The following is a 144,179-nucleotide window of genomic DNA, read 5'->3' on the forward strand; positions in this document are numbered from 1 at the left end:
TTTGGTGAGTTCCAGCGTCTCCCTGTCAATGGTTGTTCAGCAGTTAGTTGTGACTCCGGTGCTCTCGCGAGAGGGAGTGAGAGCACATCCTTCTTCTCCGCCATCTTGAACCAATCTCCCCCCATTCTATATATAATATTATAGTTTGCATCTGCTAACCCCAAACTCCCACTCCATCCCTCCCTCAGCCCCCTCCCCTTTGGTAACCACAAATCTGTTCTCTATATCTGTGAGTCTGTTTCTGTTTCATAGATAAGTTCATTTGTGTCATATTTTAGATTCCACATATAAGTGATATCATGGTATTTGTCTTTCCGACTTACTTCACTTAGTATGATAATCTGTAGGTCCATCCATATTGCTGCAAATAGCATTATTTGGTTCTTTTTCATGGCTGAGTAGTGTTCCATTGTATATTTATACCACATCTTCCCTTTTTTAAAAAAATTTATTTAATTTATTTTTTTGGCTGTGTTGGGTCTTTGCTGCTGCATGCAGGCTTTCTCTAGTTGTGGCGAGCGGGGACTACTCTTTATTGCAGTGCGCGGACTTCTCATTGCGATGGCTTCTCTTTTGCAGAGCATGGGCTCTAGGTGCACGGACTTCAGTAGTTGTGGCACGGGGGCTCAGTAGTTGTGGTTTTCAGGCTCTAGAGCACAGGCTCAGTAGTTGTGGTGCATGAGCTTAGTTGCTCTGCAGCATGTGGGATCTTCCCGGACCAGAGATTGAACCTGTGTCCCCTGCATCGGCAGGCGGATTTTTAATGACTGCACCATCAGGGAAGTCCCCACATCTTCTTTATCCATTCATCTGTTGATGGACACTTAGGTTGCTTCCACGTCTTGGCTATTGTGAATAGAGCTGCTATGAATATAGGAGTGCATGTATCTTTTTTTTAAAATAAATTTATTTATTTTTACTTATTTATTATTTTTGGCTGTGTTCGGTCTTTTGCTGTGCGCAGGCTTTCTCTAGTTGCAGCGAGCGGGGGTTACTCTTCGTTGTGGTGCGCGGGCTTCTCATTGTGGTGGCTTCTCTTGTTGCAGAGCACAGGCTCTAGAGTGCGTGGGCTTCAGTAGATGTGGTGCGTGGGCTCAGTAGTTGTGGCTCGTGGGCTCTAGAGCACAGGCTCAGTAGTTGTGGCTCACGGGCTTAGTTGCTCCGCGGCATGTGGGATCTTCCCGGACCAGGGCTTGAACCCGTGTCCCCTGCAATGGCAGGCGGATTCTTAACCACTGTGCCACCAGGGAAGCCCTGCATGTATCTTTTTGAATTATAGTTTTATCCAAATATATGCCAGGAGTAGGATTGCTGGATCATATGGCAACTGTATTTTTAGGTTTTTGAGGAACCTCCGTACTGTTTTCCATAGTGGGTGCACCAACTTACATTCCCACCAACAGTGTAGGAGGGTTGGGGGGAATTTCTAAACAAATATTGTATGGTATTTCAGTCTGGTGGTAACTATCTCATGCAGTTTATGAGCCTGAATCATGTAAGTGTTATTCTGTGTGTCATGTTTTAATTCAGGGGTGCAACGAGTGGCATCTATAAATGCACAAAGCCTCTTTGCTGAATGGTGAACAAAATTAGACCTATAAGGTTAGAAGCAGAAAGTTAACTTTTGCCTGTAAATGTTACAAAGCCGTAGGGTTGAGTTTCCATTTCTTCCACCAGAAGTGCTTTCTACTGAACTTATCAGTGTGTTTGCTCTGAGGACAGAAATCAAGCACAATCTAATTCACCTCACCAGGTTTGGTCATCAGTTTCCACATCTCTTCTCCAGCTCCCTGAAGTTTGTGAATGTTTCTGGCCTGTCTAGAAGTGTCAGCCTTTACTACCTGTAAGGTTGTGACTCCATAAGCCATTTCCTTGAAGGGTTTTACAGCATCATTTCCGTATATAAAATGCAGTCCTTGTTTCCTATCCATGGGAAGGTTTAAAACTCATAAAAAGAAATTCATCTCTAAATATGACCCTCCTGGCTGGACTTGGTTACTCATTTGGATTTTCCAATCATACTTTGGTGGGAAGGAGAACCAATTCTTATTGAACTTATGCCAATAACCTCCCTGGAAAGCAGGGGCCTTCCTGACCTCCATTATGGATAGTGCTACAGAGAAGGACATTTTATACCTCCTGGACTCTCATAGGGTATGACAATGTGGGCAGGTATTCTGAGGCATTTAGTCCCTGGCTTCGAAAAACTGGATGATCTGAAGTACACAATATTATTTCTTTCATGAATCTTGAGGGATCATCTGAAATAAAATACCAGCTAAAGGGAGGATGATTCACAAAGCTAATAATCAAGGAGATTTAGGGTAATAGTTCCTTTAACTATGCCTGTTAAGAGAGAGAGTTTCTTTCAGTTTGAAGAGTTAAAGCCTGCTAAACTGAAGGTTAGAGATGCAATAAAAAGGCCCTTAATCAATCATATGCCTAGCAGAATATAGAACAGTAGAAAAGTACCAAAAACATTCCAAGACAACGCAATCTACATTCTGTCACTGGTTTCATTCAGTCCTACATGATGAATTCTCTGTAGGCAAATATTGGGTCAGCTGTCCGTGTTTAAAAATTTATCTGCTTCTAGATAAAGGAGTTCCAGAAATTCTGGGATTTAAGTGCTCTGGTACAGCCTGCCAGGCAAAGTCAATTCACACCAAAAGGCCAGAACTCATGAGTTAATTCCCTGAAGTATCAGGAAAGATTGCTGGCACGCTGTCATACACTGCTGGTGGGAATATAAAATGGTGCAGCCACTTTGGAAAACACCTTGACAGTTCTTCTAAAAGAAGAATGTGAAGTTACCATTTGACCCGGCAATTCCACTCCTAGGTCTATACCCAAGAAAATTGAAAACATATGTCCACACAAAACCTTGCACATGAATGTTCATAGCAGTATTATTCATAATAATTAACAAGTAGAAACAACCCAATGTCCCTTGACTGATGAATTGAATAAGCAATGGAATATTAATCAGCTATAAAAAGCAATGAAAGGCTTCCCTGGTGTCACAGTGGTTAAGAATCTGCAGTGCAAGGGACACAGGTTCGAGCCCTGGTTGGGGAAGATCCCACATGCCGCGGAGCAGCTAAGCCTGTGCGCCACAACTACTGAGCCTGCGCTCTAGAGCCCTCGAGCCACAACTACTAAGCCCGTGTGCCACAACTACTGAAGCCCTCGCGCCCGGGCCCGTGCTCCACAACAAGAGAAGCCACTGCAATGAGAAGCCCGTGTACAGCAACTAGAGAAAGCCCGCACAGCAACGAAGACCCAATGCAGCCAAAAATAAATAAATAAAAAATAAACAAATTTATTTTTTTAAGTCTTATATAGAAAGATTTCTCAGGGCTAGTCTAATATCTATTTGGATATCTTTCATTTCCTATGTTGTCTTAGTAACCAGACACCTTTTTTTTTAAAATTAATTAATTTATTCATTTTTGGCTGGTTGGGTCTTTGTTGCTGTGCGCGGGCTTTCTCTAGTTGCTGTGAGTGGGGGCTACTTTTCGTTGTGGTGAGCGGGCTTCTCATTGCAGTGGCTTCTCTTGTTGCAGAGCACGGGCTCTAGGCACACGGGCTTCAGTAGTTGTGGTGCATGGTCTCCGTAGTTGTGGCGCACGGGCTTAGTTGCTCCGCGGCAGGTGGGATCTTCCCGGACCAGGGCTCGAACCCGTGTCCCCTGCACTGGCAGGCGGATTTTTAGCCACTACACCACTAGGGAAGTCCCAGACACCTTCTATTAACTAAAATGTATTGTTCTTTTTGGACACTTGTTTCTTTCTTCCTCCTTTTATTTTCCCAAGAGTTCTTGAAACCCTTGTTCTAAATTTATGTAAGTGATAACCAGCCTCTAGACTAGTCAAATTATGAGCTCCATTAAATGTGAGAGGCTTTACTATCTTGTCAATTTCCTTGTGGATAGGCAAAGGTAGTTTATAAAAAGAAATTGTACTCTCCCTTTGTTAATATAGCACAGCTCTTTTGCTTGGGGGGAAGGGGCTGAGAAACAACCGAAGATTTTATGATTTGATCTCTTTAAGCCTATTTTGATATTTCTCTTGCTTTACTAGGTTGACTATGGGCAGCAAAAAGAAACTTTCTTAACCCTTTCTCTTATCCCTAGACTGCTTCTCATTCCTATAATACCACATCTGGCTTCCCTTCCTGCGTCTCTGGCATCCTTCAGCTGTCATGTAACCTCTCCAGTCTCTCTCCTCAAGGACACCCAGTCCTGTGGGCCCACACTGCCTCTTAAGCTCTTCCCTGGGACGGAAAGGCATCCCAGGCCACCCTGGTGGGAGAGAGTCTGTTGCATAGAACTGCCTCTTTAACATTTGTGTATTATCTGTAAGAGCTGAGGCGGGTGTTAAGAGATGGGGGTGGCCAGCATGTCCCGGTCCTTCCCTAGCGGGTGGCCTTGCTGCTTTACAGAGCAGCTGGACAAATTAGGAAGTGATATCTACTGAGACCACAAAGGGCCCTAACAACACAGACAGTCAGACAGACAAACGGGAGTCAGAAGCTCTGAAGCGTGTCCACCACGCTGTGATGGGAAATTAGTGCGCAGCGCCCCCTTGTGGGCTTCTGATGCAACCACAGGCAGTAGATGGCCGTTTATGGAACTTCGCACTAAGGGGCCGCATCCCAGAAGGCATCGCTGGCGTGCGTCCCTCCGTTCAGTTCCTGCCGCTGACATTGGCGCGATGCCTGTGTATGGCAACTCTCCCCCTGGTCACATGTGGCATTGCCCCCCAGGGCACATGCAGGAATTCTGTGGACTCAAGCATCAGCCACATACCAACCAGAATTCCCCCTGCCTTTTTTTGGCATCACCGTGCGGCATGTGGCACTTCCCCGACCAGGCATTAAACACTTGCCCCCCGCAGTGGAAGCGCAAGTCTTAAACACTGGACCATGGGGGAAGTCCTTCTGACCATTTTCCTCTCATGCCCCTGCTTCATCTTTCCCAGGGCTCCGGCTGCTCCCCTTTTTGACTCTCAACACCAACGGGCTAATTACACACACACACACACACACACACACACACACACACACACTCTCTCTCTCTCTCTCTCTCTCTCTGTGGCAGATCTCCCGACTCCTCAGAAATCATACACACATAGGTTTAGGGTGGGATGATGGGGAATAGGGAGAGGGGATGTTTCCTGCTTCCTCACACTCCAGGATCAGCTCTCTCACCCGCCCTAGTCATGGAAGCCAGTCTCACATTCTAGATTTCTACCAAACATCTCCACTTGCTTGTCTCATCACTTCAGTTTCAAAGCAAAGCTGAAAGTCATCATGGTTACCACCAAGCAGTTCTTCCTCTCTGTCAATCTCTTGTCACCCAGACTCAGAAACTGGAGTAATTTCACTGATTCAAATGCACACATACTCCATTCATCAGGGGAGAGAAATTTCTGGAAACTGGAGCACCAGCCAAATTAGCATTATCTGGGTTCTATTATAGCCCAGTCCTCTTGGATGTGCTTTCTGGGCGTCTTAACTTCTTACCTAAAACTCCTTGCCGTTAGGAGCTAACGTCCTCATTTTCTCTGTGTGCTTTATAGTAGCTCCAGACGTGGATTTGTCTGGGCTTGGAAATGGACTCCCCCACCCCCAATACAAACCCAATTTACCACCAAGAGTTTCAGAAAGATTTCCATTTTAGCATCCTGGGAAAACTTAAGCTGTTACAATAAATTCATGTTCAGTTTTTAAAAAATAAGTTTACTAAAAATCAAAAGACCACCCACTAGAAAATTAGATGTCGGCGGTAGGAGCCAACTCTATGGAGGAAAGAAAACAGATTGGCGTTGGCCCTTCAGACTGAGCCGTCGGTATGTGCTCGGCAGAGGGCGCTGTGAGTGGCTCAAGGCAGCTCTGTGGGGCGGGGCTACCTGTGGAGAATTTGGGCTGCCAAAAATAAATTGTAGCATAATTCAGGCTCTCTAACTCAAGGAGAGAAATTACATAAAGACAAATACGAAGAGTCACTCTTTAGACAGCAGCCAGAGTCTAAGGCGAAAACCTAAATGAGTATTTGGGTTGTATTTATGGATCATGTTGTATGGGAAAAGACCATTTTTAAAATATTAGAATCATATTTCACTTACCCTAAGAGAGGATACTACAAGAGAACTTGATTGTAGGAATAGAAGGTTGGGATCTCAGTTAGCTCCTCATCTCATATATGATCAGATGAACAGAATCACTGGAAATACACTCCCTCCCTTCCTCTTTGCCTCTCTCTTTTCTATTCAACACACAGGTGAATTTGTCAATGTCTATGCATACATTAGACAACTCTCTCAGTAATTCCAAATTGTGTGAGAAGCAGAGGTCCCCACAGAGCATTAAAAGGGCACATAGAGAAAGACATTAAGTCCATGCAAGCAAGAGCTCAAGTCTTCAGGAAGGATGTCTGACCTTGGCATTGAAGAATGGATAGCATTTAGAGAGGAAGAGAGGTGGGGAGGGCAGTAAAACTAGAAGAGAATCTGGTCTCCACTCAACAGCCAGGATGTGTGACCATCCTCAAGGAGAAGGCCACTGCATAGGCCTCAGGAATACAGAATCTAAGCACTAAAGATCTTTAGAGGTCTTCTGAGGACAGCTTCCCCTGCCCATTTTCCTTAAGAGTCTCTTCTATGATATCCCTCGGTGTGGGAGGGAACCCACGGGGTACGGGCAAGAGCAGGCCTTTGATTCACCAGAGTGACTACGAACAAGAATTAAGCCTCCGTTTCCTCAGGGGCAAAAAGGGGACATTATCTTCCCTAGTACATAGGATTGCTATGAAGGCCAAATGGTTAGGATCACAGAATTTGGAGCTACATGGGGCTAGCTGTGAGGATCCTACATAGGTAATTACCTTAATTTCACGGAGCCTCAGATCCTCTTCAGTAAAATGGTTGTAATAATATCTACCTGGTACAGTTGATATGAGGATTAACTAAACTAACATATATAAAATGCTTAGCCAAAGCATGGCTTCTAGTAAATATTAGTTATAATGGCTGAGAAAATGATACAGAAATAAAAAAAATAAATGAGATTTCGTCGTCTGAAAACTCATATGATTTGTTCCAAAAGAGTTGTTTGGGGAGATTGGCTAAATCGTGCAAACAAATGCAACAAAAGTCACGGGGACACTTGAACCGGCAAATTCCTTCATCTGCCGCGCCTGCCATCAGGCAAGCCCCGCCCCAGTCGCTGAAAGACCTCGCCCATCGGGTTTCCTCCCCGGCCCCGCCCCTCCTGCCTAGCTCCTGCTCCGCCCACCACAACGCGCGTGCGCAGGGTCGGCCGCCCGCGGAGGCAATGAGGGTTCTGGTACGCTGCTGCTGGGGGCCCCTGCCAGGCGGCGGCGGCGGCGGCAGCAGCGGCGGCGGCGGCGCGGGCAGGAGGCCGAGCCCTCAGTGGCGAACCCTGCTCGGCCTGAGCGGATCCTCTGGCGGGGAGGACGGCCGGGGCGCTCGAGTCCGCGAGAAGCCGCCTTGGCGGGTGCTCTTTTTCGGCACTGACCAGTTCGCCCGCGAAACGCTGCGGGCGCTGCAGGCCGCCAGGTACCGGGGCCAGGGATTGGGAGGCCCGGGGGTCGAGGACGCGGCTGTGGAGCCACTGCGGCCGGCCTCGAGGGTTTGGACTCCTAGTCGGGGAAAGCAGCTGCGCCGGAGGGGTGTGGGCCCAGATCTCGGCGTCTCCGGGCTCCCGGAAGGTGCTCGGTCAGCCCTTGGGCGCCCGCCTGGTCCTCTCCGGTCTACACGCCCGACTCCTTCCGCGCTCTGAGCGCCACCGGGCGCCCCGCGGTGCCAAGGCCGCGCTCGTTGCTTTACCTGCATCATCTCCGTCCAGTCCCACCACCTCCCTGCCCGTTTAGCATGTAAACCGTAGCCCAGAGAGGTTAAGAGATTGCCCAGGGTCATCAGCTGAGCAGGTTGGTACTAAAACGGGCTCTGACTTCAAAGACCTCCCCTTTCCACTTCTTCCTACTCACCTGATTTGTATCATCTAATCCTTTGGGCTTCTTCCCAGGCACAGGCATCCATCCCTCTGCACACGCTTGCCTCACGCCTTCGCTCCCCATCGCCTCCCTGTATACAACCGGATCCAGTTTTCTGAGACTGAAATGAAGACATAGTACAAAAACGAACTGTTTTCCTATGAATAAATTTATAAATCAGAACTCTTAGGTATACATTTAGTATTTCTAAAATTTAACAAATTGTGTTTCCTGGACAAAAATAATTGAGATCCAGCCTGTCCTGAAAGTCCATGGTATGTGGTGGCTATGCCCATATATCCTGCTCTGTCTCCTTTCCCCAGCCTCCATTTTTTATTTCCCCACTCCGTTTTTTCCTGATGCACCCTCACACTCATTTCTGTCATCTCCCTCCATCAAGTCTTCTCTACAAATACTTCCCAGCAGACCCTGATGTTGACTCATTCATGAATCCCCTTGTATTTCCCCCTTCACACACTCCCCTCTGTAACACACCCTGAAACACTTCCTTCACACATGTTCCCTTTGCACACCTCCGTAATACACTCTCTACATGCTACTTTCCGTGTATGGCCTCCTGCATCTCTCACTGCATGTATCCTGACGCTTCTGCTGATGCTTCACTTGGCAGCTCCAGTACTTCTGCACTTTTTCTTTTGGGCCCTCCTGTCTATTCCTTTTCTCATAAATCCTCAACATTTATGATGATGTACCTGCATGATGCAGTACCTGCTAAATAAATAAATAAACAGCCCCAGGCACTGGAATACTTTGCAGCAGGTTAAAAAAATGAGGTAGTGCTACATATAATGTCATGGAATGATGCCCATGGTGTGTGTGTGTGTGTGTGTGTGTGTATATATATATATATACACACACACATATATATGTATATATATATTTTTTTAAGTATTGTTTGAATAACGTCGTTATAGTAAAAAATTCAAAAGATATAAAATGGAAAGTCAGTTCCTTCCATCTTTCTCCCAGTCCCCAGTTCTCTTCAAAGATAGCCACTGTTTTCAGTTTCCTGTTCTAGAAATGTTTGATGCATATACAAACAAATGTATATTTAACCCATTTTTTAAAAAGACTCACATAATAGCATACATAGTGTTAAGAGAAAAAAACAAAATGCAGGAGAGTATATATAATATTACAATTGTGTAAAATGTCTGTACTGTATATGTTTCTGCATGCACAGGAAGTTTCTACAACCATAACAGTCCAAACAGTAGCCAGTAGCCACTTGTGGCTCTTTAAATTTAAAACAATTAAAATTAAATAAAAATAAAACTTTAGTCTCTCAGTTGCACTAGTTTTAATCATTTACCCTTAAATGCTTTCTTAATTTAATCATAAAAATGCCGTAGAAATGTGTGAAGTAGTTTAGCTTTCCGACATTTTCTTAACACTGTCACATTTTCTTCTAATCTTTCCAATTTAGGGAAAACAAAGGGGAAGAATTAATTGAAAACTTGGAGGTGGTCACAGTTCCCTCCCCATCACCAAAAAGACTGCCGGTGAAGCAATATGCTGTCCAATCTCAGCTTCCAGTGTATGAGTGGCCAGATGTGGGATCTGGAGAATATGATGTTGGAGTGGTAGCTTCATTTGGCCGGCTTTTGAGTGAGGCTCTTATTCTTAAATTTCCCTAGTAAGTTTTATTTGTAAGGAAAAACAGTGTAGAGACCTCGGTCTTTATATATGGATCTGGTATCTATAAAGTGCATTAACTTGAACTTAATTCTGCTTTCTTTAGTATTTTCTCTTAAAAGGTTTTATTAGTGGCATGAATTGTTAAAATGTGTGATACTCTTTACCACTATCTATGGGCTCTCACCCACCCTCATTTAAATTCCATATGTATGCTAATAACTGCCAGATGTGTCCCTCCAGTTCTCTCTCCCTGAACTCCAGGCCCCTGATAACCCCTGCCTCCTCCGCAGCTCTGCTTGGATGTCTGATAGGCACCTTACATGTAAGATGTCCAAAACAACATTCCTGAACTTTCACCCCAAAACCTGCTCCTTCCCATAATCTTCATCTCAGTACATGGTAACTCCAGCCTTTAAGTTGCTCGGACCCAAAGCCTTGGCATTATTCTTAATTCCTTATCTCACACCACGCATCCAATCTATCAGGAAATCCTATTGGCTGTGCCTTTGAAATCTCTCTAGAATGTCTGATTCTCATCACTTCCTCTGCCACCACTCTTGGCCGTCATACTGCAGTAGCCTCCTAAGTGGTCTCCACTTTTGTCTTTGGCCCTCTCAGTCTTTTACCACCCAACACCAAAGTGATCCTTTTAAAACATAAGTCAGATCATGTCACTCTGCTCAGAATTCTCTGTTGGTTTTCCATCTTGCTCAGAATACAAGTCAAGTCCTTATATTGGCCTGTGAGGGCAGAATTTTTTTTTTTTCTGTGTGGTTCACTGTTGCTTATATCCCCAGCACTTAGTGCCAGAACATGGATTGTGCTCAGTAAATATTTGTTGGAGGAATGAGACTGGGCTGAACAGTGGAATTTAGAATATATGTATACACATATGCACTGTCAAGTGTATACTCGTGCTGATGGAGACATTAAACTAATGACAGATGAGTAAATTATTAAAATTGCTCATTAATGGGTAAAAGGTATATAGGGATAAACAGCAAAGGTGAATAAATCATTAGATGGGGATTTAAGAAGCTTGTTTTAGGAACTCTATATACAAACTAAGTGAAGTGAGGGTAATTATGTAACTAAGCTATACGTATAATTCACATCGTCCATGAGATGCACGATTGGATTTCAGTGGTTTTTCTCATATAGTAAAAGACACATTTTTTGTCTTTAAAAACTCCCAGACAGTGCGAGCTATGTCTCGAATTGCGAAGCTGGAACATCTTCAGAACAATGAATAGTTGTTCCTGCTCTTTTTTTAATTGAGTTTCATTGGTCTCTTATGGTAAGAAAGTTGAACTTAGCTCTCACTCCTGCTTCAGTTGGTATGAGACTAGATTTAACTGTTTTTCAACATTTCTGGGCAAGTTCAATGATGAAAAGTGCATATTAGTTTAGGTAGCAGTAAATTAAATGGTAAAAAGCCCACTTGCATACTAATTTCCTGCCTTTTCTAACTCAGTGGCATCTTGAATGTCCATCCCAGTTGCCTCCCGAGGTGGCGTGGTCCAGCCCCTATAATCCATACGGTCTTGCACGGAGACACGGTTGCTGGAGTAACGATTATGCAAATTAGACCTAAAAGGTAGAGCATATTTTCTTGAGACTTTTTGTGATGTTGAATGTTGATGTCAGTCTGACTGGGGGGAAGTGGAGGTGGATGAGTGGGTATTAATCACTCTAATTTATTACTAATTTCTAACTCCTAATTTCTAATCAGGAGTTAGAAATTAGTAATAAATTAGAGTGTACTAGAGTACTAATTTCTCTAACTCCTGGGTTTCTTCCTGGTTTCTAACATAAACCACGTGTTTTGGCATTTACACAGTGTCTCTTTAAACTTGTTAATTGAAATAAATTATTAACAACTGGATTTCTATAAACGATGTTGTGTAGATGAGAGATGGATTTTTGTATATTAGTTATGAATCTCTGTTCTGCTGGCTTTGGTTTCTATGGTCAAAAATTTTTTGGAACCTGAAGTAAGAATACGTTGTATACCAATGTGTTATATAATTGTCTTAAATGTTTTTTAAAATTATACCTACAATCTAAGAAACAATTATTTTAAATTGTTTTAGGAGTGTATTATGCCTCTGCCTATTATCACCTAACGTCCCCATAGAGAAGAAAAATTCACGAGTTCACAAGACCAAGTCAATATCTGGGATTTGCTTTAACTTACTTCAAAAAAAAAAAAAAGAGGGGAGGGGCAGATGAAACAAGAGTGGCGAAACTTTGGTAATTCTCAAATCTGGGAGATGTGTATATGGCGATTCCTTAGACTGTTCATTCTGTTTTTGGAATGTTTGTAACTTTTCATAATAAGCATTTTATTAAAGCTCATAGGTTAAAAATGGAGTTAACAGAACACAAAGTTAAGTATTAAAACAAAATATATTTCTAATAAAAGCTGATGGCCAATATTTGCAGAGCTTGATATAAAATATTGAATATAAGACTTATGGGAATGCAAATACCCTTGTACCTACTTATAATCACTATTGATTATAATTCAGGCAAAACTCTTGTCCTTTGAGAAAGGAAATACAGGAAGGAATGATTGTAAATTCCTAGTTGTACTTCCTTGGAAAACATATTCTTTGCTCTGTACTTTCATTATATAATTAGAGATTTTTTTTTGTACTATTTACTACTAATGATAGAATTATTTGTAGTTGCAATTAAATCCCTGATATGCAACCTTTTTCCTTTGTGAAATAATAAACCTAAAATCTAAATATAGGCCAGATTTTGCTCTCCCTTCTTTTTTTTTAATTTTATGGATTTTAATTTTTAAAATTTTAATAGCTTAGTAAAATGACTGTATTAGAATTTAATTTTGTTAAGCTCAAGTATTGACTCCATAAATGACCAGAAAATGGTACTCGAGAATAAAGCAGATGAAAATGCAGAGAATGGTGAAAAGTTAATGCGCTTAAACTAGTTGATAGACTAAAGTGATATTAGTAACATGCTAATGTTGCTCTCCCTTCTTTCAAACTTACATTTCTCCCTTGCCAATGGCTAATAGTCACATTCATGGCCATGGTTAAACTATCCTTGTGGGGGAATTTCCTGGCCTTCCAGTGGTTAGGACTCTGCACTTCCACTGCAGCAGGCCCGGGTTCGATCCCTGGTCAGGGAACTAAGATCCCATAAGCCGCACTGTGTGGCCTAAAAAAACAAAACAAAACAAAACCCACCTGAACAAAGAAAAAAACTGTCCTTGTGGTATATAAACATTCATGTAGACAAACATATTGATCTTAAGAAATAGTCAGTAATCATGTTATTATTTGCTTTTGATTTTTTGGTAGGTTTGATGTAGGCCCAATTCTCAAACAGGAAACGGTTCCTGTACCACCCAAGAGCACCACAAAGGATTTGGAAGCAGTGCTGTCAAGACTGGGTGCCAACATGGTACAGTTTTCCAATATCCCCCTGCTTGTTTCCTAAGTGGTTATGATGAAAAGAACAATTTTATGATGTGTGATTCTAAGCTTCTCTTTAAAAAGTGGTTTCTATCCCTGGCTTCCTAAAAATTAGCATGGCTTTTGTGATCTTATGTTAGTCTTTGAGAATTTACACAGAGTATGTACTTAATCAAAGCTTTTGAATGAAATATGTGGTTTTATATGGTCTGTTACATTTCATGGTGAGGCTTTTAGACTATTCTTCCCATTTTCACTCTCCTTAGTCTCATAGACGTACTATTCACCCCTGTCGAACTGAACTAACATCATTTCCTAAGTAAGTCTCTGTTTTCCTCCCACTTCTGTGCCTGTGTTCCAGTCATTTGCATCTGTACCATTGGAATTCTGCTGACCCCCTAGCTGTGAATGAACTCTGAGACTTTTTTTTGAGTCTGCATACAATAGGGTGTGAATAAAGGCTTAATGACCCAATTAATGATTTTCATCTGAACTAAATTTTCTGTAGAGGAACCCCCCTCCACCCCACCCCCCGCTGTATAGATGATGCTTCCCATTCTAGGCACTCACCTCGGAAATGCTGTTATTATAGTGTCTGTCGTTTATTGAGCACTGGCTTGTGTGCCAAGACTGTTTTAGATACTTTCATAGACTTATTTTTTTTTTTACCTTCTCAAGAAACCTTTGAGGTAGCTATTGCTTTCACCTGTTTTATAGATAATGACATTGAAGGCCACAGACAAGTAAAATAACTTTTCCACAGTGACACAGCTAGCAGGTGGTAGAACTGGGATTTGAACCCAGAACTATGTGACTCCAGAGTACGAAGTCCCCACTGCCTTCCTTCAGAGTGAGAGTGAGAGTGTGGATGGCCGAGCACCGGCTGTTCTGATAGCCAGTCGAGGCTCAGCATTCTCTGGAAGGAAATCAATGACCTGTACTCTACAGGGAGCAACATCTCCACTGAAACTCCACCAAGTAGATGGATCCTCACAGCTTAAGCCAATTTACTGCTTTACCCTGCCACACAGCTCTTAAAGCTGTAATTTCATGGTACTGAATTGTAATGTATTTCTCCTTTTGTTCTTTTCATCCTGAATATATTACTCTCTTTTTTTAAAGCTTATTTCGGTTTTGAAAACTTTGCCTGAAAGTTTGAACAATGGAAGGCAGCAGCCAGCCGAGGGGGTGACACATGGTAAGTGCAGACGGCAGAGACTCTTACATGTTTCCTAAGGTTTTGTTTGTTGTGATGGCATCTGAACACTGTGGCTTCCTCACTTACAAGTTTCCCTTAATTTTGACTAAAGATTGAATGTCCACTTGCATGTCCTTTTCCAGAGAATGATTGGTAAGGGGTCTCTCTCCCTCTTCACATTTAGCCTTATGAAAGATTAGAACCATTTTCTCTATCCTTTATATTGAAAAGTACCAAACACAAAGGTAAGTTGAAAGAGAGTGAATACCTGTTTAACCCAGAGTCAGCAATTATTAATGTTTGGCCATATTTTCTTTATACATGTGTTTATGTAGCATATATATTTTAATTTTTGCTATACCATTTGGAAGTATGCATCATGACCTTTCATCCCTAAATATTTCAACATGCATCTCCTAGGAAAAATGAACAGTTCCCTAATAGCATCGAATAGCCAGTCCATATTTAAATTTTCCTGACACTCTAAAAACATATTTTATAGCTGTATATTTTTTCAAACTAGGATCCAATTATAATTAGTCATATGTCTCTTTAGTCTCATTAGAGTAATTCCTCCACTATTTTTTTCCCTCCATGTCATTAACTTTTTGAAGAGACCAGGCCAATTGTCTCTTTCCTTCCAGTGTTGTTTAATGTGTTTTTCTAGCCCTTAAAATTCCTGTAAATCGGAAGTTCTAAAGGCTTGATGAGATTCAGGCTTAAAGTTTGTGGAAAGAGTATTTCATAGATGATATTGCGTTCCAGTGATATTTGCTTCAGTTTGTTTTTTAACCTTAAGGGTTGCTTTTTATTTATGATGTAATTTTTTTTCTTGACTATGTAAGACATTTACATGACTCAAAAGTTAAAACTGTTTAAAGGATCTACTCGGAGAAGCCCCCGCCTCCGTCCCCTACAGTCTTAGGGAGTCATATCAGTAAGCCATAATACCAGGTTGCATCAAGGCTAGTGAAGCTAAATTTGATCACTTGGTGGAGGTGGTGACCACCAGATCTTTCCAGTGTAAAGATGTGTTTCTCCCTTTGCAAATGGCAGGTAATCCCTGCGGTAATACTTTGGCACCATGCAAATATCCGGTTCCCCACTAGCCTTTCACGTAACAATTTTAGCATGGATTGATGCTCCTTCCCTGAATGAATTATTTCAATGAAAATCAAAATGGTGATTTTCCAATTCCTTTTATATTTAATAGTTGGCATTGTTCTGTAAAGAAGAGCTTTTCCTTATTAATTGCGGATGAATTTTAATTCATCCTAAAATGGCAGGATAAATGCTTAATTCTTTCTCTAACTATCAATTTTTAAAATAGGGAGCTGGTGCCATAGTCACCTTCAATTATGGTGGCGAGTGAGTTTTTTTAATCATTTGACTTGTGGATTTTTATTTACTGTGTTTTATAGTTAATTACATTCATAATGCTTTGTGCTGCTCAAGTTGTCCCAAATTTAGCTAGAGGTAGCCTCTTAAAGTTGGCTCCTGAATCCTTTTGATATCCCTCCACCCCCAGCTAGTTTTTGAGCGCTTCCTTGTTTCTATCGCAAAATGTCCCAGGCTCACCTTGTAAATTCTCTTTCCCATGTTGGAATCAGCCACCTCTCCCTTGTTTATTTTAGTTGGGGGATAGTATTTAGAAACCGTCTAATACAATGATGTGTTCCAAAATGAAGTGTTAGTGGTGAAGGGTAGGCATTATATTTTTTAAAAATGTTTGAGTTCAGGGACTTCCCTGGCTGTCCAGTGGTTAAGACTTCACGTTCCAATGCAGGGGGTGCAGGTTCAATCCCTGGTTGGGGGATCCCACATGCCTCAGGGCCAAAAAAAAAAACATAAAACAGAAGCAGTATTGTAACAAATTCAGTAAAGCCTTTAAAAAAATATATTTGAGCTCATATTGTTTCTGATTCAAATTTTAAAGTACAGGGTTTTTCTGGTATTTTCTCTTACACAGAAAATCTTTTTTAAATCAATGCTGACCTGTTTTTTATTTGCTGTGCATAAAATAATTTCAAGATTACAACACCAATATCACTACAGAAAGTGTAACTACTAAGTGAGAGTTAAGATTTTTCTGCAGTTTTTTTTTTCCTGCAGTTTTTTAAAATATATTCTATGAAGGGTATATAGTCAGAGTACTGTGTTCAAAACTTACTGGAGATAATTATTTTTTCCATGTGGTTTTGTTATCTAGTTTGATATATAGTTAAGTTCCTTTGTTTCAGTTTGTTTTTAATTTTCAGGGTTGCATTTTCCTCTTTACAACTAATTATTACTTTTTTTTTTTTTTTTGCGGCACGCGCGCCTCTCACTGTTGTGGCCTCTCCCGTTGAGGAGCACAGGCTCTGGACGCACAGGCTCAGCAGCCATGGCTCACGGGCCCAGCCACTCCGCGGCATGTGGGATCTTCCCGGACCGGGGCTCGAACCCGTGTCCCCTGCATCAGCAGGCGGACTCTCAACCACTGCGCCACCAGGAAAGCCCTGAAGAGCTTTTCATATGTTTAAGGACTATTTGCATTTCTTTTTTTTCTGAGAAGGGTCTGTTATATCTTTTGCCCATTTTTCTATCTGGTTTTTGGTCTTTTTTGTCTCAGTTTTTAGGAGTACTTTGTGTAATAGATATAAATAAACCTATATAATAGATACAAAGTACTCCTAAATATAATATAAATATATATAACACAGATATATATAGTAATTACATATAAATATTTATATTTATTATAGATACATCTCTCATGGAATATATATAAACAGATATAAAGTACTGTGATATAAGTTGCAAATAACTTGTTTGTCATTTGTTTTTTGGCTTGATTTATGACATTTCTTTTTGTCTTACAAAAGTTTAATTTTTTGTAGTCACATTTATCATTCTTTAATTGCTTCTGGATTTTGAGTCATAGAAGAACTTTTTCTATTCCTAGGTTATAAAGAAATTTACCCATGTTTTCTTCTAGTACTTTTATTTACTATGTATGTATGTGTATATCTTATATTATGGAAAATTTAAAACATACAAAAGTTGAGAAAATAATATAATGAATTCTCTTGTATCTGTCATTCAGTATCAGTAATTACCAATTTATGGTCACTGATCTGATATTCATTCTTGCTATTGGCTTTATCTTATAGCCCCTAAGATTTCTGCTGCTACCAGCTGTATAAAATGGGAGGAACAAACTTCAGAGCAAATATTCAGACTTCATCGTGCCATTGGAAATATAGTAAGTTGGAAGTCAAATTGCAGTTTTACCTAATTATGTGTGTGAGTGTGTGTGTGTGTGTGTGTAATTTACTTTTGAAATATTTTAATTTAGGAATAAATCTCATAAACAAAACCAAAGGATCCTGAAGTTCATTTATTTTTAAATAACTATTTTTTGGTTCTTTTGAACCTAGGGGCAGGACAGGAATAAAGACATAGTAGAGAATGGACTTGAGGACAAGGGAAGGGGGACGGGTAAGCTGGGATGAAGTGAGAGAGTAGCATTGACATATATACAACACCAAATGTAAAATAGATAGCTAGTGGGAAGCAGCTTCATGGCACAGGGAGATCTGCTTTGTGCTTTGCGACCACTAGGAGGGGTGGGATAAGGAGGGTGGGAGGGAGATGCAAGAGGGAGGTGATATGGGGATATACATATGCATATAGCTGATTCACTTTGTTATACAGCAGAAACTAACACAACACTGTAAAGCAATTATACTCCAATAAAGATGTTAAAAAAAAGAAACTTTTTTTATTGGGATAAAATATATATAACATAAAATTTACCATTTAAACCATTTTTAAGTGTATACTTCAGTGGCATTAAGTACATTTACATTGTTATGCAACCATCACCCGTATCCATTTCCAGAACTTTTTCATCATCTCAAACTGAAACTCTATACCCATTAAATAACAACTCCTCGTTCCCCCCGCCCCACAGTCCCTAGTAATCACTATTCTACTTCCTGTCTCTATGAATCTGCCTTTTATAGGTACCTCATATAAGTGGAATCATACAATATTTATCCTTCTGTGTCTGGCTTATCTCACCTAGCATAATGTTTTCAAGTTTCATTCATGTTGTACCATGTATCAGAATGTCATTCCTTTTTTAGTCTGAATAATATTCCATTGTATGTATGTAGCACATTTTGTTTATGCATTTGTCTATCGATGGACATTTGGGTTGTTTCTACCTTTTAGCTAATGTGAATAATGCTTCATGAACTTGGGTGTACACATATCTGTTTGAGTCCCTGTTTCAATTCTTTTGAATATATGACATTCATTTTTTAAATATTCTTTAAACTTCAAGTTTTCATAGGGGCCTTAGAATTCACAAAGCACTTTAAAATAGATATTTTGCCATCTCCCACAGCCAAATTTTATTATCCTGTTTCATAGATGAGGAGAATGAAAATGAAGTGACTAACTTCGGGTGCCCAGTCTCTGAATAATGAACCTAAATCTTCTAACTCCTAGTCCAATGCTTTTACTAGTATGTCTTTCTGCCTTTGGCCCATTTTTTACAACTGAATTCTTAAATCCTTGATTTTTACATATGGCATATAAAATCTAGTTGTAATAACTTGTTAAAATATCTGAATTAAATTCTCAGTTCTTTGACAAATTTATTGGGTTTTTTTTCCCCTTCATTTTGATAGCATCTTATGTTGTTGGAACTCTGAGTCTACCAAGTGTGGGGTTTTTAATGGACCTCCTCTGTAGGTTAAAATGGAGAACTGCCATTGAATATCTGTAGCACAACCAGGTTCTTCGGTGAGGATTACAGCCTCCTGTTATGGGTATTATCCCATTTTAAGTTGATGAAATTGAGGCTTAAAGAAGATACTCAGTGAATGGCTGTTGAATGTTGCTCAAGGTCACATTGCTAGTTAGTGAGAGTCAGGTTTTGAACCAGATCTGCCTGACGTCAAACCCTGTACTTTCCCCACTGTAAGAGAACGGCATAGGGCAAGGAACATTGACTTTAGAGCCAGACGGAGCAGGGTTCCATCTTCTCTCTGCTACTTCGTAGCTTTGTAGACTTGAGAAGGTTATTTAATCTTTGAGCTTTAGTTAGTTCATTTGAAAATTAGAATGATATAATGTATATAAAGCATCTAGTACAGTATCTGAGTAGGTACTCATTAAATGATATCTGCTCTTATTCATTAATTAAACAAAGTATTTATTGAAAGCCTATTATATGTCAGTCATTGTTCTAGTATTAGAGGTGATGTGAGAAGACGGAAACAAATAAATAAATAAGAAAAATATCAGATGGTGTGATAAGCTCTTTGATGAAAATTAAAATAACGTGATAGATTAACTGGTGGCTGTTTTAGCCTGGATATCTAAATGGGGACGGCCACTTTGAACTGACATTTAAGCTGAGGTATGAAAGGCAATAAGGAGCAAGTCATGCCAAGGTCAGGAAAAGACCATTCCAGGCAGAGGGAGCAGCTAGTACAAAAGTCAAGTAAGCTAAACCAGATAAAGATTTTACAAGAAAAGAAAACTACAAATCAATAGCCCTTATTAATATAGAGGCAAAAATCCTTAACAGAATTAGCAAAGTGAATCAAACAACATGTAGAAAAGGATTATACACTATGACCAAGTGGGATGTAGCCCAGGAATGTAAGGCTGGTTCAACATACAAAAATCAATCCACGTAATATACCATATTAATAGAATAAAGGACAAAAGCCACATAATTATCTCAGTAGGTGCAGAAACAGCATTTGAAAAATCCAGTACCTTTTCATGATAAAAATGTTCAACAAACTAAGAATAGATGGGAACTTCCTCAACCTGATGAAGAATATCTACAAAAAAATCCAAATCTAACATCATATTTGATGGCGAAAGATTGAAAGTGTTCCCTCCAAGATCAGGAATAAGACCAAGATATCCACTCTCACCACTTCTATTCAACATTGTACTGGAGGTTATAACCGGGGTGATTAAGCAAGAAAAAAGGAACAATGTAAAACTATATTTGCAGATGGTGTAATCTTATATATAGAAAATTATAAATAATTCCACCCCCCAAAACTAATAGGGCTAATAAACAGTAAAGAAGGCCTAAGTAAATGGAAGGGCCTCTGTGTTTATGGATTAGAAGACTTAATATTGTTAAGATGGCACTATTCCCCAAATTGATCTACAGACTGAACACCATTCCTATAAAATTCCTAGTTGACTTCTTTGCAGAAATTGACAGCCTTATCCTAAAATTCATATGGAATCCCAAGAGGCCCAGAATAGACAGAAAATCTTGAAAAAGAAGAGCAAAGTTCCAATTTCAAAGTTCCTATGAAATCAGGACGCATAGTTCCTGTAATCAAGGCAGTGTGATACTGACAAAGACACAAAGCTCAATGGGATAGAATTCAGAGTCCAGAAATAAACCCATACATTTATGGTCACTTGATTTTTGATAAGGGTGCCAAGGCAATTTGATGGGGAAAGAATAATCTTTTTACCACATGGTGCTTGGACACCTGGATATCCACAATCAGAAGAAATGGATTTGGATCCCTACCTCATACCACATATAAAAATGAACTCTAAATGGATCAGAAACCTAAATGTAAGAGCTGAAACTATGAAAACTCTTGGAAGAAGATATAGGGGCATATCTTCATGACCTTGAAGTAGGCAGTGGTTCTTAGATATAATGCCTGAAGCATAAGCAACGAACTAAAAATAGAGAAATTGGACTTCAAAATTTAAAGCCGTTGGGCTTCAAAGAACACTAACAAGAAAATGAAAAGACAACCTACATAATAAAAGAAGATATTTGCAAATCATATATCTGATGAGGGTCTAGTATCCAGAGTATATAAAGAACTTTTATAGCAAAAAGATAAATAACATGATTAGAAAATCAGCAAAGGATCTACATAGACATTTATCCTAAGAAAATATATAAATGGCCACTACGCATATGGTAAGATAATTTCATTAGTCATTAGGGAAATGCAAATCAAAACTATACTGAGATACCACTTCACACTCACTAGGATTACTGTAATTTTAAAAAACAGACAATAACAAGTGTTGACAGGGATATGGAGAAATTTGGAACCCTCATTCATTGTTGGTAGAAATGTAAAATGGGGCAGCTGCTTTAGAAAACAGTTTGACAGTTCCCCAAAAAGTTAAACACTGCATAATAATTCTTATCTTCTGCAATTCACCTTTCCTCTCCACTGAGAAATTCTTGTGCTACAACAGAAGGAGTTCCTATCTTGGAGCCAGAAGGTGAAATTTGATTCCTAGAGTTGGCATGTATTAACCAAGAGCAAGATCCTTATCTTCTCTGAGCTTCCGCTTTTCTATCTCTAAAATGGGGTTAATGACCTGGTCCACAACTGTCAAGATCAAAGGAGATAAACTGTGAATTTAAATCCACGCCAACATATGATTTTGACAGTAATGACAGTGGGCACAGAAATGACTGTTTCCTTACCATCACTTTCCTTTCTTCAGTGCTCTGATGATAAGGTGAAGATGAGCTTTACCTCAAGAACAAGAAGGGGATATTCTGATTCTATACCTATCATATTTATAGTTCTCAGTAAATATAAACATTTTTCAAACAGTAATTATGTTTCAGAAGTATTTTGAGTTCTTTGAAAGAAAAAAGTTGCACACATGAAAGTCATTTCATAACTTTTATTAGAAGCAGATGAAAGAAAAACAAGCAAATTATAGAAGAGGGTATTTTACCAAAGTATGACATATATAAGTTGTGAATACTTTTCTTCAAATTTACTTAATTCTGATTTCTTTAATTCTCTGATTAATCGTTCACATCTTTGAAATAACCTAACTGTTCTGAAAGTAAAATGTCCTCTTTAGAGAATATCATCAAAAGAGCACTGAGCTGAGAATGAGAAAGCATAGCTTCTGATCCTTGGCTCTGCCACTAACTAGCTGTGTCACCTTGGGAAAACAACTGCATTTCTCTGGGCCTCACTATCCTCGTCTATGAAATAGAGGAGTGAACTGCAGTCTGAAAATCTGTTTCTTTACTTCAGAAATTTGAGAGAACTTATTTCCTGGTGTGTGTTAATTTCTGTTAGCCTATTTAAACCAAATGTAATAAAGGTAGCATTTCACACTGAGGGGAAAGGTGAGATGGATTATTCAATAAATAGTGTTGGGACAGCTGGTCAGCCTTTAAAAGGGGGAACCCTCAAGTCTCACCTTTTCAAATCAAAATAAAATCTAGATGGATCAAGGATTTAAGTGTTTTCAAAAAATGAAACCACAAAGAACTGGGAAAAAGAACAGTTGAATAATTTTATAATATTTGATAAACGTGGATAGGCCTTTTTAAGCATGACACGAACCAATGAAGTCATGAGAGAAAAGAGTGATAAATATTACTCCATAAAAATTAAAAAATTATGCATGGAAAAAAATTACCCAATATTTAAAGTCAACAAACTAGAAAAATATTCATAATACATCTGAGAACTAAAGGGCTAATTTCCTAAAAATATAAAAGCCTTTCACAAATTAATAAGAAAGAGATGAATAACTCAGATTTTGCTGTTGTTGTTTTTTTTTTAATGGGCAAAGGGCATAAATAGGCCTAAGAAATAAATAAAATGTGCAGGTAGATATGGACTGCTCCTCAGCCTCACTAATAATAAACAGCAATAGACTGTCATTTTTCTTCTCTTATCAAGGCAGTTTAACAATAAAATGTTGATACTCTTTAACCCTGGTGGTCCACTTAAAAAACAACTATTCTCCAGAAATATAAAAGTCCTCAAAGATATATCTACCAGGCTATTTATCACATTTAAAATTTTTCATAATTTTGTAATGTGTTATGAAGTATCCATCATAAAGGCATTTGTTGCATAAATTATGGTACATTTTATAAAATGGAATACTGTGCAGCAGATTAAAGAGTGAAATAGATAAGTGTGTACTGATGAAAATTTGTCCACAGTTTATGGTTAAGTAAAAAAAGTTCCTTGTCAAACAGTATGTTCTAGATTTTTGTGATAATTATATTTGTAGGAGAAATACAAGGATATACACATTGAACTATTAGCAGTGGTTACCTCTGGGGATGGGAGTACAGAATACTTTCACATTCTAATTTTTTTTTAATATAGTTGTTGTAATGCTTGCATTTTTTAAAATGAGCATGATTTTTAACTAGAAGTATTAATGAAGATATAAACATTGATTTTAAAATAGTGTTTAATTTTAAGATCTAATGAATCCTGGAGACTGATGTAGAGGGTCATGTTATGTTCTATTCTGTAAGGTTTAGAGACTGAGTTCCCAATTCCTCTGTAATTGGGAGAGAAGTCAGACCGGATTAACACAAAATAGTAGTTGAAAAGGGTTTCAGGGTTGAGTGTATTTATTTATCATCCTTCTTTCATTTTGTTTGCAGATTCCGTTGCAGACACTCTGGATGAATAGTACCATTAAACTCCTGGATGTGGTAGAAGTTAATAGTTCAGTCCTCACTGGTACTTATTTTTGAATAGCTGACATGGAAAATGTTTTCAGTATAGTCTATTTGAAAATGTGTCTGTTTTACCATAGGTCCCATTTACTAAAAATAAGGATTCTTTTAGCTTGTTTCAGTTCAATAATGATAATACTTTACATTCATTTATAGTCTTATTCTTTACAGTGTCCATTCACGTGTATTTTCTCTTCTGATCATCATAAGAACCTGAGAAGTAGGCAGATCAGTGTTACTATCCCATTTTAAGCTCTGTGATTCCCTATATTAAGGTTTTCAGGGAATGCAGAGTTCCTAGGTTGATTTCATTCTGGTGAATATCATAATGAAAATCTCTGGGCACCCCAGTGAGAATCTTAGGCCAGGGTGTAGCATTTCATGACCCTGGTCCATTCAGAGGCCCATCAGTGCCCTCCCATCCTGGTGGACTGAAGGAATGTGAGCCACAAAGGCAGAGAGTTCCCCAGAAATCTGGGAATTGGGACTTGTTTAGTCATGGATGGAAGAGCCAGCTTAGATCCTAAGTCTCCTGTATGTCTCTCCACTGGTAGCTAGTTATTTCCCCCAAATGGTCAAAACTTCTAGATTCAACATTTTAGGTTGATCTCTGGGACACTGGGTAAAGGACTCATAGCTTCTTGTGTGTATGGAAAGCTTCCCTTTGGGTTCAAGATACACACAGAGCACCACAGCTCTATCGTAAGTTTTAGATTACAAAGTCAGGGCATCAGCAGATGTGTACCCTCCGATATTAGTACTGTCTTGCAGAATGTTTTTTGATTTTTAAGAAGCATCGTGAAGTTGCATAATTATTTATTCTCTCTCTCATATCCCTCTTTTCCCCTCCCCTGTCTTTAGATCCAAAATTAACAGGACAGGCTGTTATTCCAGGATCAGTAATATACCACAGACAGTCACAAATACTGCTGGTTTGTTGCAAGGTACGTTTTCCTTTAGTTTCACGTTATCACACTTGTTTTACTGAGTTTATAGTTGGTATCATTTGTCATTTTGAGCTGAGACTTCACTCAACTGCCTGCCCGTCAGATTGAGCCAATGGACAGTTTAATTTTCTTAAGAAATAGTAGAATGTCTAGTATAATTTTTTTCAAGAGATGAAGTTTTATCAAGGTGTTATTATTACTCAGACCATGAAAGAAGATTCAGTAACTTTAGTTCTTTCTCAAAAGAAACTTGTATATTCTCAGTAATCCAATTTAATTAACAAATCATCTTGTTAATAGGACTATCACAAAAAAATAGTAATGTCAAAGTATCTCACTGAACTACAACAGTGCCTGTATCCTACTTGCTTCTACTGTTTAATGTGGCTAGAGGGGAGATTTCTTAACTATTTAAAATGACTTTGAAACCATTATCATTTTTAAGACAATGACATTATCCTGAGAAGTGTTCCATGTTCCTTCCTATTTTCCTTCATGTGGTATTTATGTGCAATGTTCCATGCTCAAGAAAGAGTATTTAAAATGTGTGATAGATTGATCTGACCTACACAAGACTGTAGATACAGAATGCCTACAGCAACCTCTCTTCAACTTATTCTGGAATATCACTGGGTGCATACGTCTGGGTCTGTATACATCTATACTGCAAATCCATAGTTTGCTCTCATAGAAGAAGTGGGTTGTCTCAACATGTGAGTTTGAGTCCCACCAGTTATGTCTCCTTGGACAAATCACTCACACTCTCTGGGCATCAGTTTTCTCTTGTAAAATCAGTTTTCTCTGGGGATAATATTGGATCTGCCTACTTTTTAGAGTGCTTGTATTTTGACAACCAGTAACAATAAGATACATGGACATACTCTGAAAACTGTCAGGCACCACACAAATACAACGTACCTTTTTATTCTTCCCTGTCTATGTTTAAATAGATTTAAGTAGGTCTATACATTTGTTATCACTCCTCGGTAACAAACTTTTAGAGTCAAAGAATCATATATGTTACTTAGTGCTGTTTGTAGCCTGGCATTTAGTAAAGATTTGTTGGTTTATTTTTTTCATGATAAAAATTTTATAAACTAAAATTTACCACCAGTTTTGCCAGCACCGCGTATTCACTATTTGTCTTTTGCCCTTTAGGATGGCTGGATTGGTGTTCGATCAGTGATGCTCAAGAAAACACTAACAGCTACTGATTTCTACAATGGATATTTACATCCCTGGTACCAAAAAAATTCCCTGGCTCAACCAAGCCAGTGCAGATTTCAGACTCTCAGACTTCCACTGAAGAAGAAGCAGGAAAAAAAAATTGTTGCTATGCAATAGTGCACCAAGTAGGAAGAAGATGGACAAATACCTACTACATACTTGTAATTTGTTAAAAGCCTTATTTACAAGGAATTACCTTGACTTTCAGAGAAGATGACACTGTTGGAAGGAAAGATTATTGTCAAAAAGATAAATTACCTCACTTTCCACTTTTCATTTAACAGTAGTTAAAAACAGCTTTTTTCTATTTCAGTAACAAAAGAAACTTTAAATTAAATTTTTATTTATAATATCAGATTCATGGAGATTGTATCTTTCCCTAAGAGCAAGTACAACTAACTGTTATGTGTATATACCGAAGAGAGGTTCTTTTAAAAAGTGCATCTATTAAATTTTAAAAATCATGTGTCCCCATCGACTATGTTACCATTTCAGTAGTATTTAATCTGCATTTTGGATTTTCAACAAGGAGTAAAGTCAGCTCTTTAAATTTAGCTACCATCTAGTTCTCACCAAGTCATAAACATTCATAATGTGTAATAATCTGTGTCACATTGATCTGTCCAATAAATTCAGATTTTACATCTAGATTTTCTTAAAGTAGGAATACAGTAACATTCTTCAATGTATTTGTGCAGTAAAGGTTATTGAGCATCTGGTCTGTGCAAACTCATCTCCATCTCCAGGAGAGTCAGGCACTTCTGGAGGAGGAAGGTGGTGCAGTGGCCAGCTGTTGAATTTTTTAATATCTTTACATAATCAGCTCTTCCTGCCTAGATTCTATCAGTTAAAATCTTTCTGCAATCATTAATTCGTCCATTCAACAACATTTATTGATAGCGTGATCGATAATTGGTCATCTAAATTAGGACATGTTCATGAGTAAAAAGAAGCAGGTTATATTAATTATTTCTGGACAACAGGCATAAACAGGACTCTCCCAGGCGAACCAGGTTGTGTAAACATCCTATTTATTGAACACTTGCAGTGTACCCAGACTTTATGCTGATTGCTGGAGATTCAGAGATTAAATAATATTTGGTGTGTTCAATCTCCTGGGGAGGCAAGCATAAGCAAATAGAATACTGTTATAAATGCCATAATGAAGGTATAGTGGAAGCAGTAAGTCACCCTCAAGGGAGTCATTAGAGGCTTCCCAGAGGAGGCAAAGCTGAATCTGAGGTTCCAAATGATGAGTTCATTATGCAGACTAAGGCCTGGAAGAAGATTCTAGCATGTGCAGAGGAACAGAGGCATACAAGAACACTATCCCGTAGGGGGTTGGTAACGTGGTTCTTAAACTGGGAACATGATTGCCTTTTATTATCATTCTTTAAACCATAAATCTGCTATGCCCTCCTCCGCGTATGAGCTACTTACACACTTACGTAAGTGTATATGTAGATGGCTTGGAGAACGCTAACGGTGGATCATGGAAGAGAAACAAATGGCATGTTAAACACAGGAAAAAAGAGCTGTGTTTTAAAGAAACTGGAAGAATTGATAGAAATGGAGTAGGACGATGGAGATGAGTCTGGAAGACCAGATCATGGAGGGCTTGAAGACCAGGAGAATTTGGACCTTTGTCTTGCAGTGCAATAGACAATCAAGGAAGTGACGTGACTACAGATCTGCATTTTGGTAAGTTAACTCTGGTGGTGGAGTGGAAGGTAAACTGGAGGTAAAACCTGGGGCAGGAAGATCTGTTGGGAGGTTCGAAACATGAAGATATGAACTACGGCAGCAGTTAATGGGGGTGGGGGAAATGGTTTAAAAGATTCTGCTGTGGAAGTAAGAACTTGAGTTATCAGTTGGTTATTATATTCTTATGGAGAGTTTTGGCTTCACCACTGATGAGCTCTTTGATCTCTAACAAGTTACTAAACATCACTGAACTTTAGTTTCCTCATATGTGAAATGGGGCTGAAGATAAAAAAGAACACTCCCAAAATAGTTCTGAGAATCAATGACTGTGTGAAAGTGCCTTGTTGTTGTTGTTTTTCAGTTGATGTGTATTGAGCGCTCGCTCCCCTCTCCAGGCACTAAGCTCACGTTATGGAATTCAGAGAGAACGAGAGTCAGTGTCGCCTGGGAGCTTACTGGTGATTTCTGCAGGGAATCTCGGGAGGTACCCACTCAGACATTGCCACGGGGAGTGGGGAACCTTAGTGAGGGCACAGATTTCTGTTATAAGTTCTCATCTCTTACTACATGGTGGTAAATGGTCTCAGGTCTGCCTCCCTGCATTCTTGGTGGAGCCTATCTGATTGTTTAGCCTATTACCATTGCCCTTGCTGGGCAGAATCTTTTTGCCAGACCACCCCTAGCCCTTGGCCAGACAGTGAGTCAAGGCCTACCCCAGTCCAGTGATGCCACCTGCATAAACAATTCAGCCTAATGCCAAGTAGGGGGCTGTGGGTGAGGCTGTGTGAGCTGGAAAGGGAAGCTGGTCATCATGATTGACGTGGTTGGTACACTTAGGACAACATGAAATACCATTTATACGTATGAAATCTTGAGTCAGGAGTGCAAGGCCCATCTCATAGAGGGCAGTTTCCCATCCAGGGAGCCTCAAGCCCATCATGGGACTGGAAGACAAACACCAGGTTTAGAATGCCATCTCTATGTTAATAGCCAATTCTTTGAAAAATTAAATGGTGCACATCCCAGATAGGCCTCAGGAAATGAGATGACCCACTCTTTCAGGCCCCCTGTAGAGACCACAACCCAGTATGACTGAGCAGTTTCTCATCTGAACCAGAATCACCTGGAGTACTTGTTTAAAATGTAGATTCCTGGGCCCTACTCCAGCGGTTGAATCAGAACCTCTGGTTATGGGAATCTGCATTTGATCACACTCAACAAATAATTTGTATGTTAGAGTAGTAACAGCTTTAACTAGCAAGAGGTACACATGGGGCCACATGTTGGGCCTTAGGTCCGGGGTCCTCCCAGAAAGGGTGGAACACAGCCTTTTCTGCACTCTGGCTGAAAGGATGGATTTGCAATCACATTGCCTCCTTGTACAAGATGCCTCTATTTTGATTCTTGTCATTGCTGAAAAAACATCAGACTCAAAACAGTTCAGTTACTCATGGCTAGTTGGGTGACCCAGGACAAATTAAAAAAAATTTAAATTCTGGGAATTCTCTGGTGGTCCAATGGTTAGGACTCCGTGCTTCCACTGCAGGGGGCACGGGTTCAATCCCTGCTTGGGGAACTAAGATCCCGCATGCCGTGTGTGGCACAACCAAAATAAATTTTTTTTAATTCTGATTTCTCAGTTTAAAAACAAGGGTAGAATGTAAAAGCATTCTATCTTGCAGAATAGAAATACATATAGAATATGCCCAGGGAAGAATGGGGCAAACAGTAGACAATAAATGGTAGCTGAGTCCCTCCCATCAAGCCTCTTAGACAGCCTCATCCACCAGAAGGCAGACAGCAGAAGCAAGAAGAACTACAATCCTGCAGCCTGTGGAACAAAAACCACATTCACAGAAAGACAGACAAAATGAAAGGCAGAGGGGCTATGTACCAGATGAAGGAACGAGAGAAAACCCCACAAAAACAACTAAATGAAGTGGAGATAGGCAACATTCCAGAAAAAGAATTCAGAATAATGATAGTAAAGATGATCCAGGACCTAGGAAAAAGAATGGAGGCAAAGATTGAGAAGATGCAAGAACTGTTTAACAAAGACCTGGAAGAATTAAAGAACAAACAAACAGAGATGAACAATACAATAACTGAAATGAAAACTACACTAGAAGGAATCAATAGCAGAATAACTGAGGCAGAAGAACGGATAAGTGACCTGGAAGACAGAATGGTGGAATTCACTGCTGCAGTGCAGACTAAAGAAAAAAGAATGAAAAGAAATGAAGACAGCCTAAGAGACCTCTGGGACAACATTAAACGCAACAACATTCGCATTATAGGGGTCCCAGAAGGAGAAGAGAGAGAGAAAGGACCGGAGAAAATATTTGAAGAGATTATAGTCAAAAACTTCCCTAACATGGGAAAGGAAATAGCCACCCAAGTCCAGGAAGTGCAGCGAGTCCCATACAGGGTAAACCCAAGGAGAAACATGCCGAGACACACAGTAATCAAATTGGCAAAAATTAAAGACAAAGAAAAATTATTGAAAGCAGCAAGGGAAAAACGACAAATAACATACAAGGGAACTCCCATAAGGTTAACAGCCGATTTCTCAGCAGAAATTCTACAAGCCAAAAGGGAGTGGCATGATATACTTAAAGTGATGAAAGGGAAGAACCTACAACCAAGATTACTCTACCCAGCGAGGATCTCATTCAGATTCGATGGAGAAATCAAAAGCTTTAACAGACAAGCAAAAGCTAAGAGAACTCAGCACCACCAAACCAGCTCTACAACAAATGCTAAAGGAATTTCTCTAAGTGGGAAACACAAGAGAAGAAAAGGACCTACAAAAGCAAACCCAAAACAATTAAGAAAACGGTCATAGAAACACATATCGATAATTACCTTAAACGTGAATGGATTAAATGCTCCAAACAAAAGACACAGGCTTGCTGAATGGATACAAAAACAAGACCCATATATATGCTGTCTACAAGAGACCCACTTCAGACCTAGGGACACATACAGACTGAAAGTGAGAGGATGGAAAAAGATATTCCATGCAAATGGAAATCAAAAGAAAGCTAGAGTAGCTATACTCATATCAGATAAAATAGACTTTAAAATAAAGAATGTTACAAGAGACAAGGAAGGACACTATATAATGATCAAGGGATCAATCCATGAAGAAGATATAACAGTTATAAATATATATGCACCCAACATAGGAGCACCTCAATACATAAGGCAACTGCTAACAGCTATAAAAGAGGAAATCGACAGTAACACAATAATAGTGGGGGACTTTAACAACTCACTTACACCAATGGACAGATCATCCAAAATGAAAATAAATAAGGAAACACAAGCTTTAAAAGACACAATAGACCAGATACATTTAATTGATATTTATAAGACATTTCATCCAAAAACAGCAGATTACACTTTTTTCTCAGGTGCGCACAGCACATTCTCCAGGATAGATCACGTCTTGGGTCACAAATCAAGCCCCAGCAAATTTAAGAAAATTGAAATCATATCAAGCATCTTTTCTGACCACAACGCTATCAGATCAGAAATTAATTACAGGGAAAAAAACGTAAAAAACACAAACACATGGAGGCTAAACGTTACTAAATAACCAAGAGATATCCGAAGAAATCAAAGAGGAAATCAAAAAATACCTAGAGACAAATGACAACGAAAACACGACGATCCAAAACCTATGGGATGCAGCAAAAGCAGTTCTAAGAGGGAACTTTATAGCTATACAAGCCTACCTCAAGAAACAAGAAAAATCTCAAGTAAACAATCTAACCTTACACCTAAAGGAACTAGAGAAAGAAGAACAAACAAAACCCAAACTTAGCAGAAGGAAAGAAATCATAAAGTTCAGAGGAGAAATAAATGAAATAGAAACAAAGAAAACAATAGCAAAGATCAATAAAGCTAAAAGCTGGTTCTTTGAGAAGATAAACAAAATTGATAAACCATTAGCCAGACTCATCAAGAAAAAAATAAAAAAATAAAAAAATAAATGGTAGCTATTTTTGTCACCACAGTCTAACACTGCTATGACTTCTTTGGGCCTGCAACAATATTTTCTCCTCTGGATGGCAGCAGCAACTTGCTGAGATGCCTCTAGACTAACAGGAGGAAAAGAATTTTAGAGCAGGAAAGGCTCAATGATTTAGTACTCAAAATTTCAGTTTGGAGATGATGAAACGGGGGTCCAGCAACAGCTAGCTAGTGACAATATTAGAACCCAAAGACTACCGTGGATTTTGTTTAAAAAGGATTTTATTCTTGGTTCGATTTGAGGGACAAAAGAAATGTTCCTGAGCATAAAATTGAGCTCTTGAAAAAGCCTGCTGAAAGAATGTTTATTGCTTTTAAACGTTGTGTTAAAGGAAGTACAACCTATTTTCACCATTTTTCTTTATATTTATCAAACAATTTCAAGGTAAAGAGGTATGATTTTGAGAGGTGGAGTCTTAGATTCAACAAACATGGCATGAGCCCTGCCACTGACCTTAAGCTGAGGCTGATTACACACCCTCTGTGAATCTATTTCCTTATCTATGAAATGAAAATTGTACCTGCTTTGCAAGGATTCTCATGAGGAATAAAAATAGTATACGTAATGTACCTAGCACAGTGCCTGGAACACAGCAGGCTCTCAATACCATTATTATTAGCCAACATTTATTGATTGCTAGTCTCGTTGATAAGGACTCGACCTGAACTATCTCATTTTATATTTACAGTAACCCTATGAGTCAGGTAATGTTATTGATCCTCATTTTTCCAGACTGTTAGATAGCTAATAAGTGGTAGAGCTACAATTCACACTCCAGTAGTCTGACACCAGTCTGTGGGCCTAACCACTTTGGTACCCTACCTCTATTGCAAATGTTTTTATCCTTGATCAAGGAATTTAATATATTAGGCTTTTGTGCTCAGAAATGTAGAAGTAGGAGCACATGTTAATTGAGTGCCCATCATATGCATGCACTAGGCTAGACAATTTCAAAAAGATTTTCCCATTTTAGTTACTATTTAATCACTGTCTTTATTACCTCTAAGAATTCATAAAGTTTTCTAGAGCCCTACGGATAGAAGCTGCTTTATTTTATAGTATAATAGTGCAGCTCTTGTTTCCCAGGATTTTTAAATTGCAGCTCTTTTTCCGGAAGGTTATCGCATTGTTATTTATGGAAGAAACATTAATAAGATGCTAGGTTGGCAGATGATACAAAAGATGTGGTACCTTTGCTTAGGAACTTTTATTTTACCAAGTTGATAATGGTCAGACATTAACTTATCGAAGAAGTCAAAATACTGTTTCCATAAGCAGGCATTTTTGTGTGCAGGATACTTTTTTTTTGCAGTACGTGGGCCTCTCACTGTTGTGGCCTCTCCCGCTGCAGAGCACAGGCTCCGGACGCGCAGGCTCAGCAGCCATGGCTCACGGGCCCAGCCGCTCCGCGGCATGTGGGATCTTCCCAGACCAGGGCATGAACCCATGTCCCCTGCATCGGCAGGCAGACTCTCAACCACTGCGCCACCAGGGAAGCCCCAGGATACTTTTTTTTTTTTTTAATATTTGTTTATTTATTTGGTTACGCCGGGTCTTAGTTGTGGCAGGCGAGCTCCTTAGTTGCAACTCACTGGCCAGGTTACTTTTTTTTTTTAAGTTTGATTGGAAGGGAGTGACGGTGGGGGGATTATCAGAGAAGAACAGCTTTGAGGAAAGGCTGTTGTAAAGATTCTGTAATGTAGCTCTCATAAGTACATAGAATCTAAAATCTTAGAATTGGAAAGAACTTAGAGATCATTTAGTCTAACTTTGGACTCATTTTACAGAAAAGAAAACCACACCTAGAGAGAGGAAATGTCTTGCCCAAGGAGAGAACTCAGGTTTCTTAACTCCCGAATGATAATAAATTATTAATTATAAATAACTGTATATAACTTGTTTGATAGGACCTTTAGGTAGCAAACTATAGAGGAGTCATGTCGGTATCTTTCTTGTGCAGTTTTAGAATCCCCACTCTGTGTCTGATCCCTCTAATCCAGTATAGTATGTGTATGTCACAGACTGGGTCTGGCAATGAGGAAACAGCATTCAATCTTGGTTCTTAGCATAATTTGATATATAACACTACAGTCGATTGTACCCTGGAAAGCTTAAAAGGATGGTATTCCAAGAATTGGTATTAGTGTGAAAAACTAAGTGTTTTGCTCCTCTTTTACTTTTTCACACATGGTTCCTGGGAGCAAAATAGGGGAGATTCACTCTGGTGGAGGGGGGACACTCTGAGTGGAGGGAAGAGCATACACAAATGCCTAGAGGTTTGAGACCTCATAGGGTGTAATGGGCCCTTTGGGAGAGTCAGACCTGCTGTAGCCCATACACTTTGGACTTAGCTTGAAGGCAATGGGGAGCTATTGAAGGATTTAGAGCAGGTTTACAGCAGCATTTAAAGCATGAATATAGTTGCTTTTAAGTAATTTTTTGTCACACAATAACATATGGATACATGCTTATATAAATTCAAATACTAACTCTAAAGCCAGCTTCTCCTTCAACACCCCTTCTATTCCCAGTTTCCCCTCAGAGGTAACCACTACTCTGTTTGGTATGTATATGTGCATAAGAGAGATACCTAGGATTATTTTGCACATGTGTTTTTAAAACAAATATTATCCTGTCAAAAGATAAATTTGAGGAAAAGAGCTTGGGTTTGGGCAATTTTGAGAACCAGCTGGCCACCTGTTTACTTTGCTCGGTGTTCACAGAGTATTTTGTGAACATTCCAGTTTGTAAAGTGAGATTCTCACACAGGGACTGGTGCTGTGGGAACCATCTAGCAGACCCCAACCATGACAGCTGCAAACCCTCCCAGCCATATCCACCAGGTCTGCCTGCACTGTGGCCTGCCCTGGGTTAAAAGTTTGCTTCCTGCAGTTGTGCAATTACAGGACAGCTGGAATTCACAGATACTAAATGTTTCTTGTTCAGATTAGGGAATGGACAATGTGCTTGCTATGTGTTATGGACCAGCTGAAGATCCAAACATGACCATGGGTTCCTTTTCTAAGGGAAACAACGCATTCATTATTTTGGGTTTGATCTTTTAATAAAAGTATACATATAACAAAACATACCTACATAGCGAAATAGTTTTCCATTATCAACAGTCGTTAAAAATTATTATTACCAAACTAACAGAATAAGGACTTCTAATACATTTGGGCACATCCATAGTTCATGTCTCTTCAGGGCTGATACTCAAGTGAGGTCTGGAAGTATGGGATATAAGGAATACAAGCAGATAAATTTCTTTATTTGCTAATTAGTTCATTCAGTACACATTTAGTACTTATTATGAACCAGGTCATAATAGCTAAGGCACTGGTTAAATCACTCCGTTCACTTTGCTCTAAATTAAAGCTCCCAGTCCACTGGGGGAGACAGATAAACAATGTAATGAGTACCCATAATGGATTTTACATAAATACAACCAGTGATTTGCCAGGTATTCCATTCATTAAACCTCTCCAAGTTTTTTAGAAAAAGTCCCAAAGTTAAAAATCTTCCACAAAAACATTCCCTGTATAGCAGCTATGTGGTGCTTATAATAGAAGACCATTTTCTGTCACTGACTCAAAATTCCGAAAAGGTGATTTGGGGGAAAAAAAGGCAGATATGTTACTGTGCTCTTGGGAAATTCGTTTGGGATTTGTCCAAGTTCTAGACTGGGAACCAAGGCTCCTGAGCAGGAGGGCAGATGTCATGATTTAGGATGCAGTTTACTTGGATTCTCCCCTGACCTTAATCCCCAAAACAGTTGCCAGGGTAAAGGCAAAGGCCTTTAATAGGGTACACGTTTTCCCTAACACAGATTAGGTGAGAGGCATTTTCAGCAGGATCTTGTTGAAGGATCATTAAAAAACTTCCAACAAGGAGATTTACATGTTATTCAACCTTTTCATACCTCCAAATATTTTACTGAAAAGGAGAGTCGTGACCTCTGCAACATCTTAAGAAAAATGATTATAAATAGATTAATATTCTCTATTCCTTTAAGGGAAAGTGATGAAGGAGCTGGAGGCTCAGTGGGAGCTGTTCCCGGAAATCCCCAGGACCTCAGCACAAGTCAGGGAAGGGAGGTGGGGGCGTTACAGTGGAGGATTAGGGAGGGCGTCTGTAGCTGTGCCAAAGGACAAAAATCTTGCCAAGAAAAGAGAGTATACAAAGCCCTGTTCATCAAAGCCTGTAACCCAAAGGGATCCCCTCAAAGCCTTTACACGGCGGAGAGAAAAGGTCGGCATCTGCTTCCTCCAAGAGGGCGCGAACTGCAGGCGGAGGCAGATCTCAAGGGTCAGGCGCCCCTTTCTTCCAGTCCCACGACCTCTCCCTAGGTGCTCACGTCACATGGGTGACCTAGAACTGACCCAGAGGCTCCTCGGACCTCCTCCCTGCGCCCGCCGCCACCGCCAGAGCCGATGCCGACTCCGCACCCGGCAGGATGTACAATAGAGCGCCGGAGTCTCACCCTGTGGTCCAACCCTCCCCGTCGCCATGGTGACCGCCGGAGTCACGCAGCTCCACCCCTTCCTCGCTGCGTGGCCCCGCCCCTCCGAACGCGGAAACGCGAGGCTTGAGCCAGCTGCGCGAACGATTCGGGAGGAGGGAGGGCGGTGGCCGAGGCTCGCTTGGCTGCGCTCCCCGCCCCTCGGAGGCCGGCCTTCCAGCGCGCCCCAAAGGTCCACAGCGCTTGCGGTTACTGAGCGCTCAAGCCGCCGGCCCCGACCCAGGCCCAGCAGCTTCCCAGGCCCGCACCCGTAGTGGAGGGAAGAGCCGCCTTGGGGAGGAGGGAAAGGGACCTGGGGGCGGCCACGGCAGGTGAGGGGTGAGCGAGGCCCTGGGAAGCGGGGGATGTGGGTGTGTGACGCGTTTGTGGCTGCAGGTGAGTATGGTTTGTAGTGTGCGCGGCTGCCTCTGTCGGTGTGACTTTGTGAGTGTGGCCCTGAGTGGGTCGGTTCATGTGACCATGCACGTGATTGCACGTCCCTGTGTGTGTCTGAGGTCGAGTCTGAGTTCATGGGGGTGATTGGTGTGCCTGTGCCCCTGCCTTTGTGTAGCTGTCATCAGTGGGACTGGGAGAAGGTGGAGGTCTGTGTGTGGGTCGCCTGGGGTGGGCAGTGGGGCGCTTGACCTGGGCATACAACTGTAATACCATTTTGGGGCTACAGTGCTGCAGCCCAGGAACATATTTTTCCTGTAAACTTTTAAGAACTCTGAGCAGACTAGTTATTTTGGAGATTGCACCTCAGCCTGAAAGTGATAAATGCCTTTGTCATTGCTGAGTACGGGCCAGGTGTGAGGCTTGTGAAGGAGGCATGAGGAAAGTAGCAGGGCTAGGCTGTCTCACTTTTCCTAGGGAGTCATAAGTTCTGCATTTATGCTGCTTCTTTGTCTCCACCTACAATGTTCCAGCTCCTGTTGGCACAAAGCTTCAAGAGACTGAGGGGTGATAGAATAGCTGTGTGCAAATTTTCAAAAGCTTTTATACTAAGACAGAGTACAAGATGAGGTGTCACCGTCAAAATGTCAAGTAGTCAGCTTTATCCTCCCATGAGGTTTAGAAGATAATGGAATAAGTTTCTGAAGAAAGGAGGGGTAAATCTTCCCCTGAGGAAACTTAAAAAAAGAATAGCTCTGTACTGGTGTGGTGAGGTATGGAGGCTTGCATTAAAAAGCCAATGGCATTGCCCAGAGACTCTCAGGTTCTAATATTTCGTTATTGCTGGTGTTAATAATAATCACAGATTGTCCATACGAAGATCATATGATTGAGATAAAGGATAAGAAAACATCTGACTAGTTAAACTGGTTAGATGACTTACACATTTGTAAAGGCAATTTCACTGATTGTAAATTGGCAGGGCCTGTTGAAACCCTGAGGGATAAGTGGACTGTAAACTGGCTGGTTCTGCTGAAACCTTGAGGGATAAGTGCATGTAATTCTTGGTGCACACTCACAACTAGCAGTTTAATTGTCGAGCAGTACAAGGGCCAGAGAGGCCCCGGTGTCCAGAGCACTCCCTGAGGAGGGAGTTTTCTTAGGCAGGATTAAGGCAAAATTCCTGCAGCCCTTTTCCCAGCAACATGAACAGGTGCTTTTGTTTTTGTGAAGAATTGTGAGAGATCAAATCAGCATTGAGTTCGTGGTCCACATTCTTTCTTATTTAATACTGACCAGTTGAGTTACAGTCTCAGTGAACCTTTTTTTTTTTTTTTTTTTTTGCCCTATGCAGAATGTTCCCCTTGTGACTTGGAAAAGTATTCCCCTGAAGTGGATGAAAGAGAGCTGGGAGAACAAACTTCCTTTTCATACCACTCACAGCTGCTTTCCCTTTGCAGCAGTTTTTTTTTTTTTTTTTTTTCACTTAAACGTCAGTTGGTCAGATGCAACATTTGGTATCTATCTTAGCTTTCATGTACTGCCAAACTAGCACAAGTGTTAAAATCACTTGCCTCTACAAAAATTTAGTCACAGTTGGGTGGAATCTCTCCATCCAGCAAGATTAGTTATAAAATAATATTAGGTGGTAGTGGATAATACTGAGGACTGTGGTGAGGAACATCTTTCTACTTACTGCTGAGGGAAGAAGTGGATGACAGTGAATGTGTGTGCCTGTGAATGATGTGTGTATATGTATTTGTATGGTAGTTTGGTTTGTAGATTGCAACTGATTCAAACTATGAATACTTTATTTTATCCCAAGTTTGGTGAATCTAGAAGCATACTTTCTGGCTTTAATTAGCTAAAGTGTTTTATAAATCTGTTGAGTAGGTTTTTTTCTAAACATGTTTTTGATATTTCCTCCTGTCGAATAGTGATTGTTTATAGTATTGCAATACTAGAAAATGTCTCCATTAGGCAATATTTAGATGATATAGAAATATTTCAAGTCTGTCTAGGTAGAAAATATTCTGGAATTAACTATATGGGCTAGTTGCTTTCAATTAAAAGCAGTGACCAGCTCAGAGAAAGGCTGTAGTTCAAATGGCTTCAATTTTTAACATGTTAATATTTGTTAAGAGAAAATGAATATGCAAAGAATGATTTTCTTTATTTCAGTATGAATAAGAAATACATCTGCGCACACTGATTTTCAGCATAAGACTGGCTGATAATTTTCTTGATATTTTAGAGCCACTTAAGATTTTAATAAACTTTTCTAAGTACCATCCTAGCCTTGAGAGAAGAGACCATTATTACAGTGTCAAGGTTGTAAACCTAGTTTAATATTGGATGTCTACATTTACCATCTCCTTGGGGTTCAGTTTAGTAACCCCCAAGGTTAGTTTGCAGTTGAGATTGCTCAGTGCCCTGCGTACTTGAGGGAGAAGATTTGGAGGGCCAAGGAGGAAGATTCGTTGGTTTTAGAATCCCCAGCTCCTGACCAGTCCAGAGAAGCAGCCCCTCTAAAATGGCAGTTCAGAGTCATCGCAGGAGTTAAGTCCTAGGGTCTCAAACTCATCCTAGCCCTGCTAGGAAAATCCAGGCTTGTGCTGGGGTAGAGGACATGATGCAAACAAGCATTTGAATCCTTCCAAACTGATGGGTGGAAGTTCTCCATTGGGCAATAAGAATCTGCAACAAGGAACTATAATTTTCAGGTTCCTGTTACAACACAACACAGATCCCTGAGCAAAGAGGGGTAGCCTTTAAGTTGAAGACACCCAGCTAATGGAAAGCTCGTAGGTACCCAGGTTAAAAGGGTCTCTAGGATTGCCTAGTTTGGCCTGCTTAGGATGTAGTCATTTATTTAGTCAACAGATAATGCCTGCTGTGTACCAAGCACTGTCCAACGCTTTGGAGAGAGAGTGGTGAAATAGTCACAGATGAGAAAACAGCCCCAAAAGGGTCAGTGACTTTTCCAACGTCACAGAGCTATAAAAGCTGGAAATCACTAATCTCACAACAGAAGACCACACATTTTTCCTAAAGGCACATGTTTTGTTTTGTTGCTAGTTATTGTGCCTTCAGGTCTATTCTGGTATCTTATCATGGATCTTGCAGAGTACATTATATCACTTTTAACCACATCCATATGAACAGCAAGTTTTCCTGTATTTTGCATTAAAAACTATGTGTGAGTTTCTGAAGCTATGTTCCCCTAGAGTGAGATTTACGGCATTTTATGAATTTATGAGGAAGCAGGCTTACATTAACTCCATTTTCTAGTATGGACTGTTCTCTAGAATTTTATCAGACAGGAATATCTTTATTAGCATAGATTCTTAAGATCTTGTCAAAAGATAGGTTATGCTACTGCATTTGAAATCATTTAACTAGGACAGACAGTCAGGTGTCAGAAAAGGCTGTCCTGTGTCTGGTCCTGGTTTTGCAATAGCCGTGGGATCTTGGGTAAGTCATTAAAATTTTCTAGACCAGACTCTTCTTCTGGAGGAACTAAGAGGGTTGGAATAATTCTCTCTTGGGGCCCTTCCTGCTCCATGATTATAGGTTTTCACCAAATTGTTTTCTGTAGTTTAAGTATACGCCGACAAGGTGAAATAGCCCATTTCCTCAGTTTTATCCTTTAAAGTATTGTTGGTAGAGCTAGACCAGACTCTACATTTAGTGCTGATGTAAACATGAATTCTTGACATGAAACATCACATGCTTTTATTTCAGGGTTAACCTCCATTTCAGCTAATCATGGGAGAGATTAAAGTCTCTCCTGATTATAACTGGTTTAGAAGTACAGTCCCCCTTAAAAAGGTATGTATGGTTTTACTACACCTCTTATTTGCAAAATCTTGTAATTGTTTTTATGTGTGATTTAGGTGTTATGTCTTAGTAGTGTTCGAGAGTAAAGGTTATTGCCAAGTATTGTGACTGGGTTGGAGAGCCTAAAGTTCACCCCTTCCCTGTCAAGTACAATCAACTTTTGAGACTCATTCAAGAGTAAAAGTGAGAATAACTGTACTCATTATTTTATAATTGTTTTTACATATTCAAGCAAGCAGGAATATGTGTACTCCTCTGTATAGTTTAGTAGAAAGCTGACAGCAACTGCAACTGTACAGTAAGTGCAGTTAGATTCTATTAGAAAGCATTTTCCTGTTCCTCAGATTTAAGATTTACAGTGAGTCACATTATAGGTCCTCTGTTTGCCATGATATATACTCATTCTGCCATAGTCATCTTTTGGAAACTTTATATGCCTGGGATGTCTAAAAACGCTAAACACTTCTATTGAAGTTTGTTGACTCTGAGTCCCAAGTTAATCCCAAATGTTTGGGGATCACACTAGACAAAAGTTGTGTCAGAATAAAATCTTTGCTGATCCCCTTGCAGAAATATTAGAGTACTATGATCTGAAGAACATCTGTGTCTCTGTTGTAATTATTTTGTCAGGATAGATAGCTGTGGAAGTATCATGCAAGTTTGAATTGATAACAGAATTACACTTCATATAGAAATTTGAGATACAGTCTCCAAGTATAGACAGAATACCTGCTATATACCTGGCACTGTTGTAGGAAGTCCCCAAATATCTTATTTAATTCTTTCAACAGTTTAACAAAGTGGATAGTGGTGTGCCCACTTAGCAGATGGGAAAACTGAGGTTCATGGAGGTTAACATGTTAAAGTCACACAGTCTAGTTGAGTTTAAATTAAAATCAAATTAATCTGGCTTCACAGCCAGAACTGGGCTTCCCTGGTGGCACAGCAGTTAAGAATCTGCCTGCCAGTGCAGGGGACATGGGTTCGATCCCTGGTCCAGGAAGATCCCATGTGCCGCTGAGCAACTAAGCCTGTGCGCCACAACTACTGAGCCTGCGTGCCACAACTACTGAGGCCCGTGCGCCTAGAGCCCATGCTCCGCAACAAGAGTAGCCACGGCAATGAGAAGCCCGCGCACCACAATAAAGAGTAGCCCCTGCTCTCCGCAACTAGAGAAAGCCCGCAGTCAGCAACAAAGACCCAACGCAGCCAAAAAATTAATCAACTTCTTTAAAAAAAAGAAAAAAATTCCTTAAAAAAAAGCCAGAACTAATTGGCAGCTTACCAAAGGGAACCCGCCTTTCTTCTTGCTACCCCAGGAACTACTGCCCATGCTAGGAGAATTGCCCCCAGAGTCCCTCTGCCTTGTCCCATCCCCTCAAGTGATTCATGTGAGCTCCTCTTGATGGACTCACTCAGCAAGCTAATCACCAGACCCAAAACAACACAAACTTACCTAAATATTCTTGGAAGTAGTAGTTTCATTGATGTAATTTTCTCCTTTGGTCAGTTTGGCCCACAAGACGTGAAAAGTTTGCTTGAAATTTCATAGTGCTAGATTTTCATTTCAGAGATCTGAATATCTTATCTCATATGAATTTTATTATTATAAGGTTGGAATTTACCGCATACCACTGTCAGAGGTTACTGAGATTTTGTTTACTACAATCATAGCAAAAAGAAACAGGAAAAGCAAAAATGTGAGTGGCAAATACAAAGGGCAAAAACATAATCATGAGATATACTGTCACCCGAGGAAGTCCAGAAGGTGTTGGTTAGGGCCGTTTGGGCTTTGCCCTGCCCTGTTTGTCTGCTCCCAGTGATGCCAGTGACCGCGGTTAGTGTGCCGCCACCCACATTGGCACCATGGGCCCCACAGCACTGCCAGTTAGGAGCTCTCAGAAAATAGAACCTTGAACTTTTTAATGTAAAAAGGATAAGTGTTGATTTGCATTGGCAAAAGTTCAAGCAGTTAATGTACTTTTCCAAATACCAAAAAGTCAGCCAAAGAGAACAGAAATTAAACTATCATGCAGTGCATACTGTAGCTAACACTCTTGACACTGTTGAACACTCAGTATCTGCCAAACTCTGTGCTAAACACCTGATTTGTCTCGGCTCATGTAATGCTCATCTGTTTCCCTTTTTGGGTCAAGAACCACTAAATCAGGAAGGTTTCTGATGACCTTCCTCCTTCTTACCCCCTTTTCCTCCAAAAGCCAGTTTTTCCCTGAGCCCATTCCCCACACTGACTGAATGGTTTGAAACATTCTCTGGGGACAGTGATGCCTATACCTGCCTCGTCCCTCCTCTCTAGCAGAGGTCTCCCCTTCAGAGTCTTGGTCTAGAGCAGGCTCCTGAAGCATCTCTTTGAGAGGTCCCATCTCTACCCAGTTTCTCCCTGGAGGCTGGAGTCGTTTCTTCCCCTCACTTCCCCTGGTCACACACTGACCCTGCTGATCCCAGCCCGCCCTCTGGGCCAGCACCCAAGGATGACTCTGCAAATTGTCCTCCTCCTATGTGCACACACGCATGCGCACATGCACGCGTGTGCGTGCACGCACGTGCGCGCGCGCACACACACACAGAGGCAGAAGTATGGGGAAGAAATCAGATGCCATGTACAGAGTTTACTGTTTAATGGTAAATGATAAATTTCATATAATCATGGCTGGGGAGGAAAATTCAAAACTGATAGAGAAAACAGCTCTTGGGAGAAGTATAAAGCAGTTCCATGGACTATGTCAGCACTGAAGAGGGAAGTGGAGACAGCCGTTCTTTATATGTGCTAGTCTGGTGTGATCCCCTCATTAGCTTGTAACAACCAAGGCAGTAATATTAAAATTGTCAGTGAAACTATAGTGCTGAAATAACTATATAAAACCCAATCCATGAGGTTTTTCATTTTGTTTCTTATAATTTTCCCTCCAGATTATTGTGGATGATGACGACAGTAAGATCTGGTCGCTCTACGATGCAGGCCCCAGAAATATCAGGTGTCCTCTCATATTTCTCCCTCCCGTCAGCGGAACTGCTGATGTATTTTTCCGGCAGATTTTGGCTTTGACTGGATGGGGTTACCGGGTTATAGCTGTAAGTATTATTGATTCAGGATTGAAATTAAGTCCACATTTTCTGGTTTTCTGTGTGTGTGTGTGCATGTGCGCTTCTGTTTCTGATTAACTGTAGTAATAGGCGTGTTTTTTATTGAGGTAAGATACTGTTTTCCTTTGTTAAAATGTGAAAGGGAGTTTTTTGAAGGAAGGTGGTGTGGTTCACCAACATACAGAGGCTCAGAGGGGACAAACCTCTATTGGAAGCCTTCTTTACCCTCAGCTTGAACATGCATTTTCTGAATAAGTCTGACCAGCAGGAAGCATTGTCCTTGTTTATAGTTAAGGAGACTGAGGTCCGGACCGTTTTAGTGATCACCGAGGGTCACACAGCCAGTAGGCCATGGAGGGAGAGCCCAGCTCAGTCTTCTGACCCCATTCACCCTCCCCTTTTATTACATCACTGCTTCGGGGGCAGCAGAGGGATCAGCTGACATCCAGGGGACTGAAAGCTTGCTTTAATGTGAGTCTTTGATAGGTGAGGTGAGGCTCATTAATTAGCTCATATCCTTCGCATTTGGTTTTTTGTTTCTAATCTTTATCACTGAGTTCGGTCCAAATCTAGTTTCGCATTGATCATTCTCTAAGCTTCTTCTCTGGGAGGTGGGCGTAGGTAGGAAGGCACTGTTTGTTTTTTTGTTTTTGTTTTGGCCACACGGCGTGGCAGCGAGATCTTAGTTCCCTGACCAGGGATTGAACCCATGCCCCGTGCAGTAGAAGCACAGAGTCCTAACCACTGCACTGCCAGGGAATTCCCAGGAAGGCACTGTTGCTCACAGTGGAGTGTTTGGTGTGCCTCGATCGGATCAGGACAATGGATGTTGGTTTCCTAACTTCCCCTGGAAGGAGAGGCTCTGGCTTTGGAGCCAGCAGTTGTTTTTGGGACCTGGAATGTTAACATGTAAACATTACTCCCCTTGGAAGTACTGCTGTTAGTATACATTTTATTTACTGCCTAGAAGAGAGAAAACGTGGACCAGATCTCTTCTCTTGGTTGATAACTGAAAATTCCAATGGGGTTACCACTAATTGGGGTCATAAAAGACAAATCCAATTCCTCTTCATCCAGGCAGCCCTTCTCTTTCTTGAAAAAACTAGTTATTATCGGTGGCCTACTGCCTTCCGCCCCCAGGTCTTTTCTTCTCCAGCTAAATTTCTCCAGATTCTTTAACCATTCCTCGTATTGTGTGTTTGAATCCCTGCAACATAATCCTCCCTTGTTCTGGGTTTTCAGTAATCCCTCTCAGTGGACAGCATTGCAGGAGAGCAGAGTGGTAACCGCCCTCATTCCAGTCCACTGCAGCCTAAGTCGTGACACTTTCTGTCCTTGTGGTCCCTGTTGATCAGCCAGGGAGGGGGAACCTGAGCAGCCCCTGGGTGTCTGTCTCACTTTAGAGTGCTGTCCAAAGCGAACAGTGTGGTTATCACTCTAAACTGACAGGGCACATAGCCTTGCCTTCTGGCTGGATGTTTCTTCTTGCTTCTTGATGTAGGCTTTTGCTATTTCTTAGCTAGATAATGAATCAAGAAAAAGGCCAGCAATGTCTTCAAAATTACTTTGTCCTTCTTAGGATTTGATCAGAATGCCCAACCCCAGGAGGTTCTGAAATTTACTAGGTATTTGTTAAATACCTAGCAGTTAAAATGCATGGATCCTCTTTTCATTTACATATTTATTGAGATAATTATAGGTTCACATGCAGTAAGAAATACTAGAGAGATATCCCTTATATACTTTGCCCAGTTTCTCCCAATAGTAACATTTTATAAAACTGTAGTAGGATATCACAACCAAGACATTGATGTTAATGTAATCCACCAGCCTTGTTCAGATTTCCCAGTTTTACTCGTACTCAGTTGTGTGTGTGTGTATCAAGTCATATACAGTTTTATTACCTGTCTAGGGCACAGATTTTTTAAATTTAATTTTTATTTTATATTATAGTTGATTTACAATGTTGTGTTAGTTTCAGGTGTACAGCAAAGTGATTCAGTTATACATATACATATATCCATTCTTTTTCAGATGGTTTTCCCATATAGATTATTAGAGAATATTGAGTAGAGTTTCCTGAGCTATACAGTAGGTTCTTGTTGATTATTTTATATATAGTAACACTACTATATATATATTTTAATCCCAAACTTCTAATTCATCCCTCCCCCTACCATTGCCCTTTGGTAACAGTAAGTTTGTTTTCGAAGTCTGTGAGTCTGTTTCTGTTTTAAGTTCATTTGTATCTTTTTTTTTTTTTTTTTTTTGCGATGCGTGGGCCTCCCACTGTTGTGGCCTCTCCCGTTGCGGAGCACAGGCTCCGGACGCGCAGGCTCAGCAGCCATGGCTCACGGGCCTAGCTGCTCCACGGCATGTGGGATCTTCCCGGACTGGGGCACGAACCCGTATCCCCTGCATTGGCAGGCGGACTCTCAACCACTGCGCCACCAGGGAAGCCCCTGTATCATTTTTTTAACTTCCACATATAAATGTTATCCTATGATATTTGTCTTTCTGTGTCTGACTTAACTTCACTTAGTATGATAATCTCTAGATCCATCCATGGTGCTGCAAATGGCATTATTTCATTCATTTTTATGGCTGAGTAATATTCCATTGTATATATGTACCACATCTTCTTTATCCATTCCTCTCGATGGACATTTAGGTTGCTTCCATGTCTTGGCTGTTGTGAACAGTGCTGCACTGAACATTGGAGTGCATGTATCGTTTTGAATTATGATTTTTTCTGGATATATGCCCGGGAGTGAGATTGCTGGATAAAATGGTAGTTCTTAGGTTTTTTTTTTGTTTTTTTTTTTTTGCGGTACGCAGGCCTCTCAGTGTTGTGGCCTCTCCCGTTATGGAGCGCAGGCTCCGGACGCGCAGGCTCAACGGCCATGGCTCACAGGCCCAGCCGCTCTGCGGCATGTGGGATCTTCCCGTACTGGGGCACGAACCCATGTCCCCTGCATCGGCAGGCGGACTCTCAACCACTGTGCCACCAGGGAAGCCTGGTAGTTCTTAGTTTTTTAAGGAACCTCCATACTGTTCTCCACAGTAGTTGTACCAATTTAGATTCCCACCAACAGTGTAGGAGAGTTCTCTTTTCTCCACACCCTCTTTAGCATTTATTGTTTGTAGACTTTTTGATGATGGCCATTCTGACTCATGTGAGGTGATACCTCATTGTAGTTTTGATTTGCATTTCTCTAATAATTAGCAGTGTTGAGCATCTTTTCATGTGCTTTTTGGCTATCTGTATGTCTTCTTTGGAGAAATGTCTACTCAGGTCTTCTGCCCATTTTTCAATCAGGTTGTTTGTTTTTTGATATTGAGCTGCATGAGCTGTTTGTATATTTTGGAGATTAATCCCTTGTCAGTTGCTTCGTTTGCAAATATTTTCTCCCATCCTGTGGATTGTCTTTTCATTTTGTTTATGGTTTCCTTTGCTGTGCAAAAGCTTTTAAGGTTAATTAGGTCCCATTTGTTTATTTTTATTTTCATTACTCTAGATGGTGGATCCAAAAAGATATTGCTGTGATTTATGTCAGAGTGTTCTGCCTATGTTTTCCTCTGAGAGTTTTACAGTATCCAGTCTTCATTTAGGTCTTTGATCTATTTTGAGTTTATTTTTGTGTATGGTATTAGAGAATGTTCTAGTTTCATTCTTTTACGTGTAGCTGTCCAGTTTTCCCAGCACCATTTCTCCATTGTATATTCTTGTCTCCTTTGTCATAGATTAATTGACTGTAGGCACGTGGGTTTATTTCTGGGCTTTCTATCCTGTTCCACTAATCTATATTTCTGTTTTTGTGCCAGTACCATACTGTTTTGATTACTGTAGCTTTGTAGTATAGTCCGAAATCAGGGAGACCGGATCCTCCAGCTCCATTTTTCTTTCTCAGGATTGCTTTGGCTATTCGGGTCTTTTGTGTTTCCATACAGATTTTTAAATTTTTTGTTCTAGTTCTGTGAAACATGCCATTGGTAATTTAATAGGGATTGCATTGAATCTGTAGATTGCCTAGAGTAGTATAGTCATTTTGACAATATTGATTCTTCCAATCCAAGAACACAGTCTATCTTTCAATTTGTTTGTGTCACCTTCAGTTTCTTTCATCAGCATCTTATAGTTTTCAGAGTATAGGCCTTTTCCCTCCTTAGGCAGGTTTATTCCTAGATATTTTATTCTTTTTGATGCATTGGTAAATGGGATTGTTTCTTTAATTTCTCTTTCTGATCTTTCATTGTTAATGTATAGAAATGCAACAGATTTCTGTGTATTAATTTTGTATCCTGCAACTTTTCCGAATTCATTGATGAGCTCTAGTAGTTTTATGATAGCATCTTTAGGATTTTCTCTGAATACTATCGCATCATCTGCAAACAGTGACAGTTTTACTTCTTTTCCAATTTGGATTCCTTTTATTTCTTTTACTTCTCTAATTCCCGTGGCTAGGAATTCCAAAACTATGTTGAAAAAAGTGGCAAGAGTGGACATCCTCATCTTGTTTCTGATCCTAGAGAAAATGCTTTCAGCTTTTCACCGTTGAGTCTGATGTTGGTGTGGGTTTGTCATATATGGCCTTTATTATGTTGAGGTAGGTTCTATGCCTACTTTCTGGAGAGTTTTTATAATAAATGGGTGTTGAGTTTTGTCAAGAGCTTTTTCTGCATCTATTAGATGATCATATGGTTTTTCTTCTTCAGTTTGTTAATGTGGTGTATCACACTGATTGATTTGTGGATATTGAAAAATCCTTGCATCCCACTTGATCATGGTGTATTATCCTTTTAATGTATTGTTGGATTCAGTTTGCTATTATTTTTTTGAGGACTTTTGCATCTATGTTAATCAGTGATATTGGTTTCTTTCTATTTTTGTGGTATCTTTGTCTGGTTTTGGTATCAGGGTGATGATGGACTCATAGAATGAGTTTGGGAGTGTTCCTTTCTCTGCAGTTTTTTGGAATAGTTTCAGAAGGATAGGTGTTAACTCTTGTCTAAATGCTTGATAGAATTCCCCTGTGAAGCCATCTGGTCCTGGACTTTTGTTTGTTGGAAGTTGTTGTTTTTTTTTAACATCTTTATTGGGGTATAATTGCTTTACAATGGTGTGTTAGTTTCTGCTTTATAACAAAGTGAATCAGTTATACATATACATATGTTCCCATATCTCTTCCCTCTTGCATTTCCCTCCCTCCCACCCTCCCTATCCCACCACTCCAGGCGGTCACAAATCACCAAGCTGATATCCCTGTGCCATGCGGCTGCTTCCCACTAGCTATCTACCTTACGTTTGGTAGTGTATATATGTCCATGCCTCTCTCTCGCTTTATCACAGCTCACCCTTCCCCCTCCCCATATCTTCAAGTCCGTTCTCCAGTAGGTCTGTGTCTTTCTTCCTGTCTTATCCCTAGGCTCTTCATGACATTTTTTTTTTCTTAAATTCCATATATATGTGTTAGCATACGGTATTTGTCTTTCTCTTTCTGACTTACTTCACTCTGTATGACAGACTCTAGGTCTATCCACCTCATTACAAATAGCTCAATTTCGTTTCTTTTTATGGCTGAGTAATATTCCATTGTATATATGTGCCACATCTTCTTTATCCATTCATCTGATGATGGGCACTTAGGTTGTTTCCATCTCCGGGCTATTGTAAATAGAGCTGCAATGAACATTTTGGTACATGACTCTTTTTTTTTTTTTTTTACTTAAAAGTTTAATCATATCAGGTTATTTTCCCTGTTGACAAATTTCATAACAGAAACAATTTGCATTTATTGACTTTCAATAGCCCTAGGTACAATGAAAGTATTGTGTTTAATGTTGATGTCTCTAAAGACAGGTCTGTATTAATTAAGACCACAAGCTTAAGCTAGCTCTAATACCAAATATTAATTCAATATTAAATATTTCCCAGATCACACGAACCTGAAATGTATTCTAGTGAGCTTCTTTTATATTTCTGAGAATGTATATAAGCACTCAATTTCTTTTAAGCAAATTAAATACAGCTCATTTACAAGTTAATTTTTTTTTTTTATATATATACATATGTTCCCATATCTCTTCCCGCTTGCGTCTCCCTCCCTCCAACCCTCCCTATCCCACCCCTCCAGGCGGTCACAAAGCACCGAGCTGATCTCCCTGTGCTATGCGGCTGCTTCCCACTAGCTATCTACCTTACGTTTGGTAGTGTATATATGTCCATGCCTCTCTCTCGCTTTATCACAGCTCACCCTTCCCCCTCCCCATATCTTCAAGTCCGTTCTCCAGTAGGTCTGTGTCTTTCTTCCTGTCTTATCCCTAGGCTCTTCATGACATTTTTTTTCTTAAATTCCATATATATGTGTTAGCATACGGTATTTGTCTTTCTGTTTCTGACTTACTTCACTCTGTATGACAGACTCTAGGTCTATCCACCTCATTACAAATAGCTCAATTTCGTTTCTTTTTATGGCTGAGTAATATTCCATTGTATATATGTGCCACATCTTCTTTATCCATTCATCCGATGATGGGCACTTAGGTTGTTTCCATCTCCGGGCTATTGTAAATAGAGCTGCAATGAACATTTTGGTACATGACTCTTTTTTTTTTTTTTTTACTTAAAAGTTTAATCATATCAGGTTATTTTCCCTGTTGACAAATTTCATAACAGAAACAATATGCATTTATTGACTTTCAATAGCCCTAGGTACAATGAAAGTATTGTGCTTAATGTTGATGTCTCTAAAGACAGGTCTGTATTAATTAAGACCACAAGCTTAAGCTAGCTCTAATACCAAATATTAATTCAATATTAAATATTTCCCAGATCACACGAACCTGAAATGTATTCTAGTGAGCTTCTTTTATATTTCTGAGAATGTATATAAGCACTCAATTTCTTTTAAGCAAATTAAATACAGCTCATTTACAAGTTAATTTTGTTTTTTATATATATACATATGTTCCCATATCTCTTCCCGCTTGCGTCTCCCTCCCTCCCACCCTCCCTATCCCACCCCTCCAGGCGGTCACAAAGCACCGAGCTGATCTCCCTGTGCTATGCGGCTGCTTCCCACTAGCTATCTACCTTACGTTTGGTAGTGTATATATGTCCATGCCTCTCTCTCGCTTTGTCACTGTTTACCCTTCTCCCGCCCCATAGCCTCAAGTCCATTCTCTAGTAAGTCTGTGTCTTTATTCCTGTTTCACCCCTAGGTTTTTCATGACATTTTTTTTTCTTAAATTCCATATATATGTGTTAGCATATGGTATTTGTCTCTCTCTTTCTGACTTACTTCACTCTGTATGACAGACTCTAGGTCTATCCACCTCATTACAAATAGCTCAATTTCGTTTCTTTTTATGGCTGAGTAATATTCCATTGTATATATGTGCCACATCTTCTTTATCCATTCATCCGATGATGGACACTTAGGTTGTTTCCATCTTTGGGCTATTGTAAATAGAGCTGCAATGAACATTTTGGTACATGACTGTTTTTGAATTATGGTTTTCTCAGGGTATATGCCCAGTAGTAGGATTGCTGGGTCATATGGTAGTTCTATTTGCAGTTTTTTAAGGAACCTCCATACTGTTCTCCACAGTGGCTGTATCAATTTACATTCCCACCAACAGTGTAAGAGGGTTCCCTTTTCTCCACACCCTCTCCAGCATTTATTGTTTCTAGATTTTTTGATGATGGCCATTCTGACTGGTGTGAGATATCTCATTGTAGTTTTCATTTGCATTTCTCTAATGATTAGTGATGTTGAGCATTCTTTCATGTGTTTGTTGGCAGTCTGTATATCTTCTTTGGAGAAATGTCTATTTAGGTCTTTTGCCCATTTTTGGATTGGGTTGTTTGTTTTTTTGTTATTAAGCTGCATGAGCTGCTTATAAATTTTGGAGATTAATCCTTTGTCAGTTGCTTCATTTGCAAATATTTTCTCCCATTCTGAGGGTTGTCTTTTGGTCTTCTTTATGGTTTCCTTTGCTGTGCAAAAGCTTTGAAGTTTCATTAGGTCCCATTTGTTTACTTTTGTTTTTATTTCCATTTCTCTAGGAGGTGGGTCAAAAAGGACCTTGCTGTGATTTATGTCATAGAGTGTCCTGCCTATGTTTTCCTCTAAGAGTTTGATAGTTTCTGGCCTTACATTTAGGTCTTTAATCCATTTTGAGCTTATTTTTGTGTATGGTGTTAGGGAATGATCTAATCTCATACTTTTACATGTACCTGTCCAGTTTTCCCAGCACCACTTATTGAATAGGCTGTCCTTTCTCCACTGTACATTCCTGCCTCCTTTGTGAAAGATAAGGTGACCATATGTGCATGGGTTTATCTCTGGGCTTTCTATCCTGTTCCATTGATCTATATTTCTGTTTTTGTACCAGTACCATACTGTCTTGATTACTGTAGCTTTGTAGTATAGTCTGAAGTCAGGGAGCCTGATTCCTCCAGCTCCGTTTTTCGTTCTCAAGATTGCTTTGGCTATTCGGGGTCTTTTGTGTTTCCATACAAAGTGTGAAATTTTTTGTTGTAGTTCTGTGAAAAATGCCAGTGGTAGTTTGATAGGGATTGCATTGAATCTATAGATTGCTTTGGGTAGTAGAGTCATGTTCACAATGTTGATTCTTCCAATCCAAGAACATGGTATATCTCGCCATCTATTTGTATCATCTTTAATTTCTTTCATCAGTGTCTTATAATTTTCTGCATACAGGTCTTTTGTCTCCTTAGGTAGGTTTATTCGTAGATATTTTATTCTTTTTTTAAAATGGTAAATGGGAGTGTTTTCTTGATTTCACTTTCAGATTTTTCATCCTTAGTGTATAGGAATGCCAGAGATTTCTGTGCATTAATTTTGTATCCTGCTACTTCACCAAATTCATTGATTAGCTCTAGTAGTTTTCTGGTAGCATCTTTAGGATTCTCTATGTATAGTATCATGTCATCTGCAAACAGTGACAGCTTTACTTCTTCTTTTCCGATTTGGATTCCTTTTATTTCCTTTTCTTCTCTGATTGCTGTGGCTAAAACTTCCAAAACTATGTTGAATAAGAGTGGTGAGAGTGGGCAACCTTGTCTTGTTCCTGATCTTAGTGGAAATGCTTTCAGTTTTTCACCATTGAGGACGATGTTGGCTGTGGGTTTGTCATATATGGCCTTTATTATGTTGAGGAAAGTTCCCTCTATGCCTACTTTCTGCAGGGTTTTTATCATAAATGGGTGTTGAATTTTGTCAAAAGCTTTCTCTGCATCTATTGAGATGATCATATGGTTTTTCTCCTTCAATTTGTTAATATGGTGTGTCACGTTGATTGATTTGCATATATTGAAGAATCCTTGCATTCCTGGAATAAACCCCACTTGATCATGGTGTATGATCCTTTTAATGTGCTGTTGGATTCTGTTTGCTAGTATTTTGTTGAGGATTTTTGCATCTATGTTCATCAGTGATATTGGCCTGTAGTTTTCTTTCTTTGTGACATCCTTGTCTGGTTTTGGTATCAAGGTGATGGTGGCCTCGTAGAATGAGTTTGGGAATGTTCCTCCCTCTGCTATATTTTGGAAGAGTTTGAGAAGGATAGGTGATAGCTCTTCTCTAAATGTTTGATAGAATTCGCCTGTGAAGCCATCTGGTCCTGGGCTTTTGCTTGTTGGAAGATTCTTAATCACAGTTTCAATTTCAGTGCTTGTGTTTGTTCTGTTCATATTTTCTATTTCTTCCTGATTCAGTCTTGGCAAGTTGTGCCTTTCTAAGAATGTGTCCATTTCTTCCAGGTTGTCCATTTTATTGGCATAGAGTTGCTTGTAGTAATCTCTCATGATCTTTTGTATTTCTGCAGTGTCAGTTGTTACTTCTCCTTTTTCATTTCTAATTCTATTGATTTGAGTCTTCTCCCTTTTTTTCTTGATGAGTCTGGCTAATGGTTTATCAATTTTGTTTATCCTTTCAAAGAACCAGCTTTTAGTTTTATTGATCTTTGCTATCGTTTCCGTCATTTCTTTTTCATTTATTTCTGATCTGATTTTTATGATTTCTTTCCTTCTGCTAACTTCGGGGTTTTTTTTGTTCTTCTTTCTCTAATTGCTTTAGGTGCAAGGTTAGGTTGTTTATTCGAGATGTTTCCTGTTTCTTGAGGTAGGATTGTACTGCTATAAACTTCCCTCTTAGAACTGCTTTTGCTGCATCCCATAGATTTTGAGTTGTGTCTCCATTGTCATTTGTTTCTAGGTATTTTTTGATTTCCTCTTTGATTTCTTCAGTGATCACTTCGTTATTAAGTAGTGTGTTGTTTAGCCTCCATGTGTTTGTATTTTTTACAGATCTTTTCCTGTAATTGATATCTAGTCTCATAGCGTTGTGGTTGGAAAAGATACTTGATACAATTTCAATTTTCTTAAATTTACCAAGGCTTGATTTGTGACCCAAGATATGATCTATTCTGGAGAATGTTCCATGAGCACTTGAGAAAAATGTGTATTCTGTTGTTTTGGGATGGAATGTCCTATAAATATCAATTAACTCCATCTCGTTTAATGTATCATTTAAAGCTTGTGTTTCCTTATTTATTTTCATTTTGGATGATCTGTCCATTGGTGAAAGTGGGGTGTTAAAGTCCCCTACTATGAATGTGTTACTGTCGATTTCCCCTTTTATGGCTCTCAGTATTTGCCTTATGTATTGAGGAGCTCCTATGTTGGGTGCATAAATATTTACAATTGTTATATCTTCTTCTTGGATCGATCCCTTGATCATTATGTAGTGTCCTTCTTTGTCTCTTCTAATAGTCTTTGTTTTAAAGTCTATTTTGTCTGATATGAGAATTGCTACTCCAGCTTTCTTTTGGTTTCCATTTGCATGAAATACCTTTTTCCATCCCCTTACTTTCAGTCTGTATGTGTCTCTAGGTCTGAACTGGGTCTCTTGTAGACAGCAAATATATGCATCTTGTTTTTGTATCCATTCAGCCAATCTGTGTCTTTTGGTGGGAGCATTTAGTCCATTTACATTTAAGGTAATTATCGATATGTGTGTTCCCATTCCCATTTTCTTAATTGTTTTGGGTTCGTTATTGTAGGTCTTTTCCTTCTTTTGTGTTTCTTGCCTAGAGAAGTTCCTTTAGCAGTTGTTGTAGAGCTGGTTTGGTGGTGCTGAACTCTCTCAGCTTTTGCTTGTCTGTAAAGGTTTTAATTTCTCCATCAGATCTGAATGAGATTCTTGCTGGGTAGAGTAATCTTGGTTGCAGGTTTTTCTCCTTCAACTCTTTCTATATGTCATGCCACTCCCTTCTGGCTTGCAGAGTTTCTGCTGAAAGATCAGCTGTTAACCTTATGGGGATTCCCTTGTATGTTATTTGTTTTTCCCTTGCTGCTTTTAATATGTTTTCTTTGTATTTAATTTTTGACAGTTTGATTAATATGTGTCTTGGCGTATTTCTCCTTGGATTTATCCTGTATGGGACTCTCTGTGCTTCCTGGACTTGATTAACTATTTCCTTTCCCATATTAGGGAAGTTTTCAACTATAATCTCTTCAAATATTTTCTCAGTCCCTTTCTTTTTCTCTTCTTCTTCTGGAACCCCTATAATTCGAATGTTGGTGCGTTTAATGTTGCCCCAGACGTCTCTGAGACTGTCCTCAGTTCTTTTCATTCTTTTTTCTTTATTCTGCTCTGCAGTAGTTATTTCCACTATTTTATCTTCCAGGTCACTTATCCGTTCTTCTGCCTCAGTTATTCTGCTATTGATCCCATCTAGAGTATTTTTCATTTCATTTATTGTGTTGTTCATCATTGTTTGTTTCATCTTTAGTTCTTCTAGGTCCTTGTTAACTGATTCTTGCATTTTGTCTATTCTATTTCCAAGATTTTGGATCATCTTTACTATCATTATTCTGAATTCTTTTTCAGGTAGACTGCCTATTTCCTCTTCATTTGTTAGGTCTGGTGGGTTTTTATCTTGCTCCTTCATCTGCTGTGTGTTTTTCTGTCTTTTCATTTTGCTTATCTTACTGTGTTTGGGGTCTCCTTTTTGCAGGCTGAAGGTTCGTAGTTCCTGTTGTTTTTGGTGTCTGTCCCCAGTGGCTAAGGTTGGTTCAGTGGGTTGTGTAGGCTTCCTGGTGGAGGGTACTAGTGCCTGTGTTCTGGTGGATGAGGCTGGATCTTGACTTTCTGGTGGGCAGGTCCACGTCTGGTGGTGTGTTTTGAGGTGTCTGTAGACTTATGATTTGGGCAGCCTCTCTGCTAATGTGTGGGGTTGTGTTCCTGTCTTGCTAGTTGTTTGGCATAGGATGTCCAGCACTGTAGCTTGCTGGTCGTTGAGTGAAGCTGGGTGCTGGCGTTGAGATGGAGATCTCTCGGAGATTTTTGCTGTTTGATATTATGTGCAGCTGGGAGGCCTCTTGTGGACCAGTGTCCTGAAGTTGGCTCTCCCACCTCAGAGGCTCAGCACTGACTCCTGGCTGCAGCACCAAGAGCCTTTCATCCACAGGGCTCCTTAATTTGGGATGATTTGTTGTCTATTCATGTATTCCACAGATGCAGGGTACATCAAGTTGATTGTGGAGCTTTAATCCGCTGCTTCTGAGGCTGCTGGGAGAGATTTCCCTTTCTCTTCTTTGTTCTCACAGCTCCCAGGGGCTCAGCTTTGGATTTGGCCCCGCCTGTGCGTGTAGGTCGCCGGAGGGCGTCTGTTCTTTGCTCAGACAGGACGGGGTTAAAGGAGCCGCTGATTCGGAGGCTCTGGCTCACTCAGGCCGGGGGGGGGAGGGTCACGGAGTGTGGGGCGGGCCTGCGGCGGCAGAGGCCGGCATGACGTTGCTAGCCTGAGGTGTGCCATGCGTTCTCCCGGGGGAGTTGTCCCTGGATCCCGGGACCCTGGCAGTGGCGGGCTGCACAGGCTTCCCAGAAGGGGGTGTGGACACTGACCTGCATTCGCACACAGGCTTCTTGGTGGCGGCGCAGCGGCCTTAGCGCCTCATGTCTGTCTCTGGGCTCCGCACTTTTAGCCGCGGCTCGCGCCCGTCTCTGGAGCTCTCTTAAGCAGCGTTCTTAATCCCCTCTCCTCGTGCACCAGGAAACAAAGAGGGAAGAAAAAGTCTCCTGCCTCTTCGGCAGGTCCAGACTTTTCCCCGGACTCCCTCCTGGCTAGCCGCGGTGCACTAACTCCCTGCAGGCTGTGTTCACGCCACCAACCTCAGTCCTTTCCCGGCGCTCCGATCCTCTGCGCTGGAATCTCTCCGCTTTGCCCTCTGCACCCCTGTTACTGTGCTCTCCTCCGCGGCTCCCAAGCTCCCCCACTCCGCCACCCAAAGTCTCCGCCCGTGAAGGGGCCTCCCAGTGTGTGGACACCTTTCCTCCTTCACAGCTCTCCCGCTGGTGCAGGACCCGTCCCTATCCCTTTGTCTCTGTTTATTTTTTTCTTTTGCCCTAACCACATACGTGGGGGCTTCCTTGCCTTTTGGGAGGTCTGAGGTCTTCTGCCAGCATTCAGTAGGTGCTCCGTGGGAGTTGTTCCACGCGTAGATGTATTTCTGGTGTATCTGTGGGGAGGAAGGTGATCTCCGCGTCTTACTCTTCCGCCATCTTCCCGGAAGTCGCATGACTCTTTTTGAATTATGGTTTTCTCAGGGTATATGCCCAGTAGTGGGATTGCTGGGTCATATGGTAGTTCTATTTTTAGTTTTTTAAGGAACCTCCATACTGTTCTCCATAGTGGCTGTACCAATTCACATTCCCACCAGCAATGCAGAAGTGTTCCCTTTTCTCCACACCCTCTCCAGCATTTATTGTTTCTAGATTTTTTGATGATGGCCATTCTGACTGGTGTGAGATGATATCTCATTGTAGTTTTGATTTGCATTTCCCTAATGATTAATGATGTTGAGCATTCTTTCATGTGTTTGTTGGCAGTCTGTATATCTTCTTTGGAGAAATGTCTATTTAGGTCTTTTGCCCATTGTTGGATTGGGTTGTTTGTTTTTTTGTTATTGAGCTGCATGAGCTGCTTGTAAATTTTGGAAATTAATCCTTTGTCACTTGCTTCATTTGCAAATATTTTCTCCCATTCTGAGGGTTGTCTTTTGGTCTTCTTTATGGTTTCCTTTGCTGTGCAAATCTTTGAAGTTTCATTAGGTCCCATTTGTTTATTTTTGTTTTTATTTCGATTTCTCTAGGAGGTGGGTCAAAAAGGATCTTGCTGTGATTTATGTCATAGAGTGTTCTGCCTATGTTTTCCTCTAAGAGTTTGATAATTTCTGGCCTTACATTTAGGTCTTTAATCCCTTTTGAGCTTATTTTTGTGTATGGTGTTAGGGAGTGATCTAATCTCATACTTTTACATGTACCTGTCCAGTTTTCCCAGCACGCCTTATTGAAGAGGCTGTCCTTTTTCCACTGTACGTTCCTGCCTCCTTTATCAAAGATAAGGTGACCATATGTGCGTGGGTTTATCTCTGGTCTTTCTATCCTGTTCCGTTGATCTATCTTTCTGTTTTTGTGCCAGTACCATACTGTCTTGATTACTGTAGCTTTGTAGTATAGTCTGAAGTCAGGGAGCCTGATTCCTCCAGCTCTGTTTTTTGTTCTCAAGATTGCTTTGGCTATTCGGGGTCTTTTGTGTTTCCATACAAATTGTGAAATTTTTTGTTGTAGTTTTGTGAAAATGCCAGTGGTAGTTTGATAGGGATTGCATTGAATCTGCAGATTGCTTTGTGTAGTAGAGTCATTTTCACAATGTTGATTCTTCCAATCCAAGAACATGGTATATTTCTCCCTCTATTTGTATCATCTTTAATTTGTTGGAAGTTTTTAAATCACTGTTTCAATTTCAGTACTTGTGATAGGTCTGTTCTTATTTTCTATTTCTTCCTGGTTCAGTCTTGGAAGATTGTACCTTTCTAAGAATTTGTCCACTTCTTCTAGGTTGTCCGTTTTATTGGCATATAGTTGCTTGTAGTAGTGTGTTATTATCCTTAGTATTTCTGTGGTGTCCATTGTAACTTCTTTTTCATTGCTAATTTTATTGATTTGAGCCCTCTCCCTTTTTTTCTTGATGAGTCTGGCTAAAGGTTTATCAAGTTTGTTTATCCTTTCAAAGAACCAGCTTTTAGTTTCATTGATCTTTCCTATTGTTTTCTTCATCTCTATTTCATTTATTTCTGCTCTGATTTTTATGATTTCTTTCCTTCTACTAACTTTGGGTTTTGTTTGTTTTTCATTCTCTAATTGCTTTAGGTGTAAGGTTAGGTTGTTTGAGATTTTTCTTGATTCCTGAGGTCAGATTATATTGCTGTGAACTTCCCTCATAGAACTGCTTTTGCTGCATCCCATCAGTTTTGGATTATCGTGTTTTCATTTTCTTTTGTCTCTAGATATTTTTTGATTTCCTCTTTGATATTTTCAGCAATCCATTGGTTGTTTAGTAACATATTGTTTAGCTTCCATGTGTTTGTGTTTTTCAGGTTTTTTTTCTTGTAGTTGATTTCTAATCTCATAGCATTGTGGTTGGAGAAGATGCTTGATATGATTTTAGTTTTCTTAAATTTACCAAGGCTTGCTTTGTGGCCCAGCATGTAATCTGTCCTGGAGAATGGGACATATGCACTTGAGAAGAATGTATATTCTGCTTTCAGATGGAATGTTCTATAAATATCAATTAAGTTCATTTGCTCTAATGTGTCATTTAAGCCTTGTGTTTCCTTATTTGATTTTCTGTCTGGATGTTCTGTCCACTGATGTAAGTGGGGTGTTAAAGTCCCCTACTATGAATGTGTTACTGTTAATTTCTCCTTTTATGGCTGTTAGCATTTGCCTATATATTGAGGTGCTCCTATCTTGGGTGCATATACATTTACAATTGTTATATCTTTTTCTTGGATTGATCCCTTGATCATTATGCAGTGTCCTTCTTTGTCTCTTGTAACAGTCTTTATTTTAAAGTCTGTTTTGTCTGATATGAGAATTGCTACTCCAGCTTTCTTTTAATTTCCATTTGCATGGAATACCTTTTTCCATCCCCTCACTTTCAGTCTGTATGTGTCCCTATGTCTGAAGTGGGTCTCTTGTAGACAGCATATATATGGGTGTTGCTTTTGTATCCATTCAGCCAGTCTGTGTCTTTTGGTGGGAGCATTTAATCCATTTACATTTAAGGTAATTATCGATATGTATGCTCTTATTGCTGTTTTGTTAATTGTTTTGGATTTGTTTTTGTAGGTCTTTTTTCTTCCCTTCCTCTTTTGTTCTCTTCTCTTGTGATTTGATGACTATCTTTAGTGTTTTGTTTGGATTGCTGCTGCTTTTTTGTGTGTGTATCTATTGTAGATTTTTGGTTTGCAGTTACCATGAGGTTTTGTTATAGTAGTCTATATATACAAGATTGTTTTAAGTGCTGGTCTCCTAATTTCAAATGCATTTCTAACATCCTGTATTTGTACTCTCTTCTCACGATTGCTGGTGTTATCTATCTATCTGTTTGTTTATTTATTTATTTATTTTGGCTGTGCTGGGTCTTAGTTGCAGCACACGGGATCTTTGTTGCAGCATGTGAGATCTTTTAGTTGCGGCATGCAGACTTCTTAGTTGCAGCATGTGGACTCTTAGTTGTGGCATGCTTAGTTGTGACATGCATGTGGGATCTAGTTCCCCCACTAAGGATCGAACCCGGGCCTCCTGCATTGGTAGCACAGAGCCTTACCCACTGGACCACCAGGGAAGTCCCATGATTGCTGGTTTTCATATCATATTTGTGTGTGGATGATTTCCTACCTTTACTGTATGTTTGCCTTTACTGGTGAACTTTCCCGTTTGTAATTTTCTTGCCTTTCTTTTCCATCTAGAGAAGTTCCTTTAGCATTTGTTGTAAAGCAGATTTGGTGGTGCTGAATTCTCTTAGCTTTTGCTTGTCCATAAAGCTTTTCATTTCTCCGTTGAATCTGAGTGGGAGTCTTGCTGGGTAGAGTATTCTGGGTTGCATCACTTTAAATATATTGTGCGACTCCCTTCTGGTCTGCAGAGTTTCTGCTGTAAAATCAGCTGATAACCATATGGGGAGTCCTTGTATATGATTTGTTGCTTTTAATATTTTGTCTTTAATTTTTATAAATTTGATTAATACATTTCTTGGTGTGTTCCTCCTTGGGTTTATCCTATATGGAACTCTCTGGATTTGAGTGTTTCCTTTCCCATGTTAGGGAAGTTTTTGGCTATTATCTCTGCAAATATTTTTTCAGGCCCTTTCTCTCCCTCTTCTTCTGGGACCCCTATAATGTGAATGTTGGTGTGTTTAATGTTGTCCCAGAGGTCTCTCAGACTGTCCTCATTTCTTTTCATTCTTTTGTCTTTATTCTGTTCTGCAGCAGTGATTTCCACCAACCTGTCTTACAACTCACTTATTCGTTCTTTTATCTCATTTATTCTGCTATCAATTCCTTCTATTCTATTTTTCATTTCAGTTGTATTGTTCATCTCTGTTTGTTTGTTCTTTAAAGCTTCTAGCTCTTTCTTAAACATTTCTTGCATCTTCTCGATCTGTGCCTCATTCTTTTACCAAGATCTTAGATCATCTTTACTATCATTACTCTGAATTCTTTTTCAGGTAGCTTGCCTATCTCCACTTCACTTAGTTGTTCTTCTGGGGTTTTGTCTTGTTCTTTCATCTGGAACATATTTCTCTGCATCTCATTTTGTCTAATTTTCTGTGTTTGTGGTCTCTGTTCCTCAGGTGTCTCGTTACGGCTTCTTTGTCTTTGGGTATAGAATATCTTTTTTGGTAGGCTCAAGTTTTTTTTGTCAGCAGTTAGTTGTGATTTTGGTGTTTTCATAAGAGGAGGTGAGCTCAAGTCCTTCTCCACCATCTTGTCTCCAGTTTTTTTTTTTCCCTTTGTGCTTCCAGTCTCACTTGCTCATAGAGTCCTGCATGCAGAGGCCTTCCACCTGGTACTTCAAGCCAGAGTTTCTAGTGTGAAATGGCTGTGCTTGACACCTCAGCTCTGCTACACTCCGTAAGGCACAGACATTTTTAAATTAAAGGATTCATAAAAATGTCATCTCCTTTCTTTTAGGCTGTCATCTGACTCAAATTCTCAAATTTGCAGCTAGGAGAGTCTGTTCTCCATCCTGCTTCAGAAAAGTGGAATCCTATCCACAAGTGGAATTTTAGTAGTAAAAGTAACATATTACATCATATCTGAAATTATCCCATAATTTACATGGCAGTATCTATCCCAGTGATATGTCAATGGCAAAATGAATCTAAGTGCTTAAAACAGCAAGCCTTTAAGATGGGTTTTACACATATTAAAGAGAGGGGAACTCTTAGGTGACAAGCCTGAGCCTCCTAGAAAGGAATTAATGACTTGTGTTTCTTTTTCTTCATTATTGTCAACATTAATAGGCTACTTAGGGTCAAGCATCTGAAATTTTTGGTCACAAACAAAAGTACTACAAGAAATCAGTTAGAATGACTAAGTCATTAAAAGTAGAGGAACAATTTTATTGAATACTGCCTTAAAGAAATGCTACCAAAAAGAGAGGAAACTCTCCTTAGAACAGATTTTATTTCTAGTTCTCCTGAGCCATAATTCAGAACGAAATTGGTTTAAAGGGGAAAAAGAATTTCTTCATTTGAATGGGTTCTGCTCTGTTCATCCTTGAACCTCAGAGTTTCTTAGCTATTTGGAAAGGAAATTGATGTGACTTAAAATTGTGTACATAATATCACTAAAGTGTGCTTTTTTTATTTTTATTTTTTAAGTTGTTCTATTAGATAAAATGTGAATTTTGAAGTTTAGGATAAGATGAGAGCTTATTTTCCACATATTTTGAATGAGGAGCAGAGATTAAGCAAATGAGAAATGCTATTATGAAAGTCCTGAATTTTTCATATATATATGAGTTGTATTTTACCTCTGCAGTTTTTAAAATAAATTTTAAATTTATTGTTATTATTCTAGTTGCAGTATCCAGTTTATTGGGACCATCTTGAATTCTGTGATGGATTCAGAAAACTTTTAGACCATTTACAGTTGGATAAAGTGAGTCCCTTGAAACTAATTACTCACATGTGATTTTAATGCAACATTTATTGATACATTGTTAAGTCTGGTGTTGTCTTTTATTTTTTAATAACAGCTCTTTTGAGATAGAATTCACATACTGTACAGTTTACCCTTTTAAAGTGTAGAATTCACCGTTTTTTAATATATTCACAGTATGTACAACCATCACCACAGTCAATTTCTGAACATTTTTCCACCCCTAAAAGAAACCCCATACTTAGCAGTCACTCCCCACCCTTCCTCCCTGGAGCCCTGTTTCTATGGATTTGCCTATTTTGGATATTTTATGTAAATGGAATGATGTAATCTGTGGTCTTTTGTGACTGGCTTTTTTCACTTAGCATAACACTTTCAGGGTTCATCAGTATTGCAGATTATATCACTATTTCATTCCTTTTTATTGTCAAATAATATCCCATTGTATGGATATAACACATTTTATTTATCCATTCATCATTTGGTTTGTTTCCATTGGTTAGGTATTATGAGTAATGTTGCTATGAACATTCTTATACAAGTTTTTGTGTAGACAGATGTTTTCAGTTCTCTTGGGTACGTGTCTAGGAGTGGAATTACCGAATCATAGTTTTCTGAAACAGAAATGACAAAGTAGTTTAATTTTCTAATGTAATCTATGAATAATATTTTTTAACTTGTGTAATTTATATGCACAGTTGTATTTCTTCTTGACAGGGTGTAGACATTGCATTTAAATACAGTATTTTCTAAACTTCTAACTGCTGTAAATATTTCAGTCTAATGACTGGTGATGACATTGTATTCTGTGGTTGGTGATAATTAAAACAATTTTTTTTGATACTTCAAGATCATTGTTTTTAGGATCCTTGTGTTTGTTTCCAATTAGGTTCATCTCTTTGGGGCTTCTTTGGGAGGCTTTTTGGCCCAGAAGTTTGCTGAATACACTCACAAATCTCCCAGAGTCCATTCTCTCATCCTCTGCAATTCCTTCAGTGACACTTCTATCTTTAACCAAACATGGACTGCAAACAGGTAAGAATGTAAACATTCAACCAACATTTTTTTATTTTCAGTGGAATTTTGAAAATGTTGGCTTTTGGTTTTTCAATGCATTAGGGAGGGAGAGGCCATCTATACTTGTGTCTTTTGAAACCACCCTGGCTTTTAAAATTAGAAACAATCACCTTTGGAAAAGAAAAGAATTGAAAGAGTTCTAAATTCAGTTGTTTCCACTACTCTAAATCATTGTCTAGCTTTATTTACTATATGTTCACATGCCTTTACAGTTTAGTGCATATGTAACTGATACTGTGTTCTGCTTGCTCCACTTAGTATTTTGTGTACACAGTCCTGTTGTAGTTTTTTAAGGCCTTTGGCTTCTCCCAATTTTTCATCATGTTCTACTGTAAATCTTTGTATAAATTACTTTTGTTCCTTCCCTTTCTGAGTTATTTTCTTGAGACATGTTCCCCAAAAGGGAGAGATTAGAGCATTTAGTCTGTCAGCAGATGTTCTGCACATCTTGACACTTTTACAACGTTAGTCTGCTTTTTAGAAAGATGGAAATGGTGGAATGCTTTGTGGGGCAACTAGTGGGGTACCTGTTTCCTCTGAGCCATCCCTTTATTGATTTTATCATTTTAATTAACTTGATAGATGTCTAATGGTACCTTAAAGCTGACTTCATGATATTTCTTTCATTGCTAGCAAGGCTAGGCTCTACCGCAGAAAGCAACCTAGTAACTAAACCTACCTGTGTGATCAGATTGGTTTTCATATAATGTTCTAGGTAAACATTGTTTTCATGGTTTTCACATCTACTCAACATTCACTCTGATTTTTAAAATATTTCTCCTGATATTTTCTCAGTTGTTTACTCAGCATTCGTGCAGCAATTTCTTGTATACATCAGACACAGATACTTCATGTCCAGATAATGCACTAAGTCATTGATTATTTTTGATGATTTTTCATGTTTTAATTGTCAGAAGCCAAGACTTCCCCCACTTCGTTTGTGCTCTTGCCTATCAGCTACTTTTTATCAAATGTCTGAGTGCTTACCGTGTGCCACACAGAGGCTGCAGGGGCAAACAGAGCCAAGAGGATGCGCCCTCTACAGAGCACACCTAGGCAGCATCACCTTTAGAAGATAAGGAGCTGTGGGGTAGAGAACTTAGAAAGATCACTGAAGGTGACTGGAAGATGGCTGTCTGGTCCTTGTGAGGGAAGCCCACTGGGAATATGCATCAGAAGGTGGTCTGCACATGTTTTGTGGTTTTTTGTTTTGTTTTGTTTTGTTTTTCGGCTGCGGCCTGTGGGATCTTAGTTCCCCAACCAGGGATCGAACCCATGTGCCCTGCATTGGAAGCATGGAGTCTTAACCATTGGACCACCAGGGAAGTCCCTGGTCTACACCTTTTATAAGTCATTTTCAGCATAGGGTAGAGAAATTCATGTTTACCCTGTATAATGGCTCTCAGTGTAATTAGTGGAGTAAATACTAATGACAGATCACATATAGAAACACATAAAGACTGAATTGCCTTGAATTAGCCCAATTGAACCCAGTAGTAGCAATAGGAGGTATAATAACTCTGATTTTCCTATTTTGAAATCTATCTTTAATCAAAAGGTGATATAAACCTCAAGGCTGATATGTTAAGTGTACAGTTTACCGCAAATAGGTTAGCCATTGGAATAAGACCAAATAGAAAATAAAATCTTGGAATCATCAGAATGTCTACCTCTGTAAAGGCATTTTTGAAATATTGCTTATAATTATTCCAAATCCCCAAAAGTTGGATCATATTAAACCATAACTCGGAGCTTGAGAAAATGTATACAAAAACTAGGTGCTTCAAAACTAGCTCTTTAAAGGGAAGGGACTAGGTTTTTTTAAATCTCTAGGTCCCAAGTACCTAGCTAATACGAAGCTTCAGTGTTGAATGAATATTTGCCATTTATGTGTAGTCTTGGAAATTTAAATTATCAGGTTTTTTTTTTTTTTAACAGCTTTTGGCTGATGCCGTCATTTATGCTCAAAAAAATCGTTCTTGGAAACTTTTCATCTGGCCCAGTGGACCCTATGATGGCTGATGCCATTGATTTCATGGTGGACAGGGTAAGGATCATGGCCTTGGGGTGGGGACACCTTGTACTTGGAATTTTCATGTCTGCTTGGTTCCTGAAGAAATACCTGTCTCACTGTGTACCAGAGGTATTTGTTAAGCGTTCTTCCATATTAACTTTACTACATCCAGACAGATATTCCTGCTGCTGAGTAATTCATCAGAATCACTTGGGGGAGCTTTTAAAAATACAGATTCTAAGGCCTCACACCAGACCATTGAACTAGAATCCCTGGCCGAGGGCACTGGGAATCTGTGTTTTTACCTCACCCCTCCTCTTCCACCTCCCCAGGTAAGTGTGATGGAGCAGGTCTGTGGACTTGCATTTAGGGACTACTGGGATAGACGTTTTTCTTTGGAGGCCTCTACTTAAATGTCTCCCTGTCCTCTTGGAGCTGCTGGAATTGGCTTGGCGCCCACAGGCACCTGGTGGAAGCGTCGGCTCAGGCTGAGGGCTGTGGAAGGCCAGGTGCCCAGAATAGAAAAATGTCACCACTTGCAAGGCCCAGTTATGGTCTCAAATACACTGTGTTTCCTCAGTGGTGACCATACTGGCCCCACCACACATAATACCACCTTTCTAAGCACAGACATTATCTGTGGATTTAATGTAAATGTACAAAACAAAATTAATTTTTTAAAAATTCACCTTTGTTTGTTTCTTTCTGCAGCTGGAAAGTTTGGGGCAGAGTGAACTGGCTTCAAGACTTACCCTGAATTGTCAAAATTCTTATGTGGAACCTCATAAAATTCGGGACATCCCTGTAACCATCATGGACGTAAGTTTTCTTTTAAGTAAAATAGATGCTTTGCCTTTTCTATATGTATATGTCAAGATCCACCTTGTAATTATTTTATGATTTTTCAGTGTGCCTCTTCAAATACTGCCTTGGATTTTCTTTATTTTTACCCCCCAGCTTTTTCAAATCCAAAATAATCTTTTATTGCTTATCCTGTATTTTTCCTGGCAGGAATAACACCATTGAAATCAAAGTAAATTTAAACAAACATGGTAGTCCTGACCCATTTTGGTTTGCTTTGCTATTCTCATCAACAGATATTGCTCTTTAGCCGAAATTACAAATCTGGGCAGTAAAGTGAAGGTGCCTCGTGAGTGCAGAGAATCAAGAATTCCATAAAGTCTAACACAAAAACTTGCTTCTTATATATTTTTTAATTGTAGTGAAATATACATAACAAAATTCACCATTTAAATCACTTTTAAGTGTACAGAGCAGTGACATTAAATACATTTACAGTGTGGTCCAACTGCCACTGTTATCTATCTCCAGAACTTTCCATCATCCCAAACTGAAACTCTGTACCCATTAAACAATAATTCCCCATTCTCCCCCCAATCCCTACTACTAACCTTTATCTTACTTCTTTTCTCTATGACTTTGCCTATTCTAGATACCTCATACAAGTGGAATCATATAATTATCTTTTTGTATCTGGCTTGTTTCACTTACTTAGCATAATGTTTTCAAGGTTCATCCATGTTACAGTATCAATCATTCCCTTTTAAGGTTGAATTATACTCCATTGTACGTATATACCACCTTTTGTTTATCTTCTCATCTACTGACACATTTGAGTTGTTTCCACCTTTTGGCTATTGTGAACATTGGTGTACAAATACCCATTTGAGTTCCTGCTTTCAATCCTTTTGGGTAGTGCATACCTAGAAGTAGAATTGCTGAAATGTTTGGTAATTCTATATTTAACTTTTTGAGGAACTGCCTTATTGTCTTCCACAGGGGCTGTGCCATTTTACATTCCCACTAGCAATGCATAAGGTTTCCAGTTTCTCCATATCCTCTCCAGCACTTGTTATTTTCTGTTTTTCTTGGTAGTAGTAGCCACCCTAATGGATGTGAAGTGGTATCTCACTGTGGCTTTGACTTTTTATTTTAATCACATAACTGTTCTGTCTCATAATGGATTTATTCCTAAGTGCAAGTAACATGGTATGTTTAAGAACTGATTTTTATCAGGAAATTATCCATTACAAACATGTACAAGAACTTATCATTCTCCACTATAATTCCAACATTTACCATGACACAGAGCAGGCTTTTCAGTACTCTCAGTGAAATATATGGTCCTCACAGGGCATTTGCTCTGCCTGCCCTTTCAAAGTTATGTTCACAACTTAGGTACATAGTCACTTAAAACTGTCTACAAGTTTTAGCAAGGTGGAGATGCACCTATTTTTATTTTCATGGGTTCTTTTGTTTCTTTTAAATTACTTTGAATAATTTTTTGCACGTGCATAAACATAAATTTGTATGAATACTGAAAGATTCTAGAGTCATATATTCCAAACTTCTAACAGTGGCTCCCCCAGAAAAGGGTTTGGACTTCTTATCTTATACTATAAAAAATTTTTTTTGAATTCTTTTTCACTGAGTATATGCTACTTATATAACTGTTTTAATTTTTTTAATAAAATTTTCTTTTTTCTCTTTTTTTTTATAAATTTATTTATTTATGGCTGCACTGAATCTTCATTGTTGTGCCCGGGCCTAGTTGTGGCAAGCAGGGGCTACTCTTTGTTGCGGTGCGCGGGCTTCTCATCGCGGTGGCTTCTCTTGTTGCGGAGCACAGGCTCAGTTTTTGGCGCATGGGCTTAGTTGCTCTGCGGCATGTGGGATGTTCCCAGGCCAGGGCATGAACCCATGTCCCTGCGTTGGCAGGCGAATTCTTAACCACTGCGCCACCAGGGAAGTCCCTTTTGGGGTTTCGTGATCTTTTTGAAATTAGTATTTTCAATGATTGTTCGTGGGACTTCCCTGGTGGCTCAATGGTTAAGAATCCGCCTGCCAATGCAGGGGACATGGGTTGGATCATTGGTCCGGGAAGATCCCAGTCCTGCGCCACAACTCCTGTGCCTGCGCTCTAGAGCCCGTGCTCCACAAGAGAAGCCACTGCAATGAGAAGCCACACACCACATCCCGCTCGCCGCAACTAGAGAAAGCCCACACACAGCAACGAAGACCCAACTCAGCCAGAAAAAAAAAAAGATTGCTATTAATATTCTGTTAATTTACTTATGTTTGAGGACAAAGGAAATTCATGGTAGAATTTTTTCCGCTAAACAGTGCAAGAGACATTTGGCAAAAAAATCTGTATTAATGTTTGACATTGGAGTTAGAGTCTAGAGCAAGCGGGCTCTAGAAGGGTTCAGCCATGTCTGTTGAAAGGAATGCGTGGCGGGTGGGGGGGTAAGTATTAGGGTAAGGGTTACGGAACGGGTACAGTTTAGGGTACAGGTAAGTGTACGAAAACGGGTTAGGGATAGGGTACGTGTTAAGGTACGGCTTAGTGTTAGGTTAAGGGTTAGTGTTAGGGTACAGGTTAGGGTACAACAACGGGTTAGGTTTAGGGTATGTGTTAGGGTATGGGTTGGTGTTAGTGTACGGCTTAGGCTTAGGGTATGGGTTAGGGTTAGGGAACGGGTACGGTTTAGGTTACATGTTAGGGTACGACAACGGGTTAGGCTTATGGTACATGTTAGGGTACCAATGTTAGGGTACCAACTAGTGTTAGGGTACGGGTTAGGATTAGGGTGCGGTTCGGGTAAGGGTTTTGGTTAGGGATAGGGAACGGGTACAGTTTAGGGTACAGGTTATTGCACGACAACAGGTTAGGGCTAGGGTACATGTTAGGGTATGGGTTAGTTTTAGTGTACAGGTTAGAATTAGGGTACAGGTTAGGGTAAGGGTTAGGGTACGACAACAGGTTAGGCGTAGGGTACGTGTTAGGGTATGGATTAGTGTCAGTGTACGGGTTAGGGTAAGGGTGAGGGTTAGCGTTACGGAACGGGCACGGGTTAGGGTACAGGTTAGAGTACGTGTTAAGGTATGGGCGTTAGTGTATGGGTTAGGATTAGGGTATGGGCTAGGGTAAGGATTAGGGTAAGGATTAGATTTAGTTTTAGGGTTAGAGAACGGGTACGGTTAAGGTTACAGGTTAGGATACAACAACGGGTTAGGGTATGTGTTAGGGTATGGGTTAGTTTTAGTGTATGGGTTAGGATTGCAGTACTGGTTAAGGTAAAGGGTTAGGGAATGGGTACGGTTTCGGGTACAGGTTAGGGTACGAGAACGGGTTAGGCTTAGGGTATGTGTTAGGGTAAGGATTAATGTTAGTGTACGGGTTAGGATTAGGGTACCATTAAGGTAAGGGTTAGGGTAAGGGTTAGGTACGGTTTAGGGTACAGGTTAGGGTACGACAATGGCTTAGGGTACCCGTTAGGGTACGGACTAGTGTTAGTGTACGGTTTAGGATTAGGGTACGGTTAAGGTAAGGGTTAGTGTACGGGTTATGGTTAGGGCTAGGGAACGGGTACGGTTTCGGTACAGGTAAGGGTACCAAAACGTATTAGGGTTACAGTATGTCTTAGGATTAGGGTAAAGTTAGGGTACGTGTTAGGGTACATGTTAGTGTACGGATTAGGTTTAGGGTATGGGTTAGGTTTAGGTTTAAGGTTAGGGAACCAGTAAGGTTTAGGGTGCAGGTTAGGTTATGACAACGGGTTAGAGTTAGCGTACGTGTTAGGGTATGGGTTAGTGTACAAGTTAGGATAGGGGTATGGGTTAGCGTAAGGTTTTGGGTTCGGGTTAGGGTTCAGTTTGGGGTACAACAATGGGTTTGGGTTAGGGTCCGTGTTAGGGTAAGGGTTAGTATTAGTATATGGGTTAGGATTAGGGTACTGTTTAGGGTAAGGGTTAGGGAACAGGTACAGTTTAGGATACAGGTTAGGGTACAACAAAGGATTAGGGTTAGGGTACAGATTAGTGTTAGTGTACGGGTTATAATTAGGGAATGGGTGCGGTTTAGGGTACAGGTTAGTGTATGACAACGGGTAGGGTTAGGGTATGGGTTATTGTTAGTGTACGAATTAGGATTACGGTACAGGTTAGGTTAGGGTTAGGGAACGGTTACAGTTTAGCATGCAGGTTAGGATACGACAACGGGTTAGGGTTACTGTACGTGTTAGGGTATTCGTTAGTGTACGGGTTAGGATTAGGGTATGGGTTAGCGTAAGGTTTAGGGTACAGTTTGGGGTACAATGGGTTTGGGTTAGGGTAAGGATTTGTATTAGCATATGGGTTAGGGTTAGGGTACTGGTTAGGGTAAGGTTAAGGTTAGGGAATGGATTAGTGTTATTGTACGGGTTAGGGAACGGGTATGGTTTAGGGTACAGGTTAGGGTACGACAACGGTTTAGGGTTAGGGTACATGTTAGGGTATGGGTTAGTTTTAGTTTACTGTTTAGGATTATGGTGTGGGTTACGGTAAGGGTTAGATTAACGGTTAGGGTTAGTGTTAGCGTTGGGTACGGTTACGTTTAGGGTACTGCAGCGGGTTAGGCTTAGGGTACGTGTTATGGTACGGATTAGTGTTAGTGTACAGGTTAGGATTAGGGTACGGTTAGGGTAAGGATTAGGGTAAGGGTTATGGTTAGGGTTAGGCCTAGGGAACAGGTACAGCTTAGCATATAGATTAGGGTACGACAAAGGGTTAGGCTTAGGGTACATCTTAGGGTACGGATTAGTGTTAGTGTACTGGTTAGATTAGGGTACGGTTAGGGTAAGAGTTAGGATAAAGGTTAGAGTTAGGGTTAGGGAACGGGTATGGTTTAGGGTACAGGTCAGAGTAGGACAATGGGTTAAGTTTAGGGTACGTGTTAGGGTGCGGGTTAGGATTAGGGTACGACTTAGGGTAAGGGTTAGGGTATGGGGTTAGCATTAGTGTATGGGTTAGGGTAAGGGTGAGGGTTAGGGTTATGGAGCGGGTACGGTTTAGGGTATGGATTAGGATTAGGGTACGAGTTAGCTTAAGGGTTAGGATAAGGGTTAGGGATAGGGAACGGGTACCAGATAAGGTACAGGTTAGGGTACGACAACTGTTTAGGGTACGCGTCAGTGTTAGTGTACTGGTTATGATTAGGATACGAGTTAGGGTTAGGGGAATGAGTACAGGTTAGCATATGATAACTGGTTAGGTTTAGGGTACGTTTTAGGGTATGGATTAGTGTTAGTGTACAGGTTAGGATTAGGGTACGAGTTAGGGTAAGGGTTATGGTACGAAAACGGGTTAGGGTACGTGTTAAGCTACGGGTTAGTGGTGTTTTACGGGCTAGGATTAGGGTACCAGTTAGGGTAAGGGTTAGGATAAGGATTAGAGTTAGGGTTAGAGAATGGGTACGGTTTAGGGTACAGGTTAGAGTACAAAAACGGGATAGGATTAGGGTACGTTATAAGGAATGGGTTAATGTTAGTGTATGGGTTAGGGAACGGGTATGGTTTAAGGTACAGCTTAGGGTACGACAATGGGTTAGGGTTAGGGTATGGGTTAGTTTTAGTGTACGGGTTACGATTAGGGTACGGGTTAGGGTAAGGATTACAGTAAGGATTAATTTTAGGGTTAGGGCCAGGGAATGGGTACAGTTTAGGGTACAAGTTAGGGTACGACAACGGGTGAGGGTTAGGGTATGTGTTAGGGTATGGGATAGTTTTAGTGTACGGGTCAGGATTAGGGTAAGGGTTAGGTTGAGGGTAGGGAATGGGTATGGTTTAGGGTACCATTTATGGTACGACAATGGGTTAGGGTACGTGTTAGTGTATGGGTATTAGTATGTGGGTTACGATTAGGGTACGGGTTAGGATAAGGCTTAGGGTTAGGGTTAACGTTAATGAACGGGTGCGGTTTAGGGTACAGGTTAGTGTATGACAACGTGTTAGGGTTAGGGTACATGTTAGTGTTAGCCTACAGGTTAGGATTAGGGTATGGGTTAGGGTAAGGGTTGGGGTTAGGGAACGTGTACGGTTTAGGGTACAAGTTAAGGTAGTACATCATGTTAGAGTTAGGATACGTGTTAGGATTAGGGTATGCATTAGGGTTAGGGAACGGGTACGGCTTAGGGTAGGACAACGGGTTAGGCTTAGGGTACGTGTTGGGGTACGGATTTACTGTTAGTGTATGGTTTAGGATTAGGGTATGGTCAGGGTGTTAGGGTAAGGGTTAGGGTTAGGGAATGGGTAGGGTTTAGGTTACAGGTTAGGGTATGACAACGGGTTAGAGTATGTGTTATAGTACGGGTTAGTTTTACTGTACGGATTAGGATTAGCATACGTGTTAGGGTTACAGAACAGGTACGGTTTAGGGTACAGGTTAGGGTACGACAACGTGTTAGGGTTCAGGTTAGGGTATGGGTTAGGATATCGGTACGGATAACGGTAAGGTTAAGGGTTAGGGTTGGGGAACAGGTATGGTTTAGGGTACAGGATAGGGTATGACAACAGTTTACTGTTAGCGTACATGTTAGGGTATGGGTTAGTGTTAGTATACAGGTTAGGATTAGGGTATACGTTAGGGTTAGGGTCTGGGTTCAGATTAGGATTAGTGCACGGGTTAGGGTAAGGGTTAGGGATCGGGTACGGTTTAGGTACAGGTTAGGGTAAGATAACGGGTTAGGCTTAGGGTACTTATTAGGTTACAGATTAGTGTTAGTGTACAGGTTAGTATCAGGGTGTGGTAAGGGTTATAGTTAGGGTTAGGGAACGGGTACAGTTTAGGGTGCAGGTTAGCGTACGACAACAGGTTAGGGTACGTGTTAGGGTACGGGTTGGTGTACAGGTTAGTATTAGGTTACGGGTTAGAGTAATGGTTAGGGATTGGGCTCAGTTTAGGGTACAGGTTAGGGTATGACAACGTGTTAGGTTTAGGGTACTGTTAGGGTACGTGTTAGTGTATGAATTAGTATTAGGGTACGGGTTGCAGTAGGATTAGGGTAAGGGTTAGGGTTACGGAACGGGTACGGTTTAGGGTACAGGTAAGGGTACATGTTACAGTATGGGTGAGTGTTAGTGTACGGGTTAGGTTAAGGTTAGCGTTAATGTTAGGGAACGGGTACAGCTTAAGTTACAGTTTAGGGTACAACAATGGATTAGGGTTAGGGTAGGTGTTATGGTATGGGTGTTAGTGTACCAGTTAGATTTTGGTACGGCTTAGTGTAAGGGTTAGGGTAACGGTTAGGGTAGGGAACGTGAACGGTTTAGGGTACAGGTTAGGGTATGGGTTAGTGTTAGTGTATGGGTTAGAATTAGGTTACGGGTTAGGGTTGGGGGACGGGTACGGTTTAGGGTACGAAAACGGGTTAGGGATAGGGTATGTGTTAAGGTACGGCTTAGTTTTAGTGCATGGGTTAGGATTAGGGTACGGGTTAGGGAACGTGTACGGTTTAGGTTACACGTTAGGGTACGACAACGGGTTAGGCTTAGGGTACGTGTTAGGGTACTGACTACTGTTAGTGTACGGGTTAGGATTAGGGTACAGTTTAGGGTACAGGTTAGAGTACGTGTTAAGGTATGGGTGTTAGTGTACGGGTTAGGATTAGGGTATGGGCTAGGGTAAGGATTAGATTTAGTGTTAGGGTTAGGGAACGGGTACGGTTTCGGGTACAGGTTAGGGTACAAGAACGGGTTAGGCTTAGGGTATGTGTTAGGGTACGGATTAATGTTAGTATAGGGGTTAGGATTAGGGTACTGTTAAGGTAAGGGTATGGGTACGGTTTAGGGTACGACAATGGTTTAGGCTTAGGGTACCCGTTAGGGTATGGACTAGTGTTAGTGTACGGTTAGGGTAAAGGTTAGTGTAAGGGTTAGGGTTAGGGCTAGGGCTAGGGAACGGGTATGGTTTCGGTACAGGTAAGGGTACCAAAATGTATTAGGGTTAGGGTACGTCTTAGGATTAGGGTAAAGTTAGGGTACGTGTTAGGGTACATGTTAGTGTACGGATTAGGTTTAGGGTATGGGTTAGGTTTAGGTTTAGGGTGCAGGTTAGGTTATGACAACGGGTTAGAGTTAGCGTACATGTTAGGGTATGGGTTAGTGTACAGGTTAGGATAGGGGTACGGGTTAGCGTAAGGTTTTGGGTTCAGGTTAGGGTTCAGTTTGAGGTACAACAGTGGATTTGGGTTAGGGTCCGTGTTAGAGTAAGGGTTAGTATTAGTATATGGGTTAGGATTAGGGTACTGTTTAGGGTAAGGGTTAGGGAATGGGTATGATTTAGGGTACAGGTTAGGGTACTACACTGGGTTAGGCTTAGGGTACTTGTTAGGGTATGGGTTAGTGTTAGTGCATGGGGTAGGATTAGGGTACCGTTAAGGTAAGGGTTAGGATTATGGTTAGGGAATGGTTTAGGGTACAGGTTAGGGTACGACGTGTTAGGATTAGGGTACTGGTTAGTGTTTGGGTTAGGATTAGGTTACGGGTTAGGGTAAGCTTTAGGGTAAGGGTTAGGGAATGACAAGGGGTTAGGGATAGGGTACGTGTTAGGGTACGGGTTAGTGTACGGGTTAGGATATTGGTGCAGGTAACGGTAAGTTTAAGGGTAAGAGTAAGGGTTAGGGTTGGGGAACGGCTACGGTTTAGGGTACAGATTATGGTAGAACAACAGGTTAGGTCTAGGGTATGTGTTAGGGTACGGGTTAGGATTAGGGCACCATTTAGGGTCAGGTTAGGGTGAGGGTTAGGGTTAGGGAACGGGTACACTTTAGGGTACAGGTTAGGGCACGACAACAGTTTAGGGTTAGGGTACATGTTAGGGTACCGATTAGTGTTACTGTATGGGTTAGGATTAGGGTATGGTTAAGGAAAGGGTTAGGGCTAGGGTACGCAAATGGTGTAGGGTACAGGTTAGGGTATGACAACGGGTTTGGGTTAGGGCACGTGTTAGGGTACGGATTAGTATTAGTGTATGCATTAGGATAGGAGTAAGGTTAGGGTAAGGGTTATTGTTAGAGTTACGGTTAGGGAACGGGTATGGTTTAGAGTACAGGTAAGGTTATGACAACAGGTTAGGGTACAGATTAGTGTTAGGGTACGGGTTGGGGTAAGGGTTAGGTTTATGGGTAGGCAATGGTACGGTTTCGGGTACAGGTTAGGGTACGAAAACGGTTTAGGGTTAGGGTACGTGCTAAGGTAAGGCTTAGCGTTAGTGTACGGGTTAGGGAATGGGTACGGTTTAGGGTGCAGGTTAGGGTATGACAACGGATTAGGGTTAGGGTACGGATTAGGGTTAGGGTACGTGTTAGGGTAAGAGTTAGTGTTAGTGTTTGGGTTAGGATTTGGGTACGGGTTAGGGAACGTGTACGGTTAAGGGTACAGGTTAGGGTATGACAACCTGTTAGGGTTAGGGTACGGGTTAGTGTTAGTGTACGGTTTAGGATTAGGGTAGGGGTTATTAGGGTTATAGATAGGGAAAGGGTATGGTTTAGTGTACAGGTTAGGGTACAAAAACGGGTTTGAGTTAGGGTACGTGTTAAGGTACGGTTTAGGTTAGGGTACCGGTTAGGGTAAGTGTTAGAGTAAGGATTAGATTTAGGGTTAAGGTTCGGTTTAGGGAACGGAAACGGTTTAGAGTGCAGTTTACAGTATAACAAGGGAGTAGGGTTAGGGTATGTGTTAGGGTAAGGGTTAGTGTTAGTGTACGGTTAGGATTAGGGTAGGGTTAGGGTACAACAAAGGGTTACGCTTAGGGTACATGTTAGGGTACGGATTAGCGTTAGTGTACAGGTTAGGTTAGGGTACAGTTAGGGTAAGGGATAGGGTAATGGTTAAGTTTAGGGAATGGATATGGTTTAGGGTAAAGGTTAGGTTACGACAATGGGTTAGGGTACGTCTTAGGATATGGGTTAGTTTTAGTTTATGAGCTAGGATTAGAGTATGGGTTAGAGTTAGTGTTAGGGTTAGGGTATGGGTACAGTTAGGGTGTGACAATGGGTTAGGCTTAGGGTACATGTTAGGGTACAGATTAGTGTTAGTGTACGGGTTAGGATTACGGTACAGTTTAGTGTACAACTGGTTAGGTTTAGGGTACGTGTTAAGGTTAGGGTAAGGGTTAGGATTAGGGTTAGGGCTAGGGAATGGGTAGAGTTTGGATACAGGTAAGGGTATGACAACGTGTTAGGGTTAGGGTACGTCTTAGGATTAGGGTAAAGTTAAGGTAAGGCTTAGGGTAAGGGTTAGAGTTAGGGTTAGTTTTAGGGAATAGGTACGGTTTAGGGTACGACAATGGGTTAGGGTTAGCGTACATGTTAGGGTATGGGTTAGTGTTAGTGTACAGTTTAGGGTGAGGATACAGGTTAGCATAAGGTTTAGGGTTCAGGTTAGGGTTAGGGAATGGGTACGGTTTAGGGTACAGTTTGGGGTACAACAATGGGTTTGGGTTAGGGTACTGGTTAGGGTAAGGGTTAGTATTAGCATATGGGTTAGGAGTAGGGTACGGTTTAGGGTACAGGTTAGTGTACGACGGTGGGTTAGGCTTAGGGTATATGTTATGGTATAGGTTAGTGTTAGTGTACGGTTTAGGGTAAGGGTTAGGTTAAGGGTGAGGGTTAGGGTTTGGGTTATGGAACGGTTTAGGGTACAGGTTAGGGTATGACAGCAGGTTAGGGTTAGTGTTAGGGTTAGCAAACGGGTACGCTTTAGGGTACAGGTTAGGGCACGACAGGTTAAGGTTAGGTTACGTGTTAGTGTACGGTTTAGGATTAGTGTACGGTTAGGGTAAGGGTTAGGGATCGGGTACTGTTTAGGGTACAGTTGAGGGTACGACAACGGGTTAGGGTACATTTTAGGGTATGGGTTAGTGTTAGCATATGGGTTAGGATTAGGGTACAAGTTAGTGTAAGGGTTATGTTTAGAGTAAGGACTAGGGAACAAGTACGGCTTAGGGTACAGGTTAGGGTATGACAACAGAATAGGGTTAGGGTACGTGTTAGGGTACAGGTTAGGATTAGGGTATATGTTAGAATAAGAGTAAGGGTTAGAGTTAGGTTTAGGGAATGGGTGTGGTTTAGCGTACGGGTTAGGGTATGACAAAGGGTTAGGTTTTGGGTACGTGTTAGGGTACACAGTAGTGTTAGTGTATGGGTTAGGATTAGCATATGAGTTAGGGTAAGGGTTTGGGTTAGGGTATAGTTTAGAGTATGGGTTAGTTTTGGTGTACAGGTTAGGAATAGTGTATGGGTTAGGGTAAGGATTAGGGTAAGGGTTAGGGATTGTGTATGGTTTAGGTACAGGTTAGGGTACGGTAATGGGTTAGCCTTAGGATATTTATTGGGGTACGGATTAGCATTAGCGTACGGGTTCGGATTAGGGTACGGTTCGGGTAAGGGTAAGGGTTATTGTTAGGTATAGGGAACTGATACGGTTTAGGGTACAGGTTAGGATACGTGTTGTGGTATGGGTTAGTGTATGGGTTATTGTTAGTGTATGGGTTAGGATTAGGGTATGGGTTAGGATGACGGTTAGGGTAAGGGTGAGTGTTAGGGTTACAGAACAGGTACAGTTTAGGGTACAGGTTAGGGTATGACAACGTGTTAGGGTACGGTTATGTACGGGTTAGGATATTGGAACGGGTAACGGTAGGGTCAAGGGTAAGGGTTGGGGAACGGGTACGTTTTAGGGTACAAGATAGGGTATGACAACAGGTTAGGGTACGTGTTAGGGTATGGATTCATGTTAGTGTATGGGTTAGGATTGGGGTATACGTTAGGGTAAGGTTTAGAGTCCGGGTTTGGGTGTTAGGGAATGGGTATGGATTAGGGTACAGATTAGGGTACCACAATGGGTTAGGATTAGGGTACGTGTTAGGGTATGGGTTAGTGTTAGTGTATGGGTTAGGATTACAGTACAGATTAGGGTAAGGGTTCGGGTTAGGGAACGGGTACAGTTTAGGGTACGACAACGGGTTAGGTTTAGGGTACGTGTTAGGGTACGGATCAGTGTTAGTGTATGGGTTAGGGTTAAGGTTAGGGTTAGAGAACGGGTAAGGTTTAGATTACCGGTTAGGGTATGAAAACGGGTTAGAGTTAGGGTACGTGTTAAGTTACAGGTTAGTGTTAGTGTACGGGTTAGGATTACTGTACGGGTTAGGGTAAGGGTTAGGGTATTAGGACTAGGGAATGTATACGTTTTAGGCTACAGAATAGGATATGACAATGGGTTATAGTCATGGTATGTGTTAGGGTACGGGTCATTGTTAGTATACGGTTTAGGATTAGGGTACACGTTAGGGCACGGGTGCGATTTAGGATACAGTTTAGTGTATAACAGCAGGTTAGTGTTAGGATATGGGTTAGGGAATGGGCACAGTTTAGGTTACAGGTTAGGGTACTACAACGAGTTAGGTTTAGGGTATGTGTTAGGGTACGTGTTAGTGTACGGATTAGTATTAGGGTAAGGTTTAGGGTAAGGTTACGGTCAGCATTAGGGAACAGGTACGGTTTAGGGTACAGGTTAGGGTACGACAACGGGTTAGGATTACGGTACGTGTTACGGAACGGGTTAGTGTTAGTGTATGGGTTAGGATTAGGGTATGGGTTAAGGAACGAGTAGTTTAGAGAAAGGGTTAGGGAATGACAATGTGTTATGTTTAGGGTACGTGTTAGGGTATGGGTTAGTGTTAAGGTATGGGTTAGGATTAGGGTATGGGTTAGGGTTAGTGTTAGGATTAGGGTATGGGTACGGTTTAGGATACAGGATAGGGTATGACAACGGGTTAGGGTATGTATTAGGGTATGGGTTAGTGTCAGGGTACGGGTTAGGGTAAGGCTTCTGGTAAGGGTTAGGTTAAGGGTTAGGATTAGGGAAAGGGTAGAGTGTAGGGTACAAGTTAGGGTACAACAACAGGTTAGGCTTAGGCTATGTTATGGGTACCGATTAGTATAGTGTACGGGTTAGGATTAGGGTACGTATCAGGTAAGGGTTTGGGTTAGGTTTAGGGTTAGAGAACTGGTACGGTTTACAGTACAGGTTAGGGTACGACAACGGATTAGGTTACATGGTAGTGTAAGGGTTAGTATTAGTGTATGAGTTAGGATTAGGATAAGCGTTAGGGTAAGGATTAGAGTTAGGGAACCAGTAAGGTTTAGGGTACTGGTTAGGGTACGAAAACAGGTTAGAGTTAGGGTACTTGTTAAGTTATGGGTTAGTGTTACAGATTAGGATTAGGGTAAGGGTTAGAGTAAGGAATAGGAATAGGATTAGTGTTAGGGAACGAGTATGGTTTAAGGTACAGGTTAGGCTACGACAACGAATTAGGGTTAGGGTACTTGTTAGGGTACAGGTTAGTGTTAGTGTATGGGTTATGATTAGGGTACGGATTAGGGTTATGGTTAGGGAATGGGTGCGGTTTAGGGTACAGGTTAGTGTAGGGTTATGGTATGTGTTGGGTATGGGTTATTGTTAGTGTACGGATTAGGGTACGGGTTAGGGTAAGGTTTAGGGTTAGGGTTACGGAATGGGTACTGTTTAGGGTACAGGTTAGGGTATGACAACGGGTTAGCGTATGTGTTAGGGTATTCATTAGTGTACAGGTTACGATGAGGGTACGGGTTAGAGTAAGGTGTAAGGTTCAGGTTAGGGTTAGGGAACGGGTACGGTTTAGGCTACAGGTTATGTACGACAATGGGTTAGGGTCAGGGTACGTGTTAGGGTATGTTTTAGTGTATGGGTTTGGATTAGGGTACAGGTTAGCGTAAGGTTTAGGGTTAGGGATAGAGTTAGGAGACGGGTACAGTTTAGGGTATACTTTAGGATACAACAAGGAGTTTGGGTTAGGGCCCGTGTTAGGGTATGGGTTAGTATTAGTATATGGGTTAGGATTAGGGTATGGAATAGCGTAAGGTTTGGGGTAAGGCTTAGGTTTAGGGTTAGCGTTAGGGAACAGGTACATCTTAGGGTACAGGTTAGGGTATGACAACGGGTTAGGATTAGGGTACGTGTTAGGGAACGGGTTAGTGTATGGGTTAGGGTAAGGGTTAGGGTTAGGGAACGAATATAGTTTAGAAAAAAGGTTAGAGAATGACAATGTGTTATGGTTAGGGTATGGATTAGTGTTAAGGTATGGGTTAGGGTAAGGGTTATGGTAGGATTAGGGTTAGAGATCAGGTACTGTTTAGGGTACAACAACAGGTTAGGGTACATTTTAGGGTATGGGTTACCGTTAGCGTTCAGGTTAGTATTAGGGTACGGATAAGGTTTAAGGTACAGGTAAGGTACGTCAATGGTTTAGAGTTAGGGTATGTGTTAGGATTAGGGTACGGGTTAGGGTAAGGGTTAGTGTTATGGGATTGCTGCGGTTGAGGGTACGGGTTAGGGTATGTGTTAGGGTACATGTTAGTGTTGGTGTAAGGGTTAGGATAAGAGTATGAGCTAAGGTTAGGGTTAGGGAACGGGTATGGTTTAGGGCATAAGTTAGGGTATGGCAATGAGTTAGGGTATGTATTGGGGTATGGGTTAGTTTATGGTTAGGATTAGGGTACGGATTAGGGTTAGTGTTAGGATTAAAGTACAGGTTAGGGAACGTGTACGGTTTAGGGTACACGTTAGGGTATGACAACGGGTTAGGTTGCGTGTTAGAGCACGCGTTAGTGTTAGTGTATGGTTAGGATTAGGGTATGGGTTAGGGAATGGGTGCGGTTTAGGGTACAGGTTAGTGTATGACAACGGGTAGGGTATGGATTATTGTTAGTGTACGGATTAGGATTACAGCACAGGTTAGGTTAGGAAACGGTTACAGTTTAGCATGCAGGTTAGGGTTACCATACGTGTTAGGGTATTCGTTAGTGTTAGCGTACGGGTTAGGATGACGGTACAGGTTAGCGTAAGGTTTAGGGTTCAGGTTAGGGTTAAGGAACGGGTACGGTTTAGGGTACAGTTTGGGGTACAATGGGTTTGGGTTAGGGTACGTGTTAGGGTAAGGATTTGTATTAGCATATGGGTTAGGATTAGGGTAATGGTTAGGGTAAGGTTAAGGTTAGAGAATGGATTAGTGTTATTGTATGGGTTAGGATTAGGGTACACATAAGGTAAGGGTTAGGGAACGGATATGGTTTAGGGTACAGGTTAGGGTACGACAACGGTTTAGGGTTAGGGTACGTGTTAGGGTAAGGGTTAGTTTAGGATTATGGTGTGGGTTATGGTAAAGGTTAGATTAAGGGTTAGTGTTAGCGTTGGGTACGGTTTAGGGTTGCAGCGGGTTAGGCTTAGGGTACGTGTTACGGTACGGATTAGTGTTAGTGTACAGGTTAGGATTAGGGTACGGTTAGGGTAAGGATTAGGGTAAGGGTTATGGTTAGGGCTAGGGAACGGGTACGGCTTAGCGTATAGGTTAGGGTATGACAAAGCATTAGGCTTAGGGAATGGATTAGTGTTAGTGTACTGGTTAGATTAGAGTACAGTTAGGGTAAGAGTTAGGATAAAGGTTAAGGTTAGAGTTAGGAAACAGGTATGGTTTAGGGTACAGGTCAGAGTAGGACAATGGGTTAAGTTTAGGGTACGTGTTAGTGTACGGGTTAGGATTAGGGTATGACTTAGGGTAAGGGTTAGGGTATGGGGTTAGCATTAGTGTATGGGTTAGGATTAGGGTACAGGTTAGGGGAAGGGTTAGGGTAAGGGTGAGGGTTAGAGTTAGGGTTATGGAGCGGGTACGGTTTAGGGTACAGGTTAGAGTAGGACAACGGGTTAAGTTTAGGGTATGTATTAGGGTGCAGGTTAGTGTTGGCGTATGGGTTAAGATTAGGGTATGAGTTAGCGTAAGGGTTAGGATAAGGGTTAGGGATAGAGATAGGGATCGGGTACCATATAAGGTACAGGTTAGAGTACGGCAACGGTTTAGGGTACATGTCAGTGTTAGTGTACTGGTTACGATTAGGATATGAGTTAGGGTTAGGGTTAGTGTTAGGGAACGGGTACAGTTTAGGGTACAGGTTAGCATATGATAACTGGTTAGGTTTAGGGTACGTTTTAGGATATGGATTAGTGTTAGTGTACAGGTTATGATTAGGGTACGAGTTAGGATAAGGGTTATGGTTAGGGAACTGCTATGGTTTAGGGTACAGGTTAGGGTACGTGTTAAGCTACAGGTTAGTGTTTTACGGGCTAGGATTAGGGTACCAGTTAGGGTAAGGGTTAGGATAAGGATTAGATTTAGAGTTAGGATTAGAGAATGGGTATAGTTTAGGGTGCAGGTTAGGGTACGAAAACGGGATAGAATTAGGGTACGTTTTAGGAAATGGGTTAATGTTAGTGTATGGGTTAGGATTAGCGTACGGGATAGATTAAGGGTCATTGTAAGGGTTAGGGCTAGTGTTAGGGATCGGGTACTGTTTAGGGTATGACAACGGGTTAGGTACGTTTTAAGGTACGGGTTAGTATTAAGTTACGGGTTAGGGTAAGGGTTAGGGATAGGGAACGGGTACGGTTTAAGGTACAGCTTAGGGTATGACAACAGGTTAGAGTATGGGTTAGTTTTAGTGTACAGATTAAGGTAAGGGTTACGGTAAGGATTAAATTTAGGGTTAGGGCCAGGGAACGGGTACGACAACGGGTGAGAGTTAGGGTATGGGATAGTTTTAGTGTACGAGTTAGGATTATGGTACGGGTTAGGGTATGACAACAGGTGAGGTTTAGGGTATGTTAGGGTATGGAATAGTGGTAGTGGATGGGTTAGTATTAGGGTATTGGTTAGGGTAAGGGTTAGGATTACGAAACGTGTGTGGTTTAGGGTACAGGTTATGGTACGACATTGGGTTAGGGAGAGGGTATGTGTTAGGGTATGGGTTAGTGTTGCGTACAGGTTAGGATTAGTTATGGCTTAGGGTAAGGTTAGGGTTAGGGAATGGGTATGGTGTAGGGTACAGTTTAGGGTATGACAATGGGTTAGGATTAGGGTACGTGGGTTAGGATTAGGGTACGTTTTAGGATACGGGTTAGTGTTAGGGTTAGGGTTAGGTTTAGTGTAGGGAATGGGTACGGTTTAGGGTACGTTAGGGTACGTGTTAGGGTTAGTGTTAGTGTACGGGTTAGGATTAGGGTACAGTTTGGGTAAGGGTTATGGTTAGGATTAGGGAATGGGTAGAGTTTAGGGTACAGGTTAGTTTTGGTGTACAAATTAGGATTAGTGCATGGGTTACGGTAAGGGTTAGGGATCGGGTATGGTTTAGGTACAGGTTAGGGTAAGATAACGGATTAGGCTTAGGGTACTTATTAGGTTACGGATTAGTGTTAGTGTACAGGTTAGTATTAGGGTATGGTAAGGGTAAGGGTTATAGTTAGGGAACGGGTACAGTTTAGGGTGCAGGTTAGCGTACGACAACAGGGTAGGGTTAGGGTATGTGTTAGGGTATGGGTTATTATTAGGTTACGGGTTAGAGTAATGGTTAGGGTTAGGGATCGGGCTCAGTTTAGGGTACAGGTTAGGGTATGACAACAGGTTAGGTTTAGGGTACTGTTAGGGTATGTGTTAGTGTATGAATTAGTAATAGGGTATGAGTTGCGGTAAGGATTAGGGTAAGGCTTATGGTTAGGGTTACGGAACAGGTATGGTTTAGGATACAGGTTAGGGTACAACAACTGTTTAGGGTTAGGGTACGGGTTAGTGTTAGTGTATGGGTTAGGGTAAGGGTTAGAGTTAGGATTAGGCTTAGGGAATGGGTATGGTGTAGGGTACCATTTAGGGTACAACAATGGGTTAGGGTTACAGTACGTTTTAGGTTACGGGTTAGTGTTAGGGTATGGGTTAAGGTGAGGGTTAGGGAACGGGTATGGTTTAAGGTACAGATTACCATATGACAACAGTTTTGGGTTAGGGTACGTGTTACAGTATGGGTTAGTGTTAGTGTACTGGTTACGATTAGGATACAAGTTAGGGTAAGGGTTAGCGTTAGGATTAGTGTTAGAGAACGGGTATGGTTTAGGGTCCAGGTTAGGGTATGACAAGGGGTTACACTTAGGGTACGGGTTAGGGAATGGGTACAGTTTAGGGTACTGGTTAGGGTACCACAATGAGTTAGGGCTAGGGTACGTGTTAGAGTACAGGTTAGTGTTAGTGTATGGGTTAGGATTAGGGTACAGGTTAGGGTAAGGGTTAGGGTTAGGATTGGGGATGGGTACGCTTTAGGGCACAGGTTAGGGTACAACGACAGGTTAGGGTACATGTTAGGATACGGGTTAGTGTTAGTGTACAGGTTAGGTTAAGGTTAGGGTTAGCATCAGTGTTAGGGAACGGGTATGGCTTTGGTTACAGTTTAGGGTACAACAATGGGTTAGGGTAGGGAACGGGAATGGTTTAGGGTACAGGTTAGAGTACAACAGGTTAGTGTTAGGGTACGTTAGGGTATGGTTTACTGCTAGGGTACTGGTTAGGGTTGGTGAATGGGTACGGTTTAGGTTACAGATTAGGGTATGACAACAGGTTAGGGTATGTGTTAGGGTATGGGTTAGTGTATGGGTTAGGATTAGGTTACGGGTTAGGGTAAGCTTAGGGTGAGGGTTAGGGTTAGGGAACGGGTATGGGTTAGGGTACAGGTTAGGCTAGTGTTAGTGTACAGGTTAGGATTAGGGTATGGATTAGGTTAGGATACGACAACAGGTTACCGTTAGGGTACAGGTTAGGGAAAGGGTATGGTTTAGGGTACAGCAGGTTAGGATACAACAATGGTTTAGAGTTAGCGTACATGTTTGGGATAGTGTTGGTTAGGATTAGGGTAAGGTTAGTGTAAGGGTTAGGGCAAGGATAGGGTTAGGGTTAAGGTTACAAAACAGGTACAGTTTAGGGTACAGGTTAGGGTACCACAATGAGTTAGACTTAGGATATGTGTTAGGGTACGGGTTAGGATTAGGGTTGGGGAATGGGTACTCTTTAGGGTACAGGTTAGGGTCTGATAGGTTAGTATACGTGTTAGAGAATGGGTTAGTGTATGGTTTAGGATTAGGGTTCAGGTTAGGGTAAGGGTTAGGTTAAGGGTTAGTGTTAGGGAAGGGTATGGTTTAGGGTACAGCATAGGGTACGACAACAGGGTAGGCTTAGGGTACGGATTAGTGTTAGTGTACGGGTTAGGATTAGGGTATGGTTAGGGTAAGGGTTACAGTTAGGGAACGGATATGGCTTAGGGTAAGGGTACGACAATGTTTTAGGGTTAGTGTATGTGTTACGGTATGGGTTAGGATTAGGTTAAGGTTAGGGTAAGGGTGAGGGTTAGGTTTAGGAAATGGGTATGCTTTAGGGTACAGGTAGGGGTATGACAACGGGTTAGGGTACGTGTTAAGTTACGGGTTAGTGTTAGTGTATGGGTTAGGATGAGAGTACGGGTTAGCATAATGTTTGGGGTTTGGGAACGGGTATGGTTTAGGGTACAGTTTAGAGTACAATGGGTTTGAGTTAGGGTATGTGTTAGGGTAAGGGTTAGTATTAGTATATGGGATAGCATTAGGGTACGGGTTAGGGTTTCGGTTAGGGAATGGGTATGGTTTAGGGTGCAGATTAGGGTGCAACGTGTTAGTGCTAGGGTATGTGTTAGGGTACAGGTTAGTGATAGTGTACTGGCTAGGATTACGGTATGGGTTAGAGTAACCATTAGATTTAGGATTAGGATTAGGTTTAGATGGGTTATTTTTAGTGTACGGGTTCAGATTAGGGTACTGGTTAGGGTCAGGGTTAGGTTTAGTGTTAGGGAACGGGTACAGTTTAGGGTACGAAAACGGGTTAGGGTACGTGTTAAGGTATGGCTTAGCATTAGTGTATGGGTTAGGATTAGGGTTAGGAACATGTACGGTTTAGGGTACAGATTAGGGTATGACAACAGGTTAGGTTTAGGGTGTTAGGATACGGGTTAATGTTAGTGTATGGGTAAGGGTTAGGGTTAGGGAATGGGTACGGTTTAGGTTACACATTAGGGTACGACAACAGGTTAGGCTTAGGGTACGTGTTAGGGTACTGACTAGTGTTAGTGTATGGGTTAGGATTATGGTACAGTTCAGGTAAGGGTTAGGGTAAGGGTTTTGGTTAGGGAACGGGTACGGTTTAGGGTACAGGTTATGGCACGACAGCAGGTTAGGGTTAGGGTACATGTTAGAGTATGGGTTAGTTTTAGTGTACAGGTTAGGGTTAGGGTAAGGTTTAGGGTTAGGGAATGGGTTAGGGTACATGTTAAGGTATGGGTGTTAGTGTACAGGGTAGGATTACGGTACGGGTTAGGGTAAGAATTAGGGTAAGGATTAGTTTTAGTTTTAGGGTTAGGTAATGGGTAGGGTTAAGGTTACAGGTTAGGATATGACAAGAGGTTAGGGTTAGGGTATGTGTTAGGGTATGGATTAGTTTTAGTGTATGGGTTAGAATTGCAGTACTGGTTAAGGTAAAGGGTTAGGGAACGGGTACGGTTTCGGGTACAGGTTACGGTACGAGAACGGGTTAGGCTTAGGGTATGTGTTAGGGTACGAATTGTTAGTGTACGGGTTAGGATTAGGGTACCGTTAAGGTAAGGGTTAGGGTTAGGGAATGTTTTAGGGTACGGGTTAGTTTTAGTTTACAGGTTAGGATCAGGGTATGGGTTAGGGTAAGGGTTAGGTTAAGGGTTAGGGTTAGGTGCAGGTACGGGTTAGGGTACGACAATGCCTTAGGCTTAGGGTACCCGTTAGGGTATGGACTAGTGTTAGTGTACGGTTTAGGATTAGAGTATGGTTAGGGCTAGGAAATGGGTTAGGGTACGTGTTAGTGTACGGGTTAGGTTTAGGTTTAAGGTTAGGGAACCGGTAAGGTTTAGGGTGCAGGTTAGGGTTAGCGTACGTGTTAGGGTATGGGTTAGTGTTAGTGTACAGGTTAGGATAGGGGTACGGGTTAGCGTAAGGTTTTGGGTTCGGGTTAGGGTATGGTTTAGGGTTCAGTTTGGGGTACAACAATGGGTTTGGGTTAGGGTCCGTGTTAGGGTAAGGGTTAGTATATGGGTTAGAATTAGGGTACGGTTTAGGATACAGGTAAAGGTACTACAATGGGTTAGGTTTAGGGTACTTGTTAAGGTATGGATTAGTGTTTGTGTACGGGGTAGGATTAGGGTACTGTTAAGGTTAGGGTTAGGATTATGGTTAGGGAGTGGGAATGGTTTAGGGTATATGTTAGGGTATGACAACGTGTTAGGATTAGGGTACTGGTTAGTGTTCGGGTTAGGGTTAGGTTACGGGTAAGGGTAAGCTTTAGGGTAAGGGTTAGGGCTAGGGTTAGGGAATGACAAGGGGTTAGGTATAGGGTACGTGTTAGAGTATGGGTTAGTTCTAGTTTACGGTTTATTATTAGGGTATGGGTTAGTGTAAGGGTTAGGTTAAGGATTAGGGTTAGTGTTAGGGTTAGATATGGTTTAGGGTGTAGGTTAGGGTAGGACAACAGGTTAGGCTTAGGGTACGTGTTAGGGTACGGATTAGTGTTAGTGTACGGATTAGAATTAGGGTAAAGTTAGGGTAAGGGTTAGGTTTAGGGAACGGGTACAGGTAAGTATACGACAATGGGTTAGGGTATGTGTTATGGTATAGGTGAGTGTTTGTTAGTGTATGGGTTAGGATTAGGGTAAGGGTTAGTGTTAGGGTTCGGGAATGGGTACGGTTTACGGTACAGGTTAGGGTACAACAACGGGTTAGGGTACCCGTTAGTTTTAGTGTATGGGTTAGGATTAGGGTAAGGGTTAGGGTTAGGGAACAGGTGCAGTTTAGGGTACGACAACGGGTTAGGCTTAGGGTAAGTGTTAGAGTATGGGTTAGTGTTACTTTGTGAGTTAGGATTAGGATACGTGTTAGTGTAAGGGTTATGGTGAGGGTTACGGAACAGGTATGGTTTAGGGTACAGGTTAGGGTACGACAGTGTGTTAGGACTAGAGTACTGGTTAGTGTTAGTGTTCAGGTTAGGATTAGGTTATGGGTTAGGATAAGCTTCAGGGTTAGGGAATGACAAGGGGTTAGGGATAGGGTACGTGTTAGGGTATGGGTTAGTGTTAGTGTACGGGTTAGGATATTGGTGCGGGTAATGGTAAGTTTAAGAGTAAGAGTAAGGGTTAGGGTTGGGGAACGGCTACGGTTTAGGGTACAGATTATGGTAGAACAACAGGTTAGGTTTAGGGTATGTGTTAGGGTACGGGTTAGGAATAGGGCACCGTTTAGGGTCAGGTTAGGGTGAGGGTGAGGGTTAGGGAACAGGTACACTTTAGGGTACAGGTTAGGGGATGACAGCAGTTTAGGGTTAAGATGCGTGTTAGGGTACATGTTAGTCTTAGTGTTTTGGTTACGATTAGGGTTCGGGTTAGGGTACGTGTTAGGGTACCGGTTAGTGTTACTGTACGGGTTAGGCTTATGGTACGGTTAAGGTAAGGGTTAGAATTAAGGTTAGGGCTAGGGTACGCGAAAGGTTTAGGGTAAAGGGTATGACAACGGGTTTGGGTTAGGGCACGTGTTAGGGTATGGATTAGTGTTAGTGTACGTGTTAAGATAGGAGTAAGTTTAGGGTAAGGGTTATTGTTAGAGTTATGGTTAAAGAACAGGTACGGTTTAGGGTACAGGTAAGGTTCTGACAACGGTTATGGTACGTATTAGTGTTACTGTATGGTTTAGGGTACGGGTTGGGGTAAGGGTTAGATTTATGGGTAGGCAACAGTACAGTTTCGGGTACAGGTTAGGGTACGAAAACTGTTCAGGGTTAGGGTACATGCTAAGGTAACGCTTAGGGTTAGTGTACGGGTTAAGATTAGGGTACGGGTTAGGGTAAGGATTAGGGTTAGTGTTCGGGTTAGGGAACAGGTACGCTTTAGGGTACAGGTTAGGGTATGACAACGGATTAGGGTTAGGGTATGTGTTAGGGTAAGAGTTTTAGCGTACAGGTTAGGATTAGGGTACAGATTAAGGTAAGGGTCAGGGATAGGAAACGGGTATGGTTTAAAATACAGGTTAGGGTATGACAATGGTTTAGGGTTAGGGTACATGTTAAGTAATGTGTTAGTGTTAAGGTACAGGTTAGGATTAGGGTACGGGTTAGGGAACAGGTATGGTTTAGGGTACAGGTTAGGGTATGACAACGTGTTAGGGTTAGGGTACAGGTTAGTGTTAGTGTACGATTCAGGATTAGGTTATGGGATAGGGTAAGGGTTAGGGTTATGGATAGGGAACGAGTACAGTTTAGTGTACAAATTAGGGTATGAAAACGGGTTTGAGTTGGGATACGTGTTAAGGTATGGGTTAATGTACAGTTTAGGTTAGAGTACCAGTTAGGGTAAGTGTTAGAGTAAGGATTAGTTTTAGGATTAAGGTTCAGGTTAGGGAGCAGATACGGTTTAGACTGCAGTTTACGGTATAACAAGGGAGTAGGGTTAGGGTACGTGTTAGGGAAAGGGTTAGTGTACGGCTAGGATTAGGATACGGGTTAGGGTAAGGGTTAGGGAATGGGTACGGTTTAGGGTACGGGTTAGGGTATGACAAAGGGTTAGGCTTAGGGTACATGTTAGGGTATGGATTAGTGTTAGTGCACAGGTTAGGTTAGGGTACAGTTAGGGCAAGGGATAGGGTAATGGTTAAGTTTAGGGAATGGGTATGGTTTAGGGTAAAGGTTAGGTTATGACAATGGGTTAGGATATGGGTTCTAGTTTATGAACTAAGATTAGAGTATGGGTTAGGGTAAGGTTTAGGTTAAGGATTAGTGTTAGGGTTAGGGTATGGTTAGGGTACGACAATGGGTTAGGCTTAGGGTACGTGTTAAGGTACAGATTAGTGTTAGTGTATGGGTTAGTATTACGGTACGGTTTGGGTAAGGGTTAGGGAACGGGTACGGTTTAGGGTACGGGTTAGGGCTAGGGAATGGGTACGGTTTGGATACACGTAAGGGTATGACAACGTGTTAGGGTTAGGGTACGTGTTAGGGTACAGATTAGTCTTAGTGTACAGTTTAGTATTAGGGAAATGGTTAGTGTAAGGATTAGGGCTATGGAACGGGTACAGTTTGGGTACAGGTAAGGGTACAACAATGTGTTAGGGTTAGGGTACGTCTTAAGATTAGGGTAAAGTTAGGGTAAGGTTTAGGGTAGGGGTTACAGTTAGGGTTAGTTTTAGGGAACGGGTACGGTTTAGGGTACAGGTTAGGGTACAATGGATTAGGCTTAGGATATGTGTTAGGGTATGGGTTAGTGTTAGTGTATGGAGTAGGATTAGGGTACTGATTAGGTTAAGGATTAATTTTAGGATTAGGGAATGGTACAGTTTAGGGTGCAGGTTAGGGTACAACGGGTTAGTGTACATGTTAGGGTATGGGTTAGTGTTAGTGTACAGTTTGGGATACAACAATGGGTTATGGTACATGTAAGGGTAAGGGTTAGGGAACAGGCACGGTTTAAGGTACAGATTAGGATATGAAAACGGGTTAGGCTTACGGTATGTGTTAGGGTAAGGGAAAGGGTTAGGGAACAGCTACATTTTAGGGTACAGGTTAGTGTACTGACAGCGGGTTAGGCTTAGGGTGTGTGTTATGGTACAGGGTAGTGTTAGTGCATGGTTTAGGATTAGGGCACGGGTTAGGGTAAGGGTTAGGTTAAGGGTGAGAGTTAGGGTTTGGGCTACGGAATGGGTACGGTTTAGGGTACAGGATAGGGTATGACAGCAGGTTAGGGTTAGCGAACAGGTATGCTTTAGGGTACAGGTTAGGGCACGACAACAGGTTAAGGTTAGGTTACGTGTTAGTGTATGGTTTAGAATTAGTGTACGGTTAGGGTGAGGAATCGGGTGCTGTTTAGGTTACAGTTTAGGGTACGACAACGGGTTAGGGTACATTTTAGGGTATCGGTTAGTGTTAGCGTATGGGTTAGGATTAGGGTACGAGTTAGGGTAATGGTTAGGGATAGGGAACGGGTACGGTTTAAGGTACAGGTTAGGGTATGACAACAGGTTAGGGTTATGGCACGTGTTAGGGTACGGGTGTTTAGTTTATGGATTATGATAGGGGTTAGGGTAAGGGTTATGTTTAGATTAAGGGTTAGGATTAGGGTTAGAAAACGAGTATGGCTTAGGGTACAGGTTAGGGTATGACAAAGGATTAGGTTTTGGGTACATGTTAGGGTATGTGGTAGCGTATGGGTTAGGATTAGCGTACAAGTTAGGGTAAGGGTTTGGATTAGGGTTAGGGAACGGGTACGGTTTAGGGTACAGGTTAGGGTATGATAACGGGTTAGGGTACGGGTTAGTTTTGGTGTACAGGTTAGGGTAAGACTTAGGGTAAGGATTAGGGTTAGGGTTAGAGATTGGGTACGGATTAGCGTTAGTGTACAGCTTCGGATTAGGGTATGGTTCGGGTAAGGGTTATTGTTAGGATTAGGGAACTGATACGGTTTAGGGTACAGGTTAGTGTATGACAAGTTAGGGTTAGGGTACATGTCGTGGTACGGGTTAGTGTTAGTGTACGGCTTAGGGTACAGGTTATTGTTAGTGTATGGGTTAGGATTAGGGTACGGGTTAGGGTGACGGTTGGGGTAAGGGTGAGTGTTAGGGTTAGGGTTACAGAACAGGTACAGTTTAGGGTACAGGTTAGGGTATGACAACATGTTAGGGTACAGTTATGGTACGGGTTAGGATATTGGTATGGGTAATGGTAAGGGTTAGGGTTGGGGAACAGGTGTGTTTTAGGGTACAGGATAGGGTATTACGACAGGTTAGGGTTAGGGTACGTGTTAGGGTATGGGTTCGTATTAGTGTATGGGTTAGAATTGGGGTATACATTAGGGAAAGGGTTAGAGTAAGGTTTAGGGCTTGGGTCCGGGTTAGTGTTAGGGAACGGGTATGGATTAGGGTACAGGTTAGGGTACCACAATGGGTTAGGATTAGGGCACGTGTTAGGGTATGGGTTAGTGTTAGTGTATAGCTTAGGATTATGGTACAGATTAGGGTAAGAGTAAGGGTTTGGGTTAGGGAGCAGGTACAGTTTAGGGTACAATGGATTAGGTTTAGGGTACGTGTTAGGGTACAGATCAGTGTTAGTGTACGGGTTAGGATTAGGCTTAGGGTTAGGGTTAGGGAACAGGTAAGGTTTCTGTTACTGATTAGGGTATGAAAACGGGTTAGAGTTAGGGTACGTGTTAAGTTACAGGTTAGTGTTAGTGTACGGGTTAGGATTACTGTATGGGTTAGGGTAAGGGTTAGGGTATTAGGGTTAGGGAATGTATACGTTTTAGGGTACAGGATAGGATATGATAATGGGTTATAGTTATGGTACATGTTAGGGTACGTGTTAGGGTAAGGGTTAGGGCACAGGTACAGTTCAGTGTATGACAGTGGGTTACTGTTAGGGTACGTGTTAGGGTACGGGTGTTAGTGTACGGGTTAGGGAATGGGCACAGTAGGGTACTACAACGAGTTAGGTTTACGGTATGTGTTAGGGTACGTGTTAGTGTACGGATTAGTATTAAGGTACGGTTTGGGGTAAGGTTTAGCATAAGGCTAGAGTTAGGGTTAGCGTTAGGGAACAGGTACTGTTTAGGGTACAGGTTAGGGTACGACAACGGGTTAGGATTATGGTACGTGTTAGGGAATGGGTTAGTGTTAGCGTATGGGTTAGGATTAGGGTACGGCTTAGGGAACGAGTACAGTTTAGAGAAAAGGTTAGGGAACGACGACGTGTTATGGTTAGGGTACGAGTTAGTGTTAAGGTATGGGTTAGGGTTAGGGTACGGGTTAGGGTAAGGCTTCTGGTAAGGGTTAGGTTAAGGGTTAGGGTTAGGGTTAGGGAAAGGATAGGGTTTAGGGTACAAGTTAGGATACGACAACAGGTTAGGCTTAGGGTATGTTATGGGTACCAATTAGTATAGTGTACAGGTTAGGATTAGGGTATGGATCAGGTAAGGGTTAGGGTAAGGGTTTTGGTTAGGTTTAGGGTTAGAGAACTGGTATGGTTTACAGTATAGGTTAGGGTACAACAACAGGTTAGGGTACATGTTAGTGTAAGGGTTAGTGTTAGTGTACGGGTTAGGATTAAGATAAGCGTTAGGGTAAAGGTTAGGGTTAAGGTTAGGGAACCAGTAAGGTTTAGGGTACTGATTAGGGTACGAAAATGGGTTAGAGTTAGGGTATGTGTTAAGTTACGGGTTAGTGTTAGTGTACAGATTAGGATTAGGGTGTGGATTAGGGTAAGGGTTGGAGTAAGGATTAGGAATAGGGTTAGTGTTAGGGAACGAGTATGGTTTAAGGTACATGTTAGGCTACGACAATGGGTTAGGGTTAGGGTACTTGTTAGGGTACAGGTTAGTGTTAGTGTATGGGTTATGATTAGGATACGGGTTAGGGAATGGGTGTGGTTTAGGGTACAGGTTAGTGTATGAGAACGGGTTAGGGTTATGGTATGTTTTAGGGTATGGGTTAGGTTAGGGTAAGGTTTAGGGTTAGGGTTAGCGTACATGTTAGGGTGTTCGTTAGTATTAGTGTACAGGTTAGGATGAGGATACGGGTTAATGTAAGGTTTAGGGTTCAGTTTAGGGTTAGGAAACGGTTTAGGGTACAGTTTGGGGTACAGTGGGTTTTGGTTAGGGTACGTGTTAGGGTAAGGGTTTGTATTAGCGTATGTGTTAGGATCAGGGTACTGGTTAGGGTAAGGGTTAGCGTTAGGGTTAGGGAACGGGTATGGTTTAGGCTACAGGTTATGTACAACAACGGGTTAGGCTTAGGGTATGGATTAGTGTTATCGTATGGGTTAGGATTAGGGTACAGATAAGGTAAGGGTACAGGTTAGGGTACAACAACGGTTTAGGGTTAGGGTATGTTAGGGTATGGGTTAGTTTTAGTTTACGGTTTAGGATTATGGTGTGGGTTACGGTAAGGGATAGATTAAGGGTTAGGGTTAGCATTGGGTACGGTTACGGTTTAGGGTACTGCAGCAGGTTAGGCTTAGGGTACGTGTTATGGTACGGATTAGTGTCAGTGTATGGGTTAGGATTAGGGTATGGTTAGGGTAAAGATTAGGGTTAGGGTTAGGGCTAGGGAATGGGTATGGCTTAGCGTATAGGTTAGGGTATGACAAAAGGTTAGGCTTAGAGTGCGTCTTAGGGTAGGGATTAGTGTTAGTGTACTGGTTAGGTTAGGGTACGGTTAGGGTAAGAGTTAGGATAAAGGTTAAGGTTAGGGTTAGGAAATGGGTATGGTTTAGGGTACAGGTCAGAGTAGGACAACGGGTTAAGTTTAGGGTATGTGTTAGGGTACGGGTTAGGATTAGGGTATGGGTTAGCGTAAGGGTTAGTGTTAGGGTTAGGGAACAGGTACGGTTTAGGGTACAGGTTAGGGTACATGTTAGGGTATGGGTTAGTGTTAGTGTACAGGTTAGGATTAGTTTATGGATCAGGGCAAGGGTTAGGTTTAGGGTTACAGTTAGGGAACAGATATGGGTTACAGTTAGGGTATGTGTTAGGGTACGGGTTAGTGTACAGATTAGGATTAGGGTATGGTTTGGGTAAGAGTTAGGGTAAGGGTTTTTGGTTAGGTTTAGGGTACAGGTTAGGGTACGACAAAGAGTTAGGCTTAGAGTACTTGTTAGGGTATGGGTTAGTGTTAGTGTAAAGATTAGGATTAGGGTACCAGCTAGGATAAGGGTTAGAGTTAGGGTTAGGGAATGGGTATGCTTTAGGGTACAGTTTACGGTACGACAACAGGTCACGCTTAGGGTACGCATTAGGGTACAGATTAGTGTTAGTGTATGGGTTAGCGTAAGGTTTAGGGTTATGGTTAGGATTAGGGAACAGGTATGGTTTAGTGTACAGTTTAGGGTACAACAGGGATTTGAGCTAGGGTACGTGTTAGGGTATGGGGTAGCATTAGTATATTGGTTAGGATTAGGATACAGGTTAGGGTATGGGTTAGGGTTTGGGTTAGTCTACGGGTTAGAATTAGGGTACGGGTTAGTGTATGTGTTACGGTAAAGGTTAGGATTAGGGTAGGGAACGGATACGGTTTAGGGTACGACAAGGGGTTAGGATTAGGGTACATGTTAGGGTATGGGTTAGTGTACAGGTTATGATTAGGTACGGATTAGGGCAAGGGTTAGGGTAAGGGTTAGGGAACAGGTACGGTTTACGGTACAGTTTAGGGTACGACAATGCGTTAGTGTTGGGGTATGTGTTAGGTACAGCTTAGTGTTAGTGTATGGGTTAGTTTTAGGGTACGAGTAAGGGTTAGGATAACGTTTAGGGTTAGGGAATGGGTACGGTTTAGGGTACGGGTTAGGGTTAAGGTTAGGGTTAGGGAACTTGTCAGGTTTATTTAGAGTACCGGTTAGGGTACGAAAACGGGTTAGAGTTTGGGTACGTGTTAACTTACGTGTTAGTGTACCGATTAGGGTAAAGGTTAGAGTTAGGATTAGGTATAAGATTAGGGAAGGAGTACAGTTTAGGGTATGAAAACGGATTAGGGTAGGAGTTAGGGTACGGGTGTTAGTGTATGGTTTAGGATTAGGATACGGGTTAGGATGAGGATTAGGGTTAGGGTACTGTTAGACTACGGGTTACTGTTAGTGTACGAATTAGTATTAGGGTAAGGGTTAGGGGTACGAGAACGGGTTAGGGTACATGTTAGTATACGGGTTAGATTATGTTACATGTTAGGGTAAGGGTTAGAATTAGGGTTAGGGAACAGGTAATGGTGTAGGGTACAGTTTAGGGTACGACAATGGGTTAGGATTAGGGTATGTTTTAGGGTATGGGTTAGGGTTAAGGTAAGGGTTAGAGTTAGGGTTACAGTTAAGGAATGGGTATGGCTTAAGGTACAGATTAGGGTACAACTGTTTAGGGTACGGGTTAGTGTTAGTGTACTGGTTACAAGTTAGGGTAAGGGTTAGAGTTAGTGTTAGGGAATGGGTATCGTTTAGGGTACAGGTTAGGGTATGACAACAGGTTAGGGTTAGGGTAGGCTTAGGGTATGGGTATGGTTTAGGGTACAGGTTAGGGTACGAAAATGGGTTAGGTTTAGGGTACGTATTAGAGTATGAGTTAGTGTACGGGTTAGGATTAGGGTACAGTTTGGGTAAGGGTAAGGGTTATGGTTAGGATTAGGAAATGGGTAGAGTTTAGGATACAGGTTAGTGTAGGACATGGGTTAGGGTTAGGGTATGTGTTAGGGGTACAGATTAGGATTAGTGCATGGGTAAGGGTTAGGGATCAGGTACGGGTTAGGTACGGGTTAGGGTAAGAGAACGGGTTAGGCTTAGGGTACTTATTAGGGTACAGATTAGTGTTTGTGTATGGGTTAGGATTAGGGTATGTTTAGGGTAAGGATTAGGATTACAATTAGGGTTAGGGTATCAGTACAGTTTAGGGTACCAGTTAGTGTATGACAACAGGTTAGGATTAGGATACGTGATATGGTACGGGTTACTGTTAGTGTATGGGTTAGCATTAGAGTACAGGTTAGGATAAGGGTTAGGGAATGGGTACGGATTAGGGTACAGCTTAGGGTATGACAATGGGTTAGGGATCGGGTACGTGTTAGGGTATGGGTTAGTGTTGCTGTACAGGTTAGGATTAAGGTACAGATAAGGGTAAGGGTTAGGGTAAGGGTTAGGTTTGGTGAACAGGTGCGGTTAAGGTACAGGTTAGGGTATGACAACGGGTTAGGATATGGGTTAGTATTAGTGTACAGGTTAGGATTAGGGTACGGGTTAGGTCAAGTTTAGGTTAGTGTTAGGGTACGGTTTAGGGTACAGGTTAGGGTCTGACCACGGGTTAGCTTTAGGATACGTATTAGGGTACCGGTTAGGGTTAGGGAGCGGGTACTGTTTAGGGTACAGTTTAGGGTATGATGACGGTTTAGAGTTAGGGTATGTTTTAGGGTACGGGTTAGTGTTAGTGTACGGGTTAGTATTAGGATACAGGTTAGGGTAAGGGTTAGGGAATGGGTAGGGTGTAGGGTACAGGTTAGGGTATGACAGCAGGTTAGGGTTAGCGAACAGGTACGCTTTAGGGTACAGGTTATGGCCCGACAACAGGTTAAGGTTAGATTACGTGTTAGTGTACGGTTTAGGATTAGTGTACGGTTAGGGTAAGGGTTAGGGATCGGATACTGTTTAGGGTACAGTTGAGGGTACGACAACGGGTTAGGGTACATTTTAGAGTATGGGTTAAGATTAGGGTACGAGTTAGTGTAAGGGTTATGTTTGGAGTAAGGGTTAGGGAACAAGTATGGCTTAGGGTACAGATTAGGGTATGACAACGGGATAGGGTTAGGGTACGTGTTAGGGTACAGGTTAGTGTACGGGTTAGGATTAGGGTATATGTTAGAATAAGACTAAGAGTTAGAGTGAGGTTTAGGGAACGGGTATGGTTTAGCGTACCGGTTAGGGTATGACAAAGGGTTAGGTTTTGGGTACGTGTTAGGGTACACAGTAGTGTTAGTGTATGGGTTAGGATTAGCATATGAGTTAAGGTAAGGGTTTGGGTTAGGGTATGGTTTAGAGTATGGATTAGTTTTGGTGTACAGGTTAGGAATAGTGTATGGGTTAGGGTAAGGATTAGGGTAAGGGTTAGGGTTAGGAATTGGGTATGGTTTAGGTACAGGTTAGGGTACAGTAATGGGTTAGCCTTAGGGTACTTATCGGGGTACAGATTAGCGTTAGTGTACAGGTTTGGATTAGGGTACGGTTTGGGTAAGGGTAAGGGTTGTTAGGGTTAGGGAACTGATAGTTTAGGGTACAGGTTAGGGTACATGTTGTGGTATGGGTTAGTGTATGGGTTAGGATTAGGGTATGGGTTAGGGTGACGGTAAGGGTGAGTGTTAGGCTTAGGGTTACAGAACAGGTACAGTTTAGGGTACAGGTTAGGGTATGACAACATGTTACGGTATGGTTATGGTACAGGTTAGGATATTGGAACGGGTAAGGGTAAGGGTTAGGGTTGGGGAACGGGTATGTTTTAGGGTACAGGATAGGGTATGACAACAGGTTAGGGTACGTGTTAGGGTATGGATTCATGTTAGTGTATGGGTTAGGATTGGGGTATACGTTAGGGTAAGGTTTAGGGTCCGGGTTCGGGTTAGCGTTAGGGAACGGGTATGAATTAGGGTACCACAATGGGTTAGGATTAGGGTACGTGTTAGGGTATGGGTTAGTGTTAGTGTATGGGTTAGGATTATGGTACGGATTAGGGTAAGGGTTCGGATTAGGGAACGGGTACAGTTTAGGATACGACAACAGGTTAGGTTTAGGGTACATGTTAGGGTACGGATCAGTGTTAGTATATGGGTTAGGGTTAAGGTTAGGGAATGGCTAAGGTTAGGTTACCGGTTAGGGTATGAAAACAGGTTAGAGTTAGGGTATGTGTTAAGTTACGGATTAGTGTTAGTGTACGGGTTAGGATTACTGTACGGGTTAGGGTAAGGGTTAGGGTGTTAGGATTAGGGAATGTATACGTTTTAGGGTACAGGATAGGATATGACAATGGGTTATAATTATGGTATGTGTTAGGGTACGGGTCATTGTTAGTATACGGTTTACGATTAGGGTACACGTTAGGGCACGGGTGCAATTTAGGGTACAGTTTAGTGTATGACAGCAGGTTAGTGTTAGGGTACGGGTTCGGGTACGGGTTAGGGAATGGGCACGGTTTAGGTTACAGGTTAGGGTACTACAACGAGCTAGGTTTAGGGTATGTGTTAGGGTACGTGTTAGTGTACAGATTAGTGTTAGGGTAAGGTTTAGGGTAAGTTTAGGGTTAGCATTAGGGAACAGGTACGGTTTAGGATACAAGTTAGGGTACGACAATGGGTTAGGATTATGGTACGTGTTAGGGAACGGGTTAGTGTTAGTGTATGGGTTAGGATTAGGGTATGGGTTAGGGAACTAGTACAGTTTAGAGAAAAGGTTACGGAACGACAACATGTTATGGTTAGGGTACAGGTTAGTGTTAAGGTACGAGTTAGGATTAGGGTATGGGTACGGTTTAGGGTACAGGTATGGTTTAGGGTACAGGATAGGGTATGACAAGGGTTAGGGTATGTGTTAGGGTATGGGTTAGTGTTAGGGTATGGGTTAGGATTAGGGTACGGGTTAGGGTAAGGCTTCTGGTAAGGGTTAGGTTAAGTGTTAGGATTAGGTAAAGGATAGAGTTTAGGGTACAAGTTAGGGTACAACAGGTTAGGCTTAGGGTATGTTATGGGTACCGATTAGTATAGTGTATGGGTTAGGGTTAGGGTACAACAACGGGTTAGGGTACATGGTAGTGTAAGGGTTAGTATTAGTGTATGGGTTAGAATTAGGATAAGCGTTAGGGTAAGGATTAGGGTGAGGGAACCAGTAAGGTTTAGGGTACTGGTTAGGGTACGAAAACAGGTTAGAGTTAGGGTACTTGTTAAGTTATGGGTTAGTGTTACAGATTAGGATTAGGTTAAGGGTTAGAGTAAGGAATAGGGATAGGATTAGTGTTAGGGAACGAGTATGGTTTAAGGTACAGGTTAGGCTACGACAACAGATTAGGATTAGGGTACTTGTTAGGGTACAGGTTAGTGTTAGTGTATGGGTTATGATTAGGGTATGGATTAGGGTTAGGGAACGGGTGCGGTTTACGATACAGGTTAGTGTATGAGAATGGGTTAGGGTTAGGGTACGTGTTGGGTGTGGGTTATTGTTAGTGTACGGATTAGGGTATGGGTTAGGTTAGGGTACGTTTTAGGGTATGGGTTACTATTAGTGTCCAGGTTAGTATTAGGGTACAGGTTAGGGTTAGGGACAGGGAACAGGTGAGGTTTAAGGTACAGGTAAGGGTACGTCAATGGTTTAGAGTTAGGGTATGTGTTAGGATTAGGGTATGGGTTAGGGTAAGGGTTAGTGTTATGGGATCGCTACGGTTGAGGGTATGGGTTAGGGTTAGACAACGGGTTAGGCTTAGGGTATGTGTTAGGGTACGTGTTAGTGTTGGTGTAAGGGTTAGGATAAGAGTATGAGTTAAGGTTAGGGAACGGGTATAGTTTAGGGCATGAGTTAGGGTATGGCAATGAGTTAGGGTTAGGGTACGTATAGAGGTATGGGTTAGTTTTAGTTTATGGTTAGGATTAGGGTACGGGTTAGGGTTAGTGTTAGGATTAGGGATAGGGTTAGGGAATGTGTACGGTTTAGGGTACACGTTAGGGTACGACAATGGGTTAGGTTGTGTGTTAGAGTACGTGTTAGTGTATGGTTAGGATTAGGGTACGGGTTAGGGCACCACAATGGGTTAGGCTTAGGGTACGTTATAGGTAACGATTAGTGTAGTGTACAGGTTAGGATTAGGGGACGGGTTAATGTAAGTATTAGTGTTAGGATTAGGATTAGAATAAGCGTTAGAATAAGGGTTAGGGTTAAGGTTAGGGTTAGGGAATGGGTGCGGTTTAGGGTACAGGTTAGGGTATGACAACAGGTAGGGTTAGGGTACGGGTTATTGTAAGTGTACGGATTAGGATTACGGTAGGGGTTAGGTTAGGGTTACCGTACGTGTTAGGGTATTCGTTAGTGTTAGTGTATGGGTTAGGATGAGGGTACAGGTTAGCGTAAGGTTTAGGGTTCAGGTTAGGGTTAAGGAACGGGTACGGTTTAGGGTACAGTTTGGGGTACAATGGGTTTGGGTTAGGGTACGTGTTAGGGTAAGGATTTGTATTAGCATATGGATTAGGATTAGAGTACTGGTTAGGGTAAGGTTAGGGAATGGATTAGTGTTATTGTATGGGTTAGGATTAGGGTACAGATAAGGTAAGGGTTAGGGAACGGATATGGTTTAGGGTACAGGTTAGGGTACGACAACGGTTTAGGGTTAGGGTACGTGTTAGGGTAAGGGTTAGCTTACTGTTTAGGATTATGGTGTGGGTTATGGTAAGGGTTAGATTAAGGATTAGCGTTGGGTACGGTTTAGGGTACTGCAGCGAGTTAGGCTTAGGGAATGTGTTACGGTACGGATTAGTGTTAGTGTACGGGTTAGGATTAGGGTACGGTTAGGGTAAGGGTTATGGTTAGGGCTAGGGAACGGGTACGGCTTAGCGTATAGGTTAGGGTATGACAAAGGGTTAGGTTTAGGGTACGGATTAGTGTTAGTGTACTGATTAGAGTACGGTTAGGGTAACAGTTAGGATAAAGGTTAAGGTTAGAGTTAGGGAACGGGTATGGTTTATGTACAGGTCAGAGTAGGACAACGAGTTAAGTTTAGGGTACGTGTTAGGGTGCAGGTTAGTGTTAGTGTACGGGTTAAGATTAGGGTATGGTATGTTAAGGATTATGGTTAGAGAACGGGTATGGTTTAGGGTACAGGTCAGAGTAGGACAACGGGTTAAATTTAGGGTACATGTTAGGGTGCGGGTTAGTGTTAGTGTATGGGTTAGGATTAAGGTACGACTTAGGGTAAGGGTTAGGGTATGGGGTTAGCATTAGTGAATGGGTTAGGATTAGGGTACGGGTTAGGAGAAGGGTTAGGGTAAGGGTTAGGGTTATGGAGCGGGTACAGTTTAGGGTACAGGTTAGAGTAGGACAACAGGTTAAGTTTAGGGTATGTGTTAGGGTGCAGATTAGTGTTGGTGTACGGGTTAAGATTAGGGTATGAGTTAGAGTAAGGATTAAGATAAGGGTTAGGGATAGGGATAGGGATCGGGTACCATATAAGGTACAGGTTAGGGTATGACAGCAGTTCAGGGTATGTGTTAGAGTACGTGTCAGTGTTAGTGTACTGGTTATGATTAGGATACGAGTTAGGGTAAGGGTTAGTGTTAGGGAACGGGTACAGGTTAGCATATGATAACTGGTTAGGTTTAGGGTACGTTTTAGGGTATGGATTAGTGTTAGTGTACAGGTTATGATTAGGGTAAGGGTTACGATTAGGGAACTGCTGTGGTTTAGGGTACGTGTTAAGCTACGGGTTAGTGGTGTTTTACGAGCTAGGATTAGGGTACGAGTTAGAGTAAGGATTAGGATAAGGATTAGATTTAGAGTTAGAGTTAGGGTTAGAGAATGGGTACAGTTTAGGGTGCAGGTTAGGGTACGAAAACGGGATAGGATTAGGGTACGTTTTAGGAAATGGGTTAATGTTAGTGTGTGGGTTAGGATTAGGGTACGGGATAGGTTAAGGGTCATTGTACGGGTTAGGGCTAGTATTAGGGATCAGGTACTGTTTAGGGTACAGTTTAGGGTATGACAACGTGTTAGGGTTAGGGTACTGGTTAGTGTTTGGGTTAGGGTTAGGTTACGGGTTAGGGTAAGCTTTAGAGTAAGGGTTAGGGTTAGGGAATGACAAGGGGTTAGGTATAGGGTACGTGTTAGGGTATGGGTTAGTTCTAGTTTACGGCTTATTATTAGGGTATGGGTTAGTGTAAGGGTTAGGTTAAGGATTAGGGTTAGTGTTAGGGTTAGGTATAGTTTAGGGTGTAGGTTAGAGTAGGACAACGGGTTAGGCTTAGGGTACGGATTAGTGTTAGTGTACGGGTTAGAATTAGGGTAAAGTTAGGGTAAGGGTTAGGGTTAGGTTTACAGAATGGGTACAGGTAAGTGTAGGACAATGGGTTAGGGTGTGTGTTATGGTATAGGTGAGTGTTTATTAGTGTATGGGTTAGGATTAGGGTACGGGTTAGGGTAAGTGTTAGGATAAGGGCTAGTGTTAGGGTTCGGGAACGGGTACGGTTTAGGTACAGGTTAGGGTACAACAACGGATTAGGGTACCCGTTAGTTTTAGTGTATGGGTTAGGATTAGGGTACGGGTTAAGATAAGGGTTAGGGTTAGGGAACAGGTACAGTTTAGGGTACGACATTGGGTTAGGCTTAGGGTAAGTGTTAGAGTACGGGTTAGTGTTAGTTTGTGGGTTAGGATTAGGATACATGTTAGCGTAAGGGTTATGGTAAGGGTGAGGGTTACGGAACAGGTATGGTTTAGGGTACAGGTTAGGGTATGACAGTGTGTTAGGATTAGGGTACTGGTTAGTGTTAGTGTTCAGGTTAGGATTAGGTTATGGGTTAGGGTAAGCTTTAGGGTTAGGGAACAACAAGGGGTTAGGGATAGGGTACGTGTTAGGGTACAGGTTAGGATATTGGTGCAGGTAACGGTAAGTTTAAGAGTAAGAGTAAGGGTTAGAGTTGGGGAACAGGTACAGTTTAGAGTACAGATTATGGTAGAACAACAGGTTAGGTTTAGGGTATGTGTTAGGGTACAGATTAGTGTAAGTGTACGGGTTAGGGTGAGGGTTAGGGAATGGGTACACTTTAGGGTACAGGTTAGGGCACGACAGCAGTTTAGGGTTAAGATACGTGTTAGGGTACATGTTAGTCTTAGTGTTTCGGTTACGATTAGGGTTCGGGTTAGGGTACGTGTTAGGGTACCGGTTAGTGTTACTGTATGGGTTAGGCTTAGGGTACGGTTAAGGATTAAGGTTAGGGCTAGGGTACGCGAATGGTTTAGGGTAAAGGGTATGACAATGGGTTTGGGTTAGGGTATGGATTAGTGTTAGTGTATGTGTTAAGATAGGAGTAAGTTTAGGGTAAGGGTTATTGTTAGAGTTATGGTTAGGGAACGGGTACGGTTTAGGGTACAGGTAAGGTTCTGACAACGGTTAGGGTACGTATTTGTGTTACTGTACAGTTTAGGGTACGGGTTGGGGTAAGGGTTAGATTTATGGGTAGGCAACAGTACGGTTTCGGGTACAGGTTAGGGTACGAAAACGGTTTAGGGTTAGGGTACGTGCTAAGGTAAGGATTAGGGTTAGTGTTCGGGTTAGGGAACAGGTACGCTTTAGGGTGCAGGTTAGGGTATGACAATGGATTAGGGTTAGGGTATGTATTAGGGTAAGAGTTAGTTTTAGCGTACAGGTTAGGATTAGGGTACAGGTTAGGGTAAGGGTTAGGGATAGGAAACAGGTATGCTTTAAAGTACAGATTAGGGTATGACAATGGTTTAGGGTTAGGGTACGTGTTAGGTAATGCGTTAGTGTTAAGGTACAGGTTAGGATTAGGGTACGGGTTAGGGAACAGGTATGGTTTAGGGTACAGGTTAGGGTATGACAACGTGTTAGGGTTAGGGTACGGGTTAGTGTTAGTGTACGATTTAGGATTAGGTTATGGGATAGGGTAAGGGTTAGGGTTATGGATAGGGAACGGGTACGGTTTAGTGTACAGGTTAGGGTATGAAAATGGGTTTGAGTTAGCGTACGTGTTAAGGTATGGGTTAATCTACAGTTTAGGTTAGAGTACCAGTTAGGGTGTTAGAGTAAGGATTAGTTTTAGGATTAAGGTTCAGGCTAGGGAGCAGATACGGTTTAGAGTGCAGTTTACGGTATAACAAGGGAGTAGGGTTAGGGTACGTGTTAGGGAAAGGGTTAGTGTTAGTGTACGGCTAGGATTAGGGTACAGGTTAGGGTTAGGGAATGGATACGGGTTAGGGTACGACAAAGGGTTAGGCTTAGGGTACATGTTAGGGTACGGATTAGTGTTAGTGCACAGGTTAGGTTAGGGTACAGTTAGGGCAAGGGATAGGGTAATGGTTAAGTTTAGGGAATGGGTATGGTTTAGGGTAAAGGTTAAGTTATGACAATGGGTTAGGATATGGGTTCTAGTTTATGAACTAGGATTAGAGTATGGGTTAGGGTAAGGTTTAGGTTAAGGATTAGTGTTAGGGTTAGGGTATGGTTAGGGTACGACAATGGGTTAGGCTTAGGGTACGTGTTAAGGTACAGATTAGTGTTAGTGTATGGGTTAGTATTACGGTACGGTTCGGGTAAGGGTTAGGGAATGGCTACGGTTTAGGGTACAGGTTAGTGTACAACTGGTTAGGTTTAGGGTACAGGTTAGGGTAAGGATTAGTGTTAGGGTTCGGGTTAGGGCTAGGGAATGGGTACGGTTTGGATACAGGTAAGGGTATGACAACGTGTTAGGGTTAGGGTACGTGTTACGGTACAGATTAGTCTTAGTGTACAGTTTAGTATTAGGGAAATGGTTAGTGTAAGGGTTAGGGCTAGGGAATGGGTACAGTTTGGGTACAGGTAAGGGTACAACAACGTGTTAGGGTTAGGGTACGTCTTAAGATTAGGGTAAAGTTAGGGTAAGGGTTAGAGTTAGCGTTAGTTTTAGGGAACGGGTACTGTTTAGGATACAGGTTAGGGTACAACGGATTAGGCTTAGGGTATGTGTTAGGGTTAGGGTTAGTGTATGGAGTAGGGTTAGGGTACTGATTAGGTTAAGGATTAGCTTTAGGGTTAGGGTTAGGGAACGGTACAATTTAGGGTGCAGGTTAGGGTATGACAATGGGTTAGTGTACATGTTAGGGTATGGGTTACTGTTAGTGTACAGTTTGGGGTACAATGGGTTACGGTACATGTTAGGGTAAGGGTTAGAGAACAGGTACAGTTTAGGGTACAAGTTAGCGTATTGACAGCGGGTTAGGCTTAGGGTGTGTGTTATGGTACAGGGCAGTGTTAGTGTACGGTTTAGGATTAGGGCATGGGTTAGGGTAAGGGTTAGGTTAAGGGTGAGGGTTAGGGTTTGGGTTACGGAATGGGTACGGTTTAGGGTACAGGTTAGGGCACGACAACAGGTTAAGGTTAGGTTACGTGTTAGTGTACGGTTTAGGATTAGTGTACGGTTAGGGTAAGGGTTAGGGTGAGGAATCGGGTACTGTTTAGGTTACAGTTTAGGGTATGACAACAGGTTAGGGTACATTTTAGGGTACGGATTAGTATTAGCGTATGGGTTAGGATTAGGGTACGAGTTAGGGTAACGGTTTCAGGTACAGATTAGGGTATGACAACGGGTTAGGGTTACAGTACGTGTTAGGGTACGGGTTTTTAGTTTACGGATTAGGATACGGGTTAGGGTAAGGGTTATGTTTAGATTAAGGGTTAGGATTAGGGTTAGAGAATGAGTACGGCTTAGGGTACAGGTTAGGGTATGACAAAGGATTAGATTTTGGGTACATGTTAGGGTATGTAGTAGTGTATGGGTTAGGATTAGCGTACAAGTTAGGGTAAGGGTTTGGATTAGGGTTAGGGAACGGGTACGGTTTAGGGTACAGGTTAGGGTACGATAACGGGTTAGGGTACGGGTTAGTTTTGGTGTACAAGTTAGGGTAAGACTTAGGGTAAGGATTAGGGTTAGGGATTGGGTACGGATTAGCGTTAGGGTACAGCTTTGGATTAGGGTACGGTTCGGGTAAGGGTTATTGTTAGGGTTAGGGAACTGATACGGTTTAGGGTACAGGTTAGTGTACGACAACAGGTTAGGGTTAGGGTACATGTTGTGGTATGGGTTAGTGTTAGTGTACGGCTTAGGGTACAGGTTATTGTTAGTGTATGGGTTAGGATTAGGGTATGGGTTAGGGTGATGGTTGGGGTAAGGGTGAGTGTTAGGGTTACAGAACAGGTACAGTTTAGGGTACAGGTTAGGGTATGACAACATGTTAGGGTACAGTTATGGTACAGGTTAGGATATTGGTATGGGTAATGGTAAGGGTTAGGGTTGGGGAACGGGTATGTTTTAGGGTACAGGATAGAGTATGACAACAGGTTAGGGTTAGGGTACATGTTAGGGTATGGGTTCATGTTAGTGTATGGGTTAGAATTGGGGTATACATTAGGGAAAGGGTTAGAGTAAGGTTTAGGGTTTGGGTCCGGGTTAGTGTTAGGGAACGGGTATGGATTAGGGTACAGGTTAGGGTACCACAATGGGTTAGGATTAGGGTACGTGTTAGGGTATGGGTTAGTGTTAGTGTATAGCTTAGGATTACGGTACAGATTAGGGTAAGAGTAAGGGTTCGGGTTAGGGAACAGGTACAATTTAGGATACAACGGGTTAGGTTTAGGGTACGTGTTAGGGTACAGATCAGTGTTAGTGTACAGGTGAGGATTAGGGTCTGGTTAGGGTAAGGGTTAGGATTAGGGTTAAGGTTAGGGAACGGGTAAGGTTTACGTTACCGGTTAGGGTATGAAAACGGGTTAGAGTTAGGATACGTGTTAAGTTACAGGTTAGTATTAGTGTACAGGTTAGAATTACTGTATGGGTTAGGGTAAGGGTTAGGGTATTAGGGTTAGGGAATGTATACGTTTTAGGGTACAGAATGGGTTATAGTTATGATACGTGTTAGGGTAAGGGTTAGGGCACAGGTACAGTTCAGTGTATGACAGCGGGTTAGTGTTAGGGTACGTGTTAGGGTATGGGTGTTAGTGTACGGGTTAGCATTAGGGTATGGGTTAGGGTAAGGGTTCGGGTACGGGTTAGGGAATGGGCACGGTTTAGGGTACAGGTTAGGGTACTACAACAAGTTAGGTTTAGGGTATGTGTTAGGGTACGTGTTAGTGTACGAATTAGTATTAAGGTACGGTTTGGGGTAAGGTTTAGGATAAGGCTAGGGTTAGGGTTAGCGTTAGGGAACAGGTACTGTTTAGGGTACAGGTTAGGGTACGACAATGGGTTAGGATTACGGTACGTTAGGGAATGGGTTAGTGTCAGCATATGAGTTACGATTAGGGTACGGCTTAAGGAACGAGTACAGTTTAGAGAAAAGGTTAGGGAACAACAACGTGTTATGGTTAGGGTACATGTTAGGGTACGAGTTAGTGTTAAGGTACGGGTTAGGGTTAGCGTATGGGTTAGGGTAAGGGTTAGGTTAAGGGTTAGGGTTAGGATTAGGGAAAGGCTAGGGTTTAGGGTACAAGTTAGGGTACAACAGGTTAGGCTTAGGGTATGTTATGGGTACCGATTAGTATAGTGTATCGGTTAGGATTAGGGTACAGATCGGGTAAGGGTTAGGGTAAGGGTTTTGGTTAGGTTTAGGGTTAGAGAACTGGTATGGTTTACAGTACAGGTTAGGGTACAACAATGGGTTAGGGTACGTGTTAGTGTAAGGGTTAGTGTTAGGGTACGGGTTAAGATTAGGATAAGTGTTAGGGTAAGCGTTAGGATTAAGGTTAGGATTAGGGAACTGGTAAGGTTTAGGGTACTGGTTAGGGTACGAAAACGGGTTAGAGTTAGGGTACGTGTTAAGTTACGGGTGTTAGTGTACAGATTGGGATTAGGGTGCGGATTAGGGTAAGGGTTAGAGTAAGGATTAGGAATAGGGTTAGTGTTAGGGAACGAGTATGGTTTAAGGTACACGTTAGGCTACGACAATGGATTGGGATTAGGGTACGGGTTAGGTTAGGGTAAGGTTTAGGGTTAGGGTTACGGAACGGGTACAGTTTAGGGTGCAGGTTAGGGTATGACAATGGGTTAGGGTTAGCGTATGTGTTAGGGTGTTCGTTAGTGTTAGTGTACAGGTTAGGATGAGGATACGGGTTAGCGTAAGGTTTAATGTACGGTTTAGGGTACAGTTTGGGGTACAATGGGTTTTGGTTAGGGCACGTGTTAGGGTAAGGGTTTGTATTAGCATATGCATTAGGATTAGGGTACTGGTTAGGGTAAGGGTTAGCGTTAGGGTTAGGGAATGGGTATGGTTTAGGCTACAGGTTATGTACGACAACAGGTTAGGCTTAGGGTATGGATTAGTGTTATTGTATGGGTTAGGATTAGGGTACAGATGGGTTAGGGTTAGGGAACGGGTATGGTTTAGGGTACAGGTTAGGGTACAACAACGGTTTAGGGTTAGGGTACATGTTAGGGTATGGGTTAGTTTTAGTTTACGGTTTAGGATTATGGTATGGGTTACGGTAAGGGTTAGGGTTAGCGTTGGGTACGGTTACGGTTTAGGGTACTGCAGCAGGTTAGGCTTAGGGTATGTGTCACAGTATGGATTAGTGTTAGTGTGCGGGTTAGGGTACGGTTAGGGTAAGGATTAGGGTAAGGGTTAGGGCTAGGGAATGGGTATGGCTTAGCGTATAGGTTAGGGTATAACAAAAGGTTAGGCTTAGAGTACGTCTTAGGGTATGGATTAGTGTTAGTGTACTGGTTAGGTTAGGGTACGGTTAGGGTAAGAGTTAGAATAAAAGTTAAGGTTAGAGTTAGGGTTAGGAAACAGGTGTGGTTTAGGGTACAGGTCAGAGTAGGACAACAGGTTAAGTTTAGCGTACGTGTTAGTGTACGGGTTAGGATTAGGGTATGGTAGGTTAAGGATTATGGTTAGGGAACGGATATGGTTTAGTGTATAGGTAAGGGTATGACAATGGGTTAAGGTTAGGGTACATGTTAGGGTATGGGTTAGTGTTAGTGTACAGGTTAGTATTAGGTTATGAGTTAGAGTAACAGCTAGGGTTAGGGATCAGGCTTGGTTTAGGGTACAGGTTAGGGTACAACAACGTGTTAGGTTTAGGGTACTATTAGGGTACACGTTAGTGTATGAATTAGTATTAGGGTACAGGTTGAGGTAAGGATTAGGGTAAGGGTTATGGTTAGGGTTACGGAACGGGTACGGTTTAGGTTACAGGTTAGGTTACGACAGCTGTTTAGGGTTAGGGTATGGGTTAGGATACGGGTTAGTGTACAGGTTAGGTTTATGTTACAGGCTAGGGTAAGGGTTAGAGTTAGGATTAGGCTTAGGGAATGGGTATGGTTTAGAGTACAGTTTAGGGTATGACAACGGGTTAGGGTTACGTTGCGTTTTAGGTTACGGGTTAGTGTTAGTGTACGGCTTAGGGCAAGGGTTAGGGTTAAGTGTTACGGTTAAGTAAGGGTCAGGATTAGGGTTACAGTTAGGGAACGGGTATGGTTTAAGGTACAGGTTAGCATATGACAACAGTTTAAGGTTAGGGTATGTGTTATGGTATGGGTTAGTGTTAGCATACTAGTTACGATTAGGATACGAGTTAGGGTAAGGGTTAGCATTAGGGTTAGAGAACGGGTATGGTTTAGGGTACAGGTTAGGGTATGACAAGGGGTTAGGCTTAGGGTATGTGTTAGGTACTGGTTAGTGTTAGTGTATGGGTGAGGATTAGGGTACATGTTATGATAAGGGTTACAGGAAGGGTTAGGGTTATGGTTACGGAACGGGTACGGTTTAGGGTACAGGTTAGGATATGACAACGGGTTAGGTTTAGGGTGTGTGTTAGGGTACGTGTTAGTGTACCAGTTAGGGTTAGCATATGAGTTAGGGTAAGGGTTAGGGTAAGAGATTTAGGGTTAGGGCTAGGGAATGGGTATGGTTTAGGGTACAGTTTAGGGTATGAAAACGGGTTAGGGTATGTGTTAGGGTACAGGTTAGGATTAGTGTATGGGTTAGGGTAAGAGTTATGGTTAGGTTTAGGGTTAGGGAACGGGTATGGTTTAGGGTACAGGTTAGGGTACGATAATGTGTTAGGGGAGGGGTTAGTGTTAGTGTATGGATTAGGATATCGGTATGGTTAACCGTAAGGGTTAGGGAACGGGTACGGTTTAGGGTACAGGATAGGGTATGACAACAGATTAGGGTATGTGTTAGGATATGGATTAGTGTTAGTGTACACGTTAGGATTAGGGTATACGTTAGGGTAAGGATTAGGGTAAGGTTTAGCGTTAGGGTTAGAGTCTGGGTTCGGGTTAGTGTTAGGGAACGGGTATGGATTAGGATACAGGTTAGGGTACGACAACAGGTTAGGATTAGGGTACGTTTTAGGTACGGGTTAGTGTTAGTGTACGGGTTAGATTCAGGGTACAAGTAACAGAGTAAGGGTTAGGGTTAGAGAACGGGTATGGTTTAGGGTACAGGTTAGTGTACAACAATGGGTTAAATTTAGAGTATGGGTTAGTGTTAGTGTATGGGTTAGGATTAGGGTCCGGCTTAGGATAAGGGTTAGGATTAGGTTTAAGGTTAAGGTTAGGGAACGGGTAAGGTTTAGGTTACCGGTTACAGTACAAAAACGGGTTAGAGTTAGGGTATGTGTTAAGTTATGGGCTAGTGTTAGTGTGCAGGTTAGGATTATGGTAAGGGTTAGGGTAAGTGTTAGGGTTAGGGAACATATACATTTTAGGGTACATGTTAGGATATGACAACGGGTTAGGGTACATGTTCGGGTACGGGTTAGTGTTAGTGTACGGGTTAGGATGAGGGTACGGGTTAGGGTAAGGGTTAGGGCACGGGTGCGGTTTAGGGTACAGGTTAGTGTTTGACATCAGGTTGGGGTTAGCATACGTGTTATGGTACGGGGTTAGTGTTAGTGTACGGGTTAGGATTAGGGTACAGGTAAGGGTACGACAACGGGTTAGGGTATGTGTTAGTTTTAGTGTATGGTTTAGGATTAGGTTACAGGTTAGAGTAAGGGTTAGGGTATGGGTACGATTTAGGGTACAGGTTAGGTTATGACAACGGGTTAGGCTTAGGGTACGTGTTAGGGTACGGGTTAGTGTAAGGGTTAGGATTCGGGTACGAGTTAGGGTAAGGGTTAGGGAACATGTACAGTTTAGGGTACAGGTTAGGATATGACAACAGGTTAACCTTAGGGTACGTGTTAGGGTACGGATTAGTGTTAGTGTATGGGTTAGGATGAGGGTACGGTTTGGCGTAAGGTTTAGGGTTATAGTTAGGATTAGGGAACAGGTGAGGTTTAGTATACAGTTTAGGGTACAACAAGGGATTTGGTTTACGGTATGTGTTAGGATATGGGTTAGTATTAGTATATTGGTTAGGATTAGGGTACGGGTTAGGGTTAGCGTTAGGGAACGGGTATGGTTTAGGGTACCGGTTAGGCTATGAGAATGAGATAGAGATAGGGTATGTGTTAGGGTATGGGTTAGTGTTTGTGTACGGGTTAGGATATTGGTGTGGTTAACAGTAAGGTCAAGGGTTAGGGAACGGGTACGGTTTAGGGTACAGGATAGGGCATGACAATGGGTTAGGGTACGTGTTAGGGTAGGGGCTAGTGTATGGGTTAAGGTAAGGGTTAGGTTTAGGGTAGGGAACGGATACGGTTTAGGGTACAGGTTAGCATACGATAACGGGTTAGGGTACGTGTTAGTGTACAGGTTAGGATTAAAGTACGTGTTAGGGTAAGGTTATGGTAAGGGTTAGGGTTAGGTTTAGGGTTAGCGAACGGGTACGGTTTAGGGTACGACAGCAGGTTAGGGTATGTGTTAATGTACAGGTTAGTGTTAGTGTATGGTTTAGGATTAGGGTATACGTTAGGACAAGAGTTAGGCTAAGGGTTAGGGTTAGGGTCATGGTTAGGTTTAGTGTTAGGGAATGGGTATGGATTAGGGTACAGGTTAGGGTACGAGAACGGGTTAGGATTAGGGTATGTGTTAGGGTATGAGTTAGTGTTAGTGTATGGGTTAAGATTAGGGCATGGGTTAGCGTAAGGGTTAGGGAACGTGTACGGTTTAGATCACAGTTTAAAGTACAACAACGGATTAGGGTATGTGTCTGGGTACAGGTTAGTGTTAGTGTACGGGTTAGGATTAGGGTATGTTTAGGGTAAGGATTAGGGTTATAGTTAGGGTTAGGGTATGGGTTTGGTTTAGGATACCAGTTAGTGTATGACAACAGGTTAGGATTAGGATACATGATATGGTACGGGTTACTGTTAGTGTATGGGTTAGGATTAGGGTACAGGTTAGGGTATGACAATGGGTTAGGGATCAGGTACGTGTTAGGGTATGGGTTAGTGTTGCTGTACAGGTTAGGATTAAGGTACAGATAAGGGTAAGGGTTAGGGTAAGGGTTAGGGTTAGGTTTGGTGAACAGGTGCAGTTAAGGTACAGGTTAGGGTATGACAACGGGTTAGGGTATGGGTTAGTATTAGTGTACAGGTTAGGATTAGGGTATGGGTTAGGTTAAGTTTAGGTTAGTATTAGGGAACGGGTATAGTTTAGGGTACAGGTTAGGGTCCAACCACGGGTTAGGTTTAGGATACGTATTAGGGTACCGGTTAGTGTTAGTGTACGGGTTAGGATTAGGGTACGGTTAGGGTAAGGGTTAGGGAGCGGGTACTGTTTAGGGTACAGTTTAGGGTAAGACAACAGTTTAGAGTTAGGGTATGTTTTAGGGAATGGGTAAGGTTTAGGGTACAGGTTAGGGTATGACAACGGCTTAGGGTTAGGGTACGTGTTAGGGTACGGGTTAGTGTACGGATTAGTATTAGTGTATGGGTTAGGGTAAGGGTTAGGGAATGGGTAGGGTTTACGGTACAGGTTAGGGTATGACAATGGGTTAGGGTACATGTTAGGGTACAGGTTAGTGTTCGTGTACAGGTTAGGATTAGGGTACAGGTTAGGATAAGTTTAGGGTTAGGGAACGGGTATGGTTTAGGGTACAGGTAAGGGTACGACAATGGGTTAGGGTACGGGTTAGTGTTAGTGTACAGGTTAGGGTAAGGGTTAGTGTTAGGGTACGGGTATGGTTTAGGGTACAGGTTAGGGTATGACAACGGGTTAGGGTACAGGTTAGTTTTAGTGTACAGGTTAGGATTAAGGTACGGGTACGTGTTAGGGTACGGGTACGGTTTAGGGTACAGGTTAGGGTATGACAACGGGTTAGTGTTAGTGTATGGGTTAGGATGAGAGTAGGGGTTAGCGTAAGGTTTGGGCGGGGGGGCGGCACTTTGCTGAACATGCAAAGAACACATTGAAATAACAGTTTGGGCCTCGTGTTCTGTTAAAGGTGTTTGACCAGAGTGCACTTTCAACAGAAGCTAAAGAAGAAATGTACAAACTGTATCCTAATGCCCGGAGGGCTCACCTGAAAACAGGAGGCAATTTCCCTTACCTGTGCAGAAGTGCAGAGGTGAATCTCTATGTACAGGTAGGTCCTAGGTTGGATCCCAGAGCACTTTGAACACAGAATCTGGTTTGAAACATAAAGTTTCTTTTATTTTTTGGTCGTCGAGTAAGAGAACTACAGAATTCTCTGTAGGAATGAAGCATTGACTTGATACATTGCTCCACATTAGTAACTTACAGGAGAATTCAAGCATATTAGAGCCACCTGAGGGACTCTATGCCCACTCTCCCTTTTCTAAGAACCACAGGCCTGAACTCACACACTGAAGCAGCCGTTTGGTACAATGGGACCTTGGCTCCTGGAGGTAATGAATTCAGCCAGAGCAAGACACCAGACTTAAATGGAGTCAATCTGAATCCCACGAAGTGACTTCTTGGTCTAATTTTAATGCATTAAAACACACGCACACAAACAAACACTACTTCTTCTAATACCTGCCTAAATGGATATTAGAATAGTGGTGAGAAATGGTTGCTTTGCAATTTGGCAAGTATTATCAAGAGGCTTAAAAAACCAGTCATGTTCTTTGATCCTGTTTTCCACATGTGGCAACAGATCCTGAGGAGAGGATCATAAATACAAAAAAACTTGATTCCCAGAGATAGTGATTACGGTGTTAGAACAGCAGAGGATGGGAAGGACCTGATTCCTAGCAGCAGAGGGGAAGGATTAACACCTACTGGTGAAGCAGCATGTGGCAATTTAAGATGTTAATAACAATTTGTAGTTACCTGGAAAGACTGGTTACATATTAAGTGAGGAACAAAGATCCCAAATAGTGGTTTTGTGGTTTTGGTTTGTTTTTGTGTTTTTTTGTTTTTTGCCTGCATTGAGTCTTCGTTGCTGCATGTGGGCTTTCTCTGGTTGCAGCAAGCAGGGGCTACTCTTCATCATAGTGTGCGGGCTTCTCATTGCGGTGGCTTCTCTTGTTGCAGAGCACAGGCTCTAGGCATGCAGGCTTCAGTATTTGTGGCGCACGGGCTCAGTAGTTGTAGCTTGCGGGCTCTAGACCACAGGCACAGCAGTTGTGGCACACGGGCTTAGTTGCTCCACAGCATGTGGGATCTTCTCAGACCAGGGCTTGAACCCATGTCCCCTGCATTGGCAGGCGGATTCTCAACCACTGCACTGCCAGGGAAGTCCCCAAATTGTGGTTTTTAAAATTTTTTTGACTTTTCTGTTTTCTAGTTTTTCTAATTAGTATGTTTTACTCTAATGTTTTACTGTATATATTTTTATTGAGGTATAGTTAACTTATAGTATTAGTTTCAGGTGTTCTATATAGTGATTCAACAATTTTATAGATTATACTACATTTAAAGTTACTATAAAATATTGGCTGTATTTCCTGTGCTGTACAATATATTCTTGTAGCTTATTTTATACATGGTAGTTTTGTACCTTTTAACCCCCTGACCTTATCTTGCCCATTCCCCCAGGACTCTGTAATTTTAGAACTAGAAACCATTAATACACAACAGTGATGTTTGTTTAAAATAATTATTCTGCATTTCTGCAGATACATTTGCTGCAATTCCACGGAACCAAATATGCGGCCATTGACCCATCGATGGTCAGTGCTGAGGAGCTCGAGGTGCAGAAAGGCAACCTTGGCATCAGTCAGGAGGAGCAGTAGCTGTTAGAGTTGGCTCTTAATGATGAGTGATCCAGTGTGTCCGTACAATCAGTGACATCAGTGCCCACCAGTCGGCCTCTCTCTTCGGTTTGTCAGGTTCACCGGTTATCACTGTGTTTGGAACTAGGACTGATTGATTGTCATCTTCGTGACAGGCGGCAGCTCTTCTAAGCCAGTGTAACTATTCCCTCTTCAGTTTTTTTAGCTTTTGAACTTAACGAAGTACTTTTGAAGATTCCCATTTTAAGAATTGTGAAAATTTTGCTACCAAAAGTCTTCACCACTGTGTTGTTAAGTGAATATTAATTTCTGAATTGGGGGATTCTGTGGATTTTTTTCCTTTCCTTTCTGTTATTTGCTGTAAATGCTGCACATCCACATTGTGTATCAGAAGGACATTGGTTATTTTTATGCTTTCTTGGTTATAACTTATCAGAGTGCCAAGGCTGTCACCCACTGTTTGTTCTCCTGCAAATGAACTACTTCTAATTTCCAGTTAAGCAGATTGTTTTCAGTTTGGGCTGTTGTCTTTATACCCATTACAGTCTTTGGAATAAAAATTCAATTTGAGTGAGTGGCTTTTGTGATTATCATAGCTGCCAACTGGGCTACCTACACATAGGACTCTCTGAGAATCAGACTGATGTTTGCCAAGCCCGTGTGTCTTTAGATTAAGTTACTTAACCTCTCTAAAGTGCAGTTTGCTCATTGTTAGATTACAGAAACAATCCTTTATTGAGCTGCTGCTATGTGCAAGGTACTTTTCATACCTGCTTTTTTTTCCCCCTCAGTGGAAAATTTTAAACACACATAAAGTAGAGAAAATAGTATAATGAACTACATCCACATTACCCAGTTTCAAAAATTATCAACTCATGGACTGTGTTGTATCATCTCTTATCCAACCCTCACTTTTTCCACACATACTCCTATGAATGAATTATTTTAAGGCAATTTCTGATACCTTACTTCATCTGTACATTTCTATATGTACCTTCAAGAGATAAAATAATGCCATTATCACACTAAAAAATTCACCAATAATTCCTTCATACTAACATCCAGTCAGTGTTCTCATTCGTGATTATCTCATAAATGTCTTTTTACAGTTGACTTGTTCTAATCAGCTTCCAAAGTTGACACTTTGGAAAGACCAGAACCTACCAAAAAGGTCTTCTACAACTAAAGATAATATAAAGAAGGAACCACAACAAGATGGGCAGGAGGGGTGGAGTCACAATACAGCCAAGTCCCATACCCCCAGGTGGGGGACCGACATACGGGAGAATTGCAACTGCAGAGGTTCTCCCAAAAGAGGGTTCCAAGCCCCAAGTCAGGCTCCCCAGCCCAAGAGTCCTGCACTAGCAAGATGAGCACCCAGAGCATTTGGCTTTAAAAGGCAAGAGGGGCTTACTTTCAGGAGTACCAGAGGGCTGGTGGAAACATAGACTTCACTCTCAAAGGGCTCACAGAAAATCTCACATGCTCCAGGATCCAGGGCAGGAGCAGTGATTATATAGGAGCCTGGGTCAGACCTACCTGCTGCTCTTAGAGAATCTCCTGGAGAGGCAGGAGGCAACTGCAGCTCACCCTAGGGATATAGTCACTGGCAGCAGCCATTCTTGGGAGCTCATTCTACCATGTGGACACTGGTGCTGGCAAGTCATTGTGGAATCCTTCCTCTGGCTTATTAGCCCCAGCACCCAGCCTGGCCCTGGCCCAACAGCCTATAGGCACCACTGCTGGGATACCTTAGGCCAAGCAACTAACTGGGTGGGGACACAGCTCCACCCACCATCAGATAGGCTGCCTTGAGACCCCCTGAGCCCCCAGCCACCTCTGGACATGGCCTTACCCACCATAGGGCCCAGCTCCACCCACTCATGGGCAGGCACCAGTGCCTGGGCCACAGTCCCACATTCCAAGGAGTCTGCTCTAGCCTCCAGACCAGTCTCACCCACCAGGGAGCAGACACCAACAGCAAGAAAACCACACCTCCACGGCCGCTGGACCCGGACACTCCACCAGCAGGCCAGATCCTGCACTAGGACCAGCTGGGCCTGGCCCCACCCACTAGCAGGCCATCACAAACTTCAGGATGCTCTGGACTCTGCACTCAACCATGTCAGGAATGGGCCTCACCCACCAGCGACCTAACACCAGCTCAGGGACCCCTGGTCACTGGGACTAGATTCCAGGATCTGGCTCTGCCTACCAGTAGGCTGGCACTAGCCCCAGGACCTGGGTTCCCCCACCAGTGGGTGGGCAACAGCCCCAGAGTCTCCTTGACCTTGACTCTGCCCACCAGTGCCTAGCACTACTCCCAGGCCTCCTGGGTTCCACAGTCAGCCACCACGTGACCTGGTCCCACCAACCAGGGGTTAGCACCCCACACACAAGGCAAGGCCTGGCAATCAACTGAACCCGGGGCCAATCAAGCCTACCAAACTACCCACACAGCCTGCCACAACAGAGGGACCCATGCACCCCTCATAGGGTGAAACCCTAGAGGACATACAGCTTGGGTAACAAGAGGGGGATGCGTTGCTCGGATGCATAGGACATCTCCTACAGAAGGCTGCTTCTCCAGGATGGGGAAATGTAACCAACCTGCCAGATACATAAAAAAAACAACAACAACTCGGCAAAATAAGGCAACAGAGGAGTATTTTCCAAACGAAGGAACAAGATAAAACTCCAGAAGAAAAACTAAGCAAAGTGGAGATATGCAGTCTACTCAAGAAAGAGTTCAGGATAGTGATGGTAAAAATGATCAAAGAAAACGGGAGAAGAGTGGATAAACAGTGAGAGAAGTTGGAAGTTTTAAACAAAGAGTTGGAAAATGTAAAGAACCAAACAGAGATGAAGAATACACTAACTGAAATGAAAAATATACTATAAGAAACCAACAGTAGACTAAATGGGACAGAGGAATGGATCAGCGAGCTGGAAGATGGAGAAGTGGAAATCACTGAAGCTGAACAGAAAAAATAATGAAAAGAAATGAGGGCAATTTAGGAGACCTCTGGGACAACATCAAGTGCACTAATATAGAGGTCCAAGAAAGAGGAAACAGAGAAAAGGGAGCCGAGGACAAACTTGAAGACATAATAGATGAAAACTGGCCTAAAATGGGACAGGAAACAAACAGCCAATCCAGGAAGTACAGAGTCCCCACAGGATTAACCCAAAGAGAAACACACCAAGACACATTGTAATCAAAATGGCAGAAATTAGAGATGGAGAGAATATTAAAAGCAGCAAGGGAAAAACAACAAATGATATACAAATAAAGTCCCATAAACCTATCAGCTGACTTTTCAGCAGAAACTCTGTAGGCCAGTAGGGAATGGCACAATATATTTAAACTGATGAAAGGGAAAAACCTACAACAACCAAGAATACCCCAGCAAGGCTCTCATTCAGATTTGATGGAGAGATCAAAAGCCTTACAGACAAGCAAAAGCAAAAAAAGTTCAGCACCACCAAACAAGAAATGTTAAAGGAACTTCTCTAAGCAAAAAAGAAAAGGCCATAACAGGAAACCCGAAAATCATGAAAGGAAAAATCTCATTGGTAAAGGCAAACAGTAAAGGCAGGAAATCACACACACACAAAGCTAGTAGGAAGGTTAAAACACAAAAGTAGTAAAATCTACATCCACAGTAAGCAGTAAAGAGATACACAAAACAATTAGATGTAAAACATAATATCAAAAACAGTAAACATGAGGGGAGGAGAGTACAAATGCAGGGTTGTTAAAAGGCATTGGAAATTAAGAGATCAGCAACTTAAAACAATCACATATATATATATATCAATTGATATATAAAAACCTCATGGGGGACTTCCCTGGTGGTCCAGTGGCTAAGACTCCATGCTCCCAATGCAGGGAGCCCAGGTTCGATCCCCGGTCAGGGAATTAGATCCCACATGCATGCTGCAATGAAGATCCCACATGCCGCAACTCAGACGTGGCGCAGCCAAAATAAATAAATAAATATTAAAAAAAAAAAAACCTCATGGTAATCATACACAAGATCTGTAATAGACACACACACTCAAAAAGAAAAAGGAATCCAAACATAACACTAAAGATAGTCATCAAATCACAAGAGAACAAAAGAAGAAAGGAACAAAAAAGACCTATAAAAATAACCCCAAACAATTAACAAAATGGCAATAAGAACATACATATCTGTAATTACTTTAAATGTAAATGGACTAAATGCTCCAATCAAAAGACAGAGTAGCTGAATGAATAAAAAAACAAGACCCACATATATGCTGGCTACAAGACACTCACTTGAGATGTAGAGACACACACAAACTGAAAGTGAGGGGATGGAAAAAGGGATGAAAAAATTTCCATTCCATGCAAATGGAAATTAAAAGAAAGCCAACGTAGCAATAGTCATATCAGACAAAATAGACTTTAAAATAAAGACTGTTACAAGAGATAAAGGAGGACATTACATAATGAACAAGGGATCAATCCAAGAAAAAGATATACCAATTGAAAATATATATGCATCCAACATAGGAGCACCTAAATACATAAAGCAGATATTAATGGACATAAAGGCAGAAATTGATAGTAACAATAGGGGACCTTACCACACTTACATCAATGGACAGAACATCCAGAGAATCAATAAGGAAACACTGGCCTTAAATGACACATTAGACCTAATGAACTTAATAGATACATAGAGAACATCCCATAAAAAGCAGTAGAATACACATTCAAGTGCTCATGGAACATTCTCCAGGATAGATCACATGCTAGGCCAGAAAACAATCCTTGGGAAATTTAAGAAAATTGAAATCATATCAAGCATCTTTTCCAACCACAATGCTATCAAACTAGAAATCAACTACAAGAAAAAAAACCTGCAAAAAACACAAACAGGTGGAGGCTAAACAATATGCTACTAAACAAGCACTGAATAAATCAAAGAGGAAATAAAAAATACCTAGAGACAAATGAAAATGAAAACACAATGATCCAAAACCTATGGGTTACAGCAAAAGCAGTTCTAAGATGGAAGTTTATAGCAATACAAGCTTATCTCAGGAAACAAGAAAAATCTCAAACAACCTGACCTTACATGTAAAGGAACTAGAAAAAGAACAACAAAAAAACCCCAAGTCAGTAGAAGGAAAGAAATTGTAAATCAGAGCAGAAATAAATGAAATAGAGATTTTTAAAAAATCAATGATACTAAGAGCTAGTTCTTTGAAAGGATAAAATTGATAAACCTTTAGCCAAACTCATCAAGAAAAAAGAGGGAGGGCCCAAATCAATAATATCAAATGAAAAAGGAGAAGTTACAGCCAACAGCACAGAAATACAAAGGATCATAAGAGACTACTACAAAGAAGTATATGCTAATAAAATGAACAATCTAGAAGAAATGGACAAATTCCTAGAAATATACAACTTCCCAAGACTGAACCAGGAATAAATAGAAATTATGAACAGATCAATTACCCATAATGAAACTGAATCAGAAACTTTAAAAACTTCCAACAACACCAAAAATTCCAGGACCATGTGGCTTCACAGGAGAATTCTACCAAACATTTCTACAAGAGTTAACACCTATCCTTCTGATACTATTCCAAAAAACTGCAGAGGAAGGAATACTCCAAACTCATTCTATGAGGCCAGCATCACCCGGATACCAAAACCAGACAAAGATACCACAAAAAAAGAAAATCGCAGGCCAATATCACTGATGAATATAAATGCAAAAACCCTCAACAAAATATTAGCAAACCAAATCCAATGATACATTAAAATAATCATATAATATAATCAAGTGGGATTTATCCCAGGGATGCAAAAATTTTTCAATATTCACAATCAATGTGATACACCACATTAACAAACTGAAGAATAAAAACCATATGATCATCTCAATAGATTCAGAAAAAGCTTTTGATAAAAACTCAATATCCAGGCTTCCCTGGTGGCGCAGTGGTTGAGAGTCTGCCTGCTGATGCAGGGGACGCGGGTTCGTGCCCTGGTCAGGGAGGATCCCACATGCCATGGAGCGGCTGGGCCCGTGAACCATGGCTGCTGAGCCTGAGCATCCGGAGCCTGTGCTCCGCAACGGGAGAGGCCACAGCAATGAGAGGCCCGCATACCGCAGAAACAAACAAAAAACCTCAATACGATTTATGATAAAAAACTCTCCAGAAAGTGGGCATAGAGGGAAACATAACTCAACATAATAAAGGCCATATATGACAAGCCCACTACTAACATCATGCTCAACAGTAAAAAGCTGAAAGCATTTCCTCTAAGATCAGGAACAAGACAAGCATGCCCACTCTTGCCACTTTTATTCAACATGGTATTGGAAGTCCTAGCCACAACAATTAGACAAGAAAAGAAAAGCAATCCAAATTGAAAAGGAAGAAGTAAAACTGTCATTGTTTGGATAAAACATGATTCTATACATAGAAAATCCTAAAGACACCACCAGAAAACTAACAGGGCTCATCAATTAATTCACTAAAGTTGCAGGGTACAAAATTAATATACAGAAATCTGTTGCATTTCTAAACACTAAGAATGAACTATTAGAAACAGAAATTAAGGAAACAATCCATTTACTGTCACATCAAAAAGAGTAAAATAGGAATAAACCTACCTAAGGAGGTAAAAGAAATGTACTCAGAAAACTAATTATAAGACGCTGATGAAAGAAGTTGAAGATGACACAGACAGATGGAAAGATAGAACACATTCATGGATTGGAAGAATTAATATTGTTAAAATGACCATACTACCCAGGTGATCTACAAATTCAATGCAAACCCCATCAAAATACCAAGGACATTTTTCACAGAACTAAAACAAACACTTTTAAAATTTGTATGGAAACACAAAAGACCACAAAAAGCCAAAACAATCTTGAGAAAGAACAGAGCTGGAGGAATCACACTCCATGGCTTCAAACTATACTACAAAGATACAGTAATAAAAACAATAAGGTACTGGCATAAAAACAGACACATAGACCAATAGAACAGAAAGCCCAGAAATAAACCAACACACCTATGGTCAATTAATCTATTCAAAAGGACATGAGAATATACAATGCAAAAAAAGTCTCTTCAATAAATGGTCCTGGAACAAATGGGGCCTAATGAAACTTAAAAGCTTTTACACAGCAAAGGAAACTATAAACAAGATGAAAAGACAACCCTCAGAATGGGAGAAAATATTTGCAAACAAATCAACGGACAAAGGATTAATCTCCAAAATATATAAATAGCTCATGCAGCTCAATATTTTAAAAAATAAACAACCCAATCAAAAAATGGGCAGAAGACCTAAATAGACATTTCTCCAAAGAAGACATACAGATGGCCAAGAGGTACATGAAAAGCTGCTCAACATCACTAATTATTAGAGAAATGCAAATCAAAACTACAATGAGGTATCACCTCACACCAGTTAGAATGGGCATCATCAGAAAATCTACAAACGACACTGCGGAGCAACTAAGCCCATGCGCCACAACTAAGCCTGCGCTCTAAAGTCCGTGAATCACAACTACTGAGCCCATGTGCCACAACTACTGAAGCCCTCGTGCCTAGAGCCCGTGCTCTGCAACAACAGAAGCCATCGCAATGAGAAGCCCGTGCGCCACAACGAAGAGCAGCCCACACTCGCTACAACTAGAGAAAGCCCACGTGCAGCAACAAAGACCCAACGCAGCCAAAAATAAATAAATTAGTAATTAAAAAAAGAATATCTATGATTTACATGGATAACAGAGTCACAGGTTCTGCTAATACTATTGTGGTTTGCTGCCTACATTCGTAATAGAAGGAAATGCTAATTTTCAGTTTGACCAGTATACATTTTTTTCCCACTCAAGTTCATGGACCTACTGCATTACACCATGGACTCGAGTTCAAGAACTCCTTTTCTAACAAAGCCTTCTCCTGCCAGCACCAGATCGGATGAACCACTCTGGGCCCCAGCCACACTCTGTTTAAAATGCTGGCTTAGCACCTTTCACACAGCCTGCCTTGTTAACATCTCTAAATCACTGAGGGACTCCAGTCTTCTTCCTTTATTTATCTTCGCTATCTTAGACAGGTATGGCCCCTCGGATGCACTTAGCAAATCCCCATCAGCAGTCTGTGATGCACACAGGCGAACAGAACTCTCAAAATCAGCCTGGAGCTAGTGAGTAGGTAATGCAAAGACACTGACCAGGAGGCTTCTGCCTTCCCTTACTTGTTTTTCCCTTAGATCCAAGCCCCAGGGCAAATTCAGACTAACAGATACACCTGCTTGGGATGTCCACTCTAAGATGCTCCCTGGACTGTGGCACTTCAGGAGCTCAGGTGTCCACCTTTCCTCTAACCACCTGTCCTGGATCTTTGCACAGCCTGCTCTGCCAGGCACCTGTCTCACACCATGTGTGCCCTGCCCTGCACTAGGATCGCTCTCTCTGAAGCAAGTGTGGAAGACTGGGTCACCTGCTGACCTCCTATATGGAGGATAAAGGGCAAAGGAAAGCAGAGGCCAGATCTGTAACAAGTGCTCCACAACAATGCCTTTCAAACTCAACTCTTCACGATTCTCCAGGACTGCGCTTTGCAAACTTTAGAGTTTTTAAAAATCACCACAAGAGATTGCTAAAACAGACTGCTGGATGCCACCTCCAAAGATTCTGATGCAACAGCTCTGCAGTGGAGCCCAGGGATCTGTATTTCTAACAAGTTTCCAGGTGTTGCTGATACAGCTGCCCCAAGGACCACCCTTTAAGCAGCAAATGCTAAGATACTCTGCTGATTTCCAAGGTTTCCAGGGGCTTCTAGTTTGTACAGAATTTCCTTCTGGTTCCTCCTCATGTCCCTGACCTCCAACAGTTAGGGCTGCCTCAAGATTCAGTCCAGAAAGTTCTTCTCTATCTCGACTCATCACTCTCTTGGTGAACACATTCAACTTCATGACTTCAAAGTGCATCCATATGCTGACGACTCGATGCCAATTTGACGGCTCCAGTTGTGTGTCTAAAAGGTGTCTCAAACATGCCCCAAACTAAACTCCACATTTGCCTCTAGAGGTCCCTCTACCCTTTCAATTGAGCAGACGATATATTCCGGAGCAATCCTTGATTTCTCTCTTTTTCATACTCCACATACAATCAGCAGCAAGAACCTTCAAATTATAGCCAGACTCGGACCAATTCTTCTTGCTGTCACCATCCAAACCACCATCTTCTCTGCCTGAAATACTCCAGTAGCCTCCTAACTGGTCTCTCTGATTCTATTCCAGTCCCGCCTGCAAGTCTATTTCCTACAAAACAGCCAGAGTGGTCTCTCTCTTTTTCTTTTAGTTAAAAAATACTTGATTGTTAAAAAGTGCTAGCCATCATTAAAAAAAAAAAAAAAAGAAAATCTACAAACGACAAATGCTGGGGAGGGTATGGAGAAAAGGGAACCCTCTTGCACTGTTGGTGGGAATGTAAATGGATACAGCCACTATGGAGAACAGTATGGAGGTTCCTTAAAAAACTAAAAATAGAATTACCATATGACCCAGTAATCCCACTACTGGGCAGATACCCTAAGAAAACCATAATTCAAAAAGACATATGCACCCCAATGTTCATTGCAGCAGTACTTACAATAGCCAGGTTATGGAAGCAACCTAAATGCCCATCGACAGACAAATAGATAAAGACATGTGGTACATATATACAATGGAATATTACTCAGCCATGAAAAGGAATGAAATTGGGTCATTTGTAGAGACGTGGATAGAGGTAGAGATTGTTATACAGAGTGAAGTAAGTCAGAAAGAGAAAAACAAATATCGGATATTAATGCATATATGTGGAATCTAGAAAAATGGTACAGATGAACCGGTTTACAAGGCAGAAATAGACACAGATGTAGAGAACAAACGTATGGACACCAAGGGGGTAAAGCCGGGGGGTGATGGGATGCATTGGGAGATGGGGATTGACATATATACACTAATATGTATAAAATAAATAACTAATAAGAACCTGCTGTATAAAAAAATAAAATAAAATTCAAAAGAAAAAAAAAGAACAGGGCAACGTGTAAAAATAAATGGTCCTGGGAAAACCAGGCAGCTTCATGTAAAAGAATGAAATTAGAACATTGTCTAACACCATATACAAAAATACACTCAAAATGGATTAAAGACCTAAATGTAAGGCAGGAGGCTATAAAACTCCTAGAAGAAAACATAGGCAGAACACTCTTTGACATAAACTGTAGCAATATTTTTTTGGATCTGTCCCCTACAGCAAAGGGAAAAAAAGCAAAAACAGGGCTTCCCTGGTGGCACAGTGGTTGAGAGTCCACCTGCCGATACAGGGGACATGGGTTCGTGCCCTGGTCTGGGAGGATCCCACATGCTGCAGAGCAGCTAGGCCCGTGAGCCATGGCTGCTGAGCTTGTGCGTCCAGAGCCTGTGCTCTGCAATGGGAGAGGCCACAACAGTAAGAGGCCCGTGTACCACAAAAAAAAAAAAAGCATCTTGATCAGTTGCCAATAAAAAAGAAAAAACAAACAAATGGGACTTAAATAAACTTAAAAGCTTTTGCACAGCAAAGGAAACCATCAACAAAATAAAAAGACAGCCTACTTAATGGGACAAAATATTTGCAAACCATGCAACTGATAAGGGCTTAATATCCAAAATATTTATACAGCTCAGACAGCCCAACATCAAAAAAACAACCAGATTGAAAAATGGGCAGAAGACCTGAATAGACATTTTTCCAAAGAGGACATGCAGATGGCCAACAGACACAGGAAAAGATGCTCAAGATCATTAATTATCAGAGAAATGCAAATCAAAACCACAATGATGTATCACACTTCACTCCTGTTAGAATGGCTATCATCAAAAAGAACACAAATAACAAATGTTGGTGAGGAAGTGGAGAAAAGGGAACCCTAATACACTGTTGGTGGGAATGTAAATTGGTGCAGGCACTGTAGGAAACAACATTGAAGTTTCTCAAAAAACTAAAAATAGAACTACCATATGATTCAGCAATTTCACTACTGGGTATCTACCTGAAAACACAAAAACATTAATTCGAAAAGCTACATACACACCATGTTCATAGCAGCATTATTTACAATTGCTAAGATATGGAAGCAACCTAAATGTCCATCAACAGAAAAATGGATAAAGAAAATATACACACAATGGAACACCACTCGGCCATGAAAAAAAGAATGAATTTTGCCGATTGCAGCAACATGGATGGACTTGCAGGGTATTATGCTTAATGAAATGAGTCAAAGAAAGAAAAATACTGTATGATATCACTTACATGTGGAATTTAAAAATTAAAACCACCTACTAAATATAACATAAAAGAAAGAGATTCACAGATATAGAGAACAAACTAGTGGTTACCAGTGTGAAGGGGAAGGGGCAACATAGGGGTAGGGGATTAACAGGTACAAACTACTATATATAAAAATAAATAAGTTATAAGAATATACTGCAATAGAATTAGAAATGAAAAAGAGAAGTAACAACTGACACTGCAGAAATACAAAAGATCATGAGAGATTACTACAAGCAACTCTATGCCAATAAAATGGACAACCTGGAAGAAATGGACACATTCTTAGAAATGCACAACCTGCCAAGACTGAATCAGGAAGAAATAGAAAATATGAACAGACCAATCACAAGCACTGAAATGGAAACTGTGATTAAAAATCTTCCAACAAAAAAAAGCCCAGGACCAGATGCCTTCACAGGCAAATTCTATCAAACATTTAGAGAAGAGCTAACACCTATCCTTCTCAAACTCTTCCAAAATATAGCAGAGGGAGGGCCATTCCCAAATTCATTCTATGAGGCCACCATCACCTTGATACCAAAACCAGACAAGGATGTCACAAAGAAAGAAAACTACAGGCCAATATCACTGATGAACATAGATGCAAAAATTCTCAACAAAATACTAGCAAACAGAATCCAACAGCACATTAAAAGGATCATACACCATGATCAAGTGGGGTTTATTCCAGGAATGCAAGGATTCTTCAATATATGCAAATCAATCAATGTGATAAACCATATTAACAAATTGAAGGAGAAAAACCATATGATCATCTCAACAGATGCAGAGAAAGCTTTTGACAAAATTCAACACCCATTTATGATAAAAACCCTGCAGAAAGTAGGCATAGAGGGACATTTCCTCAACATAATAAAGGCCATATATGACAAACCCACAGCCAATATCCTCAATAGTGAAAAACTGAAAGCATTTCCCCTAAAATCAGGAACAAGACAAGGTTGCCCACTCTCACCACTATTATTCAACATAGTTTTGGAAGTTTTAGCCACAGCAATCAGAGAAGAAAAAGAAATAAAAGGAATCCAAATCGGAAAAGAAGAAGTAAAGCTGTCACCGTTTAAAGATGACATGATACTATACGCAGAAATCCTAAAGATGCTACCAGAAAACTACTAGAGCTAATCAATGAATCTGGTAAAGTAGCAGGATACAAAATTAATGCACAGAAGTCTCTGGCATTTCTATACACTAATGATGAAAAATCTGAAAGTGAAACCAAGAAACACTCCCATTTACCATTGCAACAAAAAGAATAAAATATCTACGAATAAACCTACCTAAGGAGACAAAAGACCTGTATGCAGAAAATTATAAGACACGGATGAAAGAAATTAAACATGATACAAATAGGTGGAGAGATATACCATGTTCTTGGACTGGAAGAATCAACATTGTGAAAATGACTCTACTACCCAAAGTAATCTACAGACTCAACGCAATCACTATCAAACTACCACTGGCATTTTTCACAGAACTACAACAAAAAATTTCACACTTTGTATGGAAACACAAAAGACCCCGAATAGCCAAAGCAATCTTGAGAACGAAAAATGAAGCTGGAGGAATCAGGCTCCCTGACTTCAGACTATACTACAAAGCTACAATAATCAAGACAGTATGGTACTGGCACAAAAACAGAAAGATAGATCAATGGAACAGGATAGAAAGCCCAGAGATAAACCCACACACATACGGTCACCTTATCTTTGATAAAGCAGGCAGGAATGTACAGTGGAGAAAGGACAGCCTCTTCAATAAGTGGTGCTGGGAAAACTGGACAGGCACATGTAAAATTATGAGATTAAATCACTCCCTAACACCATACACAAAAATAAGCTCAAAATGGATTAAAGACCTAAATGTAAGGCCAGACACTATCAAACTCTTAGAGGAAAACATAGGCAGAACACTCTATGACATAAATCACAGCAAGATCCTTTCTGACCTGCCTCCTAGAGTAATGGAAATTAAAACAAAAATAAACAAATGGGACCTAATGAAACTTCAAAGCTTTTGCACAGCAAAGGAAACCATAAACAAGACCAAAAGACAACCCTCAGAATGTGAGAAAATATTTGCAAATGAAGCAACCAACAAAGGATTAATCTCCAAAATTTACAAGCAGCTCATGCAGCTCAATAACAAAAAAACACACAACCCAATGCAAAAATGGGCAGAAGACCTAAATAGACATTTCTCCAAAGAAGATATACAGACTGCCAACAAACACATGAAAGAATGCTGAACAGCATTAATCATTAGAGAAATGCAAATCAAAACTACAATGAGATATCATCTCACACCAGTCAGAATGGCCATCATCAAAAAATCTAGAAACAATAAATGCTGGAGAGGGTGTGGAGAAAAGGGAACACTCTTGCACTGCTGGTGGGAATGTGAATTGGTTCAGCCACTATGGAGAACAGTATGGAGGTTCCTTAAAAAACTACAAATAGAACTACCATATGACCCAGCAATCCCACTACTGGGCAGATACCCTGAGAAAACCATAATTCAAAAAGAGTCATGTACCAAAATGTTCATTGCAGCTCTATTTACAATAGCCCGGAAACGGAAACAACCTAAGTGCCAATCATCGGATGAATGGATAAAGAAGATGTGGTACATATATACAATGGAATATTACTCAGCCATAAAAAGAAACGAAATTGAGCTATTTGTAATGAGGTGGATCGACCTAGAGTCTGTCATACAGAGTGAAGTAAGTCAGAAAGAAAAAGACAAATACCGTATGCTAACACATATACATGGAATTTAAGAAAAAAAAAAATCTCATGAAGAACCTAGGGGTAAGGCAGGAATAAAGATGCAGACCTCCTAGAGAATGGACTTGAGGTTATGGGGAGGGGGAAGGGTGAGCTGTGACAGGGCGAGAGAGAGTCATGGACATATACACACTAACAAACGTAGTAAGGTAGATAACTAGTGGGAAGCAGCCGCATGGCACAGGGATATTGGCTCGGTGCTTTGTGACAGCCTGGAGGGGTGGGATAGGGAGGGTGGGAGGGAGGGAGACGCAACAGGGAAGTCATATGGGAACATATGTTTATGTATGACTGATTCACTTTGTTATAAAGCAGAAACTAACACACCATTGTAAAGCAATTATACCCCAATAAAGATGTGAAAAAAAAATTAAAAAAATAAAACAAAATTAAAAATTTAAAAAAAGTGACTTTAACTATCAATACAATAAACAGTAAAAGGATAAGCATGAAGATGTAAAATAGGACATCAAAATCACAAAATGTGGGTAAGGGGAGTATAAAAATGTAGATCGTTTAGAGTGTGTTTCAACTTGAACGACTATCAGTTTAAGGTAAGTAGATTTAGTTATGGGTAAACATACTTGACCCCATGGTAACCACAAATCAAAAACATACAACAGGGGCTTCCCTGGTGGCGCAGTGATTGAGAGTCCACCTGCCGATGCAGGGGACACGGGTTTGTGCCTCGGTCCGGGAAGATCCCACATGCCGCGGAGCAGCTGGGCCCGTCAGCCATGGCCACTAAGCCTGCGCGTCTGGAGCCTGTGCTCCACAACGGGAGAGGCCACAGCAGTGAGGGGCCTGCATACCGCAAAAAAAAAAAAAAAAAAAAAACCATATAACAGATTCACACAAACCAAAAAGAAAGGAACTCAAACATACTACAAAAGAAAATCATCAAACCACAAAAGGAAAAACAAACAAAAAGAAATGCACAAAGAAGAGCTACAAAAACAACTGGAAAACAAGGATTAAAATTCCCTGCAAACAAAAGGCCAAAACTGGACGGCTTCACTGGGGAATACTACCAAACATATAAAGAATTTATACTGAAACTTCTCAAACTGTTCGAAAAAACTGAAAAGGAGGGAACACTCCCAAATTCATTCTATGAGGCCACCATCACCCTGATATCAAAACCAGACAAAGATACTACAAAAAATGAAAATGACAGGCCAGTGTCTTTCATGAATATAGATGCGAAAATACTCAACAAAATATTGGCAAACTGAATCCAACAATACATAAAAGGGATCATATACCATGATCAAGTTGGATTCACTCCAGAGTTGCAAGGATGGCTCAACATATGCAGATCAATCAATGTGATGCACCACATCAACAAAAGAAAGCACAAAAACCATGATCATCTCAACAGATGCAGAAAAAGCATTTGACAAATTCAACATCCATTCATGACAAAAACTCTCATCAAAGTGGGTATAGCGAGAACATATCTGAACAAAATAAAGGCCATTTACAACAAACCCACAGCTGACATAATACTCAATGGTGAAAAGCTGAAAGTCTTCCCAATAAATTCAGGAACAAGGCAAAGATACCCACTCTCACCACTGTTATTCAACATATTATTGGAAGTTCTAGCCACAGCAGTCAGACAAGAAAAAGAAATAAAATGTATCCAAATTGGAAGGGAAGAGGTAAAACTGTCACTATTTGCAGATGACAAGATACTCTATATAGAGAACCCCAAAGTCTCCACACAAAGACTACCAGAACTAATAAATGAATTCAGCAAGGTAGCAGGATAGAAGATTAATATACAGAAATTTGTTGCATTTCTTTATATGAACAATGAAATATCAGAAAGTTTTTAAAAATCCCATTTAAAACCATGTAAAAACATACCTGGGTATAAACTTAACCAAGGAGTTGAAAGACCTGTATGCTGAAAACTACAAGATACTGATAAAGGAGACTGAAGATGATTCAAAGAAATGGAAAGATATTCCATGTCCTTGGATTGGAAGAATTAATATTGTTAAAATGGCCATACTACCCAAGGCAATCTACAGATTTAATGTGATCCCTATCAAATTACCCATGACATTTTTCACAGAACTAGAACAAATAATCCTAAAACTTATATGGAACCACAAAAGACCCAGGACTGCCAAAGCAATCATGAGGAAAAAGAAAAAAGCCGGATGTATAACCCTTCCAGGCTTCAGACTATATTATAAAGCTACAGTTAACAAAACAGCCTGGTATTGATACAAAAACAGACATATAGATCAATGGAACAGAATAGAGAGCCTAGAACTAACCCACACACCCATGGCCAATTAATTTATGCAAAAGAGGCAAGAATATACAATGGAGAAAAGATGGTCTCTTTAACAAGTGGTGTTGGGAAAGCTGGACGGCTACATGTATATCAACTGAAATTAGAACACTCCCTCACACCATACAAAAAATAAACTCAAAATGGTTTAAAGACCTAAATGTAAGACATGACAGCATAGAACTCCTAGAAGAGAACATGGGTGAAATACACTTTGACATAAATCATAGCAATATTTTCTTACATAAGCCTCTCAAGGCAAAAGAAATAACAGCAAAAATAAACAAATGGGACCTAATCAAACTTAAAAGCTTTTGCAGAGCAAAGGAAACGATCGAGAGGAACCAAGATGGCAGAGTAGAAGGACATGCTCTCACTCCCTCTTGTGAGAACACCAAAATCACAACTAGCTGCTGGACAATCATCGACAGGAAGACACTGGAACTCACCAAAAAAGATACCCCACATCCAAGACAAAGGAGAAGCTACAATGAGAGGGTAGGAGGGGCACAATCACAGTAAAATCAAATCCCATAACTGCTGGGTGGGTGACTCTCAAACTGGAGAACACTTATACCACATAAGTCCACCCACTGGAATGAAAGTTCTGAGCCCCACGTCAGGCTTCCCAACCTGGGGGTCCAGCAATGGGAGGAGGAATTCCTAGAGAATCAGACTTTGAAGCCTAGTGGGAATTGATTGCAGGACTTCGACAGGACTGGGGGAAACAGAGACTCCACTCTTGGAGGGCACACACAAAGTAGTGTGTGCATCGGGACCCAGGGAAAGGAGCAGTGACCCCATAGGAGACTGACCCAGACCTACCTGCTAGTGTTGGAGGGTCTCCTGCAGAGGCGGGGGGTGGCTGTGTGGCTGTGGCTCACCATGGGGACAAGGACACTGGCAGCAGAAGTTCTGGGAAGTACTCCTTGGCGTGAGCCCTCCCAGAGTCTGTCATTAGCCCCACCAAAGAGCCAAGGTAGGCTCCAGTGTTGGGTTGCCTCAGGCAAAACAACCAGCAGGGAGGGAACCCAGCCCCACCCATCAACAGTCAAATGGATTAAAGTTTTACTGAGCTCTGTCCACCAGAGCAACAGTCAGCTCTACCCACCACAAGTCCCTCCCATCAGGAAACTTACACAAGCCTCTTAGATAGCCTCATCCACCAGAGAGCAGACAGCAGAAGCAAGAAGAACTACAATCCTGCAGCCTATGGAACAAAAACCACATTCGCAGAAAGATAAACAACATGAAAAGGCAGAGGGCTATGTACCAGATGAAGGAACAAGATAAAACCTCAGAAAAAAAACTAAATGAAGTGGAGATAGGCAACCTTCCAGAAAAAGAATTCAGAATAATGAGAGCGAAAATGATACAGGACCTTAAAAAAAGAATGGAGGCAAAGATCGAGAAGATGCAAGAAATGTTTAACAAAGACTTAGAAGAATTAAAGAACAAACAGAGATTAACAATACAATAACTGAAATGAAACCTACACTGGAAGGAACCAACAGCAGAAAAACTGAGGCAGAAGAACGGATAAGTGACCTGGAAGACAGAATGGTGGAATTCACTGCTGTGGAACAGAATAAAGAAAAAAGAATGAAAAGAAATGAAGACAGCCTAAGAGAACTCTGGGACAACATTAAACGCAACAACATTCACATTCACAACAACACTCATTATAGGGGTCCCAGAAGGAGAAGAGAGAAAAAGGACCCGAGAAAGTATTTGAAGAGATTATAGTCAAAAACGTCCCTGACATGGGAAAGGAAATAGCCACCCAAGTTCAGGAAGTGCAGAGAGGCCCATACAGGATAAACCCAAGGAGAAACATGCCGAGACACATAGTAAGCAAACTGGCAAAAATTAAAGACAAAGAAAAATGATTGAAAGCAGCAAGGGAAAAATGAAAAATAACATACAAGGGAACTCCCTTAAGGTTAACAGCTGATTTCTCAGCAGAAACTCTACAAGCCAGAAGGGAGTGGCATGATATACTTAAAGTGATGAAAGGGAAAAACTTACAACCAAGATTACTCTAGCAAGGCAAGGACCTCATTCAGATTCCATGAAGAAATCAAAAGCTTTACAGACAAGCAAAAGCTAAGAGAATTCAGCACCACCAAACCAGCTCTACAACAAACACTAAAGGAACTTCTCTAAGTGGGAAACACAAGAGAAGAAAAGGATCTACAACAACAAGCCCAAAACAATTAAGAAAATGGTAATAGGAACATACCTGTTGATAATTATCTTAAACGTAAATGGATTAAATGCTCCAACCAAAAGACACAGGCTTGCTGAATGGATACAAAAACAAGACCCATATATATGCTGTCTACAAGAGACCCACTTCAGAACTAGGGACACACACAGACTGAAAGTGAGGGGATAGAAAAAGATATTCCATGCAAAGGGAAATCAAAAGAAAGCTGGAGTAGCTATACTCATATCAGATAAAATAGACTTTAAAATAAAGAATGTTACAAGAGACAAGGAAGGACACTACATAATGATCAAGGGATCAATCCAAGAAGAAGATATAACAATTATAAATATATATGCACCCAACATAGGAGCACCTCAATACATAAGGCAACTGCTAACAGCTATAAAAGAGGAAATCGACAGTAACACATTCATAGTAGGGGACTTTAACACCTCACTGACCAATGGACCAATGGACAGATCATCCAAAATGAAAATAAATAAGAGAAGTTTTAAATGACACAATAGACCGATAGATTTAATTGATATTTATACGACATTCCATCCAAAACCAGCAGATTACACTGTCTTCTCAAGTGCGCACGGAACATTCTCCAGGATGGATCACATCTTGGGTCACAAATCAAGCCTCAGTAAATTTAAGAAAATTGAAATCATATGAAGCATCTTTTCTGACCACAACGCTATGAGATTAGAAATGAATTACAGAGAAAAAAACGTAAAAAACACAAACACATGGAGGCTAAACAATACGTTACTAAACAACCAAGAGATCACTGAAGAAATCAAAGAGGAAAGCAAAAAATACCTAGAGACAAATGACAATGAAAACACGATGATCCAAAACCTATGGGTTACAGCAAAAGCAGTTCTAAGAGGGAAGTTTATAGCTATACAAGCCTACCTGAAGAAACAAGAAAAATCTCAAGTAAACAATCTAACCTTACACCTAAAGGAACTAGAGAAGGAAGAACAAACAAAACCCAAAGTTAGCAGAAGGAAAGAAATCATAAAGATCAGAGCAGAAATTAATGAAAAAGAAACAAAGAAAACAACAAAGATCAATAAAACTAAAAGCTAGTTCTTTGAGAAGATAAACAAAATTGATAAACCATTAGCAAGACTCATCAAGAAAAAGAGGGAGAGGACTCAAATCAATAAAATTAGAAATGAAAAAGGAGAAGTTACAACAGACACCACAGAAATGCAAAGCATCCTAAGAGACTACTACAGGCAACTCTATGCCAATAAAATGGACAACCTGGAAGAAATGGGTAAATTCTTAAAAAGGTATAACCTTCCAACACTGAACCAGGAAGAAACAGAAAATATGAACAGACCAATCACAAGCACTGAAATTGAAACTGTGATTTAAAATCTTCCAACAAACAGAAGTCCAGGACCCGATGGCTTCACAGGTGATTTCTAGCAAACATTTAGAGAAGAGCTAACACCCATCCTTCTCAAACTCTTCCAAAAAACTGCAGAGGAAGGAATACCCCCAAGCTCATTCTATGAGGCCACCATCACCCTGATACCAAAACCAGACAAAGACACTACAAAAAAAGAACATTACAGACCAATATCACTGATGAATATAGATGCAAAAAACCTCAACAAAATACTAGCAAACAGAATCCAACAACACATTAAAAGGATCATACACCATGATCAAGTGGGATTTAGCCCAGAGATGCAAGGATTCTTCAATATACGCAAAACAATCAATGTGACACACATTAACAAACTGAAGAAGAAAAACTGTATGATCATCTCAATAGATGCAGAGAAAGCTTTGGACAAAATTCAACACCCATTTATGATAAAAACCCTGCAGAAAGTAGGCATAGAGGGAACTTTCCTCAACATAATAAAGGCCATATATGACAAGCCCACAGCCAACATCATCCTCAATGGTGAAAAACTGAAAGCATTTCCACTAAGTTCAGGAACAAGACAAGGTTGCCCACTCTCACCACTCTTATTCAACATAGTTTTGGAAGTTTTAGCCACAGCAATCAGAGCAGAAAAGGAAATAAAAGGAATCCAAATCGGAAAAGAAGCTGTCACTGTTTGCAGATGACATGATACTATACGTAGAGAATCCTAAAGATGCTACCAGAAAACTACTAGAGCTAATCAATGAATTTGGTAAAGTAGCAAGATACAAAATTAATGCACAGAAATCTCTGGCATTCCTATATACTAATGATGAAAAATCTGAAAGTGAAATCAAGAAAATACTCCCATTTACCACTGCAACAAAAAGAATAAAATATCTAGGAATAAACCTACCTAAGGAGACAAAAGACCTGTATGCAGAAAATTATAAGACACTGATGAAAGAAATTAAAGATGGTACAAATAGATGGAGAGATATACCATGTTCTTGGATTGGAAGAATCAACATTGTGAAAATGACTCTACTACCCAAAGTAATCTACAGACTCAATGCAATCCCTATCAAACTACCACTGGCATTTTTCACAGAACTACAACAAAAAATTTCACAATCTGTATGGAAACACAAAAGACCCCGAATAGCCAAAGCAATCTTGAGAACGAAAAACGGAGCTGGAGGAATCAGGCTCCCTGACTTCAGACTATACTACAAAGCTACAGTAATCAAGAGAGTATGGTACTGGCACAAAAACAGAAAGATAGATCAATGGAACAGGATACAAAGCCCAGAGATAAACCCACGCACATATGGTCACCTTATCATTGATAAAGGAAGCAGGAATGTACCGTGGAGAAAAGACGGCCTCTTCAATAAGTGGTGCTGGGAAAACTGGACAGGTACATGTAAAAGTATGAGATTAGATCACTCCCTAACACCATACACAAAAATAAGCTCAAAATGGATTAAAGACCTAAATGTAAGGCCAGACACTATCAAACTCTTAGAGGAAAACATAGGCAGAACACTCTATGACATAAATCACAGCAAGATCCTTTTTGACCCACCTCCTAGAGAAATGGAAATTAAAACAAAAATAAACAAACGGGACCTAACGAAACTTCAAAGCTTTTGCACAGCAAAGGAAACCATAAACAAGACCAAACGACAACCCTCAGAATGGGAGAAAATATTTGCAAATGAAGCAAGTGACAAAGGATTAATTTCCAAAATTTACAAGCAGCTCATGCAGCTCAATAACGAAGAAACAAACAACCCAATCCAACAATGGGCAGAAGACCTAAATAGATATTTCTCCAAAGAAGATATACAGACTGCCAACAAACACATGAAAGAATACTCAACATCATTAATCATTAGAGAAATGCAAATCAAAACTACAATGAGATATCATCTCACACCAGTCAGAATGGCCATCATCAAAAAATCTAGAAACAATAAATGCTGGAGAGGGTGTGGAGAAAAGGGAACACTCTGGCACTGCTGGTGGGAATGTGAATTGGTTCAGCCACTATGGAGAACAGTATGGAGGTTCTTTAAAAAACTACAAATAGAACTACCATATGACCCAGCAATCCCACTACTGGGCATATACCCTGAGAAAACCAAAATTCAGAGAGTCATGTACCAAAATGTTCATTGCAGCTCTATTTACAATAGCCCAGAGATGGAAACAACCTAAGTGCCCATCATCGGATGAATGGATAAAGAAGATCTGGCACATATATACAATGGAATATTACTCAGCCATAAAAAGAAACGAAATTGAGCTATTTCTAACGAGGTGGATAGACCTAGAGTCTGTCATACAAAGTGAAGTAAGGCAGAAAGAGAAAGACAAATACCGTATGCTAACACATATATATGGAATTTAAGAAAAAAAAATGTCATGAAGAGCCTAGGGGTAAGACAGGAATAAAGACACGGACCTACTGGAGAATGGACGTGAGGATATGGGGAGGGGGAAGGGTGAGCTGTGACAAAGCGAGAGAGAGGCATGGACATATATACACTACCAAACGTAAGGTAGATAGCTAGTGGGAAGCAGCCGCATGGCACAGGGATATCGGCTTGGTGCTTTGTGACTGCCTTGATGGGTGGGATTGGGAGGGTGGGAGGGAGGGAGACGCAAGAGGGAAGAGATATGGGAACATATGTATATGTATAACTGATTCCCTTTGTTATAAAGCAAAAACTAACACACCATTGTAAAGCAATTATACCCCAATAAAGATGTTAAAAAAAACAGAATATACTGTACAGCACAGGCAATATAGCCAATATGTTATAATAAGTAGAAATGGAGTATATCTTTTAAAAATTGTGAATCTTTGGGCTTCCCTGGTGGCACAGGTGGTTGAGAATCCGCCTGCCGATGCAGGGGACACGGGTTCGTGCCCCGGTCCGGGAAAATCCCACATGCCGCGGAGCGGCTGGGCCCGTGAGCCATGGCCGCTGAGCCTGCACGTCCGGAGCCTGTGCTCTGCAACGGAAGAGGCCACAACAGTGAGAGGCCTGCGTACCACAGAAAAAAAAATTGTGAATCATTATATGTACACCTAAAAGTTATATAATATTGTACATCAACAATACTTCAACTAAAAAAACTTACCTCAGCTCTGTGCTGTCAGTGCCTCCACCTCCCTCCTCAGAGACAGAAAGGAGGATCAAGATGGCAGAGTAGGAGGACATAGAGCTCACCTCTCCCCCCACAAACACATCAAAAATACATCTACATGTGGAACAATTCTTGTGGAAAACCAACTGGAAACTGGCAGAAGAACGCCTATATAACCAAACCTGCGAGAAAGATTTCCATGTAACTGGGTAAGACAGGTAAAAAAGCCATTGGATTGGGACCCTCGCCCTGGAGAGCAAGCAAGTTGAGCCACAATCTGGGTATCCCCGTCCTGGGGGTCTTGCATGGAGGACACAAGCCCACTTGCCTGCTGGGAAATCCACTGGGATAGACGGAAGGGCTGCAGAAGCCTAGACTCCACTCACAAGGAGTATGCTCATGCTGGCTCACTAACAATCAGGGCAGAGAGAGCCTTGCACTGGCTGCTGCCACCTCACCACACTTCCCAACCCAAAGGGGTCAACACCTCAGCTCTGCCCACTCCACACCACAGCTTAGCGCTGGATCTGGCAGACATGTCCTGAGAGAAGTCTGCCACAGAGGCAGCCCAGATCTCTGGTGGGCAGTGCAGCCACCTCAGTTCCTGCAGCCACACATCACAGCCCCCAGCCTCAGCCTGCTCCACAGCATAGCCTTGCAGTAGATCTGATACAAACACAACTGAGGAAGGGACACGACTTTGGGCTGCTTCTGAGCAGAACTGTGGATGCATACACAGGTAACACATAGGTCCCCTGTGACTGCATGGGCCTCACTTGCTCCAGCAACTACCTCATTTGCAGCAGGGCACGTGCCCAAAGGCAACAGAGCCTGACTGAACCCAACCCTCAGGGCTTCTACTTCAACAACTGAGGAGCAGACCCCACCCCTGACAGAGCTGTGACAGCCGCGGAGCAGAGGGGAAGTCCCGCCTCACACCCTGCACAGGCTTTAGATACTCCAACACCAACCACACACCCCTATCAAGGGGATAATGGCCAGCACTTCCTGAGGGAAGATGTGGCTGTCATCCATACCGAACCAGCCCTCTCACCAAAAACACTGGACACACACGGTCTACACACGGACACTCCCACAAAAAAATGCCTCTTCAAGACCACAGTAGATAACTGTTTCTCCTAAATTCATAGAGACAGAGAATGTTAAGTCAAATGAAAAGGCAGAGGAATTACTCCCAATTAAAAGAGCAAGAGATATCTTCTGAAAGAATGATGAAACAGAGCTCACCAGTCTACTAGACACCGAGTTCAAAAAGGTAATAAAAATGCTAACTGAATTAAGAAAGATTATCATTAGAAACACAGATCACTGTAACAAGGAACTAGAAGCTACAAAGATGAACCAATCAAAAATAGACGATTCAGGGACTTCCTTGGTGGTGCAGTGGTTAAGAATCCGCCTGCCAATGCAGGGGACACAGGTTCAAGCCCTGGTCTGGGAAGATCCCACATGCCACAGAGCAACTAAGTCTGTGCACCACAACTACTGAGCCTACGCTCTAGAGCCTGCGTGCCACAATTACGGAAGCCCACGCACCTAGAGCCCATACTCCGCAACAAGAGAAGCCACTGCAATGAGGAGCCTGTGCACCGCAAAGAAGAGTAGCCCCTTCTCACCACAACTAGAGAAAGCCCGCATGCAGCAATGAAGACCCAACACAGCCAAAAAATAAATAAAATTTTAAAAAACAGACAATTCAATTGCCGATATGAAGCAATCAATAGTCAACTAAATGACACAGAAGAATGAATAAGTGATTTGGAAGACAGAATAATGGAAATCACCCAATCAGAAGAGCAGACAGAAAGACAAATGAAAAAAAAAATGAAAGCGACATACAAGACTTATATAATATAAAACATGCCAACCTACACATAATAGGGGTTCCAGAAGGAGAAGAGAGAGAGAAGGGGATCAAAAATGCGTTTGAAGAAAGTAAGGCTGGAAACTTCCCAAACCTAAAGAAGGAAACAGATATCCAGGTACAGGAAGCACAGAGGCTCCCAAATAAGATAAACCCAAAGAGACCCAGACCAAAACATATTATAATTAAAATAGCAAAATTTAAAGAGCAGATTCTAAAGGCAGCAAGAGAAAAACAAAGAGTCAGTTAAAGGGACCCCCCACCCCATAAGGCTCAGTTGATTTCCCTGCACAAACTTTGCAGGCCAGAAGCGCATAGCATGAATGTAGTCAAAGTACTGAAAGGGAAAAACTTGCAGCCTAGGATACTCTACCCAGCAAGAGTATCATTTAGAATAGAAGGAGAGAGAAAGAATTTCTCAGACAAACAAAAACTAAAAGAACTCAGCAATACTAACCCTACCCTAAAAGAAATATTGCAGGGTCTTCTCTAATAGAGGAAAGACAAAAGTCTACAGGAAAGGAAAAATCATAATAGGAAAGGCAAATATATAAAAAGATTGAAGATCACTTAAATAAGCCAGTACATAGATTAAAAGACAACTTAAAAAATTGTAAAAGTGACTTTAGGGCTTCCCTGGTGGTACAGCGAAGCGAATCAGCCTGCCAACGCAGGGGACGCGGGTTTGAGCCCTGGTCCGGGAGGATCCCACATGCCGTGGAGCGGCTGAGCCTGTGCACCACAACTACTGAGCCTGCGCTCTAGAGTCCACGAGCCACAACTGCTGAGCCTGCGAGCCACAACTGCTGAGCCTGCGTGCCACAACTACTGAAGCCCACGTCCCTAGAGCCCGTGCTCCACAACAAGAGAGGCCACCGCGATGAGCCCGTGCACCACAGCGAAGGGTGGCCCCCGCCCACCGCAACTAGAGAGGGTCCTGTGCAGCAGTGAAGACCCAATGCAGCCAAAAATAAATTAATTAATTAGTTTTTTTAAAAAGTGACTTTAACTATCAATACAATAAACAGTAAAAGGATAAGCATGAAGATGTAAAATAGGACATCAAAATCACAAAATGTGGGTAAGGGGAGTATAAAAATGTAGATCTTTTAGAGTGTGTTTGAACTTGAACGACTATCAGTTTAAAGCAAGTAGATTTAGTTATGGGTCAACATACTTGACCCCATGGTAACCACATATCAAAAACATACAACAGGGGCTTCCCTGGTGGCGCAGTGATTGAGAGTCCACCTGCCGATGCAGGGAACACGGGTTTGTGCCTCGATCCGGGAAGATCCCACATGCTGCGGAGCAGCTGGGCCCGTGAGCCATGGCCACTGAGCCTGCACGTCTGGAGCCTGTGCTCCGCAACGGGAGAGGCCACAACAGTGAGAGGCCCGCGTACCGCAAAAAAACAAACAAAAAAAAAACAAAAAAAAAACCATACAACAGATTCACACAAACCAAAAAGAAAGGAACTCAAACATACTACAAAAGAAAATCATCAAACCACAAAAGGAAAAACAAACAAAAAGAAATGAACAAAGAAGAGCTACAAAAACAACTGAAAAACAAGGATTAAAATTCCCCGCAAACAAAAGTCCAGAACTGGACGGCTTCACTGGGGAATACTACCAAACATATAAAGAACTTATACTGAACCTTCTCAAACTATTCCAAAAAACTGAGAAGGAGGGAACACTCCCAAATTCATTCTATGAGGCCACCATCACCCTGATATCAAAACCAGACAAAGATACTACAAAAAATGAAAATGACAGGCCAATGTCTTTCATGAATATACATGCGAAAATACTCAACAAAATATTGGCAAACTGAATCCAACAATACATAAAAGGGATCATATACCATGATCAAGTTGGATTCACTCCAGAGTTGCAAGGATGGCTCAACATATGCAGATCAATCAATGTGATGCACCACATCAACAAAAGAAAACACAAAAACCATGATCATCTCAATAGATGCAGAAAAAGCATTTGACAAATTCAACATCCATTCATGACAAAAACTCTCATCAAAGTGGGTATAGTGAGAACATATCTCAACATAATAAAGGCCATTTACAACAAACCCACAGCTGACCTAATACTCAATGGTGAAAAGCTGAAAGTCTTCCCAATAAATTCAGGAACAAGGCAAAGATACCCACTCTCACCACTGTTATTCAACATATTATTGGAAGTTCTAGCCACAGCAGTCAGACAAGAAAAAGAAATAAAATGTATCCAAATTGGAAGGGAAGAGGTAAAACTGTCACTATTTGCAGATGAAAAGATACTCTATATAGAGAACCCCAAAGTCTCCACACAAAGACTACCAGAACTAATAAATGAATTCAGCAAGGTAGCAGGATAGAAGATTAATATACAGAAATTTGTTGCATTTCTTTATATGAACAATGAAATATCAGAAAGTTTAAAAAAAATCCCATTTAAAATCATGTATAAAAACACCTGGGTATAAACTTAACCAAGGAGTTGAAAGACCTATATGCTGAAAACTACAGGATACTGATAAAGGAGACTGAAGATGATTCAAAGAAATGGAAAGATATTCCATGTCCTTGGATTGGAAGAATTAATATTGTTAAAATGGCCATACTACCCAAGGCAATCTACAGATTTAATGTGATCCCTATCAAATTACCCATGACATTTTTCACAGAACTAGAACAAATAATCCTAAAATTTATATGGAACCACAAAAGACCCAGGACTGCCAAAGCAATCATGAGGAAAAAGAAAAAAGCCGGATGTATAACCCTTCCAGGCTTCAGACTATACTATAAAGCTACAGTTAACAAAACAGCCTGGTACTGGCACAAAAACAGACATATAGATCAATGGAACAGAATAGAGAGCCTAGAACTAAACCCACACACCCATGGCCAATTAATTTATGCAAAAGAGGCAAGAATATACAATGGAGAAAAGATGGTCTCTTTAACAAGTGGTGTTGGGAAAGCTGGACGGCTACATGTATATCAACTGAAATTAGAACACTCCCTCACACCATACAAAAAATAAACTCAAAATGGTTTAAAGACCTAAATGTAAGACATGACAGCATAGAACTCCTAGAAGAGAACATGGGTCAAATACACTTTGACATAAATCATAGCAATATTTTCTTACATAAGCCTCTCAAGG

The 144,179-nt window shown here is 41.4% G+C and overlaps 2 protein-coding genes across 4 annotated transcripts; both read left to right on the top strand.

Annotated features, from left to right (window-relative positions):
- Positions 1–7,321: 7,321 nt before the first annotated feature.
- Positions 7,322–26,556, top strand: MTFMT (mitochondrial methionyl-tRNA formyltransferase). The gene is made up of 9 exons (XM_079912500.1): positions 7,322–7,580; positions 9,465–9,674; positions 11,151–11,273; positions 13,009–13,111; positions 14,245–14,320; positions 17,473–17,564; positions 23,769–23,847; positions 24,705–24,787; positions 25,949–26,556. Exons 1-9 carry the CDS (start codon positions 7,336–7,338, stop codon positions 26,132–26,134), a joined length of 1,197 nt encoding a protein of 398 aa, XP_079768626.1. The 5' UTR covers positions 7,322–7,335; the 3' UTR covers positions 26,135–26,556.
- Positions 26,557–36,358: 9,802 nt separating this feature from the next.
- SPG21 (SPG21 abhydrolase domain containing, maspardin) lies at positions 36,359–116,802 on the top strand. Of its 3 annotated transcripts, none has more exons than XM_079912781.1 (9): positions 36,359–36,657; positions 40,399–40,485; positions 43,426–43,587; positions 62,561–62,641; positions 63,531–63,676; positions 65,657–65,765; positions 66,444–66,551; positions 114,103–114,243; positions 115,742–116,802. In XM_079912781.1, the coding sequence occupies exons 2-9, from the start codon at positions 40,423–40,425 to the stop codon at positions 115,856–115,858; spliced, it is 927 nt and encodes a 308-aa protein (XP_079768907.1). In that variant the 5' UTR covers positions 36,359–36,657; positions 40,399–40,422; the 3' UTR covers positions 115,859–116,802. The 3 variants fall into 3 exon arrangements, with proteins under 3 accessions (XP_079768907.1, XP_079768908.1, XP_079768906.1); XM_079912782.1 differs by having other exon boundaries at positions 36,359–36,600; XM_079912780.1 differs by having other exon boundaries at positions 36,359–36,593.
- Positions 116,803–144,179: the final 27,377 nt, after the last annotated feature.

The sequence above is a fragment of the Stenella coeruleoalba genome (assembly GCF_951394435.1).
Source record: "Stenella coeruleoalba genome assembly, chromosome: 2".
Lineage (NCBI taxonomy): Eukaryota > Metazoa > Chordata > Mammalia > Artiodactyla > Delphinidae > Stenella > Stenella coeruleoalba.

What these genes read in the sequence shown, in the direction of transcription:
- MTFMT (XM_079912500.1), top strand. Translation starts at nt 7,336, where the DNA reads ATGAGGGTTCTGGTACGCTGCTGCTGGGGGCCCCTGCCAGGCGGCGGC. An exon ending in CGGGCGCTGCAGGCCGCCAG is followed by an intron (nt 7,581 to 9,464) that starts GTACCGGGGCCA and finishes TTTCCAATTTAG; the next exon opens with GGAAAACAAAGGGGAAGAAT. An exon ending in CTTATTCTTAAATTTCCCTA is followed by an intron (nt 9,675 to 11,150) that starts GTAAGTTTTATT and finishes TTTCTAACTCAG; the next exon opens with TGGCATCTTGAATGTCCATC.
- SPG21 (XM_079912781.1), top strand. Translation starts at nt 40,423, where the DNA reads ATGGGAGAGATTAAAGTCTCTCCTGATTATAACTGGTTTAGAAGTACA. An exon ending in CAAACATGGACTGCAAACAG is followed by an intron (nt 63,677 to 65,656) that starts GTAAGAATGTAA and finishes TTTTTTTAACAG; the next exon opens with CTTTTGGCTGATGCCGTCAT. An exon ending in AGGTGAATCTCTATGTACAG is followed by an intron (nt 114,244 to 115,741) that starts GTAGGTCCTAGG and finishes GCATTTCTGCAG; the next exon opens with ATACATTTGCTGCAATTCCA.